The 144,179-nt window shown below is 39.4% G+C and overlaps 1 protein-coding gene across 1 annotated transcript; it reads right to left on the bottom strand.

The window, feature by feature from the left end:
* Positions 1-10,831: 10,831 nt before the first annotated feature.
* Positions 10,832-65,547, bottom strand: klf5l (Kruppel-like factor 5 like). Its single transcript, XM_052022266.1, has 5 exons — positions 65,249-65,547; positions 48,839-48,937; positions 44,403-45,276; positions 40,027-40,086; positions 10,832-14,755 (listed from the first exon to the last, which is right to left on the bottom strand). The coding sequence occupies exons 1-5, from the start codon at positions 65,414-65,416 to the stop codon at positions 14,577-14,579; spliced, it is 1,380 nt and encodes a 459-aa protein (XP_051878226.1). The 5' UTR covers positions 65,417-65,547; the 3' UTR covers positions 10,832-14,576.
* Between the last annotated feature and the right edge of the window lie 78,632 nt (positions 65,548-144,179).

Genomic DNA, 144,179 nt, shown 5'->3' on the forward strand with positions numbered 1-144,179 from the left:
GGATGAACTGAGGGCTTGGATAAGTATGGGGGACTATGATATCGTGGCTATTACTGAGACGTGGCTGACGTCAGGAGAGGAGTGGATATTGAATATTCCTGGTTTTCGGTGTTTTAAGAGGGATAGGGAGGGGGGGAGAAGAGGAGGAGGGGTGGCGATACTGGTCAGGGACACTGTTACGGCTGTGGAAAAGATGGATGTTGTAGAAGGATCATCCCTAGAGTCCATATGGGTGGAATTAAGGAACAAGAAAGGAGCAGTTACTCTACTAGGAGTATTCTATAGGCCCCCCGGTAGCAGTAGAGATATAGAGGAACAGATTGGCAGGCAGTGTTTGGAGAGAAGCAAAAATAACAGGGTTGTTATAATGGGAGACTTCAACTTCCCAAATACAGACTGGAACCTGCTTAGTGCCAAAGGTTTAGATGGGACGGAATTTGTTATATGTGTCCAGGGGGGATTCCTGACGCAGTATGTCGACAGGCCGACTAGAGGGAATGCCATGTTAGATCTGGTTTTAAGAAATGAACTGGGACAGGTGAAGGATCTATTGGTGGGTGAGCATTTGGGCGACAGTGACTATTGCTCCATAACCTTTAAAATTGTCATGGACAGGGACAGGTGCAGAGAGGACAGGAGGATTTTTAATTGGGGAAGGGTGAACTATGAGGCTATAAGGAGAGAACTTGGGAGTGTAAATTGGGATGTCCTTTTTGAAGGAGAATGTACCATGGAGATGTGGTCGATGTTCAGGGATCTTATGCCGGATGTTAGGGATAAATATGTCCCGGTGAGGCAGAGAAGGAATGGCAGGGTGAAGGAACCGTGGGTGATGAGAGAGGTGGAATGACTTGTTAGGGAGAAGAAGGTAGCGTACATGAGGTATAAGCAGCAAGGTTCAGACAGGGCCCGTGAGGAATATAGGGTAGCAAGGAAGGAACTTAAGAAAGGGCTGAGGAGAGCTAGAAGGGGACATGAAAAGGCGTTGGCTAGTAGGGTTAAGGAAAATCCCAAGGCCTTTTTCAAGTATGTGAAGGCTAGGAGGATGGCTAGGGTGAAGGTAGGTCCGATTAAGGACAAAGGTGGGAGAATTTGCCTGGAGGCGGCGGAAGTGGGAGAAGTTCTCAATGAGTACTTCTCTTCGGTATTCACCAGGGAGAGGGGTCTTGATGACTCAGAAGGGAGTGCTGGTAGGGGTAATGTTCTCGAGGTTGTAGATATCAAGAGAGAGGATGTGTTGAAGTTGTTAAATAATATTAAGACAGATAAATCTCCGGGGCCTGACGGGATTTTCCTCAGGCTGCTTCGAGAGGCTAGGGAGGAGATTGTTGAACCGCTGGTAAGGATCTTTGAGTCCTCGTTGTCCACGGGGATGGTGCCAGAGGATTGGAGGGTTGTGAATGTTGTCCCCTTGTTCAAAAAAGGTAATAGGGATAGGCCAGGGAATTATAGACCGGTGAGTCTCACATCTGTGGTGGGTAAGCTGTTAGAAAGGATTCTAAGGGATAGGATTTATGAACACCTAGAGAATCATGGACTGATTAGGGACAGTCAGCATGGCTTTGTGAAGGGAAGATCTTGCCTTACAAGCCTGATAGAGTTCTTTGAGGAGGTGACCAGGAAGATTGATGAGGGCAGTGCAGTGGATGTGGTTTACATGGATTTTAGTAAGGCGTTTGATAAGGTTCCTCATGGTAGGCTTCTTCAGAAGGTCAGAGGCCAAGGGATCCAGGGAAGCTTGGCTGTGTGGATTAGGAATTGGCTTGCATGTAGAAAGCAGAGGGTTGTGGTGGAAGGAGTGCCCTCGGATTGGAGGGCAGTGATTAGTGGTGTCCCGCAGGGATCGGTTCTGGAACCTCTACTTTTGTGATATTTATAGATGACTTAGATGAGGGGGTGGCGGGCTGGGTTAGTAAGTTTGCGGACGACACTAAGATCGGCGGTGTTGTGGATAGTGTGGAGGGCTGTCGGAGCTTACAGAGGGATATTGATAGGATGCAGAGCTGGGCTGACAAGTGGCAGATGGAGTTCAATCCGGAGAAGTGTGAGGTGGTACACTTTGGAAGGACAAACTCCAGGGTAGAGTACTGGGTAAATGGCAAGGTACTTGGCAGTGTGGAGGAGCAGAGTGATCTGGGGGTTCATATTCACAGTTCATTGAAAGTTCCCTCACAGGTGGAAATAGCAGTTAAGAAGGCCAATGGGATGTTGGCTTTCATAAATCGCGGGATTGAGTTTAAGAGCCGCAAGGTGATGATGCAGCTTTACAAAACTCTAGTTAGGCCACACTTAGAGTACTGTGTTCAGTTCTGGTCGCCTCATTATAGGAAGGATGTGGAGGAGTTGGAGAGGGTGCAGAGGAGATTTACCAGGATGCTGCCTGGATTAGAGAGTATTGAATATGAGGAGAGGCTTAAGGTGCTAGGGCTTTATTCACTGGAAAGGAGGAGGATGAGAGGAGACATGATAGAGGTATATAAAATATTGAGAGGAATAGATAGAGTAGACAGTCAGCGCCTCCTTCTCAGGGCACCAATGCTCAAGACGAGAGGGCATGGCTTTAAGGTTATGGGTGGGAGGTTCAGGGGAGATGTCAGGGGGAGGTTTTTCACCCAGAGAGTGGTTGGTGCATGGAATGCACTGCCTGGGGTGGTGGTGGAGGCAGATACATTGGACAGGTTCAAGAGCTTGTTGGATAGTCATATGGAGGAGTGTGGGATGGGGGGATATGCGGGAGGAAGGGGTTAGGTAGTGTGAGGGTGGTTTGATGGACGGCACAACATGGTGGGCCGAAGGGCCTGTTTTGTGCTGTATGGTTCTATGGTTCTATGGTTCATCCTCGACAAACACTGTTCTATTGAACTCCTAATCATTCACAAAGTAATACCACTCATCAACATGCTCCGTTTAGGTTCTGATGAGTTCTGACCTCATCAAGGATTTAATGCCATTATGGAAGAAAGTGATGAATATCTAAACAGAGGTGATAGTAGCTTTGTTCAACATCATGGCAGGTGCTGCATATGATACACAAAGTCACTGGGACTGCAGTTGGGTGTGATTATTGGAGATTAGTTATTGCATATGGAAAAGAAAAATTAGCAAGAACATGAAGAAAGGAATATGGGTGGAATTAGAAAGTTACTCTGGTAGAAGGTTGGTGCAGATGAGATGACTGTGCTTTAACTATTTAACTATTTAACTATATTTAATTATATTTATTTAATTATATTTAATTATATATTTAATTATATAATTAATATATTTAATTATATTTAACTATAAATAGAAACTTGGATTTTTAAATTTATTGGTTATCCTTGGATCCTTCTAATAATCCCTGAATTATTGCTTGTTAGGGCATTTTAAAGTCAATGACATGCAGTTGAAATCATAAACAGGTCAGACTTGGTAAGAGTGGCAGATATCCTTTCCTGAAGGAAAATCCATAGTTTCATTGTCACTGTGACTGTTGCTAGTTTATCATTTCATTTAATACTTGAATTTAAATTCCCCAGTTGCCACGTTGGGATTCAAATTGAGTCCTCTGGATGCTAATCAAGCAATTAGACCAGTGCCCTACATCAACGGTTTGGCTACCAAAGCAATACAGGGGATAGCTGTGTATGTTGATATTCTCATCCACTCAGTGCATGTCCATTATCAATAAAGTAGCAACTTCATTTTCGGCGAGTGGAAGCCAGGATTTGGAATGAGAGGTGGGTGTTTTCAAAAGAGATGAATCTCTGTGCTTGGTGTTCATTTTCAGTGGCCATACCCCTCAGCAACAGGTACACCCCTTTGGATATTGCTCGGGGGGGATGACCTATCAGGGCAGAGCAGCAGCAGCAGCCAGGTCAGTGGCACTGTGGCCAGCTCTGCAGCTCAGCAGGGAAGGGTAAAGTCAGGCAGAGCAATAGTGATAGGAGACTCTATAGTTAGGGGAACAGACAGGAGATTCTATGGCTGCGAAAGAGATTCCAGGATGGTGTGTTGCCTCCCAGGTTCTAGGGTCGAAGTTGTCTCAGAGTGGCTGCAGAATATTCTCAAGGGGGAGGATGAGCAAACAGAGGTTGTGGTGCACGTTGGCACCAATGACATGGGTAGAAAGGGGGAAGAGGTCCTGCACAGTGAGTATAGGGGGTTAGGAAAGAGGCTGAAGAGCAGGACCTCCAAGGTAGTAATCTCTGGATTACTCCCGGTGTCACGTGCTAGTCAGGGTAGGAATAGGATGATAGAACAGATGAATGCGTGGCTGAGGAACTGGCGCAGGGGGCAGGGTTTCAGGTTCTTGAATCATTGGAACCTCTTCTGGGGCAGGGGTGACCTTTACAAGAAGGATGGGTTGCACCTCAACTGGAGGGGAACCAATATCCTGGCCGGGAGGTTCGTTAGTACTACTTGGGAAGGTTTAAACTAGTTTGGCAGGGGGATGGGAATTAGAGCACTGGGTCAGAAAGTGGAGGGATTGAGAGGAAGGTAGATGTCAGGGCCAGTAAAAACAGGCAGGATCAAAGTAATAGACACGATGGGACAGACAGTTTGAAGTGTGTGTGTTTGAATGCAAGGAGTATTAAGGGTAAGGGTGATGAACTTAGAGCATGGATCAGTACATGGAACTATGATGTTGTGGCCATAATCGAGACTTGGTTGAGAGAGGGACAGGAATGGGTGCTTAATGTTCCAGGGTTTCGATGTTTTAGAAAAGATGGAGAGGGAGGTAAAAGAGTGGAAGTGGGGGGGGGGGGGGCGGCGGTGGATTTGCACTACGAATCAGGGAAAATATCACAGCTGCACTCAGAGGGGACATAATCAAGGGCTCATCCACTGAGTCTATATAGATAGAACTCAAAAACAAGAAAGGTGCAATCACCCTGATGGGATTATACCACAGAACCCCCAATAGGCATTGGGACATTGAGGAACAGATATGCAGGCCGATTAGGGAAAGGTGTAAACCTCATTGGGTTGTTGTCGTGGGGGATTTCAACTTCCCTAATATAAACTGGGACCTCAGTGTAAGAGTTTAGATGGGGCAGAATTTGTTAGGTGCATCCAGGAGGGTTTCTTAAAGCAATATGTAGATAGTTCAACAAAAGGAGGGGCCGCACTGGACCTGGTGTTCCCTAACTGTTCTCCCACTGAAAGGTCAGTCACCTGATAATGAACCTGGCCAGGTGACTGACCTTTCAGTGGGAGAACAGTTAGGGAACATTGATCACAGCTCCTTAAATTTTAAGATAGCTATAGATAAGGATAAGGATGGACCTTGGCGGATAGTATTAAATTGGAGCAGGGAAAATTACGAGAGCATTAAGCAGGAACTAGGGAGAATTAACTGCAAACAAAATTTTTGGGCAAGTCCACATCTGACATGTGGAGGGTGTTTCAAGAACAACTGCACAGAGTACAGGACAGGTATGTTCCAGTAAGAAGGAAGGATAAGGATGGCAAGGTAAGAGAACCTTGGATGTTGAGAGAGGTGGTGAATTTAGTCAAGAAGAAAAAGGAAAAGTATATAAAGCTTAGGAAGCTAGGATCAAACAGAGCACTTGAGGATTATAAAGAAGCCAGGAAGGAACTCAAGAAGGGAATTAGGAAAGCCAGGAGGGGCCATGAAAAGTCCTTGGCAAGTAGGATTAAGGAGAATCCCAAGGCATTCTATACATACATCAAGAGCAAGAGGGTAACTAGGGAGAGGGTAGGACCACTCAAGGATAAAGGAGGGAACGTGCGCTTGGAAGCGGAGGATGTGGGTGAGGTCCTTAATGAGTACTTTGGATCAGTATTTACCAAGCAGAAGGACATGGAGGATAGGGAGATCATTGTGGAGCATGCTAATATGCTAGGGCATTTTGAGATAAAGGAGGAGGTTGTATTGGGTATCTTAAAGAACATTAAGGTGGATAAATCCCCAGGTCCTGATGGGATATACCCCAAGATATTGAGAGAGGCAAGAGATGAGATTGGTGGGACCTTGACCAATACCTTCATGTCCTCTCTAGCCACAGGCAAGGTGCCAGACAACTGGCAAGTAGCTAATGTTGTCCCATTGTTCAAGATGGGAAACAAGGATAATCCTGGTAACTATAGAGCGGTGAGTCTTTTGTCAGTGGTAGGGAAGTTACTGGACATGATACTTAGGGATAGGATTTATGAGCATTTGGTAAACCATAGCCTAATTAGGGACAGTCAGCATGGCTTTGTGCAGGGCAAGTCGTGTCTTACTAACTTGATTGAGTTTTTTGATGAGGTGACAAGGGTGATTGATGAAGGTAGAACTGTGGATGTTGTCTACATGGATTTTAGTAAGGCGTTTGATGAAGTGCCTCATGGGAGGCTTACCCAGAAGATTAAGATGCATGGAATACACGGTGAATTGGCCATTTGGATTCAGAACTGGCTTGCCTGTAGAAGACAGAGGGTAGTGGTCGATGGGACTTATTCTAGCTGGAGGTCTGTGACTAGTGGTGTTCCTCAGGGATCCGTACTGGGACCTCTGCTGTTTGTGATGTATATAAATGACCTGGATGAAAATGTACATGGGTGGGTTAGTAAGTTTGCAGGTGATACAAAGATTGGTGGTGTTGCGGATAGCATAGAAGACTGGCAAAGGATACAGCGGGGTATAGATCAGTTGCAGATATGGGTGGAGAAATGGCAGATGGAGTTCAACCCGGCCAAGTGTGAAGTGTTGCACCTTGGGAGATCAAATGTAAAGAGACGGTACACTGTTAATGGCAAGACCCTTAAGAGTGTTGATGAGCAAAGGGATGTAGGGGTTCAAGTTCATGGCTCCCTGAAAGTAGCTACGCTGGTTGATAGGGTGGTAAAGAAGGCATATAAGATGTTTGCCTTCATTAGTTGAGGCATTGAGTTCGAGATTCAGGAAGTTATGCTGCAGCTTTATAAAACTTTAGTTAGGCCGCATCTGGAGTATTGCATTCAGTTCTGGTCACCCCATTATAGGAAGGATGTCTTGGCTCTGGAGAGGGTGCAGAAGAGGTTCACCAGGATGCTGCCTGGATTAGAGGGCATGTACTATGAGGATAGGTTGGACAAACTTGGGTTGTTCTCTCTTTAGCGGCGAAGGCTGAGTGAAGATCTGATAGAAGTTTATAAGATTATGAGGGGCATAGATAGAGTAGACAGCCAGTAGCTTTTCACCAGGGTTGAAATGTCTAATACTAGAGGGCATTTAAGGTGATAGGAGGTAAGTTCAAAGGAGATGTGCGGGACAAGTTTTTTATACAGAGAGTGGAGGGTGCCTGGAATGTGCTGCCTGAGGTGGTGGTGGAGGCAAATACGATAGGGGTGTTTAAGAAACTCTTAGATAGGCACATGAATGTGAGGGAAATGGTAGGATATGGACATTGTGTAGGCTGAAAGGATTAGTTTAGTTGGGCATTTTACAGCTGAAGGGCCTGTTCCTGTGCTGTACTGTTCTATGCTCTATGTTCTATGTTCTATGAACTTAAGGCCACCACAACAGAACAGACCTGCAATTGCTATCAAAATCTGCTTCCTCATCACTTACATAGGTCCTACCAGCAAGTGCAGGAGGATGTTGTGGTGTGCTATCATCCAGCAAATGGTCACCTAATCTCAAGCACCAATCATTCAACCAGATTTCTGGGGTAGCTGTGGCTAAGAAAGCCTTCAAAGTACGAGACCCTTCAAAGACTTTGCAGTTGATGGGAAGAAGGTGGGAGCACAAAGAGTAAACCAGCTGATTCATCTAAATCTTCGTCCCTCACATCCCTTCATCACCTGGTTTCTGCTGGGACCACCTTACAGGAGTAAAGTAGAGAAATATGGAGGGAGATACTCAGTAAAGGTCCAGCAGCATTCCTAGCAAAGAATCGATGACCTGCATGGCTAGCATTGCTTTTTTCTCCACAGGTGGCATTTGACCTGTGAGCTTCTTGGCTTATTTTAGGATTAGTTTATAGAGCTGAGCATCATGATTAGTCACTTGCTCAATAATGTATGGAGAATCAAGTAAATAGAACCTTTATTAGCAATAGTTCATCCAAAAGAAACTGCAAGCATGGCACAACACGCTATACTCTGTAACCATGTGACACAGTCTCTTAAAGTAGTAGTAATCTCATCAAACTTAAGGCAGCAGTATTCTTAGCAGTGAACAGACATACTCCATCTGACTCGCTGAGCATTTTATATGGACATATATTTGAACAGATATAAATCATGCAGCTCCTCAAACTTGCTCCACCACTTAATAAGATCATGGCCAATCTGACTGTAGCATCAACTATGCATTCCTGACTACATGTGGTAACCTTTCAAGCCCTTGTTTATCAAGTATCCATGTACCTCTGCCTTAAAAATATTCAAGGCTCTTCCACTGCCCTTTGAGGAAGGGAGTTCCAAAGACTCAGAAAGCAAAATTTTACCTCATTTCTGTGTTAAATAGGCAGCCCCTTATTTTTTAAACAGTGACCCCTAGTTCTAGATTCTCCCACAGGAGGAAACATCCTTTCCACATTCACTTGGCATAGTGGCAAAGTGGTTTGCACTGTTACCTCATAGATCCAATGATCTGGGTTCTATCCTGACTTTGGGTGCTATCTGTGTGAAGTCTGCACATTCTCCATATGACTGCGTGTGTTTACCCACAGTGTTTTCCTCCCACATGCCAAAGGACATGCTGATTGGTATGTTTGTTTGCTATGGTAAATTGCCCTCGTGCAGGTGGCCAGAACATTGGGTGGGAGGTCATGATGTGGATGTGAGAGTAAAAATGGGATTAGCATAGATGGGAGCTTGATGGTAGACGTGAACACAGTGCATCAAAGGGCCTGTTTTTATACTATGTGACCTAGTTAACAACTCCTCAGGACCTTATAGCTTTCAATCAAATTTCCTCTCATCTTTCTAAACTCCAGCAGACACAAACCTAGCCCATCCAGTCTTTCCTTAGATGACAACCTGTCCATTTCAGGTATTAGCTCAGTAAACATCCTCTGAACCTCTTCCAATGCATTAATATCCTACTGTCCACAGTATTCCAGATGTGGTCTCACCAATTCCCTCCCTATTTTTGTATTAAAATTCCTTAATAATAAACAATAGCATTGTATTATTTTTGTAATTCATCACTGTACTTGCAATTGTCCTAGTGGTTGGTTCACAAAAGGCTCATACATAAGACCTCTCAGATTTCCTTGCATCTCAGAGCTCTGCAGCCTCTCACCATTTAGATAATATATGTACCTCTCTTATTTTTTTTGTAATAACCTTTAATAAAGCACATCAAATGCTTTCTGAAAATCTTTGTACATCCACAACAAATGTTACTTCTTCAAAGAACTCCAATAAATTGGTTAAACATTTTATTTTCGCTTTCACAAAACCGTGTTGATTTTGCTTGATTACCTTGAATTTCTCCAGTTGCTGTGCTACAACAAACTTAATAATAGCTTCTATCATTTCCCAATGAAAGATGTTAAGCTAACTGGCCTGTAGTTTCCTGTTTTCTCTTTCTCTTCCTTTCCAGCATGTTCTGTTTACATCTACAGCACAAAGCTAACATCTATATATGCATTCTTGTGAATTTCTGCACAGTTAATCATCCTGTTTCTTTTACTTCCTTTCAAATCTAAATTTTCTGTATTTACTTTTAAGAAAAATAGGAAAAAATCACAGTATAAGTTTCTATTTAGTATTGCCATAATTTACCAAGAGTTATATTTGTAACACTTTTATCTATAATGATGAATCAGTGAGGAACATTATTAAAGACCCTATTAACATCTATGGAGTAACTTTTCTCTTAATTGCTTTGCAACCCTCAGATTTGGGTTTGAAGTAAAAATAATAATAGTTTCTTTATCATTGGTAAAGAAAACATACCTCAAAGCATTTATTGTTCTGACCCAAATCATGCAAAGGTTGATACTGATTGTAATCATTAGAAACTGTAACTTAAGATATCTTTATTAGTCACATGTACATTGACACACACAGTGAAATGCATCCTTTATGCAGAGAGTTCCGGCAGCAGCCTGCAAGTGTCACCATGCCTTTGGCGCCATCATAGCATGCCCACTACTTCCTAACCCGTATGCCTTTGGAATGTGGGAGGAAACTGGAGCACCCAGAAAAACCCATGCAGACGCAGGGAGAACGTACAAACTCCTTACAGACAGAGGCTGGAATTGAACCTGGGTCGCTGGTGCTGTAATAGCGTTACACTAACCTCTACACTATCGGGCCTGCCCCTTAAATTCCTTAAAACTTAATTTCCTAATTAGAATTGACGTCCATTATTATATTGTAACCTTCAACCCCTGATAATCGCAGGTGATGATGATTATTTCACAAACTTGTCTGTACTTTTTTATTGTGTGCAGAAAATGGGGTTACAAAAATTATGGATGCATGGAAACCAGGGAAAAGAAACCTTGTAGCTGAGAAAAAGGCACTTCTAATTGTACCAGGAAATGTTATTTCTATAATCTTTTCTGTGCCATCTTTAAGAATGTTAAATGTTTCAAAACATCCTTCAATAAACGATGTTGATTTATTTGTGGCTTTCGAGGTACCTAGTCTGAGGCAGAAGATATAGTGGAATGCAATTAAAGTGCTTTTTGTTCCCCCATCAAGATGAACAGCTTATGGATCTCTCTCTGCTGTTGGTGGATAAACAGGTTACTGAAGCAAAATGCCACTCTCTTGTGTTCTGAGCTGGAAAACTATAAAGGGTTATTAACATTTTAGGTGCTGTGCTATATGTCATTTGCCTTTAAAGTTATTAATCCACATACAACCATCAACACAGAGTGATGACTCAAAGACAATCAGCAGATTAAGGTTTAAACTATAAACAGTTTTTATTTTGTTCCTTTTCTCATATTATACAATATAGTTTTTAAAAAAAATCCAAAATCACTGTATATCAGAAGATTTATTTCAAAACATTAATTATTTTGATTTTGTCTTCAAAGTTGTGAAATGCTACATTATAAAAATAAGTGATAACAAAGTCAAACTACCACCATTTTCTTCCCCTTTGTTCTGAATATAAACATTACTTTAGCAACTTATAAAAAATTATATACAATGCAAGATATCCCAATATTTACATGCCATTGTTTCTTTGGGTACTTGATAAAAAACATATTATAAACGCTGTTCCACAAGTGTGTGTAAACTTTTCATCCAACGGTACACAACTCGAAGCAGTAATAATTATGCTGCATTCTCCCTGTGTAACATCAGAATGAATGTGTATCCAATTAAGTGTCCCCAAATGTCATTTTTTGCAATCTTTCAGGTGGGTTAGGAAATTTTTTGCTCTTTTCTCCCTCACAGTGTTAGTCCAGCTTCTCCATGCTAATCACCTTAATTGACAGCAGTCCAACATGTCAACAATTCAATAAAAGTTGCTGTTGTTACTGACGTTGTGATCTATTTCTCAACTGAATCACCTTCTCTGCAAGTTGATTCATCCAAATTAGTAAAATTCTCTTCATAGAATTTGTAAACGTTATTGTTGGCTGAAATTGATACTTGTTTCATCTCTAGTTCTCTCATTTCCTGTCTTGAAAGTCTTATCTTGCACTGGGATAGAGTCCCTTACTTGGCAGTAGCCCTTAGATACCTTGTCCAAGTGGTAATTTTTCATGTCCAAGCCAAAAGCAGCTAATTTGCTGCTTCTGAACCAATTTCCTATATTATGGGTCCATTTGGGATTGGGGGAGGGAAAAGACTAGTGAAGACAGGTCTTTTTGCTCTCACTCCCCAAGAAGTGCAAAATCCCTTTATTTTGATTCTGATGTAGAATCTCATCTCAACTCTTTTCATTTTCAGAAACTTTGATAACTGCAATATGTTACACATTTACATTTACAAATATGATCTACAGTGTGTGTGCTTTTTTTAAAAAGTACACTGTGATAGAAGCACATCATTAATTTATTTTCAATTTACTTATTTGTTGCAATTCATTAAATTTCCATATAGCATATAATTTCTAATATTTTCCATTAATCTTATAATTATTTTCCTTAAATGAAGTGCTGAAACATATTAGGATATATGGCCATGAGGACATAAATGATGTATGTATGACCATCCATTAAACCTGATTAAAGTAATGCAGAGATTACCTGAGGGGCATACACATAAATTTTGTTAGTGATTAAATTTATTAATCAAGATGATCATCAGTTCAGTCTCATGTTGAAACTTTAAAAGAGCAAATTGGAAGCTGACTAATTGATATTTAAAACAGCAGAGAAATTTAAAGGGGTCAAATCATCCTTAAAATAAGGATATAAAAATGATTTAAAGTCTTTAATAATATTAAGAATAGCCAGCTTTGGCAATAGTCGGATGCAAAACCCACATGGTGTTTCAGTTCATGGGGTTACAATAGCTTTATTAGCCAATGGCCGTCAGTAGTTATAACAAAAGAAATTTCTATCGTGCATTATATCCAATGCTTTCTAAAAATTATCTACCCCACAGTGTTCAGTACATGACACGTATATTTAAGGCAAATTGTCTATATTCAAATGCCCCTTGTCAATGCAGTCAATATTCAGCAGTTCATATACACCAACATAATAATAGAATAACACCATACTTTAAGCAGGAGTCTTGGCACAAAATATAGAGCTAATATTTAGTGTGAATTAATCCAGGAGTTAAGTTGCAAACTGTGCATTCGACATCTTTCTCAACTTTTAGCATAATTGCTCACAATAACCATTGCTAAAGAAACTCATTAAGTTTTCTTTCTAAAATATAAGCATGGAATTAAGAGTTAGATGTGCTGTAAAGCCTGGAATGTGCACTGCTGTTCAAATCTCTTCATAGAATTCAGAGTTGAAAAGAGAACCTTTTCTGAATCAGCCTGTTGTACATTAGTTTCAGGCTTACCATGTCTGTGTTAGCAATGCTGTAATCTAAAATGAAGTGCCTTACTTTTGAGTTTATTAATGGCATCTGATTCTATCTATCTTCCCAGATGTCTTTAAAATATTGTTCTGCCAAAATAAGCTAAGAAATGACTGTGAATGATGCCACTGCATGAAAGTTTAATGTGTACACACTAAATTTATGAACTGTTAAGGGGAAATTCAGTAATCCTGTGCTCCCTGCAGTACTCCCTTTAGGAAAGGCCATTCCCACAGGGAGAGGCAAATGACTGTCCAAACTTCTTAACATGTTCGTATTAGAAACAAAGAAAGGAGAATGAGTAGGACATTCCACTCTTCAAGCCTGCTCTACCATTCAATATGATCATAGCTAATCAACCAAAATCAGTACCCTGTTCCAGCTATCTTTCCATATTTCTTGCCCAAAGAACAATATCTCACTCCTTATTGAATAAATACAATATTTTGACTTCAATTGCTTTCTGTGGCAGAGAATTTCACATGGTCAGAACTCTCTGGGAGAAGAAATTTCTTATCTCAGTCCTAAATGGCTTTCCTCTTATCCTTAGATTGTAACCCTTGGTCTTGGACACCCCACTATTGGGAGCATCTGTCCTGCATTTAGAATTTTGCAGGTTTCTATGAGTTACCCTCTCATTCTTCTAAACTCTGGTGAATATAAGTCTAATTCACCTAATCATCTTCATATGTCAGTCCTGCCATCCGAGGAATCAGCCTGGTAAACCTTCACTTAACTCCCTGCATAGCAAGAGCATCCTTCCTCAGATAAGGAAATTAAAACTGCACATACTGCTCAGAGTGTGGCCTTAGCAATGCCCTGTACAATTACAGCAGGATGTCACTGCTTCTATGCTTGAATCCTCTTGTTGTGAAGGCCAGTATACAATTTGTCTTCTTAATTGTCTGCTGCACCTGCATGCTTACTTCAACATCTGGAGCACAAGGACAGTCAGATCTCATTACAGTTCCTCCTTTCCCAACCTATTGTTATTCGCATAATCTGCTTTTGCATTATTGCCACCAAATTGGATAACCTCACAGTTATCCACATTATACTACATTTGCCATATGTCTGCCCACTCCCTCAACCTGTTCAAATCAACCTGAAGCTTTTCTGTACCCTCCTCATTAAATTCCTCCCTTCAATGAATGCCAGTTTATTAAAAAAAATACAAGTTATCTCTTCTGTTAATACAATGTGGAGGGAATGCTCAGATCAGATTGTGTTAGTTGTATGATAACACCGCTTTCAGTCATTTCCAGGCTGTACTTGCATTGGGTGCCATCCCATCCCTTAATTATCTGGCTAGTTAATCATGACTATCAGCTAATTAAATTCCAAGTTCACATTCCAAATTAATTTTATTCATATGTTGAATAGAAATTTATTGCCGTTCCCCAACACGTTCATGTTTTCTAAAACATTTAGGCTTGTTTTCAAGAAATACAAAATAAATAATACAATTTTTTTGTATGAATTGAATGCTTTGCATTATTGTTTTCCAGTTAAACATCTTTTTACTACCGACAATATATCCTTTCAAATATATGCAGCTATTTATCTCCTGTATATGCATGTGTGAAATGGCAGTACTTTGTTCATCTGTACATTTTAGAAATCAGTCAGTCACACTTGTCTCACTTCGTCTAGTTCTGGTGTCTCTTCATGTGAAGAGCCAAATGATCTGAACGTGAAAAGCAACGACCGCAGGCAATGCACTTGAAAGGTTTAGCTCCCGTGTGCTTTCTGTAGTGTCTTGTAAGTTCATCAGAACGGGCAAAACGCCAATCACAACCATCCCATGTACACTTGTACGGTTTCTCACCTGCAATTGAAACAGACAGATGTGAATACGTCACCTCCTTTACAGGCCAGCAGCACTTTTAAAAACCCACATTCTCAATGAAATTAGCATCTATCAAAATGTTACTGATGATTACTATATTACCATGTCACAGACATACAAACCAATGGCTAGGAACTACTTGTAATTAACTAACTGTGGACAAAAGCTGTAAATTCTGTCTGAAAAATCCACCGATCAGCCCAAATATTTGGGGACAAGACTGTACTTCAATATTACTGGCTCTTCAAAAATCTATTCAGGTATAACTTAATTTATAATTCTTTTAGCAACCTTTTATGAACTATTTGATATGTTGACCAGTCCTTAATACCAATGGACAGAACATTCATGACTCACTGGTGCCTCCAAGTCTTGTGTCCCAGGATATTGATTGTTGATTAGAATTCAGGGTTCTGTATGAAACAACTGTTTGCCTGAGCCGCCAATGCAGTCAGCCATGGAAGAGTGGCAAAGGACAGGAATGAGGAACAATTATATTCTCTGTAATTTTTGAAGTGCTTCTATCACATTTCACTTGGTGAAGGGAGTTATAATTGTTCTTGTAGTTACATGATTCTGTTTCTATTTTCAAATAATGTACAAAATTTTATAATTCTGGACACTTTGGAACCTATTCACTCCTTAAAGATCAATATTGCATCATGCCAAAGGAGCTGTGATCAATAATCATTACTAGGAATGGCTGTGCATTCTTTCTACTCCAAAGGAATTGCAGGTGTAAAGTGGATGTCTTACTGCTGGCTTTAACGCTGTGAAGACATGGTAATTAAAACTACTTTTCAATGGTAGTGCAAAAGGGACAAAATGCTGAAAATTATACAGAAGTTCATGATTTTTGCCAAGGTATAAAATGCACTGCTTATTCATTATCACCCGCTTAATGGTACTAACACAGAAACATTTCACTCCATAGTCTTCCCACAGTCCTTTTGAAAAAGGTGTGCCAGGAATACTGATATGGTTGTTAGCAACAGTTAATCACTTTGGCATGTTTCCTCTGATGCAACACCACTAAAAGCACAAGATATTGAGTTTGAAAACGTCCAACATTGTGACTAATCAGGTAGTAACTAGTTTAGTGATCCATTGTTCCTTTTACCTTAGCTTCCTTTAGCAAGAGGAACTTTTGCATGTATTAGTCATCTGCTAACTTCTGGCTGTGGATGTCGGTGTGAAAACCCCACAGTTATTTATAACACCTGTCATAAACCTTGTTCTGCCTCACATTTCACCACTGATCTTCCTACTCTTCTTCCCTATAAATACAGAATGGAGCAAAGCAAGAAGAGTGCTTTGCCACACACCCAATTTAGAACATGATAATTAGTCACTAATAGCTCTGAAATTTAAGTATCAACCAATTATGGTAGAAAGATATTTTGAAATAAACTTCTTTAGAATAGGAATTTATCTCAGTTTCACCACCATTTTGTTCAACAGGAGAAACAAATCATTAACCCTTAAAGCCTGACAAAGATTATGTATCCATTTGCCTTTTGCCAGCAGCTGTTGGCAAATATTCAGACTATTTGGATGTTTCTGATCCTATCACTCACCAAGATCTATGAGAATGCAGTTTCCGTTGGAGTTATCAGTGATCAGACATGAGACTTGCCAGCCAATGTTTTTTTTCTTTGTTAAAAGACAAATCAAACAAATGTAGAGGTTCTAACAGTGCTAGGCTGAGATGAATTAAATCTGCACCAACCACCGTGTGAACCTAAGGTACAGTGTTCATATCAGATCAGAGACATTTCTTCAAAACCATTGGAAATACATTAAAGAACTGACTTTAGATATAACACTGAGGCCAGATTTGAATACTGGTTGATTTGCACTATATCCAAATTAAAGTTTGTCTAATCCGTAGACTTGCAGAGGTGCATCTGGCATTTAAACCAATATTTAAACCAGTTTAAACCAAGCAAAGCCAACCAGTGTGTTCTGGCTTAGTGCTACTTCACTGACATCATGAGAATGTATTAAATTGTATATGTTCAGAGTTACAATCAGATAATACAACAATGCTTGCTCTGTATTGTTAAGTACACTTCCTGACAGGAAAATTATAACTGAATTGTAATTCATTTTATGGATGAAAATAACATGCAGTGATAAGACAGGAATGCATACACAGTTGACCTCTGTGTTGGAGCAGGAACTGGAGATGAATTAACGAGTGAACCGATCGCTGAATAATTTATTTCACTCACTGTGTTGAAGGATGAACTTCTACTGAAAATTATCAGATGAGAATACTAGAGGCTGGACACATCAGTGAAGTAAAGGGAAATGTTGCCATTCAGATTAGAAGGCCTTTGGTTTAATTCTTAGTCTGTGTAGATGCTGATTAAACCAGTGTGACTATGTGGTACAATGTGGTACTAATATGGTGTCAGATATGGCTCAGTGGTAGCACTTAGAAGATTGTAAATTCCAATCTCACTCCAATACAAAAACCAGGCTGGCCAGTGCAGTATTGAGGGATTGGTATATTGTTAGAGGTGACACCTACTGGATGAAATATTAAACTGAAGCCACATCTGCATTCTGAGGTACATGTGAAGAATCCTGTGGAGAGGAACTGTGGATATCCTCTCACTTCCTTGACTAATATTTATCTCTCTATCAGTATTGCTAAACCAAATTCCACTTATATTCTCATTGTTTTTCATGAGGCTTTGTTGAGCACATGTTGGATATCACGTCCCAAACATTCAGTTGCATACTGTTCTTTCCAGGTTATGCAATTGGAAACTTACGTTTTCTGGAGGTGATAATGACTATTTCTGTGTCATTCAGGAAATTTGACCGAGGACTTCTTGGAGGAAGTCACTTAAGCCCCTGATTTCCACATCAGTGGCACATGGGAATGATACATTCTCCATTCAATGCTCTTTTTGAGGGCAGTGTGGGGAAACATATAACTAAGTTGTCATTTCCATGACCAACACTGAACACTTCCAGGACAACTTGGTCTTTGCAATGCAACAATGGACCAGAACCTCTGTTAGGTAAATCCCTTAATAACTTGCATCCTTTTGGAATCCCTCCATTCTGATCCTATTGCCATCACACCCAACCCCACATCATCACTGTACCTCCCAGAGCCAATGCTAGGGCCTGCTATCACCCAACTCTCCAATCCTCCCAAAAATCCCCACTCCTGCCCAAAGGCCTAGGCCTTGACCACTAGTCCATCAATCCTTCTGACCCTTCAATACTCCCATGCCACCGAGGATCAGGTTCTGGCACCTGACCCACTGATTCCAGATTCTTCTGACCCCACAGCTCGGTCACAATCCCTTGATGCTCTGTTCCTTCAATCCTTCCAAAGCCCAATGCCAGAATTTAGCACATGATTTCTGTCTGATCCATGGATTTAGTCCTTATTCACCCCCCACCTCCAACTCCATTGACCCTGAATTGGCCCAAGGCACAACACACCAAATAGGCCTTTCCTTCCAACTCCCAGATTAAAAATTCACTTGTTTACAGTGTGGGGCCCATAAACTGAATGGTTTCCTCACCTACTGAAATGCCAGTAGAGAACATCCACTGACGCATTAGAATTGCTGTTTCTTTACATTACAACAGAGACTCTACATGATCAACGGTGCTTCATTGGCTCTCCAAACCCTGATGTCATCCTATAATTAGGAAGGATGCTGTAAAAGTGGAAGCCTTTCTTTTATTAAAAACTTAGTTTTATAGAATAAAGGGAAATTGTGATTGGAATATTTTAAAAACAAGTACCTATTTAGATAACTTTCTAAACAGGACAATCAATAAAAATCTATGAGCTGAGAACATGGTAGGTCACTGGGTCTGAGATGAGCCATGCTTTCTATCTCCGATGCTAGTTAGCATTAGTGTTGTGAGGATTTTTTTAATAGATCAGAACTGAATTGCCTTTTAATTTTGGATTGTTCTAAACAGACAGTGGTGATGCCATTTCTTTAATAACATTCAGAATAAATATTTATTGGTAATACTATGAAAATGAAGAGTACATTAACAAAGTATTGGGAATGTTACCCTGCACTCGAGGGGAGCAAATGAAACCCCATTGTTTTATGAAAGAGGGAGAGACAAATCAGGGAACCATTGACCTGTTACTCTAATGCTGGAATCTATAACGAAGGCTGTAACATCAGAACACCTTAAAGAAGAATGGGGATGAACAGAATCAGCATGCATTTAAGAAAGAAAAATCATGCTTGATTAATATTCTAAGGATGTGTCCTTAGAGGAACTACTGAATGTGTTGCATCTGGATTTTCGGATGGCCTTCAGTAAAGTCCCACACAGGAGATTAGTCGACAAGGCTAGGGCACACAGTTTTGGGGGCAATATACCGAGATCTTTAGCAGCTGTGACTAGTGAGATGCCGGAGAGCTAGGTGCTTGGGCCACAACTATTCACAACCTACATCAACAACTTGGCTGAGGGAACCAGATGTCATATTTCCAAGTTTGCTGATGAAAACAACATGCTGTGGAAGTAATTGGAGAGGTCCTTATTAGAAATATAAATGTTGTAAAAATGAATTACTAATTTTTTCTGGGTTATGTGGATCTGTTTTATACCAATCACAACCTTATTAAGCACATACAGATATACACTTTCTTTTCATGCAAAACATATGTTTTTGTATGAATGGTAGCAAAAGGGAATTCTATTATTATTACTTGTATAATTATATAACACTTGAAAGAAAGGGAAAGAAAGCTTCCTCAGGTTGATCACTGTGTACACCCTTGCTGCTAGATAATGCATCACCCTGATTTACTAAAAACAGTAATTTCTGTTGTAGGGCTAAAGTCTTCAAACCAAGGATATCTATTTATCTCAGGCAGTGTTACAAAATGAGCTGTTTATTATATACAGTGCAGATATTTATTTTGCATTCATTAGAATTATTTGTCAGATGCTACATGTAACGGGTGGTTGATTTGATGCTACCCATTTCACATCACTGCCCTGTATAAATTACTAACATGAAGATGCACAAGAATATCACTTACATTATCTGTTTAAACTAAATATTTGTGTGTGTCTTTAAAAAAGGGGATTCTAATATGAAATCAGCATTCTGTATTTTAAAATGTTAATCCTTCATGCACTGCCATTTTTCTCTCTCTCACTTTCTCAGATATCACATAGAGAAACCCTTGTATTTGCAGCTTGGATAGGCTATTAATCTCCTTCGACATAATTAGATTTTTCCCTATTCATCACATTTGTTTGTGCCACCTACTAAGCACTGAGAGGTAGAAATTCCTGACAACAGAACAATAGCAAGTAAACCTATCTGGCTTCTCTGCCTCCTACTTAGAGGGGCCACTACACAAGAGTCAGATAATCAGTCTCTTTGGAATAGGTTCTGCACAAGTTAACAAATACTTTATCAATGGGAGAATTTGCCAGGCTGAATGGCTTCTTGCACCAGGGTGTGGTCCAAATATTAGCACACTTTTTCTGATAGTAGGAATAATAAAGCTGAATGAATGAAATTCAGAGACACTTTGACCTCAAATATTTGTTTTTTTTTGTTGACTAATTTAAAATGTCCCTTGAATTATTACCTTTATTAAATGAATACCTTTTTTCAATATGCACCATGGAATTTCAAACAAAAATAACCACTTAGTGATATGAGTAGCTGTAGGGCAGAGTCTAAGTTCTCAGGTGAAACACAAAAGTATGGCAACAATCAGCAGTGCAGTGACTTGGAATCACAGGACATGTTCAGCTCCCTCAATGGTTCACTGAATAAACACACCTGCGGCACAAACATTAGGTAGGCCTCAGATTCCTTGACATTGCTTCCCAGGATAAGAAGGGAGGAGATGATGGAGTGAGGGGGAAAGAATGACGAGTGGAGGAAAGTCATCCAGACTCTCTTCTTGGTGCTGAGCAGTTCCCCACAAGCAAATAGTAATACCAAAGAGCCCATTGTACAATAGCCTACTGACAATCACTGTCCAGGTTTTGAGGGCAAGTTTTATTTGTAGAACTATATCCACCATGTAAGAAAGGAAGAAGGTTGAAAGATGGATAAATAGCATTTATGAACCTGGCACAGAACTTTCCCTACTGTGAGAAACTCTCAAGATTTAGAGCTCAGAATTAATTAATTTTTAGTTCATTACTTTTAATCTCAGGCATATGATTTTACAGAAGTTGCTCAATCAAACTAAATGGAAGTACATCCATCATGGGATAAAAAAAGTCAAAGCCTAACCAGAGCTGAACAGCTAAAATAAAATCTGAAGGTGTTAATTGTGTTACAACTCGGTGTAAAACAGAATCTCATTCAACAGTAAGATGCTCATAATGCCATTTAAGATAAAGCTCTGTCAATAACTCTGAATTTCCTTTCTCAATGTTGAGATGACCCATACTTTTGTTCTCTTTTACCCACTATTGACTCATATCCCCTGATACTTCCTATTCAAGAATCAATACCTACTCAGTTTTTTTAAACAAAATAACTTGATCTAGAACCTATGAGGCTATACTGTAAGTGTTGAATTTCAAAAGCTCCTGAAGCCAAGTATATGAAAAATTATTTAATCATCATTCTCATGAAAGGTTACCAATAACAATAAAATTACTTCTTAATCCTGTTCCTTATTAGAGGATTCTTTTTCTTTCCACTCTCTAAATCCTTTTATAACTTTAACTATCTCAATTAGATCACCTCTGGCCCTCCAAACACAAGGAATATGTGCTTTATTCAACATCAGAATTTATCCCCTTGAGCTGCTGACCAAAGTGCCATGCAAATTAAATTCATCTTGTCTGAGTCCTTTTCCCCAGCAGAACACTCAGTTTACTTAGATGTGACTTCCATATCTGAATTACCTGCAATTGCAGGCACCAGATACTTGACAGCCTGAATCATAAACTCTGAAAAGAAATTGTTTCAAGGTGTCCAGAGATCTCCAGAAGTGGTAGATGAAACACTTAGGCATTGCTGCTATCAATGTAATCGAAAGGTAGAATTCTGTACTTTACTCTTTGCCAATTTATGAGTAACAGTGAAATAATGAAACTTCTGAAATGATAAATGCAATCAATTATAGGAGATCCAAACAAGAATGACTTGCACTTTATGTGGTACTGTTGACATCCCTTTCAGAATGTGCCAAATCATTTCATGTCCCATGAATTACTTTTGAAATATCATCACTGATGTAATGTAGGAGACAGGGTTGCAAATCTGTGCACAAATCTTCTCACGTATAGCAATGTGATAATGAGCAGATAAGTTGTTTTAACAGTATTGAGTGACGAATAAATAGTTTAAAATCTCACTCAAAAGAACATATCCAAAAGTGCTTTGTTCCCTCAGTACTGCACTCTACTGACTTAGCAGTGACAGCATTCCATTTAAGGCCTATCAAATACCTATACTATTTATAAACTGTGGAAAGCTCCATATGATCAGTCATCACTCGTTTAATTGTCTTATGACCAAATATCACACTATCAAGCATACCATGCCCAACCAGAGTTGACAAGTTTATCAATCATCAGGCTACCATAAGTGATAATGGAGCTGGTATTCTCAAACAGTGGCTTTGAAGCAGTCTCCCATTCAATTGTCTACTCCTCTATCCTGTGATGGATATGTGAATCTATGATCTAAGGCAGATATTCTAAAATTGTAGTTCGATCAAAACACTAGGTTAAAAAAAAACAGAGAACAGTGTTTTCTGTGCTCTGGGCTTTTGCCAGAAGAAGTTAATTAGTTAATGACCTTCTCCCAGAAGAATCCTGGACCTTGAATCCTTTTATTCGTTTCTCTGACGTAGGTCTTAAACATAACAATGTTCTGGCTCTGTGGTGTGTTCTTCTTCATTGTTACTCAGTACATCAAAAAAGACCCTAAGCTGAATTATCCCAAAAAGTCAAGAACGAGATAAAAAATTAAACCAAATATTGAGTTAGGTTAAATTCAAAATGAGAAGGAAGCAAAACAGAGCTTGTTAAAACATACATGATCAATATGAACTCCAACTGGCTGATATATAACATGGCATATATTTAAATATAAGTTTGATTTGCAAGTGTTTGAATAGCTCAAGGTCATTCACAAAACTAACCTAAAGGAATACCTTTATACTCTAACATCATTTATCGTTTTGCCTTAAAAGCCAGTTTTATTCAGCATTCATTTACTTGGTGATGTGATAAATAACTAATTTCTTTAGAATTTTAAAAATATAGATAAGCATTCATTTGCTTTTGTATTGGATTCCACATATTTATAACGTTGTGTATTTATGCAACTTTTAATCAGATTGATAAGTTTATAGGCCTTTCACATTAAATGAATTACTTGTGCAATGATTATTGAGACACTTAGCCATTTTGTTCAAAATAGTATCCTATAAACGTCTTGTTCTTTATGAATGAATCTTTACTATCACCTGGACAACAAAGACTCAGAATTATAATGGCTCATCAGAAAATGAAAATTCACCATAATTTTAACACTAATAATGATGGATGAGTGCCCTTGCATGATTGACTCTTAATTAATTTGTGAAGTGAGTATAAATTAAACTGGAGGCCCAAGGTTAACTCCATTTTTCTTTCTTTCCAGTGCTTAGCTTTCCACCTCTATGATGAGGTACACAACTTTGTCAAAATTTAACATTCACATGCTATCTGCAAACTCACTGGTGTCACATTTTTCCTGGCTCCTCTGCGATAAATCCACCATCATCTGTTAACCATACAGAAGGGCCATGTTCCATCCCTGGTACAATACAAATTGTTTCACTTACACGAACTGGCAGTGGGACCAGTATTCCCAGACAAGGATTACTTGCACAGAAATTTATCCTATGTCTTGAGTACTGAAGACAATCTAGAGTCATATCACTGGGTTTAAACTGGTTCTATCATAGAGTTATAGAATAATACAGCAAGGAAACAGTCACTTTAGCCTACCAAATACATGCTGACCATTAACATTAATCCAATACTCATCCCATTTTATTCTCCTCTCATTCCCCAGATTCTACCACTCACCTACACATTGATAGTGGCCAATTAACCTACCAATCCATCTGTCTGTCCATGTGGGAGGAGCTGAAGTACCTGGAAGAAACCCATGTGGTTCCAGGGAGAATCTCCAGGTGATCAGCATCAGAGGTCAGGATCAAATCCAGGTAACTGATGCTGTGAGGCAGCACCTCTACTAGCTAATGGAATGAATTTTGGAGGCAGATTTGAATGGACTAACGCAACTATGTGGCATGCTTAACCCTATCAACTGGGGATGAGTTTTCAGCCACTTGTCTTTGATTTTAATCAAGTGATGTTCTGCTGGAAAATGACGGCTATAGACAAGAGGACCTTGTGAGACAGTCATATGCTTAATATCAACTTTCACTGCTCATGCTGACACATGACTGTTCATGAAACTTTGAAGGGTTACTGATATTTAAGAAAATGTTGTTCACCATGATCATGAGAGGACAGTAATTAGAGACAAACTGATTCATGTGCTTAGCAGTGGATCTGGCATGAAGTGTAGCCTTTGGAGCTAGCTCGAACTGTCCTCCAAATTATTCTTGAATTTTTTCTAGAGTCAGAACGTGTTGATGAGGTATAAATAATTCTTTAATACTTCAGCAACATGTTATCAAAGCGTGACTAAATCAGCTATTAAACCATCAGAGAGATAAGCCCTTCACAAGACCCAAGTGCTACACACTGGTCTGTATGGATCAGTGTTGCCCAACACTTAAAGCTTATCAGCAAATAGGGCAAACAGAACTAGATAAGTAAGTATCGAATGAGGGAAAAATAAACTTGTTTTTTCTTTCTGTTTGTTGGGCTTGCAACCAATTTGGATAGCTTGGCAAACTAGCATGAGTGCTTGATATGGGCACTTCAGAGCAATAATTAGTTTCCATGAGATTTGATTTCAGCAATGCATATGCTGATTTATCTATCAATACATTAACAGTCCAGAATATTTACAGAAAAATCTCAGAAAGAGATACTCCAAGAAAAATTAAATTAAAAAAAACTCTCCTAATTATTAGAAACTTAAGAATAGATGATCTCTGAATTCTGAGTGCTCTTACATCTGGTGCTGTGAAATCCCGATTGTTAAAGTGAACTCTGCAATTAGTTGAAAGTCATAGTCATAGACTTTCACTCTCTGACTTCCCCAGTGGTTGTGAATGTAACATTTCTAGTTTGTATAGGACCCTACAATTCTCCCACAGTGTGTTACCAAAGGCAGATTTAATATCTGCCAGATGAGGTGCCAGGCCTGCCAGAGATGCAAAAAACAACTCACTGGTTGAAGTGAACCACCTTCAAAAGCACCGAAACAAATCCTGTTGCTGTGGCCAGTGTTCAGCTGCTCCCCAATAAATAAATGCTGGACTTACATGGCCCAATGTATGTCTGAAATGTGCTGAATGGCAGATGCTGTCACATTTGTCACTGACCTCCATTGCTGGGCTCTATATGGAATCCAAAGGGGAAGTCTGATCATGCTGGGATTCCTCGCATTATGCTGGGGAACCTGCCTCTCCAATCCTATACAATCCAGAACTAGCAGAGAATCAAAATCTCCATTCATTTGAATGGGTACTCCCAAATGAAGATTAGGAAGAAAAAAACAAGTTATTTATTTATTTGTATTCTTATTGTGTTTTAATGTTTAAATAATTTCTTGGTGTTTGAACACATTTTTTACTAATTTTATTTTTTTATTTTCTGAATAATTAATTTTAAAATAGTTTACTGCAATGTTATTGTTTTAAAATATCTTTCAATATAAAAAACATAAAAACTTTGAACCAAACAGCTCTCCAGTTTTGAGAGGAGGTTAAACTCTGGTCTTTCCTTGCCCCCTGTTAAAGGCTGTTAGGGCATTCCAGTTGCATTATGGCTAAGGCCTATTCACTGCCTGGTCCCTGCAGTATCAACTGTGACAATGGGGATCTAGCTTGATTCAGCTGCTTCATATTCCTTCATTTACTTCATGGCACTGTCACCGATGACAAATCTATTGGCTGTTATTTCCTTATCAATTCATCAATCAATTATTTCACAATTTTCTTTAAAACTTCCTGCTTTATCCAACTTTCCGACTTGAGTTATATGATTACCAGTGTAAAATGTGTTGCTATTTTAGAACTGTAGCAGAGCAGTCATACAACTTAAATATAAATGTAAAATGTGGTCAAAATATATATCCCTACTAATGAAAGTTCTACTCAAATCATGATTAATCGTACCCTCCCAGTTATAGTAATTATGCAAACAATTAAGATTTATAGGACTGTAATTTCAAGATCTTTATGATTGCTGAAATATTTAAGTGGGATTCAATGGTTTCAAGTGGCTCCAAATATTTTTCTTCATGGATGAGACAGATCTGTGCCACAGAATCTCAAGAGCTCATTGTTTCCATTAAATTGTACTTAATTTGTAAGCATAAACAGATCTGAGTTGCTGGTATTTAGGGCTGATTGCCAAGGCTTGGGGCCACAGGTTGGTTATTCCCCTTATAAAGTCATAGACATCCCATCCTTTCATTTCTAACCAGTGACTTTGCTGCATTAGCAGGAGGGGCAGCTCCTATTAAATTCAATGAGATTTTACTGGCTATAAAATTCTTGCTGTGGAGATGTGACTGTTTAATTATAGGGAGTAGAAAGCTTGACTTCATGGTATTAAACTGAACAAGAATGCTCTTGTTTCTTCAGCATTGCTATTGAATTAACTCATTTACTTCCAGGAGGTAACTTACAGGGCATAAAAGTGAATATAACACAAAATATGACTGCCAGTCTCTTGCTCTCAATTCTGCCAAGTACTGTCTCTCTCTGTCCTCCCAACATCAGGGGCTGGTCTCTTACCCCAACCCCTTACACAGCTCAGGCCTGTCTTCCTGAATCAGGCCTCAGCAAAAGCGTATCTGCGGCATATTTTTCATTATGTTTTGGGCAATGGATGTTTTCCGTGAAGGATCAAATGGTCATTGGCACCCTGCTGTTTTTGCATTGTTCTAGGTAAATCAGTGGGGTTCATTGGAAGGTACACCAGAAATTCAAATCTGCCTTGGAAATTTCAAACTCATAATGCAGTTTGAAAATTTCGCAATGTCTTAAGAGAAGATGAAGACACGCATTTGGAATGCTACCTGCTCTTCAGTATATGGGCCACACTTTGAATTATAATCAAACAGACAAGTCTTATATAAAACCATTTGGGAAGATCAATTATGTCCAGTTGAATTTTTGTAAGGTTTACACATACACTTAGAACTTGATTGGTCCCTCTTAAATTTGTGTTATTCAGACAGTTTGCAGGAATCAACCTGTTTTATTTGTAGGCCCATTGGCAGAAAATTTAGAAATGTAAAGACCCAGTGCATTTTGTGCCATTGAACTGGCCGCACAGACCTCCAGCCTTTCCTCCATGCACTCTGCCTGGCACTATCCAGGGCCAGGCTGGGTCTGGAGGATTGCAAGAGAGAGAGAGAAAGAGAGATACCCAGGTTGGGGATGGAAATGACTGATAGACAAAAGATTCAGGACATAGATTGGGTGGCCTAGGATGGTAGGAGTCAGATCAGTAGTTGGGAGGGGGTACCCTTGGTGGTTGGGTATGGATGTACAATCACTTGCTGCGGAGTAAGATCACTAGATATGTCATTGGTGGTCATTCGGATGGGATTGAGGGTTGGCGGTGTGACAAGGGATCTAGGCAAAACACCTCTAATTAAATGTGTGCAGTTTAAGCAGCTTAAGGTGTAACTGGAATCAGGTTCCTACAGCCAACTTGGGACTGGTTTAGGAAGACCCCTTTAAATCACAATGAAGCAAATTTCATGGGCATAGTTAAAGAATGCTTCTGTGTAATGACCCAGAGTTGTTGAGCACTACTGGTTCTGGTGTCTCCCATGCATTAGTAACAAATGCAGAGAAGACCTGGAATGAAAAAAAACTCGGAATTTGTGCAAACTTGCATGAGGTCCCCGAGTTTCATTAACATTTCAATTTTCATTGAAATTGGATCACACAGCACACAAAAACATCATTCTACATGATCCAATTTCTAGGCCATAATCTCTATTGCATTGTTTAAAGTTATTAAGTCACAGCCGTCCATTTCAATCAGACTTTTGTATAGTGCACCATTAAAGTAGCTCCATGAGAGCATACCCTTGGAGCAGCCTGGGTAGTTTTTTGTTGAAAAGTATATTCTGAACCATGAATACAAAACTAACCTAGACTTGTTTTGGATTAAATAGTTTTAACATAAAGATAGAACAAAACCACACTGTTGTGACCATCATAATTACCATCTTTATCACAGGTACAAAGAACCCCTTAGTTTATAAGTCATGTTCCAATTTTAAAAGAATCCTGTAAGAATTGTGCAAATTGATCATTTTAATGTTTAAATCATGCTATATGCAAAGCAATATTCACTTCTCCTCCTCAACTGAATACTCTGTTCAAAAAATAATTATGGATCATCTTTATTCTCACTGTGCAAACGCACAGGGCTAGAACCTCTGGTTATCCAGCTGGTAACCCTCTATAATTGCAAATTATTTCTTCTGACATCTCATGGCTTTTTTTTCTGCCAAGCTTCCAAGCTCCATTGGGGTTTTGGCAGGTTTAGTGAAGGATTGCCAAGTGGCGCATTTAGTGAGGGATTGCCATTGGCACACTGCTGCAACTGAAAGCAAGGGATGGGCAAACATCGGATCGGATGATCAAATAAATAATGAGTGTCCACAGATCTGGAATGAAATTTTAACCTGACTCTTCCTTGGAGTACTACCTCTGATTATTACCTGTAAAGAAAAAGGCGAGTTTAATTTGTAATATCTACAGTCTCGTTTAGAAACATTTCAAAAGCCAAACATGGCTTTTTAAAGTCTATTGCTTAAAAAATGTGCTTCATCCATTTTTGGTGTGTTAAAGCAATTATTTCCCCCACAAAAAATGGCCATTAAGAGATCTCACACAACTTTGGTGTGATTTATATCATAAAGATGTGCTAAAGTGAGATTGTACATTTCCCAACTGCAGAGATCCATTGCCATTGCCAAGTTTTTGTGCACAAGGAAGAAAGGTCAGAAGGCTTTAAAGGACTCATCCACATAACAGGTTGCATAAAAAGTTGTCAAAGAGTTGAGGGAACACGTAGGGGAGGGGCAAGCTGACCATCAGTGAATGTGGCCACCACTGACCACCCACATGATCCACCAATGGAGACCCATGCTACGAGTGGTTTCTTGCCACAGTGACGGCCAATGTCAGTGTTCCTTTCTTTCCTCCGATTCCTCTTTTCCCTTCCCTTCTAGCATTCAATGCTTTACTCTGTAAGAAGTTGCCTAATCACAGTATTTTTATTTTTAATCTCTAGCTGAAGTTAGGAATCTAACTTTGCATTAGCAAGTCAGTCAGGGTTCCACTGCCATTAAAAGAATGACATTAAAACAGTTGCATGACAGAACAAGTTGTGTCTAACAAATTGTGTACTAATGAAGCAAACATTAACAAAATGATAACATTTGAAGTAACACTATAAAAGCTTTGTAATACTAGGATTATAGAGCAAAATAATTTTGTAATTGCAGCTGAAACTCTTTGAACTCAACATTATTGCCTGTGTTGATTCTATTGGATTGAACTACAATGGGATAAGTACACAGTCCAATCTAAGGGGAAAAGTATTGCAAAAAAAGAGATTCCTTTATTGTCTCTTGGGGTCACGCTCCATCAATGTGATTAAGAGTTGTTCGCTCACTTCAGGAGACTTCATTAAAGCTTCATTAGGTGCTTACAAAACCATTACCAACCTCCATTCATTTGAGAATTCCTTGGACTAATTAGAACTTCTTGTTTCTTGTTTCATCATCATAGTTAACTCTAGCAGTACACCCTCCATACAAAGACATAAACAAAAACCTTTGGAATTTTGATTGTTACCTGCACAATTAATGGTTCTTCAGCTAATGAATTAATTCACTATTCAAAACCACAATAATTCCTGAGCCAAGAATTCTGTTAATCCCTCATTTCTACATTTCAAAGATTACATGTGTATTGACAATCGTTAGAAAAAGGAAATGTGGCAATATCCTTTCACCCGGAATTCAAATTCTGAGCATAGGTAGCAATTGGGAAATTTTCCAAGTTTGTTCATGCATTTCTTGTTAAGGTTATAGCATGAATATACTTGGGAAATTTCCTCAATTCTCCCACGTAGTTTAAAATTCCAGGACATGGATCAATTATAATGACAGTCAAAATTCTACCCAAGGTCGTAGTCAAGCTCCAGAGGACCAACGTAATATTTTGTCCTCTAATATATGTCTTCTAGTTCACTAAGTATTAAAAAAATTATGTACTAAATATATTTTGACTTAAAGAGATATTTTCAATTTTAGCATTTGCACATGCATTGAACCAGTGTCTCATCTGGCACATATGTCTATGTGATAATACAGTGACTAATCATGTAACTTGAGAACATCTAAGTCAATATTCATTGCTGGACATATAATAAGCTTGTTTATGTACACATCTAATGGGGAAAAATTCAACTTCCACCTGAAACTATTCAGCATGAATCCCAAGCCATTTTGGAAACCTGGTATTATTGGCAAGCTGATGGAAAGCTCTCTCACTAGTTTTCTTGAAAATTCTCCAAAGACTTCACCTAAAAAGAGCAAGGGCTATGCTTCTCCACCCATAATGAAGACTTTCTATGAGAAAGGGAGTGCTTAGTCATAGGGACCTTGCAAGGGGATGTAAAAGGAGTGGGAGATGAAGCTAGGGAGGCCAGCATCTCTTATTATAAGAAAATGGGACAGGACAAGGCAAGAACCTTTCATCCACATACACTACCCTGTAATAAAAGGCGTTCTTTCTCCTCTGGACCTTCTCCACCAGGATTCTCGGTGCTTTATCTTAGAACCTGTGTCTCCTCTCCCTCAGTCCCTGAAAAATCTTGCAACATTATGTTGTGTGTCAGCTAATGTACTGTACACCTTCAGCAGAAATGGTATGCAGAGGAAATATATACCCCACTCTGCACATCACTTCAAAATCAAACCTACAGATGATTGTTTCAGCATCCCCAAGCACATTTTATTCTTGGTAACCTCAATTAGTCTCAAATTTTGCAGGTTAAAAACAGTTTTAAACTAACATGGATGCTCTCATGATTTCATCAAAATAACTTCCAACTGATTTAAAACTGAAATCACCAATTCTGCCAGCAGCAGAAAAGAGAAAGGATAGGTCAACACATTAATTTTCCTTTATATGTCTAATTAAAATCTTAACTTCTGTTCAATGCTAATGTAAGCATTTTTTTGCAGTCCTAGTCAACAACTAATTGTGAATTGGATGCTGATGGAGTTTATTGCATTTTTTTTTCTTTTCAATGGAAAGCAAACTGGGCAGTGTACATAAAGTGCCCATTGTACACCCCCACAAAAGTTGAGGGTTTCACCAACTAAACCTTTGTCTTCTTTTTTAAGTTCTTACTGCTTCTGCTTATTGGACAATCTAGACGAGAAATTACACACTTCTCTTCAGACTCTTCAATATACATGTTGTCCCTCGGTTTTCTCTACCTTTTATTTTTCATTTCTGTAGGAAAGAAATAAAAGTGCACCTGCTTTCACCACAGATGCTGACTGACCTTTTGCATGCTTTCAACATACGCTGTTTCTGTTTTATCTTCATTTATCTGTGAGCTGTTATATGAGAGGTAACTTCCTAATTCCAAAGGTATAAACACATGTCTGTAAGTCTTGTTCTCAAAGTTTGTATTCAGGGTTAACTGTGCAGAAATTCTTCCCATTAAGATCTCTCATTTCACTATGTTTTACAACAAACAGAAGCACTGTATGACCAATGGAAATCGTGCACATCTAAAGTTTCCAAAGAGGGATTTGCTTTCCCTTCAACTACTCACTCCCCACTACAAATACAAAGTTAAGCTGTTTCTCCAGGTTTGCAGCAATGCTATTTTCTTAGTTTGCCACTTATTTATGAGAGATTATCAGAGTGGAATATGAGACACTGTGAAAGTAATTTCTACCCAATGTACCATTCATTAGATTGCCTATTGCTTGAGATCAATTTTTCAACCAACATTTCTGTTTTGACTATGTTCAAGAAGAACATAGCACACTGAGGCAGGTAAAAACAGAATAAAATGTGAGGTAATCAGTGCCTCTATTCCCAGGTGAGTTGGGGTTTCCACAAAGCACAACCGCTTCTGTAACCTTAGTGTCAACAGTTCACTGACACTGCAGCATTGGCTGAAATAACAAGAATGAAGCAAATTGAAATCTGGTTTAGCAGGTTTCTGAAACAAATTTCAACAGCACTCTGAAGAAGTGAGTTCTGGTCTGATTGTCAGGCGGTATTTACTACTTTAATTAAAATAAACCTGCTGGTCCTTTTGCTGTGAGGCCTGCCAGCTTGTCTTACATGGTATGAGATACTGGCATCAGACTAAAGGGGACTTGATTATTACTCCAGGACTGAAATTGGAACCTGAAACTGGTCATTCATTTAAATCAGATGCAGGTAATACAGCATTGCTTTACCTGTATGCCACAATGCATCCCAACTTTTATCAGTACTGCAAAGCCAAGGCAGTTTTGCGATGCCATAAATAGAGTCAAGGCAGTTACTTCTTTTGTCCTGCATAACAGTTATTTGAACTGAAGGGTGATGGTAAAAGAATTAATATGTCAGCCTGACTAAAATGCCGCACTTGTCTAAATTCCACTGCTAATGTTTAAAGTGCAATGGTCATTGATGGTTAAAAATCCTGGAACTCTCTGGTTAACAAAACTGTGGGATTAGCTTCCCCAGATGGACTGATGTGCTTCAAAAAGGCTCATCGCCACCACCATTTCAACTTAGGGCTACTAGCGATGAGAAATAAATATTGCTTTGCAGACAATGTTTATACCCTGAGACCAAACAAATAATATCTGAAATGGTTGTAGTGCATTCATGGTCAAGGTACAAGGAAAGCAAATTGACCAGGTGGGCGAGTTTATTCATTATTACTGTCTTTTTAATACCACTTGATTGGCTGCATAGATTGATGCGACAGCTGGCAGGAAAATATCATGGTTAGTTTCTGGTTTTGCTTTTCCAATTTGATTGGTGGCTACTAGTCTGCAATTAGTGTGACACACAATAAGCAATCTGAAGAGAGATGGTTCATTATAAGGAGCTGCAAGACTGCTGTTTCTTTAGACACAACAGGTGACAGTTTGCTTGGAATTTCACTTGCAATTCACAAGTACACACCTTTAACATGATGTGTTATTGGGCAAACTGAATAGGGTGCTATAAAATCCATTATACGTGCAACCCTAACGTCAATGAAGAAGCTTGATATCATCCAGCAAAAAAGTAATCTCCTTAATTGCCATCCTCATGAAGCACCCTGAACATTCATTCTACCTGGCACTGGTAATACACAGCAAGGCTTCTATGGCAACTGAAAACCCGTGGCCTGTACCAATAGGAAAATGACAAGAATTACATGGGCACATCAACATCTGCACCAATTTTGTCTCTGGAACACATCTTCCTGACTTAGAAAAGTATCTATGTTTTTATTCCATGTTATCTGGTCAGAATCCATAAAATCTTGTACCTTTTACCACAAGCACAAGAGAGCAGCTCATCACACCCTTCTCAATGACAACTCGGGACAATCATAATACACCGACTCACAAAATATATCAAAAAATATCAATAATGAGCCTAATGACTTTTGTTCCTGAACAGTATTCCCATAATGGTTGCAGCCAAATTCATGAAATGCTCCTCATTTGCACTAAAAGAAACCACAGATGTCAGTCCTAAGCAGCTCTTGGCCTTGGTGATCAGGTTCAGACTTGCACCATCATGTTGTGAGTGATAATGTTGTGGATCAATCAAACAATTGTAAGGATATTAGCAAGGCAGCAGTGTGAGATTATTAATGCCAATGCTCCATGAATACTCCTCTGGTTAATGAATCCCAATCCTGCTAATCTGTTGGAGATTACAATGTAGAAACATTCTCAAATCCCATTTGAACATCGAAATTGGATGGTAGAAAGCTAAGTTTCCATGCTAAAAATCAGAGTGCCTCACTAGAACATGTACGCTCCCACATGACTTCTGTACTTTAATGGAAGCTGAGACCTCTACCACCAGATGCTGCTTGTGGGGTGGATCTAGCCACCACATTCATGCCAGAGAGGATGGGATCTGGGCTTCATATAGAACTCTGTGCAAAGTGGGGAAGGTGTTTGCCTACCTTTTACAAGGGGTTTCAGGCAGGCATACCAATGCCCTAAGGATTAGTTAAAGAATTAGTATTGAATAAATTAATGGGATTAAAAGGTGTTGAGTCCCCAAGAACCTGCTGATCTTAATCCTAGGGTTTTGAAAAAGTGTGCCTCTAGCGACAGTGAATGCTTTATTTTAGAATGATCCCACAGATTGGAAGGTAAGAGTTTAACCCCACCATTTATGAAATAAAGGAAGAAAGAAATCAGGGAACTATAGACCAGTTATACTCACATCATAAGTATGGAAAATGCTGGACACTATTGTTAAAGAATTGGTAAAATGACACTTAGAAAATAATAATGGGACTTAATAGCATCAACATAGATTTATGAATGAGAAATCATGTTTGACAAACCTGTTTATTGAGGTCATAACTAGCAGAATAGAAAATAGCCTAACCAGTTGATGTGGTGTATTTGTACTGTAAGAAGGACTTCAATAAGGTGCCAAACAAAAGACTATTGAGCAAACTTAGTGAACAATATTGGGGAGATTGGTGAGAATTTAGGATTGGTTAACATACAGAAAAGTAAGAGTTGGAATAAGGAGGACATTTAAGTACAGAGGCTGTGACCAGTGGGTATCACAGGGATTAGTCAACAGCTTCAGCTGTTCACAATCTACATCAAAGATTTTGATAAGGGCATCATGTGCCATAAATCCAAATTTGCTGCTGATTCAAAGTTTGCTGCAAGCGAAAATTTCTTCAACCCTGAGAGCAGTGAATCTTTGGACTTCTCTGGCTAAGGAGCTGTGGAGGCTCAGTTTCTGAGTATATTCAAAAAAGAGATCCATTGATATTTAGACATTAAGGAAACCAAGGGATATGGAAAAAGATCAGCCATGATCTTACAAAATGGATAAATATTAATGAGAGGCAGAATGGCCTACCTCTGCTTATATTTCCCATGTTTTTATCATGAGCATGATCGTCAGCTTTTACTTTTAGGATGGACTATTGAAGCTTCTTCTGAGTCCTTTGGGCAGAAACAACACTTTAAAAGGTGCAGTCATTCTGTAATCACCAAACAGTTAGCTTCAGCTGGTGCCAGCGACTCCCAGAATGGCATCATATGGATACTGGGCAATGTGATAAACAGAGCAGTATTGCTGACTGGATGTTCCACTTATGATCTTAGAGGCAAGATTACAAAATATGCTTAACCTCTACCAGGTCAATCTGGCATGAGTTTGTACACATCGCAAGTCCAATACAGCCCAATCATATTCTTTACCATGGACTCCATATTTTTATTAACAACATGAAGTTACATAAATGAATGAATGTTTTGAAGTTCTTGAATTTAGGAAAATTTGCTCAGCTGACAATTATTGGAGATCAATAACAGTTTGATTTCAACTGTAATCCCTGCAACTGGATATAATATGCAAGACTGCAATTGCAGCAAAGTGAATTGGCTAGGAATATCACAAGAAAGGATTGGCAAAGTCCATGATTCTAGAAATTCTCTTGCTCCAGGAAAGGTACATTAACCGTGCGGTCCCTGGTAGTCAATGTATGTTATGTGTGAGGATCTGTTGCTGTGATATATCCTACTGCTCATAAGGCCCAAGGCGTAAAAGCAATAGAACAGACCGTCCATGCTTACTACGTACAAAGGCCTTTCCTAGAGTGTACCACTAACTGTGGTGTCCACAAAGGAAAACAGCTAGGGTGCAAGTCATGGGATGGGAGTTTGGTCATGGCATAGGGATTCTGATGGGAAAGGTATATGGTTTCAGTGGGAGGTGGTTGAGGGTTGGAACTCAGGAGAGTAAGGGTTGGTTTGGGGCATGGGAGATCAAGGGACACTGTGAGAAGTACTTTTTGAACAGTTGTCTAATAAATACAATTTGCCTAGATCACACTTTTTTCGATACTTACAGATTAGAAATTTTTAAAAGTTACATGCCTTCTTTTCCGACTCCATATAAAATTGAAATTACGGAAAAAATTTAGGTTTTAATCCCTATCAGAAGGGCTTGATGGCAATAATTTATGATCTAATTATGAAAATACATCCAGAGACGCTTGATAAAATCAAGAATGAATGGGCAAGAGAAACTCCAGATACTTTTATCCACAGAGACATGGAAGAAAATTCTTCAATTAGTTAATACATCTTCAATGTGTGCCAGACACTCTTTGATACAATTTAAGGTGGCTCACAGGACCCCATATGTCTAAGGATAAGCTAGCCCGTTTTCATCACCATATAAATCCTATATGTGACAGATGTAAGTCGAAGGTGGCTTCCCTGACAATATGTTTTGGTCCTGCCCTCTTTTGGAAAAAATTGAAAGACATTTTTAACATTATTTCAACTGTATTGAATATTGATTTACAAACCTCACCCAATCACTGCAATTTTTTGGGCTGCCAATGATGGAATCTGGCCACTTATCTGATGCTGCTTGTCGTATGATTGCCTTGTTACATTAATGGTGAAGCGATCCATTTTGTTTAAATGGAAAGGATCCAATACCTCCCACTACTCTTCAATGGTTTTCTCAAACTATATCATGTTTAAACTTAGAAAAAATTAGGAGTGGCACTTTTGATCTTCGCTTAAATTTGAGGAAGTTTGGAGTCCATTCATCAATATTTTCAGATGATATAGATCCCTTTTCAATAATCTTTGAACTTAGAGGAGTGGAGTTGACGACATAATAATGCTCTTTGTTCATCAAGAAATATCAGTCCAGTTTTTCTCTTTTGAAATTTTTTTTTAGTTTGTTTCGTTTTATTACTTACAATTTTTTTTCAATTTGGGGGTCTTTTTTTATACAATAAATCTTTTTCTTTCCCTTTTTGATTTGTTTTTGTAATTTATTTACTTACTAAGAGACCATGGGGCCTAGAATATATATTTTTTTCTTTATGATTATATATGTCATGATTATCCTCTCGATCTCTTACATGTATAATCACTGATGTTATATGTATTAATCTGTATTAATTTGAAAATTAATAAAAAGATTGAAAAAGAAAGACACTGAGGCATGCATTGCACATTGTTGAAAGCTGCTGCAAATATCCCGCTCTTCCAAGCATTGGTACATTACACATGCAGAAGCACAATAGTAAATTTCAGACTGAAGACAGCAAGTACAATAAGCTTCACATGAGCTTACATCCCATGTCCCTAACATTGTTGTGGCAAGTATGAAGACATACATTGTACTGCATGAGAGAAGTATCAGGCCCATGCGCACTTAACATGTTCTTTTCACATTTCTGTTTGCATATCCATACAGAGCTGTTTCTAAATTTTTACCACATTACTCTTCTCCGTGTACCTAGCAAATGAAATTTCTAGTTTTCCATAATACAGTGGTCTCCATTATGCACTCATTTCTTAAGAAATTTTATTTAGTATTTTGATGTGTTTTATTAAGCCAATTGTTTTCAACCAAATATCTATATTTATGTTAAATTTATTTTGAAGCCCCATTGTAATTGTATGTTTTGATTTTATTTTTTGACAATGAAATTGAGTTTAACAAGCTTTTTCTGAGATCTTCTTCTGTCTGTCATGCTTGTTAGAATTTGAATGCTGTGTATGTGGGTGGCCTTGTTTATCTAGCATAGGACAGGCAAGCTAGGACATGTGAAGACTTTGAGGGCAGATGCAATCAAAGGATTATGTGTCATGCTTTAATGCTAATGAAAACACTTCTGTACAACAATGTGAAGTTACAAATATGCTTTATGAATAATCTTTTGGCACAGCCGGAACTAGCTTTTGGCTTGTATAACAATGAGGAGAATGTCTTTTGCCTTGACCGTTGAAAGGCTATTGACCCAATTTTAAATAAGCACAGTAAAACAATTTCTATTTTGCAGTACTGGATATCCTTATGTTTACTGTACTATTGATAGGGGTATGGGTAGTAAGTTTATCTTCTGACACCCATTTCCTTGGCATTTCATTACACACTCCCTCAGCTATTTTTACAGTTAGAGAATTCAGGTAAAGTGACAAGTCAAATAATCCTGGACATCAGCAAAACTGAACAGAATAGAAAAAAAAAAGATTTTAGATAAATCAGATGGGGTATTAGGAAATGTTAGGCTTGGATCTTTAAAAACATTCAAGAGGAAGGAAAGTCTGAGGGAGACTAAGAGTTAAATCCAGGAAAAAAGTCAAAGATACAAAGAAAAGGAAAAATGCAAAAGGACAAATAATTTAGAGATTAGAAGGAACAAGAGAACTTGTCCAGAATTTAGAATTACATAGCTAAGTAGTTCATTCAATCTGTTTTAAGCAATATGATATCTGGATCCACCAGCCAAATGCCATTTGTTTAGAAAATCTGCTGAGCCACAGACAGTTCTCCTTGGTTTCTAAAAACATGTAACACTAAAGGATTGTTACAATATAGTTCGAAAAGGTCTGCAGTGGGAAACAAAGGCAAGATTAAAATAAATGGGTTAATGCCTCTGTTAAAATAGCAGAGTGAAAAATTTCAGACAAATAAGTTAAGTGCTTGTAACTTAGTAGGTAATTTCCTATTGGTGAATGTTGATAATCTACTAGGCAAAGAATTATATACAGTATCAGGTACTAATGATAATAAGCAATGAAAACCAGAGCTATATTTGAATAAAACATATGTAATGTAATATTAAATGTTAATGTATGTTGCTTCATCAGCTATGTTTAAATTACAACTCTGAGGTTTAATAAAGTAGTATTAGTTGATCTGATCTTCTAAACTGGTACCACACACTTTAATTCATTTGGGGCAATTCTTTGAGAATTCTCTGCATTCTTCAAAAAAAATGCTAATTTTCTAAATGAACAATGCAGCACATGAAACAAACCAAAAAAAAATGGCCATTTTATTTCTTGCTTACTAATCAAGGTGGAATTCTAAACAGAAGTACAAAGAACATGTTTCAAGTATACTACAAATAGTGAATGGAGGTCTTTTAGTAAGAGGGTGAATTGTACTTCCAAAGTCTAATTGTGTTAAGTGATGAATCTTAGTTCCTGGCTGATAACACAAATGGATTTGGATTTTGTTCAACATATAATATTTAATTCCGTGTTTACAACAACCATGTGACAGGATCAGAGGTCAGTTTCAGTTCCATTTCCAAGGTCCGTTTTAGAATCTGTTTTCATAGAATATTTATTTTGTTTTCTGATATGATGGCTGCTTTTTTGTGTTGAATCAATGCTCAAACAGGAGGCACACTTCTCTACTGTGGCCAGCAAGTAACAGCTTAATCAGAACATTTTCTTAAAAGTCTAAGAGAATGACCAAGAGCCATTGTGCAGAATTATACCATGACTGAAAAAGACAGAATATAAGATAGATCTAAATTCAGCTAAATTAGATATCCAGTGTTTTGTTCACGCTGTGTATCTGAGATAATCTCAGTTTCAGAGAAACAGACAAATTAGAATTGAGTGCTTGTTACCTTATTTTTGATCATGCAGCAAACTGGCAGCCAAAAAGAGTTAAAAAGATGCATTCTGGATTAAAGAACTAAAGTTTACTGCAGACGAACAGGCCATCAAATTTATGCCAAACTCTGCTACAGCATGCTATAACATGTTAAATATTTACAGTAAATATTTCATACTCTTATTTATTACTGCTGTTCACATGTAAGTATTAAATAAAAAATACTGGAGTACTAAAGTGCCTAACGATTAAAGTGTTGATTTTCACTTCTGTAGAAATAGCAAGGAGAAATCTTTCAGCAATCACATTCTTAAACATTGAGTGGCTCAATGTGATTTATTGCATCAACTGCACATTCATTTCGCTGGAATAAATGCGTTAATTGTGGACACTGCTATATGATAGCCAAGCAAAACAGAATACCTGTGTGGGTCCTTTGATGGGCTTTCAAATGAGAACTCTTGGTGTAAACTTTAGCGCAGCCTGCAAAACAAAATATAAATATGACACTTTATTTTGAATGCGATTTTAATCATTTTAGATTCCCTTCTGGATGCTGAAAAAATCTGCTAAATTTACTAATTTCTGAGTTGGACGAGTAACCTCAAAAGCACAGAGGTGCTGAGAATTAAGACTTTGAGTTGCTTGAAACAGTCACTTCACGGGCCTGAGGTAGTGCCATTAAGATCATTAAAAGTTTGTGGGGTCAATACTGAAGATCTGGGTGGGCCAGTACTTCTTGCTTCAATCAGAAAGTGCCTTGATATATACATACTATTGTGGTTATATTTGCTTGCCAATTTAAAACAATTTTTTAAAAATGTTGTGAGTCATGGAGCACCATAAAACTGATAAGTAATTCCAAGTACTCTCTGATAAATGTTTACAAATTATTACAGATACCTAGATTTACCATGTGGAACAATGGACTTAAGAGGGCAGATTAGGTTGGCAGTTAAATATCACAAGCATATTCCAAACAAAAATACCCCTGTGACAATATGCTGCGAGAAAGATTATACCTGCTTTAACAAACTGTTCGAGAACTAAAAGCTTCCTAACTTATCCAACTTCCTCGCCAAACACAACATATGTTTATTGCAAAAAAAATACAGAAGGTGAATCTCTGCCAAGACTTTGCTGGTGACTTCAGTATACGAACTGTGAAAGCCTCAGAACTAATGTTGATGCCATTTTTCTGGAGTTTCTATAGCTCTTCTACCAAAGTCACAACTGGCAAGTACATAAACCCCATTTAAAGATTCACCTCAGACTGTTATATACTTTTTCCACTATAACAATGTTTCCTCTGTGAGGAACCTGATCCTCCAAACACTGCGAGGCAATTAGCGACTGACATAATTGGCTTTTTATGACAAATAACATGTTTGCAATGTGTCAACATTTTTTACTGTTGCAGAATGACATAGCGATGTAACTGTCCACAAAAATAGGTGGAAGGACAAGTTATGATGAGGGCATTGTGACTCTGCAATTAGATATAGATAGATTGAGTGGGTGGGTGAAAATTTGGCAAATGGAGTTTATTGTGGGAAAGTAAGAAGCCATGCACTTCAGTAAGAGGAATCAAAAGGCTGATAATTATGTTAAAAGGAAAAGACTGCAAATGATGTGAGGTATAAAGGGGATCTGGGTGTTTCTGCTCATGAATCACAAAAAGTTAGCAGGCAGTTGCAGCAAGTAGTTAAGAGAGCAAATGGCATATTGGGCTTTATTGTAAAAGGGTTGGAATTTAGAAATAGATAAATTTTGTTACGACGACGGTGAAGCCACACCAGGAGTACCATGCACAGTTTTGATCCCCTTACCAAAGAAAGGTTATAGTAGTACTAGAGATAGACAAGAGATTCATCAGGCTAATTCTGGACATCAAAGATTACAGGGAGAAGGCAGGAGAATGGTTTGAGAGGGAAAAATAAATCAGCCATGATCGAATGGCAGAGCAGACACAATGGGCCAAATGGCCTAATTCTGCTCCTATGTCTTATAGGTGTCAAAGGTTATGGGGAGAATGTAGGAGAGTGGGGCTGAGAGGAAAAATAAATCAGCCATGATTGAATGGCAAAGCAGACTCAATGGGCCGAGTGGCCTAATTCTGCTCTTATGTCTATGGGAAGAGAGAATTTCCCTGTCAAGAGAGGCTAAACAGGTTGGGTCTGTATTCTTAGAAGAATGAAGGGTGATCTTATTGAAACATATAAGATCCTAAAGGGGCATGACAAAATAGATGTTGAAATATTTTCACTGGTGGGAGAACCTCGAGTGAGGGGACATTGTTTCAAGATAAAAGGCTGGTCATTTAAAACAAAGGTATATAGAAATTTCTTCTCACAGATGATGGTGTATCTCTGGAATTCTCTGCCCCACAGAGTTGTGGAGGATAGGTCATTAGAAATATTTAAAGTGGAGCTAAGTACATTTTTGAAACATTAGGGTATTGAGGGCTACGGGGATCTGGGAGATGGGAAGAGTTGAAGGTTGGGCAGATCAGCCATGATCATATTGAATGGTGAGGCAAGCTTGAACTGCTAAGTGGCCTACTTCTGCTCCTATCTTCTTGTGTTCTTGTGTGCCCAAGACTTGCGAAACAAAATAACAAAATAACAATATAACTAAGTACTTCAGAATGGTTCATTAAATTGTTTCAAAACAGAATTCCTGACTATGTGCCTTGATAAGCAGATAAACTCTGGTCACTTGCAAAGTCACAACTATCACCATAAAACCTGCCACAAGCTGGCTCATGATTAAAGCCCTTGACAATGTAAACTCAATGCACCTCAAGAAAATTCAGTTACATGACTTCAGTGTAAAGGCTACTGAAATTGACCTCCATGTACATAGGTTGCTGGAAAAGCAATTAAAAAATCGTATCAAACTCCTAACCTACAATTCTCTCCTGACAAGTATAATTGACAATTAGTTTAGTGTGCATCATATGCTTTTCTACAATAGAGTATTGACAAATGACAATGGGAAAGAATGAACCTGATGGGAAACAGTGTGAGTAGACCGTGAATAGATGTGAGAGAATTGAAAAAGGAGAATGAATCAATGAGAGCAGAGAGGAGTGAGCAGTAACCAATTAGAGGGGATATCTCAAAATGTGGCACTGTGGTCAACACAGTGCAATGGTGATAGTGACTTTATAAGTATTTAGTTTATTGATTGGTATCTTGGGTGGTTGGAAAATAGTTGTTTGTTGTTAGTGTTTTAAGGTTTAATTTTGTTTAATGCTATGGATTGCATTTTGTGGTTACTTCCATGGTTAAATAGCCCTAAAACTAAAATGAATCTGTGATTACATTTGATATTTGTAATATGGATAAGGATATGACAGAGCAGGCCATGTATCTGGATTCCAGTATAAAGAAACCTTTGGACAACAACACTGCTTAAAGAAGAAATACGTATGTATGTATTAAAAAAAAGTTTATATCTCGAAGGTGCAAGAGCTCTACTTGCTAAAAATAGCCATTGTAGCTAAAGAGTTAAGGGGCAATGTAAACTAAGTACAGAAATGCAAAAATTAGCACACGTCCTGGCAACTCAGGCTGAAACAAATAACAACAAGGTGACAAAACAGATAATGAGAGATACAAAATAAGCTTGAAAAATAACTCACAAAGGATATCAAAACAAACACAATTACTTTATAATTATATTAGGAAAAAGAGGGCAATAGGAAGGTCATCTCCTCGAAAACTGGTAACAATAATTTTCTAATGCAAATCAGGAAATTGCCAGAATCTTTAAAAGATGACAAAAACATGCTGTGGGATTTATTTATATGAAAGCAACTTTTAAAGGTTTTCAGTGTTAACTAAAGTTGAAGCTCATGGAATTAAAAGTAAGTTATTAATATAATGAGGAAACTGACAGACAAGGGAAAAGAGAATGAGAGCAGATTGTCTAACTGGCAGATTGTGATTGGTGGTATCCAACAAGGACTTGTATTGGGGCCTCAGGTACTTACTACATTTATTAATGACTTATGGGATGTTATACTGAATGACCAGTTTTGGTGATGAACACAGTTAAAATGGGAGCATAAAATTACAAAAAAAAACAATTAATAGAAGGGGCAAAGTAATAGCTACTGGAATGTAATATTGGCAAATGTGATGTTATGCTAAAGTTATGTAAAGCCCTAGTCAGGTCATATCTGGAGTCCTATATACAGTTTCCGACCATCACAATTTAGGAAGGATATATCAAACCTGGAATGAATGTAAAATAGATATACTAGAATGGCATCTGGATTCCAAAGCTTAAATTATGAGGAGATTAGGGTTGTATTTCTTGGAATTTAGAAGACTAAAAGATGATATGAGTGATGTTTTCAAACCACGAATGCAAATGATAAGATACTTGTAGAAAGGCCACTTCTGCTGGTTTTGGAGGCTATGACCGAGGGGAAAAGTCTAAAAATTATGGCCAAGGCTTTCAAGAGTGAAGTTAGAAAACAGTTTACATGAAAAAAAGATGTTGGGGATATGTGGCAAAAGCGTTAAGTGGAGTTAGGTGACAGATCAGCCAGAATCTTGTTAAATGGCAGAACAGATTAAAAGGGTGCAATGGTCTATTCCAAACCTTATTGATAGGTTTATATATGAAGAATGGACACTTGGGCAAGATACAGAATACAGCTTAGCTTGAATTAATGCCTTCAATCAAGGAGGAAACAGAGAAAACAAGTGAAATGGCAATAAATTTAAAATCATAATACCCATCCTCCTATACATTATACCAAAAGAAGCTCTAATATTGACAAGCACCTGGAAAATCACAGTGATGAATGCGTCGTTTCTCCAACTCAGGGTTGTTACGTCGACTATATTTTGTAGGCTGGAAGTTAGGTTGACAGGTCTGCAAAGTGTTTGGAAGATTATGAATCTGTGAATGATGAACTATCTTTGATGCCACTGATGCAGCATATGATGGAGGTGGTGAGAGTGTATTGATAAGATCAGGCTGGTTTTCTGGGCTGCCAGGTTGGGAATTTGGTGGCGAGGGTGGCAAGTATGAAGTCTGCTGCTGATAAAATTGGGCTGGCACAACATAGCCATTTGGTGTGGATACAACAGGTTGAAAATGTTTAATTGAAGACTGGGAACACATATTGTTTGGTCTCCCCATGCCTGTTGACATGGTAACACTGTTACGACTATGAATAACTGTAGTGTTGCCAAGTGACTGGGTAGAGCTCAAAGGCATATTGACAACATCTGTGTTCATTGGCATTTGGTACATCTGGGGTTGATGTGAACTGACAGGGAGCTGTAGTTCTGGGGAAGGGGCTTCTTGCTTGATGAAGATATTATTCACAGGAACTGACTGTGGCACACTGAACACACTGGTGAATTCAGGTAGGGCATTCGTCGTGGTGGACGTGCATGACTGGGTAAAGTTAGTGACTTGCTCTGTCTTTACTTGTGGGAGGGCTGGTTTTGTAGATCTGTAAAGGCCTGTTCTCAGGTGTGTGATATCAGGCAGAATCAGGTTGATATTCAGGCTGTATGGTGATGTAATCTGTTCCTCAAAAAACTCATCTACTACTGAGGCACTCTCTCTTCGGTACTTCTTCTGGTCCAAAATTGTTGGAGCTGGTGGAATTAGCGGGGCCAGATACTTGTCCATTTCTGACTTTACCTTTAAAAAAATGAATATAGTTATTTATTTTGAGTACATTGACAAACAAATGAGGATACCAATTGTGCTAAACTTTCTAATTCTGTGGTGTCATAGCTCAAATTTATTTTTTATCTGTGATTTTCACTTTAATATTAAACAGGTCTCAATGCTGAAAATCTTCAGAGTTTAAAATTTGTTCCAAAGAAGAAATCATTAATTATTCCCTTTTAATGGCACTTTAAACAATATATACCACTGAGGTTTTCCAGTGAGAGAGCTGGTCATTCCTTGTGAGCTTACAGAATACATTATTCAATATATCAACTACAGCGAAGAGGCAGAGAAGGTAAGATAGGAACTTTCCTAATAATTAAAATATTAATCATTAAAGTGATCTCTCAGTGCTGTTCTGTACTTTTGTTGAAAATTCCCCTCTAGATGCTTGAGAAGATTTTTTCCCTTGAACAGTGTAAAGTACTCTGTGGCAGTATTATCCCAAACTGAAGAAAAATAGCTTGCCACCAAGCCTCCAGCAGCACTGCAACAGGTAGTTTGATGAAATTGGCATTTTATTCTGTTAACAGTCTCTCCTTAGTGCTGCAATATCACAAGTTCAATCAGAGGAGCACTGAGGGCATAAACAGCAAGATACAAGCTGAAAATTTCCCATGCAGTAAATTTTCAGCACAGTTATCACCATTGAACAATACATTTATTTCTCAATACAAACAACTTTAGACAATTCTACATTAATCTTTATGTTCCGGTTTCTCGGTTGAGACTGATGGTACAAAGAAAGTAGTGCAAGAGGCAGTGTTCCATATGCTGCTGCATGATATCATGAAAAACAATTGTGTAATGGCTACATGTATTTTCATAATTAAGTGGCAGTATAGTTATCTAATTCTACATATTAAATTTGGATTGCATTTAACTTCAGCAACCAGTTCTTACTTTGTGTATTGCTTGACTAATTCAAGATTGTGGTTTCAGTAAGGGAAATATTAGATATTCTTCTAATCAGTGCTACTTCATATTTCAAAAGCATAGTCAGTCTTGGTTTGACAGCTATGCTTTATTTTAATAGCTTCTGTACGTTGGGAGTAATTCAAGGATTTCACTGTTATATTTCTTGGATCTCATTCAGTTTTACCAGGCTTAACTAACAATTCAATGGAAGGGAGTTTAAGGTCATCTGGTGGTCGTACCAGGAGCCCACAGTTACTGTGCCATACCACAAATACCTCTATAAATAATGAGCTTGTTCTATTGAATAAAAGCAATTGAGCAAGTTGTATGTTTTCTAACAAGTTATGACAATGTCTCTTAACACTTATTAACACCCCACAGACATTTTTTTTAAACCAAGAAAGGGAATAGTTACTCCTTTTTAAGTAATATGTCCTCTGTGGTTCATGCTTATAGTCCAGAATTTGCTGCACAATAACATTGCTAAAGAAATCAAGTGACAAGTGACCAGCTATTATTATTACCATCATTAATATTACTATCACATGGTTCAGCATTGTTCATTTGAGCTCTGTAGTTTAGTATTGGGTGGTGCGCAGTTTTCAATTATTTTTCAATTTCTAATGCGTGATACTCATTAATAACTTTTTGAAACAAACTTGTTGGCAGTTTTACTCAGCCCTTCCCTCAGAACCTAATCTGAGTGACAGCTGTGGCTGCTGCAATAAATCTACGATGACAAACAATTCTGTACTAAGAGAGAACTGTACTGCAGAGGCAACACAAAGATTGGGACACTGATATTTCTATCTTAAACTTATATCGTGAATGTCAATATAAAAATTAAAAACAATTTTTTATTGCATTAAAAATCTAACAATGTTTACATCGATCCACATTTATAACATTGGTTTTTCAGGACGAGCGAGGTTATTCAGCGATAGGTATGACTTAAAATATTAAAAGCTTGGTTAAACCTCATTCACTATCTTAATATTTTTAATGGGTTTTGCAATAAAAAAGTGCAATAAAAGTGTAAGTTCACATAGAATTGCTAATTCTATGTTAATTGTACCTAGGGAGACTGCAACAGGGGACCCTGCAGAGGAATACAATATTACCCACAGCATTTTCTAGATTTCTTGATGAAACTGTACCAACTCATGTAGGTGCCAGCAGTGATGGTTAGTAATGTAGAGTAATGATGGTCAGAATGTTTAAATTTGGCAGGTCATGATACTGGCATTCTGGGCACAACAATCAAGTCAACTTAGAATTTAAATTTTGAGCTACTATTTTGATTCACCAGAACTAAATGAAGCAGGACTCCATCCTACATCTTCTGGCTTGAGAGCTGAGAACCACAGATCCTCTTGGTTCATTCAGCATGCTTTATTTGTCTCATACTCATCATCAAGAATGGTTAAAGTCTGCTTTGTATTATGTGTTGGCATATTACAGGCCAAGTCCTTGCCCTGTGCATGAGAGACTGGAGCCTTATCCTTTATATATTATTAACTAGTTTACAGCCTTCTATATATTTTAGGCCAGATTATAACTCTCTTTATTATGGATTATTTAGCAAAATTACGTTGTACTTCATCCATTCGCTGGACACAGATTCTACACATAGAAAAATAGAGATGAACTGCATGAATATTGTACTGCATTAAGTAAAAAAAACAGCTGCAATGGCAGTACTGAATGAGAATTGATTTTCCACTCAACTGTTGCAGCAGTCCATTATACTGACATAGCATCACAAAATGTATTTTATATTTGTTGGACTCAATAATTCCCACAAGGTTCAAACAATCAGATATGTGTCCATTTGAAAAGTACATTTGATATTGGTGGATTTTCTGAGAAACTAAAGATGGGAAGAAATCTGATCAAATAACTTAATCAACTTTAATCTACTAACTAAGGAAGTAATAAATGGAGGACTTATAAACTATCTGTGAATAAGAGTCTGATATTGCCATCCCAGATCAAGAACAATCAACGGGCAGTCGTGTTTTCCTGCAGTCAACAACCACTGACGGTACTTAACACATCACAAAAACCATTAAGTACATAGTGACACAGCTTAACAGCCAGACATCCGTTCATGAACATGGCTCCCATTGGTATGTAATGGAAAATAGCACAGAAACTGCAGAGATATGCACACAGTCAACAAATCTTTATCACAATGGACAAATACATTTCTCATCTCAAAGTATTTAAAAGGCCATTTCCTTTCAACCAAAGTGAGCAACAACAATCCAATAATAACTCACATTATTTAATTCTGCAGTTGGAGTTAAATTAATCATAATTTTTGAAAGGATATTTTATTAAAGTATTCTAAAGTTCAAATGATGACACAAATTAACACTGCGATATTGGTTTTATCTCCTTATCATTTGTAATCACTTTTGATTCACTTCCTTTTTTTCTCATAGGTATGTTATTTTGACTTTGAGCTAAACACTGAATAAATTGTTGGAGGACCATTAGGAATTCTATGTCATATCGATTTGACAAAATTGAGTCGGATCTTTGCAACGTGAGCATTTTCTAAATGTATCTAATTATAACTTACATAAAACAAATGGCTTGAACTTACTTGACTTGGAGATGATGTACTTGTTTGCAGCAGTTGCAATAAATGTGATTTCAGTAAACCTGATGATTTAACAGTATCTTCTCCTAGAAATATATTGGCCTAGAGAGAAAAGAAAGGAAGGAAAATTTAAAAATAGGTTTTATCTTCCGAGATCAAGATATTTTTGAAGATTTTATTCTCTAAGGAAAGATACAAATGCTCAAGATCATTCTCTTGAACTTCTCCTTCACCTTTCAATACTCCATGCTAGATATATGTAGCTCCAAGTTCACAGACAGTTCTCTCTAGATAAGAGGCATGGCACATTTCACACTTCATTTTAACATGACTGCATCCTATCTCTGGCCACTTTCCTTGCTATACCGTATGCGTCAGTTCAGGAGTTAAAGAGAAAACCTAATATGCTGATGCCCTCATTATGCATGTCAATGATCTTTCTCAAGGGCAACACAATGTTTCCAAAATCCCGTTTTGAAACTTAGATAGCTCCCATGATAGAACCATATACAACACAGAGGGAGACAATTTAGCTAACTGTGCCATTGTTTGCTTTTGATTAAATAATGCAAAATTAAGCCCACACTCCATAACTCTGTATTTCATCCTATTTTGAAATGTGAAATAGTTTATGCATTAGCTCTGCGCAACCTCGTTCAATTTTCTTTTCCAATTCATTCAATCAAAATCCTTCATGATTTAACAACATTATAAGATCACCTATTATATCTGTCCCAATGGCAGTGGTCCCCATTGGATTTCAGAATTTATGGCTGTTTTCTCCATGATGTATGCTTTTTGGAGCATGATTGGAGCATAATATCGTAGGGGTTACTTTATGTCTCAAGAGTTTAAAATCCAGTTTGCAGCTAGCTCGAAGAAAAAAAGGACACGTGTAATAAGATAAGACAACAACTGAAACTGTTATCTGGAACAATGGATGATTGTTACTGCAATCTTATTAATTCAAATTGTTTCAAAAATGATTGTTGCTAATCATTAAGAAGGTTGCAGTTGTTGACGTGGGGAAAAGGGGAAGCATGATTCATTGGCAACTCAGCTGGCTGATATTCCTCTGTAAAGGAAGTGGTCATTAACTTGGATGGTTAATGGGCATGACTACTGCCAGGCCTACAATGTCTCTTGAATGATCAGTCAAAACTTCACTCATTTGACATCAGGTTGGCATGCAGAATTTATAATTTCCAAAGAAATTATTTGCTTACGGGAGTGACTAATACCACGATTTCATGGCAATATCTACAACTGCTTATAGGAGAAAAGTATCCCAATTTTCTCGACTTGAGCCCAAAATTCTATACACCACCATTAACAGACCTAAAGATGGCACTGTACACATTTATCATTAATACTTGGTCTTATCTATAAATTCCAGAATTATGACTATTAATATCCTCAAAACAGCATTCCCTAATTCTTTTGTCCTTGCAAACTATTGCCACATCTCCAAAGCCCTTGAGCATACAATAATCTCCCAAATCTATCTAGGAAAATCATATCTGAATCCTTCAAATCATTCTCCACTACCACATTACTAAAACAGCACTTATCACTTAGCAGTTTCACAAGTTGTGGCAAGGGTAAATTATCTTTTCTCAAACTGCCTGCAGCTTTTGGCACAGTTGACAAAACCATCCTCCTCCAAAATACCCCACTGTTATCCTGGTGATTAGAACCTCACTCACCTAGTTCCATTCTCATCTATTCAATCATGTATTTGCAAGGGTTCTCTTCCCTCTTTTGCAACAATACTTCCTAAAATGGATGTACCTTTATTTTCTTCCTTTTCCAAGGATGACAGACATTAGTTATGTGGATAGACAGGTATGTTCTCAGTGGAACAGAAGAGGTTGTGAAGAAATCTGACAGAGGTAGACAGAATAAAGAGAAACTGTCTCTATTGGCAGAAAGGTCAAGAACTAGGGAGCTTTAAATTTGTAAAAGAATCCAAAGTTGCATTCTTCCTATGCAGTGATTGTCAGTGTCTGAAAGAGACTTCCAGAGAAAATAGTGGAGATAGGGTCAGTTGTGGTGTTCAAAAGAGAGTTGGATGAGTCTCTGAAAGGGTAAAAAGAAGAGGCTTTGGGGAGAGGACGGAGGAGTGGGACTAGCTGGACTGCTCTTACATAGAGCTGATAGGGGCTTGACAGGTCAAATAGCCTCCTTCCATGCTGTAGACATTCTACGATTCTGTGAGTATATGTATACTGTTAATACCCAACTCTATCTCACCACCAATAGGCTCAATTTTTCCACTGCTTCAAACTTGTCCTCATTATTTGTGTTATCTAGTCAAAACAAACATGAACGACCAGAAATTTCCTCTAATAATTTTGGAATGACCAAAGCTATTATATTTGGTCCCTGTGTCAAACTCTGGTCCCTGCCCATTAACTCTGGCTCAGAAAAGACCGTATATAGTGGTTGATGCTGCTTCCTGCCTTTCTCCCTGAGCAGTCATGTAACGAAGATCATGGTCATGCTCATGACTGCAACCACTTTGAGGCCTCCTGACATGTCTGCATCTTCTCAGAGAAGAGGCTATGGACTTTTGTCTGAAATTCCTCTCCATTAAATGTTAAAGCTTCATCGGGAATACTGTCTGTTCCCAAGGGCTTGATGTTTCACAGCCGACACAAGGCATTTTCAACTTCATGTCAGCGCGGGCAAGAGTAGATAGTTTGTCTTGGGATAGAGTCAAGAACACTCTTGCCAAGGAAGTGTCAGGGAGTTGCAGAGTTCTTTGAATTGTTCCTTCCAAAAGATGTGGACTGTGAAGGATCCTCCTCAAATTTCAATGCCCTCAGAAATTTGTCTTCATCCTATGGATGCTATATGATGGCATGTAATCTGTGATCTTAATCAATGGGTTCAGAAAAGACCCAATCTCTGCATCATTATCCCAATATTTTTCTTAATTTTAATCACTGTTATACTGAAGCTTACTTCCAATAAATTTCCTACTGGGGTGGTGCAAATGGAGAACTGATCAACCTATGATACCTCCACTCCAAAACTAAGATGAGTCCAACTTTAATTATTGAACTGCAGTACGGACAAAGCTCACATATGCACATGTTCATAGGCCCAGTTCCAAGTTATTGCTGTTTGTTCACTAAAACATACAAGAGCATAGACCTTATATTAAGCATTCACAAAACAAATACCTTCTATTAAACTTCTGATGAACAACACCAACCTCCAACAAGATGACACCCTGGAAAATGTGACCACTTCCCATATCACAAAAGCCACCCATCAGTGAGACAGACAACAATAATGAATATCATCATCATTTTCAGTGTTCCAGGATAGCCTCTGGCTCTCTGAGGAAAAGTATTTGAAGATCAAGACCTTAAACCCAACACAAAATTCATGGTCTACCAGGCAGCAGTGATCCCAGTCTTCCTGCTTCTTTCTGAAACATGGATTATCGACAACAGGAACCTCAAAGGATTAGAAATGTACCAGCAACACTGTCTCGGCAAACAAACATCAACGTCACCAACATACCCAATGTTAAACTCTTACATACATTCACTCAGCAATAATGGGCAGGCCTCATCATTTGCATGTCTGACAACAGACTCCCAAAATGGGTATTCTACTCCTAATTAGGTCATGTCAAGAAATTGCCAGGTGGATGGAAGAAATGATTCATGGATGTTCTCAAAGCCTGTTTAAAAAATTGTAACATCAACTTGAGGGAATCCCAGGCCCCTGAGTTCTCAAAGTGGAATAAAAGCATTCAGGATCGCATTGAGAGCCTCAAGTCCTGTTGTCAGAAGCACATAAAAGCCTGGTGTAAATGTCAGATGAAGTGCACCGCCTCCCTAACTACCCAGCTGCCTGCTCTCTACTTAAAATGTGAAAGAAAAGTAAAGGAATAGAGATACTCCTTTAAATGCAACTCATTAATTAAGCTTCAGAATATCTGAGCCAATATCACACAAACTATCATAACATTCACCACCAAAAGCCCATGCCTTCTTCCTCCTACAGAAGCATTCCATGGTCTTTCTTTGGAAGGTTGGGGAGCTGAGCTGGACAAGTCCTAAACCCTTCCTTCTTTCTTCCCTCCAGGGATCTGCATATTCATGTGCGAACCCTGCCCTTTTGCGGGTTTAAGGTAATTTATTAAGCTCAGTGCCTTCCCACAATGATCAACATTTTTAATTTTTCATGTTGAAAATGATTTTTAGAAAGATGGACATACGAATTTCTCTCACCCACCCTCGCTCTTCTATTTATCAGAGGTATGACTCCAGTCATTTCAATTGCATCAGAATGGAATAGGTGGGTTGCTGTGCTCCCTTTAGACTCAAAATGGACCTTTGAGCGAAGAAGCCTCATTAATCTCATCCCTCCAGAAGTTTATGTCTATCTATCACTAATCACAAATGTAGCAATCACTTAAACAGGTGGACAGAATTTTAGTTGCCTAGAAATGCATCCCTCATTGTTAAGGCAAAGCACACTATAAAGTAAGATTGGCACATTGTACAAGTTTAGTGCTGGCAATGGGGGAAATGGTACTTCTGTGACTTTCTGCCAGAATTGACATAGAGCATTGTATATGCTTGTTCTGTTGAAGGAGACTGTTTTCAAATTATATGCTAATGATGAGAAAATGTCACTTAATCTCTCGTATCTATCATACTGGAATATTTCTTGCTGAGATAAGAATAGTGCAACTGAACATGATTCTTCTGCCTAAAATTGTACTTTATAAAACAAAACAATTATTTTATCTGCCCTGAAAACATTCAAAATAATACAGAGCCTGAAGCCTGCACCATTGTTGCACTCTTTTTCGAAGTGGATTTATTCAAATAGAATCGCACAAGGAGAAAGCCACAATTATTTAAATGATGATGACTGCTCTGACTCCTTGTCATGATGTTGTTGAAGCATAATATAGGGGTGGGTGGCACAGTGGGGTAGCTGATAGAGACGCTGCCTCACAGTGCCAGAGACCTGGGTTCAATCCTGACCTTTGGTCCCATAAGTGTGGAGTTTGCACATTCACCCTGTGATTGTGTGGGTTGTCTCTGGGTGCTTGAAATTAGAATTGGTTTATTATTGTCACATGTACTGAGATACAGTGAAAAGGCTTTGTTTGCGTGCCATCTAGACAGATCATCCTAAACATAGGTACATTGAGGTAGTGAAAAGGAAAACAGAATGCAGAATTTCCTCCCAAAAAGGTTTCCTTCCACATTCCAAAGACATTCAGATTGGTAGGTTAATTGGCTGCTGGAAATTTCCCCTCCATGTTGGGGAGTGTTAGAATTTGGGGGGACTTGAGAGAATGTAGGAAGAATAAAATTGGGACTAATGTTGGATTAGTATAAATGGGTGGTTGATGGTGGGCACAGACTTGGTGGGCAAAAGAGCCTTTTTCTGTGCTGTATATCTCTACGACTCTAATATCTCAATTGACCCTAATCTGTACATATATCATAAAGGCACATCTTAGTTCAGAATCTAGTAGAAGAAACAACTTGCTTTATGTACTATTGAACTGAAATCTTCAGAGTATACTTCGCTCAAAATGTATAACAAAGTAATTCCAGAGATCTAGAAATAATGTCTCAAACCAGGTTTAGTAGTATACTGAGGTACAAATTTAAAAGATGGAAAATTATCTCTACCTTGAAATTTATCTCCACCATAACTTTATCAATTTTGCATCAAGTGATAGAAGATCCTTAGGCAGTCTCTCAGCATCCAGATGACTTGCCTCTACTCTGGTTTTCTGGGTTCTGAGGTGGCTAATGAAGCCAATTTGGAAACCATGGACTCTTCCACAGATGGGGCAGGGGTAACCTCCTACCCGTCGCTTATGCAGGGCATCTATGTGCTCCTAATGCATGGATTCAAGGTACTCAAAAACATCCTGCATGCTCCTTCTCCACTTTGAGCAGTCATGGGCCAGAGACTGCCAACAGTCAGTAGGGATGTTTTATTTTTTTCCAAGGAGATTTTGTGCACATCCTTGAATCCTTCAACCTCTGCCCGTCTGGTAATCTCTTCACTCTGCATGGAATAGAGTGTATGATTCAGGAGTCCAGTGTTGCATGTGTGTATGGCATGGCCTGCCCAATGGAGCCAACTTAGTGTAACCAGGACCTTAATGTTAGGGATGTCAGCCTGGGTGCGGACGCTGACTTTGATTTGCTTATTCCTTTCAGTGAATTTGGAGGATTTTGCATTAACTGTGCTGGTGGTGTTTTTCTGGTGGATTTAGCTGCCATCACATCTCAGAAGCCTATGAGGTTTGTATCATGCCTGATCGTCAGACAGTCTTTTCTCAAGTTGATCAAAGGCTGTGCTGCACATTGAAGGCGATAGCAGAAGTATGGTAGATGGAAGCAATGCGTCTCCATCGACCATACTTCGCCTGCAAGGGAGGATTACAGGATTATACTTTCTGATGGATTTCTACTTGTAAGTCACCTGGGAAAAGGATAACTTGCAGGTCGTGGACAGGACATACCTAGGCATTTTGCATTTTATCAGTAGCATTGTAAGTATACTTCAGCAATTTGGATAGAGGTGCAGCTACTTCTGCAACTCAAGTATTCAGCATTACGTCTACAGGATGTCTTTCCTATAGCCTCCAGTCTATCCAGTGTTCTTATCCATTTCCTGATAGCACATGGAGTGAATTGATTTGGCTGAAGACTGGCTTCCATAATGACTGGGATGCATCATTCACTTAGCGCACTTTTGGCTGAAGATGGTTGCAAATGATTCAGCCTTTTCATTGGCTCTGACTTGCCAGGATGTGAATGGTCATCGAGCCTCAACCTGTTAGATGCTCAATTTTCAACTACCATTTACAACTGATGAGGCAGGACGATCAGAGCTTTGTTCTGATCCTTTGGTTGTGAGGCTGCCCTACTCTGCCAACTGCACACTGTATTTTATCTATTCCTGGTGTTGCCTCCAGCATTTTCATCAATACCCCATTAAACCAAGTTTGGTCCTTTGACTTGATCATAACAGTAAAGTGAAATATTTCCTGGTCATGCACTATAATAGTTCTGCTGCTGTAGATAGCTCAGTGCACCTCATGTATGCCCTGTTTTTAAATGCAATGGAGCATTCAATAATGCCCACTGGTTGAGGAATCTGGTGTTTGGGTCCATCCAGTTTTATTCTTATTGTGTTTCTTACAAAAATAATTTGCCAAGCGGAGGGTGACTATGCTTCAACAACATTGCCAGGTCAGATAAAGGAAAGCAAGTCTTCTCTACTGATGGGCATTAATGAACTAACCCAATAGGTCTCTGGCCACCATATCCAAGATAAGCTTCTCTGTTAATATTCTAGATTACTTAGTTAATCAAATACAAATTCCCCATCTGCTTTGGTGGGATTTCTCTGTGCATTCTTAATCTAGGCCTCTAGATTACTAGTAGAGTAGCTGAACCACTATTCCACCATTTATTATGTGTTGCATATTATGTGACTAACTCTGTAATATGCCCTTTGGATGTTGCCAAGAGAATAGCAAAGTGATTTGAATTAGTTGTTTCATTTGTAATCACCTGGCACCAAAAAGCATCTAGAAAATGACAGGTACAAATAAATGAGAAAATGGGAAAATGTGCCAATAAGGAATTATCACATGAATATTTTATGACATCTCATGAGGTTGCTAGGCAAAACATATGTCAATAATAATATTTGCCACTGCTCAAAGCATTTAGAATACAATCATTAGAACTTCTGGATTACTACAGTTGCCTTCAGTTCATTTCAGTTGCTATCTTACTTGTTCATTGATTAGACACAGCTAATTACAACACTTGAACTGTCAACTCTACTTTCATTGTCTAAATTACTTCCTTTTGCTAACCTGGGGAATACTTCATTAAATGGGGAAAGACTCCACTAAATGCCAAAAGAATGAATGCTAACTAAATGGTGGGAATTTAAAATCAAGGCTTTAAGCTTTGAATAGCTTCGTAATGCTGTCATAATTATTTTGTTCAATACCAAATATAAATGATCTAAGTATATGTGCCCAAAATGTACGATTTTGAAGAAAAGAGTTGACCTGAAAAGTTTGCTCAGGCCAACAGTGAAAACTGACGTTCTTGATCATTGTCATTGAACCAATGAGAAATTGCCGTGGGAAAAAAAAGTATTCGACTAGTTAATAATCAGACAGGCATCTATTTCCAAAATCTGCACATGGTTGACCATAAAAAGTTTGAATATTAGGTCCAAAGTTGGATAAGAATCAACTAAGGATGCATTTGGAAGGAGGAGAGAACAACTGGTCATCTCATGGTCTTTAATTTGGTTATTACATTTCTAATTTGATTATATTTCTTTACAGAGAATAAAATAACTATTCTTTCAACCAGCACCTTAATCTTAACTTTTACATTCTGTGTAAATTCAGTGGACTCACTAGAAATGTATTACTAAATACTTTTTGGCACAATTATAGCAGTCCACTGATTTTTGACCTAAGTTCATGTATAAAGAACCTGTACCATTGTAATTTAAAATAGTAATAATTGAACTATCTGTTGAATTGTTTTGCTTTTTATCATTTTATTGGGTATCTGGAACAACTTGAAGTTAACCGAGCCAGTCTATTATATTCTCCAAGTGCAACTGTGACTTTCCAAAGGCTTTCCATTTTCATACAATTCTGCAGGAATATTGCCAGAAATTAATCATCATTCACTATTTTTCTGCAGTATTAACTAATAATAATTTGAAGTCAGGCTGTGGTGTTCCACCTTTTCTTGCTCTTTAAAATTGATCAGTTGAGGGAAAGAATATTCAAGTTGATTTAAAAATATACATACCATGTGACATTGAACAGTGTGAGCAGGAAGATCTCAGGGATAAACAAAGTTTATCAAAGAATTAGTTGACTGCAGTGAGGAAGTGCAAATGACCCCAGTAATCCTCAGCTATAGTGGAGCATATTTAACCCATTTATGCTACAATGTATATCATCAGGCATCCACAAAACACGTTGCCAATAAAAGGAAGGATCACCACTTGGGTGAGTTACCAAGACAAACTGGTACTTATGGCACAGTAGCTAAATATGAGTCAGTGACAGGAAATGTGAATATTTGCCCTCATGTCTCCAAGTTTTGAAACTTCCATATAAATTAATGTCCCAATCTTTTCAGCTGACTTCTGTTGGCAATCTGCAAGCTATGCTCCAAATGGAAGTCCTCTGGTGGAACAGGAGCTTGCTAGAATTCCCCAGCATTTGTGTTTGGAACTCTACTCCTAGAGTCTTTGTGCAGTATCCCTGAACCCATTCACTGAATGTCAACCATATGGCTGTGACAAAAGAAAGAAAGGGTAAGCCCAGTTTTTAAAAAAAATATTTATTTGGCCACTACATGACCGAATTATATTGTTCGAGGGCCAGGATGGTCAAGCCTGCAAGTTAGACCATATAAATTCAGACTAGGTAATGAGGGATTCAAGTGACAAGTGTGGGAGGCTGACCCCATCAGCAAAACCCACGCCAACAGCTTTACAAGAAGTTTGTGATCAGACTACAATATATCCAGCATGTCCAGCCTGAAAATTTTGCAATATTTTCTTTCCAAGCCCAGCCTCTTCCCACCTACACCTTTATCATTTCCTCTCTTCTGTGAATGCATGGGGTATTTTCAACATTAATTCATTTTAGTTATGACTGTTAGAATTCAAAAAATTGCAATGCAACAAGGAACTTAATCAAAGATAAATTTGTTGGCAGTGTGTTAGAGATTAATGTCAAATGTATATTCCAGCTTTTATCTGTTAAAAGATAATTGAGTATGGATAATAGACCTCACAGAATTAACATGAAAATTAAGAAACCTTGACTATCATTTGGTCTTCATGTAATTCAAACTAAATGTAATTATGATTTGATAAAAAAGGCCTTTAAGTACAGAGACTCTTTCAGCTAGAGGAAGTATCGAGATGCACTCCCCTTCCATCAGTTACACCTGTAACCGTTGGAACATAGATATCAAGTTGACAATATCTTCCCGCAACCGTCAACAATAAATTGACAAGATTTATATCTTAATAAGTTACTCACTAAGTTGCTTCACAAGGAGTAAAGAAACTACAGACAGGGTGGTATAATGGGTTCCAGTGCCACAAGTTTGTTGGGGCTACTTTGTTCCAGTGCAGGTTGTTTACAGTTCATGTATGTTGGGTCAGACTTGAGCACTTACTACCAATGTTTGTACTGGTGTATGCAAAAGATATTGGCCATTTTATTTCTAATGCTTTTTTTAAAAATCTACTGAAAATTTAGCATAAGATTGTAAATTCTACAAAAAACATGGAGTCAGTTTCAAAAAATTTTCTAAAGCTCTCATGAATTTTAGCTTTTCAATGTTCACTTGGGAAAATGTATTTGAGGATTTGAAAGGGACACTTCTCAAGTTCAAAATGCACTTACAATCGTAGGATGACAGGTGTAAACAGAAGTAGAAGAGACTTCTGTCATCTATCTGATTCGACCCAAAGCCAAATCAAAATCAATTAAACCACCAATTCATTCCAGAAATATTGACTTATTTAACTTGCAAATTAAGTCCTAACAATATAACTGGATTATTTCTGAAATGACAAGTGAAAAGTAATGCTCCAGAATTTAGGGCCAAGATAAAGTGACAGCATTTCCGGTCGATCTTGAAAAATATTCCCTACAAAGGCCTAGTGATCTCTGGCACAAACTTCCCTCTACTGCTCTCAAGCTTCAGTTCAAGGACATCCCTTCTCCCAACAACATTGATGCCATCAAGGTAGCGGAGCAGATAATCATGTTAAAGATTTTACTTTGATAGGAAACTATAAAGATATTTTTAAAAAACATGTTTCATATATCAAACAGAATGCTGAAGAAAGACTGAAATATGCCGGAAGCAGAAAAAGAAAGATCTTAAGTAATGCTTTTACTTTTTATTTTACAAATTCTTATCATCTTGAAACATTCACGCAGGGAAGTTACAGTGAACATACAAAGAGAGATAGTTTGCTAAGCAGCAATGATAGCTTAATATTCCATTAAAAGCTCATTTAAATCTCATGCAACTAAGTGTAAGATTTTCAGTGGATCTTACAGTGTGTCTAGTACAGAAAAAGCTTGAAATCATGTTAGTTCATGATTTTCAGCTTGATTGTGATGAAAAGGGCTGCAAATAGCACAGCCTGTGAGAACACGTTAGATCATTGACAGCAACTCCTGGACTTCTGCATTAAACTACATTTGCATGTAAATCCCAAAGTTGAAGTCATTTTCACTGAGTAAAGATTGTGACCTCTTTTATTTCGCGATCGTTTCTGTCCCAAATCTAGACTTGTGGTTAGCTGCTGTATTAGCATAAATTCTCTATCCCACCAACAAATATCCAAGATGATAATACTTAACAAAGAATTTAAATTATTTTGTGCTGCATGTGAATATTTTATTAATAGTAATACCTGGAAATAATATTGAAACCAAAGATATACAGTGGTATTTTCAATATTTTAACATAACTCTCCTCATAGCCAAATTTGTAAATGAAGTTGATGCATTCAAATTGTGCTGAATTATCCAATCATAGCTGGAAAAAGATCTGTAATTGACCTCAATAGCTAAATATTCGTGTTGATCAGACTTGCTCCTCCTGACCACAACCTATTGCCAGTGGGAGAGTTGGTGCATAGATATCGGATGAAGCTGAGGATTAGCTTAGCTCAGCTATGGTAACTCCACTGTTGTGTAAAGTATTGATATTCAATGTGTATAATTATTCAAAAATACAGCAAAATACATGAGTCATCTTACACAATCTAGTATTAACAAGAGAGAAAACAAACCAAATGGTCAAAATAGTTAAATTGTAGGGAAGTAATTGACACTAACAAAATGACTTTTACAGGAAAAATTGCGATTTTACTAAGGAAAAATAGTAAAATAATGAGGTAAGAATGAAATTTTCTATTTTGAACATATGGAATAAGCCGCAAGGACTCTTAATAAACCCCAACGGAGAAATGCCATTATTCACGAGTCCTATCAGTTCTTGAGTTCACTGCCATTTAGTGCCTTTAAAAATGCTGCACTGGGTCAATTACAGACAAATTCTGTTACAAACGGCCAAAATTTAGCAAATTCAAAATAAGTTAAATTGTGCATCATCCCAGCAAATTGATGATCTATCATAAAAATGAGTCCAGTGGCAAAGCAGTTATATGTGAACCAGGGTATTGTAAATTAACTTTTCTTTTGAACAAAAACACCACTAGTTACCAACAAAGTCAGTTTATATCCTATGCCAAAAATGGAATTTTATTTAAAAGTAACTGCATTTATATTAACTCAGAAAAGAAATAGCATAAGTTTTGTTTAACATTTGTTTTAGCATAAGTTTTAACATTTGTTTTCTCAAACCTTGCTAACGAAACATTATTTTTCTCTTTGAAGGAAGGTGCATCATGCTAATTAGTCACCTTCACAGAGGCAGGTCTCTTTCTAGTTATCAGTCCATTTTCAATAATTTTCAAGCATCTGAGTGCTTAATCTTTTGACAAAGATTAGATGCAGTGAAAATAATTATCAATAACAACAACTGATAGCACAGCAAACAAGAAAGTTTAAATTAAGGAATATCAGGTGGTTACAAAAAGACCAACCATTGAATCATTTAAAAGCAAACATGTGAAAACATTGACCTTTTTGAAAATGCTATTTCATACATTGTGAGCATTTGTTGTATATTAACATGAGGTCAAAGAAATTGAATCCAAATATGTCTTATCTTCAGTTTACATCTGATTACCACTTATTAGTAATTAGCTTAAAATATACATCAAATACGTTATCTTTTGAAATTGCAACTATATTAATATTTGTTGGATATTGAAGGGAACAGAAAAGAATGCTCAATCGTGGTTTAGCAGTGAAAGACTCAACTAAAATATTGTCACCTATATATGGAGCCAGGGATTACGATAGTGGGGGTAGGGTAAGCATAGTTATTCACATTCAAAGACTATGAATAATTATTTATTTCACAAAATAAAAGGAATTGTCTGATGACTTAAAGTGATGACAGTCTACTTTTGCTTCATCATTTAAAAGGCATTCAGGACATGAAAGGACAAAATAATGCAGAGCGTGTGGAAATTGTTTATTTTCAGTTGCTTTAAGAATTTAAGTTTCAATTAGAATAAAAGTTCTAACAATAAAAAAGTGTAAAATTAATAGTCAAAATATTCATTCTTAAGCCAATTAAAAAGTAAATTTTGATTTACATTATTCATATTTTGAAAACTTATGAAACAACAAGGCAAAAGAGAATGGAAATAGTCCTGTGTTTTGACATTTTAATGCAGAAATTATTTGGCAGCATACTAAAAATACAGGCATTGTTTTTATTCCAAGTTTTTGGTGTCTACAAACTTGTAAACATTCAATCAAAAGGATTAATGAAAGGGGTTTCAAGGAAAACATTACATTTGGCATGGAAAGATTGTGTTTAGATTGATGAACAAATATATTCCAATAGGATGTTACTAGACAAAATTAAACAAAATGTCCTAGCCTCAATGCCTGAGGGCATTCTAATCAGTCTGCATATAAAGTAACTGCTCCATCATGTGTTGATAATACAAAACAACTTGAATCCCAAATTGCCCCCATTAAAATCAATAAAAGCACGTATTTATGGTCTGTTCTTAGGATTAATTTTATAGCTCTATTTCCAGCGAATATTCAGTTTAAATATTTATCATTCACAATGCTTTTCTATGTGATGTAAAAGAAAAAGTGCTCTTGATTTTCAGCAAAGAATTAAATTGTTGATATTGATTACTAAATTGTACTTTTATATCTCAGATTTTCAATACAAATAAGCAAAAGCTTTCATTGGTGACAAATGCATATCTGGGTGCATTTTTAATGGAATTTAATACATTTTGTATTTCAACAGTTTAAAACCTCATTTAGAAGAAAATCATTAAATTAACCGATGCCTATTCCCAAATTGTTACTTTCTGTATTTTTATAACTACAACCTGATTAACATTAGGCACCTGACCAGAAAGGTACTAAATAACACATCTTTAAAAGTTCCACTTCCATCTGTTGTTCAACTTTTTACCCCAAATAATGCTTAATTCAAACAAATGTTTGAATATCTTCAAGGTGACTTCTTTATTATCATTAATTGACAGAGGTGTTTATGTACAAAATGAATGTGTATATATGACACATTTAACAGGTGCATGTGCACACAGATATAAATATATAAAAATGAAAAGTGGTATACACAAATATATACCGTAAATTTATTATATGTTCCTGATATTGTGTTCAAAGAAACTTTTCCTTTTCAAAATAAGATTGTGTTAGGCAAAGGTACACAATGTTTGTATTCACATTCTATAGGTTTTACCTTTAACAAAACATTACTAACAATGCATTCTGCACAAATCTTCCTGAATATTTTTTATCCCCTTGATAGAATAAAGAATAAAGAATAAAGAAAAACAAGCATTTATTGTAATTCTTAGGAAATTGTAGGAGGCAATCTAAAATTGATTCTTACTAAACAAAGATCATAAAAGATGGATTTTTTGTGTCAGTCTTCTTGTTTAAAACAGAGTTAAATCTGTGTTCTTTCATGAAATATTTAATAAAAGGCACCAGAGCAAATGTCTGATTGAAAAATTTGTTCCTGATTTGGCTTGTAGATTTGGTCACTGCCAATGCATATTCCTCAAATAATGAACCATAACAACAGGCTCTATGCCTGTAGAGGAATTTGAGTAATGGTGTACTCTGCTACTTTTTTTTAAAGCCTAGTTGGATAAAATATCCATTCCTGTGCAGGGGAAATTTACAAATTTAATACTTGGAAAAGCAATTTAACATTGCGGCAAGGACATACTGGTCAGAACATGTAAAACCAAGAGCCAACACTGATAACTGGATACGTAAGAAGGCTATAAATTTTGATTGCTTGCTGATTTCTCTTCATCACAGTAACAACGTTCACGAGTTATGTTCAGAAAATGTAAAATGGACAGCAAGTAGATTATAGAACAAACCGCTGGATCTACCCAATTCAATTTACCACATTAGTCAAGAACAGTTTTGTAGTGTTTTTTTTAAAAGCGACATTCAGCTCAATATTTGAGACTTCCTTCCCAAGCTGTCCTAAAATCTGAAAACGTTGCCCAACAATCTTCTCAGATATATTATTATGCTGAGCACCATGAGAGTGGAGGATAAGGATCACTTTTTAATTTAAAATTAAAAAGGCTTTCATAGTCTGAAACCTCCCCAATCCTATGTTAATTATATGAAATGCTCAATGGACTTCAAGAGTTGACACAAACTTTTGAAGTCATTAATGCTTCCCACCTGAATGCCTGCAGCATAGAGATAAGAAGTCTAGACACAGAGACAGAGACTTCAACTTTCCATAAGTGTACATTCCTCAAAATGTCTTTCTTCGGTATGTTTTTCTTTATTGAACAAAGTTCAATTCATATTCGACCATTTCCCAGTATTTTACTAAGACTCCATACGAAGTTTCCAACGGATTCATATTAGCAGTTCGCGACTGATAGCTTTAAACAATGTTAATACAGAATGAAAATGATCTATGTATGCAATAGCATGTAGCAGAACAAGCAAACCTCTTCAACAATCTGTTTATGAATATCTGGCTGACCTACTTTCAATTACTTCCTCTCTTTGACAGAACATAATCTAAGTATCAAATCTCATTCCATGTAAAAGAGCGAGAAAACTCAAAATAATTCCTATTGAATCAGCTCGAATACAAGTTGCCACGAGGTTTGCAACAACACGGAGCAGAGACAATTGAAGAACTTTATGAAGGAAACGAGAAACAAAACCCGAAGATTGTAAACCATTTTGCACAACCCTTTTGATGTTTTATTTGTAATCAATCTACATTGGTTTTGCTTGGCAGCACACTTGGAGCCAGAATGCTGTCACTGTCTCAAATGTTCTGGCACCAGCCCACACGGCAGAAAGGCCGCCTTCTGCCTTGGCCTGATTTTAAGGAGCGTGTCCCGGAGTTTGAAAGCCTCCCGAACCTGGCTCGGTGAAACTGCACTGGGAATCAATCAACTCCTCGTGTTGCAATCCCCCACCACTCCACACCCCCCACCCCCCCCGACCTGCCCGCACAAAGCTAAACATGCTGGCCCGACAATTGATAAAAAGTAAACTGACCTTTAATTTAAACAAAAACAAGAACCCCATATATATATTTGTTTTGGTGTGCGGCATGGTGAGTCGTGCACCTCCCCTCAAGTTGGACACTTTTTTTCTGCAGCAGTTAACAAGAGGTGAGCGGATTGCTCTGACTTTACCTGAGACAATTCGTGCTGGGTCTCCAGCATCCTGGCTGGCGGTTTGATGTCTTCAAACACCGGCTGCTCCTCTGAGGCGCCGTCGGCCATGGCCACAGGTTTGAGCTGAGCAAAAACAGCGTTTTCTTCAGTGTTTGGGACGCTGATAGCCAGCCCGCTGCTCGACATCACTTTCTTTTAATGGTCTTCTGCACCTTTACTTTCTTTCTATATGTATGTATATAATGTATATTACAAGAATGAATAAAAGGCAAATAAAGTCAAATGGAATCCAAAATTTCCCCGCAGCAATCCCACACCGCGCGCTACTCGCCTGGTTCCGATCTGATCTCATCTGTCACTCACCTGAACTATACCTGCGCACCAATCTGGTGATTGACAGTACACTGACCAATAACGGCTCGGGCCGAACTGTCAATCGCATGGACTGTGGAGTGGGCGGGGTCGGCTCAGGTGGGCGGAGTAACGCTGATTTGCTTCGACTGCGCATTGAGCAATTCCGGTGCTTGCGAAATATGAGGATTTTAGTTCTTGCTACGATACCCATTTTTTCTGCATAATTATAAGTCAAGCGTTATTTTTCTTCTGGAAATAGACAAACAATGAAAATAGATCAGACTAAACATAAATCTAACTGGCGCATCATAAATACTGTACTTTGAAACCTCAGCAACAATTTATCATTATAACCACAAAGGTTTGTTTGAAATGCAATAACTGTGCAGAAATTGTCTGACTGAAAGAAATAGTGTGGGATGGGCACTTCAACCTAACCAGACTGAACACATGAAAAGGTGATTAAATCGAATTCTCCTGGATATTAACAGCTTTAGTCGTCTGTTTATTAACCTGTCAAAGGGGAAGTGGTACTTAAGATTATAAATGTACTGGAAGTATCTGAAGATTGTATTCCATGCACTTCAAACAATAGTGATATCCTTCATGAGATATACTTAATTAAATATTCTATTTAGTAACCATAAGAATATAAAGCTATCCAACAAAAAACGTTTGCACATTCTCCCGGTCTCCATATGGGTTTCTTCCAGGTACTCTGGTTTCCACCCACATCCCAAAGACATGTGGGTTGGTAGGTTGATTGGCTACTGTAAATTGCCTCTATTGTCTCGGTGAATGGTTGAATCTCAGGCGAATTGATGAGAATGTGAGGAAAATGGAAAAAACAGATTAATGTCAGATCATTGTGAGTGGGTGGTTGATGATCCAGTAAACTCTGTGGGCCGAAGGGCCTGTTTCTGTGCTGTATTTCTCTGTGGCCAATAACTCTAAAAATCAGGGAAACTGAGCTGAAGATTAAAACTGTGTGGTGTCTGGTTTAGGCTTATTTGGTGAATTTGTGATAAAACTGCAACAGACATTAGTGGCAAGAAGGTTTGAAATAAAAAGCATTGTGTTGTTAAGGAAATGGGAATTTACAAAGGTTTTTTTTTAGAATTGACCAGATAGTCTTGAAAAAAATTAGGACCATTTTCCCACTATAGCTTATTGAGGCATAGACTTGTACAGCACAGAAAGGGGTCTTTCAGCCCACAATATCCATGCCAACCTTTTTTCCCATCTATACTAATCCCATTTGCCTACATTAAGGCTGTATTCTTCCATGCCTTGCCATTTCCAGTGCCTGTCTAAATATCTCTTAAGCATAGTGATCGTATCAGATTTCACCACCTCCTCTGGGAGCATGTTCCAGATATCAACCACTGTCTGTGTTAAAACACAACCCCTCAAATCCCCTTTAAAACTCCTTCCTCTCACCTTAACCCTATGCATTCTTGTTTTGGATTTCATGGAAAATAGCTTCTGACTATTTTTCTCACAATTTGATATACCTCTATCAGGTCACCCTTCAGCATCTTCCACTCCAGGGAAAACAAGCCCATCCAATCCAATCTCTCTCCATAACCAAAGTCCTCCAATCCAGGTAGCATTCTTGTGAACCTCCTCTGCTCTCTCTCCAGTGCAATCACAGCCTTCCTGTGGTGTGGTGACCATAATTGCACACAAAACTGCAATTGTGTCCAACCAGGTGATGATGCAAGGTACATCAGCAGAATGCAATCAGATAAAAATTGATTCCCACCCAAAGGAAGAAACCTGAAGACAAGTGACTAGGAGGCAAGTTTAAAAGTGTGTTTTTAGAAGACATAAAAGGTGGAGAGGAAGAAAAAAGTTGGGGGATGCAATTCTACATATTAGGGGCAAGATTGTTGAAGTTGGTAATCATGGCCAAAGAAAGTGGGGGCAGACAAGGAGCTGAAGAGGAAGCAATGCAGTGTTTTTGGTAGGTAAAGATGAAGCATAGAGTATTTGGGAATCTAAGTTCCAAATGTTAAAATTAGGGAGTTAATGGTTTGGGAACCCCTGTAGCTCGGTAAGCACAAGGTTGGTTGGCATGAGATAGAATATGAACACCAGAGTTTTTGATAAGTTCTGGTTTGTGGAAAATAGATGATGGGAGGCCATGCAAGAAACAGAGCAGTATGCATTATTTTGCTGCAAAAACAGAAGTAGAAATTGACTTCTTTAATTCATATTATCCACTTGCTACAGCTAGTGATTCTGAAGTCAATAAGATAAGATAAGATATCTTTATTAGTCACATGTACATCGAAACACACAGGGAAATGCATCCTTTTGCGTAGTGTGTTCTGGGGGCAGCCCGCAAGTGTCACCATGTTTCTGGTGCCAACATAGCATGCGCCAACATAGCAACTTCCAAACCTGTATGTCTTTTTTTGGAAAGTGGGAGGAAACCGGAGCACCCGAGGAAACCCACGCAGACACGGCGAGAACATACAAACTCCTTACAGACAGTGGACGGAATTGAACCTGGGTCGCTGGCACTGTAAAGCGTTATGCTAACCGCTACATTACCATGCCAATTTCTGTTGTTGAAGGACACTAGTAGATTGAATCTGTATTAGTTACTATTATAGGCAGAAATTGAATTGGTGCTCTTTGGGGTGGGAACATCCATGTTTTGAGGCTATATACCAGGCAAACTCTCAGAGGGCAGAGTAGTCAATGGTGTAATGATCTGCAGGCATTCAGACTGCTCAATACATTGTTTCAAATTCCAAACCTAGAGTTGAGCCAGCTGTCAGATCCTAAATCACAAGTGTCTGGTCCAGGCTGTTTTCACTCTTCTCCTCAGAGTCAGCTCTCTGTGCAATCTGGGCAGAACTCTCATCATAAAGAACAAGGTAAGTTTAGGAAGGGCTTTTCACTGCCTATGTTCTTGGAATCTTTATTTCTGCTCCTGCAGGACAGCATTCTGCTGACATGCAGCATCTCTCTCGTTGAGAAAACACTAGCTGCTCTTGTGTAGCATCTCACCTGTAGAACAACAAGCTGCTCATGGGAGGCATATCCATTGACAGTGGCAACCTGCTCATGAAAAGCATCAAGCTGTTCAATGAGAACATTGCGCTTTTCCCTGGTTTTATCTCACTGTTCCTTCAGAGCTTTCAGCTGCTCCTGAGAGGCAGAGACCAGACACCTAGCTGGATCAGGTTTGGAATAGCAGAGAAGCAAAAATACCATATGGCCTCAGTCTGTGCTTCTGCAGCAGCTGGTACCTGAACCAGAAGGATTTGTGTGAGGAGGTTGTTGCTAAGGCCTTGCAAAGAAGGGCACATGACCTTCAGAGTGGAGATCATAGTATCCTGAGCTTCAAGGTGGACTCCTCCATGTGCTTTGTCATCTTTTGTATTCAGCTAGGCACATGACAGTGAATTAGTATTGTCTGTTTGCCATAGGAATGTGCCTCAAAGGACTGATGACTTTTGTAATTACAGTGCAGGTTCATGTTGGACAACGTCCCATCCAGAACTGCACAGATCCTGTTGTGTTACTTCATTCTGCATGTAAATCACTCTAATGCTGTTTCAACTGCCTTTTTGATTAATTTCTTGATTTTTTAAAAAAAGTGGAAATTCTGAAAAATTAACTGTTCCTCTCTCCACAGATGTTGCCTGACCCACTGAGTATCTTCAGCATTTTCTGTTTTTCAATCTTACAGCATCTGCAGTATTTTGCTTTTGGATGTTAGGGAAACTTTTTGCTTTCCTACAATTAATGCAATGGAACCTTCTGCTTTCAGCTGAACTGAGAGAATGAACTTCAGCTTAAAATATGAGTAATGACATCTTTAGCAGTGCGGTGAATTGCCAGTGACAATCATCTGTTCAAGTCCTGGAGTGCGGCTTGAACCCATTATCTTCTTACTCGGAGATAAGAAGATTCATTTCATGGATTTGTACCAACAAAGCAAATTGTAGAATTTAAGTTGAACCGACCCCTCTCCTGCCTCTCATTGAATCTTCCCAATGGCCACTTTGGCAAACCTCCATCTAAAATAATGAGCAGGAGAACTTTATCCATTCAGGCTGGCTATGGTCATATTACTTTCAAGTTCACCAGCATTTCTGCAGAGACAACAGGAAAACTGAATGGTTGTTTAAAAGGTGATACATCAAGCTCAAAACAAATAAATCAACAGCTTTGAAGTGCAAACCAGCAGTCAGTAATGTCAATGCCAGATTTGTGCTTTTAATAAACTTGTCAGTGTGTTACAGAAAGAGCAAAATCATCAGGACTCTGGAATAAGGCAGTGTGAATGGGTGGTTCTGAACCGGACAAAAAATGTACTAATATCTTTGTTGATTTTTTTTTAGAAGTGATATCACTTACAGAACAGGTTTGACTGGTGTGTTCAACTATCAGCAGCTACATCTGGACTGAAGAAGAATCTCTGCTTGGCAGCCGACTCAACATAACAACATACACACAGTTGACTCTTGTTAGGCAAGTTCAATTTGCCCTGTGAAAATATTGCTTATTTCAGGAATTCCACTTATTAATTTTATGGAGGAAATTTAACATGGAATCGTAGAATGAATTGCTCATCAACAATTTGATTTCTCTGCTTTTTAACACCTTGCAGTATCATTTTTATTTTTTAGTCAATTTAAAGAAAATAGTTGGAGCGAGATTTGGAGCGGGAGCTTTGAGAAGAGGTGAGTCTGTGTGTGTGTGTGCTTATGAGTTTAACCTTGCAAGAGTCTACAAAAGGCACATTTGCAAATTGTTAATAGTTGATTGGCTAATTAACAGCAGCAGAGAAAAGAAAGGTAGGTATAAGTGGAGTGGCCATTGTGGGAGTGGGCCACTGTTATGGTGGAGCACTTGAGTCTTTGGCAAGAGGAGGCAGAGGTTAAGGTAAGTCTCTGGTAAGTTTCTTTCTTATTTCTTTGATCTTTCCTTTAGTGCCAGGCCAGAGTAGTTAGAATGCCTCCAGGGTCAGTGGTGTGTTCATCTTGTGAGATGTGGGAGTTCTGGGAGACATCCAGTCTCCCCAATAGCTACATCTGCATGAAGTGCAGCCAGCTGCAGCTCCTTACAGATCGCGTTAGGGAACTGGAGCTGCAGCTGGATGACCTTCGGCTCCTATGGGAGAACAAGGAGTTCATACGTAAGAGCTGCAGGGAGACAGTCACTCCAGAGCTGCAGGAAGCAGTTAGCTGGGTGACTGTCAGGAGAAGGAAAGAGAATAGGCAGGTAGTGCAGAGTACCCCTGTGGCCATTCCCCTGAATAACAGGTAGACCACTTTGGATACTGTTGGGGGGGACGACCAACCAGGGGAAAGCCGCAGTGGCCAGGTCTCTGGCTCTGAGGCTGGTTGTGTGGCACAGAAGGGAAGGGGGGAGAAGAATAGAGCAGTAGTGATAGGGGATTCAATAGTAAGGGGGGCAGACAGGAGATTCTGTGGACATGAAAGAGACTCCCAGATGGTATGTTGCCTCCCGGGTGCCAGGGTCACGGACGTCTCTGGTCGAGTCCACAGCATTCTGAAGGGGGAAGGCGAACAGCCAGAAGTCATGGTACATATTGGTACCAATGACATAGGTAGAAAAAGAGATGAGGTCCCGAAGAGGGTATATAGGGAGCTAGGTAAGAAGCTGAAAAGCAAAACTTCAAGGGTAGTAATCTCTGGATTGCTGCCTGTGCCATGCGCCAGTGAGGTTAAGAATAGGTTGATTTGGCAGATGAATGCATGGCTGAGGAGTTGGTGCAGGGGGCAGGGTTTCAGATTTGTGGATCATTGGGATCTCTTCTGGGGAAGGTATGACCTGTACAAAAGGGACGGGTTACACCTGAAATGGAGGGGGATGAATATTCTTGCAGGCAGGTTTGCTAGAACTGCTGGGGTGGATTTAACCTAGTTTGGCAGGGGGATGGGAACCCGAGTGACAGGTCAGAGGTTGGTGCATTTAGTGTACAAGTAGATGCAGCATGTAGAAAGACTGTGAAGAAGGATAGGCAGTTGAAAGGGGAAAATTTCAGTCAGTTGGGTGGGCTGAAGTGTTTCTACTTTAATGCAAGAAGTATCGGGAACAAGGCTGATGAACTTAGAGCATGGGTAACTACATGGAACTACAATGTTGTGGCCATTACAGTGACTTGTCTGTCACAAGGGCAGGAATGGCTGCTGGATATTCCGGGGTTTAGAGACAGGGACGGAGGTAAAAGAGGTTGGGGTGTGGCTTTGCTGATCAGGGACAGTATCACAGCTGTAGAAAGGAAACATGTCCTGGAGGGATTGTCTACTGAGTCAGTGTGGGTGGAAGTCAGAAACAGGAAGGGAGCAATCACTCTATTGGGAGTATTCTATAGACCCCCTAATAGAAGCAGAAATACTAAGTAGGAGATCAGGAGGCAGATTTTGGAAAGATGCAAAAATAACAGGGTTGTTGTCATGGGCGATTTCAACTTCCCTTATATTGACTGGCACCTCCTTAGTGTAAAGGGGATAGATGGGGCAGAGTTTGTTAGGTGTGTCCAGCAAAGATTCCTGAGGCTATACTGGATCTGGTACTAGGCAATGAGCTTGATCAGGTTTCAGATCTCTTGGTGGGAGAGCATTTTGGAGACAAGTGACCGTAACTATTTGACCTTTACAATAGCCTTGGAGAAGGATAGGAGAATACGATATGGGAAAGTATTTAAGTGGGGGAGGGGTAATTATGATGCTATTAGGCAGGAACTTGGGAGCGTAAATTGGGAACAGATGTTCTTGGGAAAGTGCACATTGAAAATGTGCAGGTTGTTTAGGGAGTACTTGCATGGGGCTCTGGATAAGTTTGTCCCATTGAGGCAGGGTAAGAATGGTAGAGTGAAGGAACCATGGTTGACAAGAGATGTAGAATATCTTATCAAGAGGAAGAACCTGGTCATTGACTTCAGGAAAGGGGGCAGTGTACATGAACCTGTCTACATCAATGGTACTGAGGTTGAGAGGGTTGAGAGCTTCAGGTTCCTGGGAGTGAACATCACCAACAGCCTGTCCTGGTCAAATCACGTAGATGCCATGGCCAAGAAAGCTCACCAGTGCCTCTACTTCCTCAGGAGGCTAAAGAAATTTGGTTTGTCCTCTTTGACTTTTACCAACTTTTACCGATGCACCATAGAAAGCATCCTATCTGGATGTATCATGGCTTGGTACGGCAACTGCTCTGCCCAGGACTGCAAGAAACTGCAGAGTTGTGGACACAGCCCAGCACATCACAGACACCAGCCTCCCCTTCTTGGACTCTGTCTTTATCTCTCATTGTCTTGGTGAAGCAGCCAGCATAATAAAAGACCCCACCCACCTGGGACATTCTCCCTTCTCTCTTCTTCTATCGGGTAGAAGATACAGAAGCCTAGGGGCACATACCACCAGATTTAAGGACAGCTTCTACCTCACTGTGATAAGACTATTGAACGGTTCCATTATACAATGAGATGGACTATGACCTCATGATCTACCTTGTTGTGACCTTGCACCTTATTGCACTGCACTTTCTCTGCAGCTGTGACACTTTAAATTTTTAAATTTTATTTACAGCGTGGTAACAGGCCCTTCCAGCCAACGAGTCCGCGCCACCCATTTTTTAAACCCAAATTAACCTACCCATACGTCTTTTGGAATGTGGGAGGAAACCGGAGCACCCGGAAGAAACCCACGCAGACACAAGAGAATGTACAAACTCCTTACAGACAGCGACAGGAATCAAACCCCGATCGCTGGTGCTGTAATAGTGTCACGCTAAACGCTACGCTACCGTGCTGCCTACTGTACTGTTATTGTTTTTACCTGTACTACATCAATGCACTCTGTACTAACTCAATGTAACTGCACTGTGCAATGAATTGACCTGTACGATCGGTATGCAAGACAAGTTTTTCACTCTACCTTGGTACAAGTGACAATAATAAACCAATACCAATACCAGAGAAGCTTACCTAAGGTTTAGAGAGCAAGGATCAGACAGGGCTCTGGAGAGTTACAAGGTAGCTAGGAAGGAGCTTAAGAATGGACTTAGGAAAGCTAGAAGGGGACATGAGAAGGTCTTGGTGAGTAGGATTAAGGAAAACCCCAAGGTATTCTACACGTATGTGAAGAACAGGAGGATGACTAGAGTGAGGGTAGGACCAATCAGGGATAAAAGAGGAAACATGTGCCTGGAGTCGGAAGAATTAGGGGTGGTCCTTAATGAATACTTTGCTTCTGTATTCACCAGTGAGAGAGACCTTGAAGTTTGTGAGGATGGCATACAACAGACTTATATGCCAGGGCATGTCGACGTGAGGAAAGAGGATGTGCTGGAACTTTTGAAAAACATTAAGGTAGATGAGTCACCGGGGCCAGATGGGATATATCCAAGGTTATTACAGGAAGTGAGGGAAGAGATTGCTGCACGTTTGGTGATGCTTTTTTCATCCTCACTGGCCACAGGAGTAGTGCCAGATGATTGGAGGGTGGCAAATGTTGTTCCTTTGTTCAAGAAAGGGAGTAGGTATAACCCTGGGAATTACAGGCCAGTGAGTCTTACTTCAGTGGTGGGCAAGTTACTGGAGAAGGTTCTTAGAGACAGGATTTATGGGCATTTGGGGAAGCATAGGCTGATTAGGGGCAGTCAGCATGGCTTTGTGAGGGGCATGTCGTGCCTCACGAGCCTGACTGTATTCTTTGAGGATGTGACAAAGCACATCGATGAAAGTAGAGCAGTGGATGTGGTATACGTGAATTTTAGTAAGGCATTTGATAAGGTTCCTCATGGAAGGTTCATTCAGAAAGTCAGGAGGCATGGGATCCAGGGAAACTTGAATGTGTGGATTCAGAATTGGCTCACTCATAGAAGACAGAGGGTGGTGGTAGATGAAGCATATTCTGCCTGGAGTTTGGTGACCAGTGGTGTTCCACAGGGATCTGTTCTGGGACCCCTGCTCTTTGTGAGTTTTATAAATGACTTGGATGAGGATGTGGAAGGGTGGGTTAGTAAGTTTGCAGATGACATGAAGGTTGGTGGCATTGTGGATAATGTAGAAGGTTGTTGTAGGTCATAACAGGACATTGAAAGGGTGCAGAGCTGGGCTAAGAAGTGGCAAATGGAGTTCAATCCAGAAAAGTGTGAAGTGGTACACTTTAGAAGATCGAATTTGAAGGCAGAATACAAGGTTAATGGCAGAACTTTTAGTAGTGTGGAGGAACAGAGGGATCCACGTCCATCATTCCTCAAGGCTGCTGCAAAGGTTGATAGGTTTGTTAAGAAGGCTATGATGTGTTGGCCTTCATTAGTCGGGGTATTGAGTTCAAGAGCCGCGAGGTAATGTTGCAGCTCTAGTTGGCTCATAGGAAGGATGTGGAAGCTTTAGAGAGGGTGCAGAGGAGATTTACTAGGATGCTGCCTGGGTTGGAGAGGATGTCTTTTGAAGATAGGTTGAGCGAGCTTTCTCTTTGGAGTGAAGAAGGATGAGAGGTGACTTGATAGTAGTGTATAAGATGATAAGAGGCATAGACCAAGTGGACAGTCAGAGACTTTTTCCCAGGGCAACAATGGCTAACAGGTGGGGGCATAATTTTAAGATGATTGGAGGAAGGTCTAGGGGGGATGACAGAGGTAAGTTTTTTACACAGATCATGGTGGGTGTCTGGAATGCACTGCCGGCAGAGGTGGTGGAGGCAGCTACATTAGGGACATTTAAGAGACTCTTAGGCAGGCACATGAATGATAGAAAAATGGAGGGCTATATGGGAGGGAAGGGTTAGATAGATCTTAGAGCAGGATAAATGTCGGCACAACATTGTGGGCCGATGGGCCTGTACTGTAATGTTCTATGTAAAATGAAAGATTCCTCATCAAAAATGTAAATTCCTATTGGAGAGAACTGTGTTGGTGGATACCAGAAAGTAGCATATTTCTAAACTCACTGATCATTATTAACTGAAGCACTTTCTGAAAATAAACATAATGATACAGCCCTTAAATGTACTGATTGCTTGTTCTCATCCCATTTGTGCGAAGAAAGCCATTCATTCTTTTCTTTAGCCATTTTATTATAAGATAAGATCAGTATCAATGCATCTTGACAGGATTTTATACCAGGTAGTATGGGTAATGTTAGGGATAAATTTCAGGTAACTACCATTGTTCCATAAAATACATAATAATACCCAACCTGCTTACTTACCAGTGGTGGAAAGAACTGCTTCGTAGTGTCTTGTTCAGAAAGAAAGCAGTTGCAATCTACTGAACTGAGTTCTGCAGCTAGTCTGTTCTATGGAGAACACACACTGCTGGTCATAATCAAAGTTATCTCTTCCCTCAAACTTTATATCTCTGCATCCTTCTGGGTTAGCATAAATTTGTTGCATCTGCCTGGAAATCTGCTGATCAAGTCACTGAGACGTTATTGCATTAGGTTAGTTGTTCTTTCTCACATTCCTTTTGACCAAAATGCAATAGGGAATATTAACCAACTTTGCAGTTTGATCAAGTAGCTGGCTATTGCAAGGTACAGGAAGTCATTGATGGCATCAACGTGACAATCTCAGTAGTAGATTTTTGCTTCTCCTCTGGAACCATTTCTTGTTTCTTCATGTACTTGCACTGTGACTTGGTTGTTGGAGTCTCCTGAACCTCATTACCTCCAGCTTCCAGTTCTCTGTAGGTGTTCTGGTACTTCCAGATGTTGCTGAAAGTGGGTCGGGGTTTTGTGAATTGCTGGCATACCCATGTTCCCAGCAATCTTTCCCTTTTCAGGCCTACGGTAAAAATGGTACCTCTCAAGGTGCTCTCAAACAGAGCTACCTTCATTAATATATATTACATGTGATAGAATCACAAAATTACTGTACAGAAAGAGGTCACTGCATATATCTGGTAAAGCTGTAAGTATTTTATATCTTTCCATGAGATCATATCTCATTTTTAAAAAATTCTGAAGCATATAAGCCTAATCTGTTTAACTTCTTGACTGCTGTTTAATTTAGTTACTTAATGCTGCATATATTGTACTGGAAATATCATCATCCTTACTCTTGGGAACATTTTGAATTATCAGTTAAATTCAAATATATTCAATATTATTCATGGCTAAAGTGTAATTTGCTGGTAACAATTTGAAACAAAAACATGGATTTAACTTTATAGACCAGGCATATTACACATTTTGTATACATGCAAAGTGGTCTCAGTTTCATGTCAAAATAAATTTTGTAGTGAATTTAGACAGTTGTCATTTTTATACAATAGCAATGCTGCATATGCCATTGAGCATACACGTACATTTTCCTTATCTTGATCATATCACAGACCCACTAAAGCGTAGGCACATGAGGGTGCTGTTCATAAAGTATAAGTGATAATGGAACTGGATTTAACAATGCAGTTAGTTAATAGACCAACAAGGGCAAAGGCGTCTCTCAATCTGGTTCCGAGCAATGAAACAGATTGGTAGATAAGCTAAATGCAATGAGCCCCTTGGGAGCAGGGACTACAATATGGACTTTATAGTTCAACAAGAAGGTAAAAAGTTAATAGACAAACTGAAGGACTAGACTGGATTAAAGCAGCAATTAGATAGATGAAGAGTGAGATAACTAAAATCGACACACTAGACTGCAAATAATTATTTTTAAAAATTGTTAATATTCAGAAAAAGCATGCAAAGAGGAGAGAAAGAAAATAAGAAAGGACATTAAAAGTGAGATATGGAGATCAAAGGTGAATATCAGGAATTAAAACAAAAATAAATCAATGAAAACAGTAATATATTTTACAAAATATAATTGAAAAGAGAATTGTTAAAGATAAGGGGAACTCCTAGGTGAAGGTTTTTTATTGTATTTAGTCAAAAATGGAAGGAGCATTCTGTAAGCTCTTTGCATTGGTCTATGCAATGTTCTCACTCATCCAGCCCTACTTTTTAGCTTTTCTAAATATTTCAACTTTTTTCTAGAGAAAATTGTATTGCTTTACTTCCAGCTTATCCTTCTCATTACTAAAGAAGCTAAAAGAAGGCATGGCACAATAGTATACATCCTAGACTCTTGAAGGAGATGAAGGAAGAAATTTCATAAGTGGAAGAAATGATATTTCAGTGCTCTATTGCATGGGGGTGTATGCTGGGTGTGATGAGAATGGACAATGAATCAATCATTTTAAAAAGGTTTGAACATTTGGGTGATGGCATGCCATTTGGTAAAATGTATGTAGCAAGAAATTATTAAATTATTTGATTAGGGTACAGTTCCCAGTGTGTCTAGATCAAAAGTAACTAGCAGTTGCTGGCACAAATTTTGCAGAATGATGATCTTGCTTGACAAAGTTCATAGAATTCCTTCACATGGTACTGGGCATGATGCATGGGGAAAATTCAGTAAAAGTATTTACATGGATTTTAGGAAAATATTTGAGAAAATATGATTGAAGATTACTTGGAAAGATTGAGTCTGAAAAGAGGCACGATAGTAAACATTACAAATTGGTTAAGAGAAAGAAAATAAGCAGCATTCTAGGTTCTATCTCAAAAGGTGTGAAATATAAATGGCACTTGTTGTCTCTGTGCCATTTTTTAATCTATTACAATAAACATGTATGTTACTGTTAAAGAATAGGCAGCACATTCTTTATTCAAGGTATCAATGAACAATTATCAATGTTTATGCACAACAGTGTATCAGTGCTATACAGCATGATGCACTCAGTTCTTTAACCTATCCTTCACTTACTTCTATTCTACTATTCTCTTAAAAATGCACCAAGTATAGGATTCTGTTTCGGTGTGCAATACTCAAATACAGTAGAACAGGTGTGACATTAGTGCAACATGGAGTTGCATTTGGGCACTTGACATTACTAGAACAGTTGATTGGTTTAAAACTTACCAACAGCAGATTACCACTGGTAACTGAAGGGAGTTTTGGCCAACGAGGAATGACTGAACATTGATCAACTATTTTTACACTGGAAGTGAGAGTTCAGGAAGCATCTGCAATTAGTGGCTCATGCCTTGATACCATTACATGTGTAATAACTGCACCCAGCCCATAGCTGGAGGCGTTTGCAAATTACAAAGGACAAGGAAAGAATCACAGCTGAGTTTAGCTTGCATGACCACTATCATTCTTCACCCCAGTGCTGGGAATCCTATTTATGTAATCATTTGTAAAGTGGATTTAACTTGGTGGCCATACATGAAGGAAACTTCAAGTACCGAAGAATCCTTGGGAAGGAGCGAAACTTAGTGCTCTTGTTCTGTGCTCTGGAATCCAATACAGCCACCATCTTTTCTTATATCTGCCTTTCAACATTCTTATCAAATTTGAAGTCCAGACAGACAAATTCAGGATGCATTACGACATATTTGTTCCATTTCAGGTGAATATTGTTTTTTCTAACCTGCTGAGAACTTCATCCACTTTCAAATTTTCTTGTTCACTTTCTGTATTGTTGTAAATAGTCACCTCCAGATCTCTTGTACTTTCTCATTTAGCATCTGGAATATCTTTAGGGCTGATGCTTTATGGTAACGTTGTATAAAAATTTGTATGTTAATCATGAAATAGCTCTGACTTCTGGGTGTACATTCAGTGCATACAAGCATGAGATTTGTCAAACTTGCCAAAGTATCAAGAGTCTGACAGTTCTGCATGTACAACTTGTGAGAGGGGCAGTGGATATTGCTCATTGTATACATTCTAAAGTCAGTGTGTTCCATGAACAATTGCACTGTTTAATTTGCTTCAGCTCCCACAGCTCATGGAGTTGTGTTGAATCAGTACCAACACTCTATTCTGTCCCAACTTCTGTAGTTCTTCCTCCAACTATTAGTTAAACACATAATGGACTGTTCTGTGTTACACTTGGTTCTCTGAGGAATATGAATGTGAGTTCTATACCCAACAACACCACTGCCTGGATCAGTGAAGAGATGAGTGTACTGTACAAGGATTACCTGTAGGCTTTTGGGCACCATGCCAACATTGTGGATCACCACCCAATCAAAATGCAATGCCCATAGTCAGTCCATTCCCTTCAGCATTGCCCATCTTGTGCACTTGACCCCACAATGACTGGCAACTCTTTCAATGCCCCTTTACTGGAATGTGCACACTATCTTATACCAGCACACAAGACCTCCACGTCATACAGCTGTGAAATGGTACTGTAGTTGACCAATGGAGTTTCAATAATAATTTGCTCATAATTGTTGTAACCCAGTAATGATCAAACAGCACCCAGGTCAATAGCCATTTGTACCTGAAGACCCATTTATCTTGACTATAACCTTAGAATTGCCATAGTGTTGCAGGCTGAAGTCTTCTATGGTAAATATTCCATTAATCCTCTGGACTGCACAGTACACTCAAAACCTTCCTGGTCCCTTTCCATGATGGCATTGATGGGTTTATACATGTATTGGGTACTTGTTACCCAAGAGCTTTCCACCAAAGCCACTTTCTACAGCCATGTGATCCAATGCTGTGGGTAAAGAAGGAGATGCCAACATTGCTGTCCCCTCAGCTTGCTTGGCACTTTCATCTCCAAACCATACCTTGAGAAAACTGGCTCACATGCTTAAGTGCCACTTCCATATGAGTAGCAATCCTCAAACATGAGCTCTGCAATGTTAAACAACTTCAGCTAAAACCTCTCTTCAACCAGTCTACACACTCATTTATCTTGTAATGGCCAATGTAGAGAAGTTTGAAAGCTGCCCTTCTTTGCTAGGTTTCTTAATCTGAGTACATTCTCACCAACTGTCTCTTAGACTCCAACCACATGTGCCAACCCCGTAACTTTCAAGGATTTCCAATAGTGTCAGAATAAATTGTCCTTTTAAAGTCTGAATGATATCTTCGTAGATGTTCATGCAATATGCAGTGATGCCAGTAAACTCGTGTTGGCAGTAGTAATAATCACTTTCCCCTTTTCTCATGTTCCCATGTTCATCTGATCCGTATCCCTCCCACAACTTTGACATGATCACACCGAACATACCAACATATTAACATGCCAACATACTGAATATGCCTGTTGTCTGCTATTCTTCACTGGTCTCCTGTTCACAGATCCTTTATCTCAGAAAATTTTGCTCTTGTCCTTTTATGCGGGACTCCTACCCCACTGCTCTTCCATGTAATGCAATCCCACCTTTGATGCAAATTGTTGTCTCTGTGGCTTTCCTTAAACTATTGCAATGAAGATGCATTCAAACCAAGGCAATGCTTATCCAGTGCTTTATCCTAGGCATCAACTAATCACTAACTCACAGTGCCTAGGCACAATAATGTGTCAGAGTTATACCATACCTCTAGTTCTTAGAAATATCTTGCACAATGTATACTGTAGCAAGAGGTGTCAATGAGCCTATATAAAACCAAAAGAAGACTTCAGTTTCTGTGGGCTAGCAGTATTTTCCTCCACATTATAGGAATGACATTGAAGGTTTGAGGATTGTACAATGCTGATTTACTGGGATGCTGTATGAAGTGAGGAAATGCATGTTAATTTTTGTTCATTCATTGAATGTGGATATAACTGGAAAGGGCACTATTTATTGTCCATTCCTAATTTTTCTTCCAAGGGTGATGATAAGCTTCCTTCATGAACATCTGCACTTTGGTGAAGGGTCTTCAACATGCCCTGAGTGGAGAGTTCCAGTATTTAGACCCAGTACTGATGATGTATTTTGGGGTCTGGGTAGGGTGTGATTGGTAGGGGAACTGAAGCTAGGATTATTTGCAAGCACCTTCCTTCCTTGTCCATCTACAATGAATAGTGTTGATGGTGCACACCATTGTGGACTCTTAGTAAAGGGAAAGATTCATGAAGCTTTCAGCAATATATTAATTTTTTTCTGTATTTTAGCAATATTCAACGGAGAACACTGTAAGTAGGCATCATATTGCAAATGCTATGTAGTTGGAAAGCTTCTGAAGGGCATCTTGAGAAAGTCCCTGTTACCGCTACTGTACACCACCATTGGATGGAGTTAATGTTTGGAGTGGAGATTGTGTCCAATCTAGCAGATTGCTGCATTCAAGGTAGTATTGAATTCTTGAATGTTGTTGGGCTCTATTAGCCAATACAAATGATGAGTGTTCTGTCATATTCCTGACATGCCTGGTAGATGGTGGAACAGCTTTGTAGAAATTTACAGCAACCGATTTACCGCAGGACACCCTACCTCTAACCAGCTCCTATAACCACAGTTTTTCTTCAGTCATCCAGTCAACTGTCTGGTCCATTGCAAGCCTCACGCAGGTAGTTGGTAGGGATCTCAGTGATAATAATGCCATTGAATCTTATGTTGAAGATGGCCATTGCCTCGTACTTGTATGATGTGGGTGTTCCTTATCACTTATCAGCCTATAACTAAATGTTGTCAACATCTTGGTGTCTGCAGGTAAGGACAACTTACTGAGGAGAAACATCAGTGAACATCTCCACTTCTAACTCTGCCATAGTATCTGTGTTTTTGTGTAACCTTTTGGGGGGAGCAAATGAAAAATCACAAACTCAAGGGCTCAGCATAGCTTTGATACTTGTTCCAAGGACTTCTCCAGACTGGTTTGGCTAGGGTCTACACACATTTGCTACAACCCAGAAAGTAGTGGAAGACATGATCCTGTATTTAACATGCTAGCAGCCTAAAGCACCAGTTTCCATTCTACAACAAATGCTAAATATGCCACCATGCTCCTCCTTTTTAAAAGAAAAAAGAATAAGGAATCTTTATATCGAATACATATGTATGTATACACATTACAATGACAGATTTAACCAAACCATGAAGCTTTTCATTCACTCAGACCTCTATACTAGACCATGTGACCCAAATCTAATTTGTGTTTCCTTTGGATGTCAACTGCTAATTCCCTTCAGGATTCACTAGAGTTTTTCCTGGCCTGTACATTTTCACCTATTCAGAACAGCCTTTCTCTCCTGTCTTGTCAAGACCTGTCCCTTCTGGTTCTACTTCTCCTCTACCTTTTCCTCCAGGTTAGATTTCACTAAATCATGCCCCATCCTGAGAACCCAGCTCATTAGCATTTCAGCTGGGGAATAATTGGTGCCAGAGTACAGTGCTGTCCTCTTTGTCAAGAGCGAGAGTCGAATCCAATGTTTCAAGGACTTGTATGACCTGCTGTCCAGGAGCGGCTCCTTAAGCACTTCAATAACAGTGCAAACAGAACATTTTGCTTCTTTATTTGAGGTGGGATGGTATGGGGAAGTAAATCAATATTTTACGCTGTTACTAATGCACTTGATGATTGTCTGGTGGGCTGAAGTACCTGCTTCCTTGCTGGATGATTCTATGACTCTGTGACTCTATAACTCAGATTGTGAGAGCAAATGGCCCATCTCTGTAGCCTCAATTTTTCCTCAATGATCAACAAAGGTTTGTGATCTGGAGCTAGTGTGAAAGGTCACTTGTTAAGAAATCCTAAAATAATGGCCAATACTTCCTTTTTGATTTGCACATAACTTTATAAGCTTACTATTAGTGTATGAGAAGCATATGCTATTGGTGTCTTGTGACTTGTATCCATGTCATGAGATATGACTGCTGCAATCCCTTAGATCCACCAGATTTTTCGTATCATAACGTAGCAGAAGTGATCAATTGCTATGGTGGGCTTTGGCATCTGTTGTACACATATTGATGAGCTTTACCCAACTGCCATCAATAGTCAGTGTCAAGACCCAGTAGGAAACTAATGTGATGCGTAATGACCAGAGAGAATCAACATTCTAAAATATTATTTAGCCTTGGCATTCAATATTGCTGCCAGTTCCTCACTGACAGGAGAATCCATGTTCATATACCTTGAGGCCAAGATACAGAAGTTCTTTTTGCAAAAGGCACACTTACTCATCTTTAATTTGACACTGTGCTTTTGGAGGTTTCATAACATGAAAGTGTTCATCTCCAGTTGCTGTAGCAATCACTGTACAGTTAGTCATTATCCATGAGGGATATGGGCATGGACTTCCTGAAGATAACAGAAAACACTCAGGGCCTCTCCTTTATACACAGGACATGTTCCCCCCCACCACACCTCAAAAATTGTGAATTAGTTTTTTCAGTGATGTTCTTTACAATTCTGAAGACTAGCATGCCCATAGTGTCCAAGCTTCTTGAGTAAATGTAAGAATGGTATACAATCCTCTGCCACTAAATGGATTTCAAAAAAGGTAAACAGTAAATCTGATTATTTTGAAGTTTGCAACTTAGCCTACTGTATAACTAAGCTGCAGACTTCTTCAAATGCTACCCAGGATTACAGAACCATGTGAATAATTTACACTAATAATATTAATTGTACATTTTTATTATTGTCAGTCTGAATGGCCTTCACAGTTTTTGTTTTCTCCAATTCTTTGTTCCTTACTTTTTATTGCCTTTATTCTCCAACAATAATTAATTTTCCTACATGATCTCTTTGGTAATGTATTGTTTATTTATACTAAAAGCATTGGAATTTACTGCCATTTTTTTCAATAGACACCACACATCATTCTGGCTTTTCAAGTAGTCATTAATTTCTTCTAGTTTTTGAACATATAAGATTTTTCTGTTTCCTCACATCACAAAGACTTGCACCTATTTATGCTTCTATGGACAGCATCAAAAAGTCTCTTGTTTGTCTTCTGCTTTTCCAGCTTCACCTTTGGGTGTTGGACTGGCCTACGTATAAGAACGTCCCATGGAAATAAAGTTTCAACAGTCCCAAGGCATTTCAATGTATGATTTACTTTGCACTCCCATTTTATTTAAGAGATTTCTCAGTTGCAGAGTGATGCAAGGCAATGGTGTGAAGTCAGCAAAATTATTGAAAAGTATCAAAGACAATGGGACTTGCTTCAGAGTTCTGCTGTTGACTGGGCTGCTGAGTGTAAGTCCATGGCAAAGAACTATGCAGGCAGGACCAGCACACTTATGGAAGATTGGTTTAGAAGAGTACTTCCAAAGTTCCAGAGGGCATGCTGCTTTTTGGCTTCTCATTTGAGTGTGTTGTGTGCAAACCACAATCCCCAAAGAAGGACGAATGGTAAATAAAAATAGGGAGGTAAGAAACGTTTTTATCTGTACTAAATATTTATCCTACACACTTGTTTTTGCATTTACTTTTTTCTAATTATTTTATGAGATAACTTAGGCAAATAAGTGTAAGGCTTGTAAGTTCTTGATAATGCTTAAAGATCTAGAAAATTATATATTTAGCATATATGTCTAAAATAACTCATAATAATGGAAAACACTTAAATGTAAAACACAAGACCATATGGTGCATTGATCAATGTTATCAACTTGGGAAAGTGATTGATGATTAAAAGAACATTTGAACATATTAAGTAAAACAGCAAGTGCTAGAAAATCTCAGCAGGCTGGACAGCATCTCTGGAAAGTGAAGCAGGTAATGTTTCAGGTCTGGGACCCTTCATCAGAATGAAAAGAGGTAAACAAGTTAGTCTTGGCAGCAGAGAAGGCAGGAGACGGCGATGGGTGGAAAATAGGGAATTTCTCTGATAGGGTGAAAAAATTGATAGTTAAGGAGCAGTTAAGCTCCTTTGTTTTTGTAATAGAACATAGAACATTACAGCACAGTACGGGTCCTTCGGTCCACAATGCTGTGCCGACATTTTATCCTGCTCTGAGATCTATCTAACCCTTCCCTCCCACATAGCTCCCCATTTCTCTATCATTCATGTGTCTATCTAAGAGCCTCTTAAATGTCCCTGCCCCCACAACTTCTGCAGGCGGTGCATTCCACGCACCAATCACTCTCTGTGTAAAAAAAAAAACTTACCCCTGACATCCCCCTTATACCTTCCTTCCAATCACCTTAAAATTATGTCCCCTCATGTTAGCCTGGGGAAAAAGTCTCCGACTGCCCACTCGATCTATGCCTCTTATCTTGTTGTGTTGCTAATGTAGTAAAATCTGTAAAGGTGTAAAGTCTGTCCTACTCGGACATGTCCTGGATTTTTGCTTTATGCAAATTTAATTATAGTTTTTAAAGAATAAAGAAATTTTTGAATCTCACTTCAAAATGATTATCGCTCACCCCAGTTTGATAAAGACTGATACCCAGCTGATTAGCAATTTTAGTATCATCACCCACATGGAATTAATCCCTTCACAGTCCGTCCCTCAAGTTATTTTTTTGAAGGAAGTGAATAATCAGAAACAAAACTGAAAAGATTAATTTTTGTCCCTTTAAAAGGAATCTGCACTGGCATTATGTGAAAAAAGAGCAAATATGTTTGTAAATATATTTATCTCAAAGAAGTGGAAGGTGTCAAAGTTAGTCCACGTAAGGCAGTTTGAAATGGCCCTTTGGATGTCAACTTTCAATGTGAATTACAAGCACAAACCATGGAAATTGGATTGCGAGAGTGCACGGACTTCTTGCCTCTGCCAGAAAAGTAAACAGGTGATATTAATCCTTGTTCAATGCATATTGATGCCATGTCCATCAAATTGCTCAGCAATGATCCAGCTAATAGAATATGCTCAGCATGCTTATGAAACTTGGCATTTAGCTGCCAGAAAATCCTCTCTTCACACCACCTGCTTTTTGGCCTCTCATTTGGGTGTGTTGTGTGCAAACCAGAATCCCCCAAAAAAAGAATGGTAAATAAAAGTAGGGAGGTTAGAAAAGGTTTTATCTGCTTTAAATATTTATATAAAGAGATCCTCAATGATTTAAGCAGGATCTCGGTTAGTTTAACAGAACACTGTTGAAGAAACCATTGAAGGAAATAACATGTTTTTTTCTGCTGCCTGCTCAAGGTGAACCACAATCAATGCAAAAAAAATAGAAGTTTGGTAGTTGTTTCATCGATCAAGAAGAGGTAGGGGGAGGAGGGGTCTCTGACCACAATGCTAAATGAGCGCAGGTATATTTAACAGCGGAACATAGTGTGCCAATTAGATGGGCTGCTTTTCCTATATGGATTTGAGGTTTGTGAGAGTTTTTAGAGCTATACTTAAAACCACATTCAGCTTATGCAATTTAATTTAAAATATTAATATTAATTAAAACAAAGTTAATAAAAGCACTTCATTTACATTTTTAAGGAGTCAGTAACCCATTTCCAGTGAATGGGGACACACTGATGTGCCAAATATGACCACTGAGTGCCCACATATGAAGTATATCTGGCTCCACAGCTTAGGATGTTATGGAAGCACTGCTGGACTAAGTGTGCAGCTATAGAAGTCTGGAATGCACTGACAAATGTACTGCAGCTAGCAGCCGTTCTCTATCATTTTACTAGGGCTCTTTGTGCTTCATGCTTAGATGCTTTCCGGATGTCAAGAGTATGATTTGCATCTTGTTTCATAATCTAACATATCAGTTGTAATGGTATGCTAGCTTAGGCACCTACACCACAAATAGAAAGTCAAGGGGATCTTGAGGATTTGTAACAGAGTAGAAGGCATTTCCTAGTTAGCATGATGAAACGTTCCACATTCAAACAAAATCCTTGTTGTCTTTCTGCAGCTATTTCAGTACCTACTCTGTATTATTCAGAGGTGCACTTGACTTCCTCTTACTGACATGCATAGATCATGTTACAATAAAAATATATTTTGCATTTGCTGGCAATGTGTCAGAACTGTCAACAATTCAATCATCCCCAAGAATATGATGGGTACTTTTACATCCATTGCAACCTAAGTTTATTTTAGAGATAGCCAATACTTGAGAAGTTTCTTCATTATCAGCATGACATTTTTGTGGAGTCTTTCCCTTGGGTCCTCAGAAAAGCTCTCTTCAGGTGCTGACATATTCCAGCTGATAGCATTTGGTGAGAGGATTCGCGGGAACACGAAGTGCTACCATGATATAAGATGAGTAGAAAGAGACTCATTTTGGTTACCAAACCACTATAGTTAGATAACAGATACATCATAAATTTATCAAAAGGAAAGCATGAATATTAACTGAAATGGGGTTCAACGATTACATGACATGATTAACTCAAATCCATTCATTGTAAGGTAAACTGTATGTTAAATTCATGCTGCTGTTATTTTAAATACTTGCTGCATGCAATCAGTGCTATCTGCACCAACAACAGGATATCACAGGTGATTGGTATTACTCAAAGACACTCTTCACAGGTGAGTTAGATTGCAGGTCTAGGAAATGGCAGCAGTCATTTTTAACTGAAATTGTGGAGCAGAAATTAATATAATAGAGCTTTCACAAAGGGTTTCAGATCCTGAACTGTAAAACTTGGTGCAAAAGATGGAATGAAGAAAAGATAAAGATGGTATGGAAGCACCACAGTTAGTGCTGCTGCCTCAGAAGGCAAGGAATGCAATCTCATTCTTGACATTGGGTGCTGTCTGTGCAAAGCTTACATGTTCTCTCTGCGACCACATGGGTTTCTTTCACATGCTCTAGTTTCCCCCCCAGATGGCAAAGATGTGCTGGTAAGTTAATTGGTCACTGTAAATTGCTACCTATAATAGTCAAAGGGGAGTTGATGGACACGTACGAGGGAGAATAAGGAATACAAGGGAGAATAAAGAAATATGGAGAAGGACATTGGGATGAATAGGATTGCTCTCTGGGAGCTGGCATGGATCCAATGGACTTTGTGTGTCAATATAAGATATTCTTTGTGTATCAGTAGGTATGAGTTCAATAGTAATAAGAAATAGCAGTGGATGGCAATGGCAGGAGTTTGATTCATGGAACGTAGTTGCAGTAGGGAGAAGAATATGATCTCAGATCATTTGTCACATTCACTGACTTTTGATGCAAATGGCACATCCTACCAAGTGCACCTTTAGACTCAGTCACTGGTTAATTTCTATACTCCTATCGCTCACCCATCAACCATCTCTACTAATCAGGATTCATGCCTGACATTGATTTACTCCACTTAGCACTGTTGCTAGACTCATACCCACAAATCAGAGCTTGCACACATGAGCAGCAATTTAATCTGAACAATCATATCCCCCAAACACATGGCAGGACACTCGCTGATGTCCTCTCTCTGGCAGGACAAGGTGATTCATAACAGGTGCAGCACCAACAAACCAGAAGAGCACAATCTCACCTACATGTTCTAAAGTCAATGGGAAACTGAAGGGCTGGAGAGAAGTACCACTGATGCTGTAGCTTCTTGGACTTTGAAGTGATTGATGAAGAGGGTATCCATACACCTAATACACACCTTTTCCAATTTCTCCCTATTCCTTCAATCCTTCCTAAGTATGAGATTGCAGATGATGTAAATTGCCCCTTCCTACAACACAATTCTTGTCCTTTTTCCATTTCACATCTCCAAGAACTAGAACCTGCCTAGACAATAGAGTTAAGGTAAGATAAGACATCTTTATGAGTCACAAGTACATCGAAACGCAGAGTGAAATGCATCTTTTGCGTAGAGTGTTCTGGGGGCAGCCCTCAAATGTTGCCATGCTTCTGGCGCCAATATAGCATGCCCTCAACTTCCTAATCTGTACGTCTTTGGAATGTGGGAGGAAACTGGAGGAAACCCACACAGACATGGGGAGAATGTACAAACTCCTTACAGATAGTGGCCGGAATTGAACCCAGGTCACTGGTGCTGTAATAGCATTATGCTAACCGCTACACTACCGTGCCTGCCGATACTTCTTGCATTCAGCATTGTGATATTTATTAACGATTTGGATGTGAATGTAGGAGGCATGATTAGTAAGGAATCATAGTAGGGATTGTTAAGGATAGGAAGGAAGGTTATCTAAGGCTAAAGCAGGATATGGATCAGGTGCAAAGTTGGGCAGCATGTCAGCAGATGGAATTTAATCCTGACCAGTGTGAGGTGATGCATTTTGGGAAGTCAAATAGGGGTAGGACATCTACAGTAAATGGTAGAGCATTAAGGAGTGTCGATGAGCAGAGAGGCTGAAGAGTTCAAGCCCATAGTTCCCTTGAAGAGGCAACACAGGTTGATAGGGTGGTGAAGAAGGCATATGGCATGCTTGCCTTCATTGGTCAGTGCACAGAATATAAGAGTTGGAATATCATGCTGCAACTTACAAAACACTGGTTAGGCCACTCTTCGAGTGTTGTGTACAGTTCTGATGGCTGCACTACAGGAAGCCTATGGTTGTGCTGGAGACAGTGCAAAGGAGGTTCCTCAGGATCTTGCCTCAGCTGGAGGACTTTAGTTATGGGGAGCGACTGGATAAGCAGGAGGCAAAGGAGGCTGAGAGGTGGCCTGATAGATGTATGTAAAATTATGAGAGGCATAGAAGGGTAGATAGTCAAATTCCTTTTCTCCATGGTAGGGGGAATCATAAAACAAGAGGATATAGGTTTAAGGTGAGATGAAGGAATTTTAGCAGGGATCTGAGAGCTAAGTTATTTTCACAGAGAGTGGTTGATATCTGGAACTTGCTGCCAGAGGAGGTGGTGGAATCAGATACAATTACTATGTTTAAGAGGTATTTAGACAGACGCTTAAATAGGCAAGGCATAGAAGAATATGGTCCTAATGTGGGCATATGAGAAAAAGGTCGGAATGGACATAGAAGGATGAAGGGCCCGTTTCTGCCCTGTTCAACTCTATGACTCTAATGGAGGTGTATGGGGAGTCAAGATTTGAGTTACTAGATTTGCACATTAACTTTTTCATCAGAAGGGGGCTGACAATGCTGTATCCTACCTTCCACTCTCCGTTCTTGCTGCTTCCTCCTCCTCCTCATGTTCCTGTGCCTCAGCGTCTGGCTTGGGTGGATGGAAATGTGGCCTGATTGTATAATGTGAAATGTTCTGCCATAAATCTGGGTTAGCTGAATGCCTGATGTGTCCTCCAGAGCGATCCAGGCAGTGGATGTGTTGTTTGAGGGCACCTACCATGTGCTCTGTAATGTTCCCTGTGTGCATGTGTGTCACTTTCATACTGGAGTTAAATTCTGGGTCATAATTGGGTAACTCTTGTTGCCAGTAGTTAGCCCAACTTGCACTGATGAACTCACATCTCACAAAGGGGAACTAAGGAGCCACCCTGCATAGAATCAAGCAATGGATTTTTAAACTGCATCCAGTAGGTGAGAACCTGAAAAGGCACTCACTCTGGTTGGCCCCATTTACTTTGGTTGTGGCCCAGATGGTCTCACTGATCATATGGGGAGGTTACTACTCACAGACAGATCCCAGAGCAACACAGAATTTTTTGGGTCAATTATTTCTCATCTGTTTTAGTTGCCAAGTATAAATAATAGGGAAAATATAGGCTTTGAAATCTGTTCCAAGTTCAAATATTCAGACATAAATGTATTTCTTCAACATGTAGCAAGATGATTTCATGTTTTATGTGCATGCTGTACTTTACACTCCGATTATTGCTGCTTTCTGTCACAGATGATGTCAGTAATTTGGTATCATTAAGTAAAGGCTATAATTTAGACCATCATCCTAGGCCCACTCCAGTTCACCAGGTTAGAACTTATCAAAAGACTTATTAAAAACTTATCAAAAGAGATCCTGATTGATATCAATTTAATTCAATTCATTTTTTTCTTTCAGTTTCTTTGCGTTTGAGTCCATGTTCAGTGTGAAGCAAGTTTTGTCAGCCACCTGAAGTTACTTATATAACGGCCATAAATCAGCAAAACCACCCATTTCCACTTAAAAAAGAACTCTGAAATAATAATTAGCCAATAGCTTACTTCTAATCTACATTTGTGTAAAAGCTCTTTCTCAGTTCATGATATAGACCCATAATGAACTTGACATTCTGTTTGTTATGCTTTATGGTGTCATAGTTATTTATGTATAAATATTTGGACAGATGGCAGATGGTTGGAAAGCATTTACTCAATTATATTGAAGTTTAGATGTACAAGGATCTGAGGCAGTGTCTGTGACATTCTATCTGTTATCTCAGTTTTACAATCCATCTCATACCTTAAACTGAAGCAGTTTGAGCAGTTTGAGGCAGTTCAAAACGGAGCATTTCCTAATGCATTTCAAGCCAGTCTATAACCTTTTATTGCATATAGATTGTTAATTTCTGGCATCATTTTCCTATCATATTGGAACAACTCAGGGAATAATGGATTGACATTCAAAATTATTTTGCATCATGCAACATATTGTGTGCTGGATGAACGAATTTAGTCTTAAACGTGACTGGGTAATCTGTAAATTTGTTTTGAGTCCTCTGCATTTGATGGGGAAATTTCTGATCCCTCAACCTTGACCCTCAATGGCTTGATCCTGGATCTCCTGACTCCGAACTTCCTGACCTTCACTATCCTGACTCCTGATCTTTTGACTTTGCCTCCCATCACCAGCGGTAGTACTACCACACCTATGTTCCCAACCCCAATCTGCACATAAGTTACCGACCTGATTTCTTCCTCTGCCATTCTGTTTAAGGCCTTCCTAACATGGATTGTGCCTTGATCCTCTCCAAAATATTTTCAGAACTATCTTTGCAATCAAACTTACCATCATCCTCCCAGATCTCGCTTTCAAGGCTCAGCTTCCTTTTCCTTGCTTCTATTGCTGTTTTTCTATTTCTTTATCCTTCATAAAGCATCTTAGGATTGATAACAATATATTGATAGTATGATGCAAATTATTCCATGGGAATATTGAATCAGAATCACATTTATTACCACTGACTTATGTGAAGTGAAATTCATTGTTTTGTTGCATAAAAAATTACTATACGTTACAAAAATAAATAAATAGTGCAAAAAAAGGAGTAACGAGGTAGTGTTCATGGGTTCATGGACCATTCAGAAATCTGATGGCGGAGGGGAAGAAGCTGTTTCTGAATCATTGAGTGTGAGTCCTCAGGCTCCTCTACCTCCTCCCTGATGGTATTAAAAAGAAGAGGGCATGTCCCAGATGGTGAGGGTCCTTAGTGATGGATGCTGCCTTCTTGAGGCACTGCCTCTTGAAGATGTCCTCGATGGTGGGGAGGGTTGAGCCCATGATGAAGCTGGCTGAGTCTACAATCCTCTGCGATCCTGTGCATTGGAACCTCCATACCAGGCTGCAAAGCAACCAGTCAGAATGCTCTCCACCGTACAGCTATCAAAATTTGTAAGAGTCTTTGGTGACATACTGAATCTCCTCAAACTCCTAATGAAGTAACGCCACTGGCGTGCCTTCATTGTGATTGCATCAATGTGAGGACATGGATAGTACTATGAATCACAATGCATTAGTGTTGAATCAGCGAGGTTATGTGTTTTTTGAAAGGATAGTTTTAAAAGAACTGAAATGACTGGCTGATGTGAAAGAAACCTCAATTCTGAAGTCATGCAAAATTTAACACTGAGCTGATGCTTAATGCAATGCTCAAATATCGATGCTTTGGTGGAGATTGAAGTCCCAGTAAAATTCAGCACTTTCAAAAGAACAAAGATAAAAAGAATGTAATCGTGGATAAATGAGATTACAAAGCAAATGGTGTGGATCTCAAGTAATATAATGGTCTTTAAACAGAGAAGCTGGGTGAAAATTCCCAAAGCATTAAATAATTGTTAGCAATAGAAATAATTATTAACAGTTTTCGGATGGTTAAATTGCAATTTACCACCAATGACCAGTTAAGTCATCCAGTAGCAAGTTACAAGTTGTTGTGAAACATTATTAATTGGAAAAAATACCATTGATAGTTGCAAATTGTTTGGTTTATGAGGCACAGGTGTTAAACAAAAAAAAATGTCTCAACCACCAAATGAAGAAGTTCTCTTTGTTCACCTGATCTCTTTGTTAAAGGGATATCTGAAAATGATGATTCCTAGTTCTGCACTCTCCATGTCATGGAGACCATATCTCAACATACATTGCATCAAGCCCTTTAAGAATCTATCACATTTCAAAGACCTCACTGCTCATTCTTCTAAAATGCTGTGAGTGTGGGCCCACCCTGGACAATTGAGGCAGTGATTGTAACAATGGACTGGGCTAATACTTTTAAAGGCGATCTAATGAGACCACGAAACAAAGGATTATAAAAAAACTCCGCAGTTCTGGCACTAACACTAGAATGGCCACCTTATTATTGCAAACTCTAGGTCACTTTATACATAAGCACCTGATGGCAAGTGAGTCCTTGTCAGAGAAAATTTGGCTAATTTGAGGAAGATAACAGTAATGAGAATGTAGTGAACAGAAGCAAGGAGGGCCAAACAATCGCTGCCAACCATTGCTGGCAGACCTAAATTGTGAATGGATGTCAGCGGGTTTGAAAGATCCATAGAAGAATTAGGATTTGTCTCAAGACCTAGAAAATACCTAGTCAGAGGTTGTCTTCTTATAGAACATAGAACATTTCAGCACAGTACGGGCCATTTGGCCCACAATGTTGTGCTGACATTTTATCCTGCTCTAACATCTATCTAACCCTTCCATTCCACATAGCTCCCCATTTCTCTATCATTCATATGTTTATCTAAGAGTCTCTTAAATGTCCCTAACGTATCAGCCTCCACAACCTTTGCTGGCAGTGTATTGCATGCACCCACCACTCTCTGTGTAAAGAACTTACTCCTGACACCCCCCCCCCCTTATATCTTCCTCCAGTCACCTTAAAATTATGTCCCCTCATGTTAGCCATTGTCACTTCATTCTTTTGTCTTCATTCCAGACATGAAGACAGAATGTTGCAAGAGCATTGATGTAGATTTGGATACTGTACTACCTGGTTTTCATCAGATGTAGCAAGGCAGGATTGTTTTACATCACATACCATGAATAGTTTTTGTGCAGTTATCCTATAAACTGGATTGTCAGCCTTCCTTTGACAATACAAGGGTAATTTTCTGCAGTTCCTCCTTCTCATGCATTAGAACTTAGCCAAAAATGCTGCAGAAATCTAAGAATACAGTCTTTCTATTGTCTACACAATTTTTCTGGGGTTCCCACAGGTACTCAGTCAGAATTACAGGATACAAGTGAGAACACTTCAACTGATCCTTAATACTAGCCATTAGATTAATGACAAAAGACTGAAGGAGCCCAAACATCTCTCCCTGGATATGAGCAATTTGAGTGGTTATTGAAATTGCAAAGATAAATTTGGAAAATTACAGCAAAATAAAAATCTAGCAGTAGAACATGGGATCATAGGTTCAAACCAGTGAAGGGTAACTTTATTACAAACATCAGAACATATTTCACACAGTAACCAATACATGAAATAGATTTCTACTTGGAAGAGTGGTGGGAAAAACTTAGGAATCATTTTAACAAAAGAGTTAGATGCTGCAATAGGGGACTTCAGTTCTTTTTTAATTAAAGAATTAAAATGGGTTAAATGGCTTCATTATTCATAATTAACTAGTGGTCTGTGCTACAGATCTCCAGGAGGACTGGTTATCTTCATATGCTGTGGACATTTATGCTATAAACAGTATCTTTGGCTTAACATATAGCTGAAGTGACATTTTGCTTAAAAGTTTAATTTTATCCAGTGGAAGTTGTGCACCTATGTATGTGCACAGACATGTGGTATAACGTTCTATAATACAGGGCTGGGCAGCTTCACACAACATGATGTCATGTATTGCAGTATGCTGATAGAATACAGAAGTGATCCTATTGTGCAGCATTTGTTGAAGTGAGAAAGGAGCAAGAACACACTTTTCAGTGGGTCTGGGAGTGTGTGATATATATATTTTCCTTTCTCTGCCATTTTTCTTCCCTCTTTTTCTCTTCTAAACTCACTGATACCGGGATTTCTTCAGTGATCTTTGTTCAGAAGCAAACTTTGCCTGCAAACTGTGGCCATCAGGACTGAATATTCCTATACCAATGTTGCTTTCCTATTCAGCTTTTTTCACAATATTTTGCAGTCCTAACTTTTAGACTCTGATGCCTGTGTACACACGTTACAACATGACACAAGATACATCAAACCCATGCTAGTTTTCTTTGTACCTCAGGACATTGAGGCTAATGGCAGTGTGTAAACTACTAATCAGCTGACATTAGCTAACAACTCAGATGAAACAATGTATGCAGGGGCTTCCTGGTTTGTATGGCTCAGTTGCTCACAGGAAAATTCATTGAGTAGCTGGTGCTCTGCCCCAGGTGACTTATATCTTACCAGTGATGGGTGGAGGTAAGTTATAAATTGCTGGCTCTAGTTCATCTGGAATATTTTTCTGGACTCAGAGCAGATTTACCAGTTGAAGCTCTGAAGAATTTTGCCTCTTTGCATCTTTCAGGAGACTTGATATATGAACAGGAAATGAGGGCAGATTTAATAACTTAAATGGTAGAAGATGGTCAAAAGCATCAGAAATCCAGAATGTAAATTAGAACGTGATCAATTCAAAGTCTCTCTAAAGACTTTACAAAAAATGTCAAAGAATTTAGCCCACAAATGATTACTTTGAAATAGGGCGACTTTTCTAATAGAGGATAATGAATAATGCCTTTCAAAATGTGATTGATGTTGATACTGAAATGTCAAAGCACACAACCAATGAAATAATTGCTACTAGCTGATAGTGAAGGCAGAATGTTTGCTGAGTGATTATGCTGCATTGTATATCATTGATGGTTGCTGTTTGCATAAGTTATAGTAGGCTATTTTGCAATGCTAAACAAAAAGGTCATATGATTTCATCTGTGTTTCTAAATAATGCCATGGTACCGTAGTCTTTTAAATATTTTACCTTTAATAATAATATGAGAATAAAATGAAATATAGAAGAAAAATATCAGATTATAAATTTTATTTTGGCTATAACATGGTTCAATGTTGGTTGAATTTAAAAGTTGTGTTCATCTTCATGTCAATACATTGTATAGATGATATTTCATATAAACACAATGAAAGGATCAAAGTATTCATGTGTGGCATCTTGTTAATGCAATAACATGGAAGAACTATGTAGAATTTATGCTTCTGACGATGTCACTAATGAAACCTCATCTGAGATACTATGTGCCATATTTTAAATGTAACCCCATTTATGATATATTGAAGATTATTGGAAAGTGCTCTGAAAATAGAGAACATAAAGGTTGTTTAGATTTTGGATGATAGCAACTTTAAAGGAAAAAAATATTGTGGAAGTATTTAACAGGTGGTTGGGCAGATATCACAGTTTCATGATATCATCGTCAAATTTAACACCAAAGGTTCTTAGTTCTAACGTCATAAATTACGAGATTTATAAAGATTATTTTTTAAAAACTGGATTAAAGATGGTGGAGAATGATCCAGTGTTTACAATGCCAAGAGAGGTACATCTGATGAGAGCATTTGACCAAGAATGCAGAACTTTACGAAAATAGCCCACATGGAAACCCCATTAATCATTGGATCAGAGAGAGTAGAGAGAGAGGAATTTCAACTATCTGAGACTAGATGCACCAGTTTAAATAATTTGCAATATTTAGATTGCTGAATCTAAATGTGATTAAAATCTATACTGAATATCTTGTTTCTTTCATTCAAATGCTAGAACTGTTATCAGACATAATCATCAACAGTCAGCTAAGAATAGCTTGAGATCAAATAAAAATAAGTGATTAAATGGTTGGAGGGTTAAAATAATATAGTATTTCTGGACAATAAAGAGACAAGGGTGTAATCTTTTTTCATTCCCTGAAGATATAGGTGGTGGTGTGTGAGAGAAGACATTCAATACTACTCGTATAACCTTTGTTTCTCATGACCAGAATATATGGGTAAATAATTTATCAAAGGTTTGGGGACCTAAGTCATAAACTGTAATTTGTAAAGCATTATGTAAATTCAGCTTAAATTACTTCTTCTGAAATTCTAAAAGTAACATGCGGTTTAGGCATGTTTTCACAGTTACAATTTCTGTTGCTAGGCCATTTATGTCAACAATGGGCTGTATGAGTTACGAATATGAAAAAGACGTATCTACATCTACCATACCTGTTGTGAAAAGGAATCATGCCTCCTGGGAAATTCATTGCAAAAACCATTTCCTTGTACAAACATACTCTTTGAAATAAGAATCTGCTTTTCTTAAGTTCTGACTGCAGCATTCTAAACCAAATTTTCCAGTAGGCAGTTACAACTCATTCTTTTGCCATTGATAATTGGATGATGAAATTTCAAAGTAACTCTGTTGCTGATTTACTTTGACCTACTTATCCATCTTGGCCTTTTTATATGCCTTTACAGAAGGCGAAGCCAATATTGATTGCTCATTCTTAATTGTTCTTGAGAAGATGGGTAGGAAGCCATCATCATGAACCAGTGACGTTCTTGTGATGAAGGTATTTCTTCCATTCTGTCAGGTAGGGAGTTCTTCTTCCTTGAGCTTGCTTCAAATCCAGACATCCTTATTGGTTTCAATTTTACAAGACTCCGTGATGCAGCACTTGATTAACTGCTGTCTTCATGTCAGGCATAGAGACTTTCACCTCAGCTCTAGAGTTCTTTGTGCACATGGACTGAGACTACAATAAGGTCGGAACTGTGGTCATTGACCACTAATCACTCTAGCTCAACGAGTAGTGATCCCTATTGATTGCTGATCATTCTTCCATATTGACAGATGATCCCTCACTACCTGGGACCAATGAGTTATCTCCTCCTCCATCCAATGGCCACTGAAAGTTTTTTCTCATTGACCAAAGGTCCCTCTCCATCACTGACCTCCACTCTATCTTTATCCTTTGGATATTGGCACCACTCCTTACACTCAACGTTATTTTCAGAAAGTGCTACATGGATGGAATTAAGTTGCTGCCAATAATAAATGGCTATTTTAAATGTATTGATTTTGGTAAATTCTTATTGACAACATCTTGAAAGTACAGAGGACAGGAAATCCGAACATGAATGCAATGTACCACAAAAGCAGTAAAGTCTTCTGCAAGGTAAACTATCAAAATACAAACAGAACTCAGACATTGCTGTTCACAAGACACTTTGAAAGAGTCAGGTGTTTGTCCTTCTATAAGCTCTTTATCTAGTGTCTCAGTATGAATACTGTTTTAAGTCTAGGTTATCTCAGAAAAAAACCCTGCTTATCTCTCCCCATAAAACTTTGCTTCTATGCTCCTTAACCTTAGGTTAAATGTTGCAATATGACACATTCTGTGACTTGAAGAAAGTTAATGTTTACCACAAGATTGGAAGACCTAAGATTTTTGATCCAAAAGAAGATTAAGTTCACAATGCTGCTTTAGCTTAAAAATCATAAATGAACAATAAAACCTGTGAGTATATTTTGGTTTCCCGGATAAGAGAATTCTTGGCAGATATTTGAAGCATAAAAACTGGACACGTCACAGCATGCTGAAGGCAAGCAAGATGCCTCTAAAGCACCCTTTGTTTCCTTCTATATATTAATTTTATAATGTTTACTGAGGGAGTTTTCCAATATGAGCCCATCTCTCTCTTTCAAGCCATCAAATTTGAAAGCTGTGTCAGGGACTTGGGGTAGGCTTTTATCTGGTTTTCATATATGATACACATGGGCATTCAACAATTTATACTTGCACCTTTTCTTAAAGCAACAGTTATTTTGAACTGGAACAAAAGAATGTCTGAGGTCCAAACTGCGTTAATAATTTCCTGTAAAAATTACATAGGCCAGCACCATCCGTATGACAGCTGTGGTGATAATACATGTTCACATGGAGATAATTTATGATGTTGCTACAAAGTATTAGTGACAAATTGGCATAGAATTTTATTGTGTTTTATATTTGTTGTTGCTGTTTTACATTTACAAACTTCACTAAAGCAGTTACATATATGAGAGCCACATGAATAAATTTTATAAAGCTACTGAATGATTTGAGAAGTACTGTACATCTTTTATGAAATCATCATATCGTTAAATATACAATTGCACGTAATCTATGAGTGGGCATTGTGACACATTGTTTCTGAACTTGTTGCAAGTACGAACTGTGCAATTCCCGTGGGTGGAATTATTGGCACTTCCGGTTGCTTTCACTGGAGAGTTAAGGCAGCTTGTTTGAGCCTGGGATCTGTGCTTTGTTCAAAGGGGACTTGTTGGCTGGGTTTGGTACCATTAATGACCAATGGCAAAGGTATTGCATGAAGCAGTAGCTTGCGCACGGAATAAGCACTTTTCCAAAAACAGGCCTGAGAACAATACATATTGTTGGCAGATATACCAAATAACATCACTTATAGTCTACACTCCATAATGGGAGAGTGGATGTGCCTGGGTGAACAGGGGCATGTCTTCTAGCAACTGTAAAATTTATTTTTCCTCTTTGTCAGTAAACATATTTTTCAGAATATGAAGAGATAGGTCCTCTGGAATTATCGAGTGGGCCATATTCCTATTTATATCTAGAATCATAGAATCATAAAATCATAGAACAGTACAGCACAATACAGGCCCTTCAGCCCACAATGTTGTGCCGATCTTTAAACCTCGGCTAAGACTATCTAACCTCTACCTCCCCCATATCCCTCTATTTTAAATTCCTCCATATGCTTATCTAACAATCTCTTGAATTTGACCTCCACCACCACCCCAGGCAGCGCATTCCATGCTCCAACCACTCTCTGGGTAAAAAACCTTCCTCTGATATCTCCCTTGAACTTCCCACCCATTACTTTAAAGCCATGCCCTCTTGTATTGAGCATTGGTGCCCTGGGAAAGAGGTGCTGGCTGTCTACTCTATCTATTCCTCTTAATATTTTGCACACCTCTATCATGTCTCCCCTCATCCTCCTTCTCTCCAAAGAGTAAAGCCCTAGCTCCCCTAGTCTCTCCTCATAATGCATACTCTCCAAACCAGGCATCATCCTGCTAAATCTCCTCTGCACCCTTTCCAACACTTCCACATCCTTCTTATAATGAGGCGACCAGAACTGGACACAGTACTCTAAGTGTAGTCTAACCAGAGTTTTGTAGAGCTGCATCATTACCTCGCGGCTCCTAAACTCGATCCCATGACTTGTGAATGCTAACATCCCATAAGCTTTCTTAACTACCCTATCCACATGTTAGGCAACTTTCAGTGATCTGTGGATATGAACCCCCAGATCCCTCTGCTCCTCCACACTACCCAGAATCCTGCCATTAACTTTATACTCTGCCTTGGAATTTGTCCTTCCAAAGTGTACCACCTTATGCTTCTCCAGATTGAACTCCATCTGCCACTTCTCATCCCAGCTCTGCGTCCTATCAATGTCCCTCTGCAATCTTCGACAATCCTCCACACTATCCACAACACCACCAACCTTTGTGTTGTCTGCAAATTTGCCAACTCACCCTTCTACCCCCTCATCCAAGTCATTAATAAAAATCCCGAAAAGTAGAGGTCCCAGAACCGATCCTTGTGGGACACCACTGGTCACAGCCTTCCAATCTGAATGCACTCCCTCCACCACAACCCTCTGCTTTCTACAGGCAAGCCAATTCTGAATCTACACGGCCAAGCTTCCCTGGATCCCATGCCCTCTGACCTTTTGAAGAAGTCTACCATGTGGAACCTTATCATGTAGACCACTTCTACTACACTACCCTTATCAACCTTCCTGGTCACCTCCTCAAAGAACCCTATCAGGCTTGTGAGACATGATATGTCTTTCACAAAGCCATGCTGGCTGTCCCTGATCAGACCATGATTCTCTAAATTCCCATAGGTCCTCTCTCTAAGAATCCTTTCCAACAGCTTGCCCACCTCAGAAGTAAGACTCACTGGTCTATAATTCCCTGGACTATCCCTACTAACTTTTTTGAATAAGGGGACAACATTTGCCACCCTCCAATCCTCCCGTACCATTCCTGTGGACAACGAGGACTCAAAGATCTTAGCTAACGGTTCAGCAATCTCGTCCCTCGCCTCGCGGGGTAGCCTGGGGAATATTCCGTCAGGCCCCGGGGACTTAACTGTCCTTAGATTTTCTAGCAGCTCCAACACATCCTCTCTCTTGATATCTATATGCTCTAGAACATTAACCTTACCAACACTGTCCTCAGCGTCATCAAGGCCCCTCTCCTTGGTGAATACTGAAGAGAAGTATTCATTGAGGACCTGATCCACTTCCACAGCTTCCAGGCACATCTTCCCACCTTTGTCTCTATTCGGTCCTACCTTTACTCTCATCATCTTTCTGCTAATCGGTCCTACGTTTACTCTCGTCATCCTTCTGCTAATCGATCCTACCTTTACTCTCGTCATTCTTTTGCTAATCGGTCCTAACTTTACTCTCATCATCCTTCTGCTACTCCCGTCATCCTATCTCAAGCCATTGTCCAGAATTGCTGAATGTTATCATAATTTATGGTGGTTTTCCTTGTGACTGCAATCTCAGCAGTCATCTGAATTTTAGAGCATGAAATCTCAGCTTGCTGCTTGATTTCTCAAGACATACCAAGCGGGATAATTTCTCTAACTCAGCTTTAACTTTCTCCTTGAGAGCTATTGGAACATGCCTGGGTGGGTTTACTACCAGCTGCCTCCTCTCTCCTAGGATTAGATGACACTTGCCTTCTGGTTTCTCTGTTATGTGGAAAAACATCTGTACACACATCCATGAGTTTCTCAGATGTAGTGATTGCTTGTATTGAAACAACTTTTATGATCCTGTCATTGACTACCTTTATCTGTCCTATTTACTATAATGCACTGCTTCCATGTTTTCAACATGATGTCTTTCAGGTGTACCATGATGAAATAGCTCTTTTGATTCTTTGAACATCTCCCAACCCTTCATTTGTAGTCTTGTTGTCTGTTGCTTGTACATAACCCATTGGATTAACTGTATCACCTCAAGACTGATGACTTGCTTCAGGAAATCATGAGAGATTGCTCCTGAGTCAAGGTGAAATGTGATTGGTAGATACATCTGGTGGGTGTTCCTTCCACTGAATTGACCTCCTTTGACATCAGGTACACTGTGTTCAACAGAATCTGTCTCTGTCTCTGTCCCTACATGACCCATGAATACAGCTTCATGGAGGTTTGATGTCCTTTGTTGAGAAATAATTTTCCGATGGATATTGTGCACATTCTTTCCCATGCAAAGAGCATTCCTTTCTCAACCACTTGTGTTGAAATCCACAATTCTTGTAACATCTCAGAAGTTGCAACCGTAATTTTTTTGTTCAACGTATCACGACATGTATTTCTTACTGATGGGCATTCAATATTTCTAGCCTGACTTTGGACAGTTCCACAGCTTTGATTTATTGCAAAGTTGTGTTCTTTTCTAGAACTAACTCTGTTTCATAAGTTAGCCATTCCCTCAGTCTGGACTCCCTGATTCTACAAACGATTGATTGCTGATAATTGAGTCATGCAAATATGCAAAATTGTAATCATCTGCTAATAGTGGAGCTGCATTAAGAAAGCATCCATTGACTCTCCCTGCTACAGACAGTCTACTGGAGGAACTCAGCGGGTCGAGCAGCATCTGTGGGAGGAAAGGAATTGTCGACATTTCGGGTTGAAACCCTCCAATTCTCCCCACTACTGTTTGCACGTAAACAATTGGTAGCAGTTAACAGTTTCATTTCTCGGCAGGTTGCAAAGTGCTTGTAATGCTCTAATGCATTCACCATGGTCTATTCAAGGGCTTTAGAGTACAGTACATTTCTCTCCCTTTGTGACCAATGACACACAAGAACATCTTAACTTTTATTTGTTCTGTGTTATGTTCCATAGCCAACTTGAGTGTAAATTCTTTCTTCCTTTGCCTCCATTCTTTAGGCAAGTTACTTGGATATTCAGTGGCCCAGGTGGCTATATTTGTTCCATCGCACACTGACTGAATTACATCACACAGCTTGCTGACTCTTGGCACACACCCAAATGTTATCTACATTGAAAGGGTTCACATCCGGCATTCAGTGTTATGGTTCAGGCACGGTGTCTAACTTTCATTTTTTCATTAACCAATACTTCCGTCACCAATACCTCTATAAGATTCTGGAAAATAGTTGCCGGTTCAATGTAACGTCACTGTACTTTATTAAACAAGTTGGAACCTGCAAAGAATTTCCTCCTACAGGCAAGGTTCATGGATTAGGAGAGGGTTGAGGAAGTTGGGATATCAGGGAAAGGGATGGGATTTGCTGATCGGGGTTCATGGGAGGAAGGTTGTGTAGAAGGAGTTCAGGGGAATAATGGGTGATGGAAGTGGGAAAAAAGGCTGGGGGATTACTTTAAGGACCTGGCCATGGCTACTGTGGCTCCCCACAATGCGATGCACCAGAGAAAATGATTTGCAGATGAAGAGCATGGCAGGGGTGCCCTCTAAGACGTCTGTTCACATGTCCTCAGACTGGAGAGGGAGTGGCAAAGGAGAGACTTGGCTGTGACTGGCAACCTAATCGATACAGTGATGTCATATCCAAATCTTATTGCCCCCTCTGTATTGAGTGACTCAAATAAATATTGACATTTGTTGTTTATTTCTCATTTTGTGTTTATTTTTCCTGCATTGATTCTGTAAGAGGGAATTTTATTTTGCATCTCAGATATTTGGGTAGTGATTTGTGAATTCTGTAAGGGCGGATTTCAGTTACCCAAATGGCCGTAATGCGGGGGTTGCCTGTATACACAAAAATCGGTTTCACAAAAAAGAAAATAGGTTCATCTATCGTACCTAAATATATGAACATTCTGTGCTCTGTATTTTAATGTGTGTAGACATATTGGACAAGAGAATTACGTAGCATGGTTGTTTTGTAACAATGACATCGACTGGGACACTCAGTCTATATCAGGATCTTGAAGATTCAGCTTGTATAAAGGTTATGTGTTCTGCTTTTCATATAAACAACTACCTCTTTTAATGTGGGCATGATGTGTTTTAATGCTTTTGTTAAGATATTATAGTGGGCACAGCCTTTCAAAGAACAGTATTAATGCCGAGGGCCCAGGCCAAAGAAAGGAAACAACTTCTGGATATTTTTACTCTTCAAAGCCTGCCCATCATGAGGGAGGACAAATATCACCAGCTAAGGTCTGCAAAGGCAGCTCTGCTTGGGGGTCCAGGTTACTGGCCTGACCTGGAGCGACCAATAGTGTTCACCTTGGGTGGATTCACCCACCATCCACCTTTGCTGGAGTTTGGTGCATTCCTCTCCACTATCTGAAGATCCAGTTAGGCCTAAGAATTGTGAGACACCAGCAAGAGAGTCATATCCCCTGGCTCTGCTCTCTTAACATCACTTCCTACATAAAGGGCAAACAGAGGCTATGTTTACAATGAGGTGCAACTTGGTTTTCTGAGCAGCATGGCAGAGGTCTGGGTTATCTTCTAGTCCTCTGCTGGTGTTCCTCTGAATGGCACTGTTGCAATACATGCAATAAAAGTGGCTAACTACCTACACTGATGGAGCCAGATGGCTAGAAAGATGGCTGAATTAATAAAGCCTGTCTGTAGCCCACATACCCAGAAACTGACCAGATTTTAATATCTTAGAATGCTTTGAGATAGCAGTAACCTAATGATTGATGTTTTGTTAACTTAGATGGACAGGGAGAGACACTAGTCCTACAGTAAGCAGACCCTAAGGAACTTGGGTCCCCTGGTATGAAGAGGAAAGAGATTGTAGATGCTGGAATCTGGAACAAAAATCAACACACTGGAAGGACTTAATGGGCCAAGCAGCTTCTATGGAGGCAAACAGTGTGTCAATTTTTTGAGTCAAGATCCTGCATCAGGACTGAGAAGAAAGAGGAAAGGTTTCCAATAGATAGCAGAATAAGTAAGTGTGTGTGTGTGTGTGTGTGTGTGTGTGTGTGTGTGGGGTGGGGGGATGCGGGTGGTAGGTGTTGTTGGGATAGGCGCTGGTAGGTTATCGGTGCAACCAGATGGGGAGGGGACGATGGGCAGGTGGAACCAAGTGGATCGAAGGGGATGGGAGGGATGGACAAAGGGAGAAGAAAACCAGATGAACATATGAGTGTTTGTGGGAGGAGAGTACTGAGGTGTGGGTTAGCTGAAAGTGGAAAATTCAATGTTGAGTTGTAAGCTATCCAAGAAGAGGATGAGATGTTGTTTATGCAATTTGCGTTTGGTCTCTCCATAGCCATGGAGAAGGCAAAGGACAGTGAGGGAGTGGGGAAGCAGTGTTAAAATGACATGCAACTGGATGACTGTATTTCCTCTATTTCCTGCATGTCTGCTCTGTCCCTCCTCCCACCCCCCTTTCAGGCAGAACAGCAATAGAATTCCCTTGGTCTTCACCTTTCATTCCTCCAGCCTCCAGATCCTACACATCATCCTCTGCCAGCTCCAACACAATCTCCCCACCAGTCACATCTTCCCCTCTCTTCCCCCTTTCTGCTTTCCTCAGGGACCACTCTCTTTGGGACTCCCTGGTCTGCTCATGCCTCCCTGCCCATCCCCTGGCAATTTCCGCTGCAACCAGAGGAGGTGCAACACCTTTCCCTTCATCTTCCCCCTCACCATCAGCCAGGGACTTAAACTGCCCTTCCAGATGAGGCAGTGGTTCATCTGCACCTCTCCAACCTGGTCCACTGCATTCAGTGCTTGTGATGTGGCCTCCACTACATGGCTGAAGCAAAGCATAGACTATGCTATCATTTTGTGGAGCATCTGCACTCTGTCCTCAATGGCCATCTGGAGGTTGTGGTTGCATGTAACTTTAACTCTCCTTCCCATTCCCACACTGACCTATTTGTCCTCAACGTTCTCCATTGCTTTGGAGAGGCCACGTGCAAATTGGAAGGACTACATCTCATCTTCCTCTTGAAGAGCTTACAACCCAATGGTCTGAACATTGAATTTTCCAACTTCAGGTAACCCGCAACCCGACTGCTCTCCTCCGTCACACACCCACCTATCCACCTGTTTTCTTTCTTTCATCATCCTTCTTATCCCTTCATCCCACCTGGCTCCATCTGCCCATCATCCTCTCTTCATCTGACTCCACCTATCACCTACCAGCCTCTGTCCTGTCCCCTTTGTACTGCTGTATACTGGCAATCTTTGCTGTTCCCTCTCAGTCCTGTTTTGAGTCTTGCCCTGAAACATCGACTTATGCCTTTTGCCTCCATAAGTGCTGCTTGACCCACTGAGTTCTTCCAGTGTTTTTTTTTTGGCTTCTCTGGTGATAATCACAAGGCCTACCTGGTCAGGAATTCAATATACATGAAAGAGATTTGATATCAATTGGGTCTAGCCCAACTATTGGATCATTTCCAGGGAAGACAGTTGTGTTGTGTTGCAGCATAATAAAATGAAAAGCATATTTAAAGTGTGTTTTGAACTCACTGACACCAAGATCTTCACTTTCACTCAACAAGTTCTGTCAGTTCCAGGGATCCTCCAGGGAGATGAAAAGGAGATGGTCACAGAAAATTGCTTTAAATGTGATACAGTTACTCACTTCCTTCTCCCGTGCATCATATGATGGCAATTGTTTGGGATATTTTTGCTGGTTTGCAATATTGTTTTTACTGTCATGGGAGGCTGTGAATATGATGTAAACCACTGAAGACTAAGTCCCAATTGCACACTTATCTCAGTGGAATCACAGGGTCTCTCAACACCAACATCAGGTTATATAAAGAATTTTGTTTTTGCATTTTAAAGATACCACAGCATTTACACAAGCTACAAAACATGTCATTCTGGCTGGATATGTTAGACCTGCCATTGCTAGACAGGTTATGATCTCTATTTTCCACACTTGAACTAGTTTGGTAATTGTTGATGTTTTCCACTATTTAACACATGCTGAACTCTTTTCTAACTTTGGTATTGGTATTGGTTTATTATTGTCACTTGTACCGAGGTACACTGAAAAACTTGTCTTGCATACCATTCGTACAGATCAATTCATTACATGGTGCATTGAGGTAGTACAGGGTAAAAACAATAACAGAATACAGAGTAAAGTGTCACAGCTACAGAGGAAATGCAGCGCAGGTAGACAATAAGGTGCAAGGTCATAACAAGATAGATTGTGAGGTCGAGAGTCCATTTGTGAGGTCAAGAGTCCAACTTCACCTGTTGCTTTCCATATTCTTGCAAAAAAATTACAACAGGGATTTACTGGAGAAGTGGGTTAAGACATGCATTCATTTAAGTGTAATTTCTAATTTATACAGTGTGTTCTGACAGCCTTGGCTCACACACAATCTGTGAGCCAGCAATGAATGGATCAAGGTAATGCTGCCAAAGCAATAAAATAGCAGGCTATCTGCAAGGATAGGAGACATTTTCTGATCAGTGACCATGCTGCCAGTTGTACAGGCAGTGAAGGAGAAATTTAGCAGAATGTAATCAGATGACAGCAAGCATTACCAACTAACACTAGTGATGGGGTTAATATGAAAGTGTATTACCTACAATCTCTTGGTCCACATGAGGATGTGTGAAAGGACCTCGGAAATGCCAGAATTGTGGCTACCTTCCCAAGAGGAGACAAATTCAGCTGTGGTAACTACTGAGAGGTCTTCTTGTTGTGTGTGCAGGGAAAGTCATTATTGGGGTCCTTTTCAAATGCCTCCTCCCAGAGGGTGAATGGTTGCTCCATGAACTGTAGTGTGGATTCTGCCCATCGAAAAGCACAATAGGTCTGATCTACTCTGGGCAACAACTCCAAGAGAAATGCAGGGAGCAATACCAGCCTCCATACTTTGACCTCTGTAAAGCCTCCTCAAATTTGATACTGAGACTTACAAACGCCTGACATGTACAACCTGCACATACAGTTGAGCATTTGGGAGACCGGCAGGAGGGATTTGCTGGCTGCTAAGGGACTGCAGGCATCTTCTGCCGCCTGGGAACTCAGTCCGTGGCCGCATTTCCAACTTGCCAACTGTTTGGGTTACAGTCAGTTCACAGGAATAGAACCCTACTGTAACCTGGAGATGGCCTGTATAGCAGAAATAACAGATCCTTGCTGACCATCCATAACTCATTTACGCCAGACTCATTTTACTCTCCCCATATTCCTATCTACTCCTTTCCAGATTCTCCCATTCACCTACGCTCTAGGGATAAAATAATTTTACAGTAGCCAGTTAACCTACCAATCCATATGTCTTTGGGATGTGGGAGGAAACCGGATCCCTTAGAGGAAACCCACACAATCACAGAGAATATGCAAACTCCACCCAGCACTTGAGGTCAGTATTGAACCTGGGTTCTTGGAACTGTCAGGCAGCATCTCTACTAGTTGCATCACTCTGCAGTTCCATTTGTCTCTATTTTACATTTTCTCTACAGAGGCATAGAAGACATGATCCTGAATAACTGGACTATAACAGAACCAATCTCAGTGAAGGCTGGAGTCAAAGAAGACCATGTCATTGCCTACTAAATTAACTAAGTTAAATTTCATATAGCAAAGACTGAAGAGATTCATTTTGGTGGAAGGGTTAAGCTAGATATTCCTTGCAAAGTAAGGGACCAAATAGATCAAAGAGAAAAGAAATCTGAAACTGGAAGTAGAGTGTTTGTACATGTTTCTAAGGAAAGAAACACAAGAAAATGAAATGCAAACAGGGCAAATGAAATCACTGTGATAATGTTAAATATGGAATATAGAAATGCAAACTGGGTTATATTAAAGAAAGACTCTATTCAGATATTTTTGATGTAAACTTGTTTACATTTCCTCATGTGCCATTTTGCCATCAAGGGCTGCAGTACAATTAAGCTGAGTAGTTAGAGGGAAAAAGTAGTTTGGGTTATCACTTATGATCTGGTGATATTGTGGGCGAGTGTATGCAAAGAAGCTTTTGATTGATGTTTGTTCAACTAAGATAATAGGAATCCAGCTTTGTGTACTGTATCTCTTTTGTTCTTCCTTCATCAAAATGTTTACAAACATCCATTGTTTTTCTCAATACATCTGCAATAGGGACACAAAAATACAAGAGCTGCAGTTTTAAGACACGGAAATGCTTACTTACAACTTCCCTGTACATTACCTCCCTGGGATGATACAACATAGTCACCAGTTACAATTCTGACCCAACTAATTGATGGATTTTGGTGCCTAATGTACATATTATGATTAAAGCCCTGGCATTGTGTGTGCCTGGGTACTTCCTGAACATGAATGGAGAAGTCAGAGGAATCCTGGTTATTGGCTTTGAGCCCCAATTGAGTTGGAAAACTGGTGAAAGAGGAGCACAAATAGGTGACGAAGGGATGACATGGGTTTCTAGAGCACCTTTCACAGATTCTGGCCATTCTAAACCCTTTCTAATTATTTTGAAGCATAGTCCCTATTGTAATTTAGGAAATGCAGCAACAAGCTCTCACAAACAGCAAAGTGACAGTAAACAGGAAGCACTCAGCCGAACAGGCAGTATCAATGGAAAGAGAAACAGAGTTAATGTTTCAGGTCTGAGACCCATAGTCAGTGTATTCATAACATTAATAGAGAGGGAAATATTGTCTCAACCATTCATCTGCTTCCCTTCTCCGATAAAGTGCCATAGGATCTTTAACATCCACTTAAGGGAGTAGTCACTTAAACAAATCATTTCAATGGAAACACTTATGATAGTGAAGTACTCCATAAGTACTCCATGCGAGAGCCAGCGTAGACCTTGTTGCTTGAACAATCACAGAGCTTTCTGATTTAGAGAGAAAAATACTATCCCACTCCCTTTGTACTGCTATATACTGGCTACCTTTCCTTTTCTCTCTCAGTCCTGATGCAGGGCATGGACCCAAAGTGTTGACTTACACAGTTTACATCCACAAATGCTGATTGACCAGTTGAGTTCTTCCAGCGTTCTGTTTTTTTGTTCCAGAAATAACAAGACTTGCATAGTATTCAGGTATGGACCTTAAATGGCAATTACATTGGTGCTAACAAGTGGAAAGAAATGACCATCTCCAACAAGATGGCTAGCCGATGGCATTTCCCATGACACTTGACATAACCATCACTGAATTCCCTCACCGTCAACATTCTAGTGATAATGATTGACCAAAAAGTTACCTGTAGCAGCTACAAAAAGAATGGCTTATGGTCTGGCTATTCTGTATCTAGCAACCTAACTGAAAATCCTTCCACCATTGACGAGGCGCAAGACAGAAGTGTGATGTTTTTTTTAATTTGCCTGGATGAATGCAGCTTCAACTCTCCAGAAGTGTGGCACCATCCAGGGTAAGAAATCCTATTTGATAAATACACCATCCACCATGCCCACCCTGAATGCTCAATCCCCACACCACCAATACATGATAGCTACAATGTGCAGCATCCAATATGCCTGCAGCAACTTGCCAAGGCTTCTTTGACAGCAACATACAATAGAATCAGTTTGCATATTTTTTTAAAAACAAAATACACCATTTCATTACATTTGATTATACTCCTCTTCTGCATTGGTTGTGAACAGAATTACTTGTCTAGTGCATAAATATATTAATAACTAATGTTAATTGCCTTTGGTTGTATGCACTGTATATAGTAGTAATTGTGTGAGGAATTTTGGAAATGAAATGAAAGATTTATTTGCTGCTATATTGCAGCATTAACACAACCAACTGAAGATTCAATTTTACTCCAAGACATAGTTAATCTGCCAGTGACCACTTCAATGAATTAACTGATGGTATGCCTGAGATTAGTTTTGTTTGCTTTTCTGGGTTGTTCGTAAATTTTAGGAATGTGCTAATGAACCATAGTCAACAAAATCTTCTGAATATAGATTTAAAAAGTTAAGGATGTGATGAAATTAGGGATGCACATTGTCTGTTTTAATTTTCATATGAAACACTTCAGGAAGGAAATGTTTGAGGGAAAGGTATGACAATTATGATCAAAAGTACTATTCTGGTGACTCAGCACCTGTGACATAAAGTTTGAATGACTGTCAGCAATTAGGTGTACAGTTTGCAGGAATGGTATGATTTCATTAGTTTACCTGAAATATAATAGCTTATGGCATTCAAATATTACTAGACCACAGCCCAATGAATCATCTTCTTTTGTAATGCTTCCTTTCGTATGTCTTTAATTTTTGAATGATGGAAATTTCCATTGAGTGGAGATTTGCACATCCAGCCTGCTATTACTGAGGCAAAACTGGGATAGATTTAATGAATGACAACTTTAGAGATGCATTGTTTGATTTGTTGTATTGATGATCAAACAGTTTGCTTAGTAAAACAAGAAATTTTAACCAACACAAATTTTATGTAGCCCGTTTTATTAACTATTTACTAAACCCCTGCCGGCCCCACTTAGCTGCTTTCAAGGTGAGAGGCTGCTCCAGGATCCACTTTGTCTTGCTGTGTACTCACACTGTTTCTTGGACTGTTGACCAACAACCGTCACCACCACCATGTGCTTTGAACAACTTCAATTTTTAATCTTCTCTACATTGCCATCAGGGTCTTGTTCCCCACCAGGATTCCACTCACCTGTCATCCTTGCAGTTGTGAACCTCTAATAGCATCCAGACCATCAACACCAGAAATATAAAAAAATGTTTAAATCCCTTACAGTCTTGTCTCATTACCTCCACTGTCACTTGGTCTACAGCTCCTCTGGCCCCCATCGCCAACCAGTGTTCATCTGGTATGTATCTTCCCTCAGTTCACCCACCCTCAGGACTGTGACTCTAACAATTTCATGTTTCATCCATAAACTCTTCAAACTCTTTAAGTCACTTTTTGAAGCCCATCACTGACTACCTTCATCTCAGAAATCTTATGCCACAAGCATGCATGAAAGCCATTTGGGCTAGGCTGCCGTATTGCGTTAGAATTGCCCCAGCCTGAATCCTGTGTGTTGCAGCTGGCTTGCCTCCAGCTTTTCTTCTGTTTCAAAGATCCTCACAGATCAGAGTGTCCTGTCCCTCTGTTCCCTTGGCCTTGATGGAACTGATGGAAGAAGGATGCATTTAGGTTTTACAATACATTAGACACAAACTGAGACACATTGGTGGCAGCTAGTAGTAACGTAGTTAGTTCACACATGGGGTAATAAATGTGATTGCATTCAAAGTGTATTGTGTCTGAAGAATTATTGTGTTGGATGGGGTATCTGCCAAAGACAGGAGTGGTATCTGGCTATTTACTGGGAGCTTTAGAGGATGAAAGCATCTTGAGGCCATTTTAAGGATTTAGGGGCAGCTATTAATGCAGCAGATTTAGGATTTATCTGGTGAAGTTGTTCAAAGCTACAGTTTTACTCTTCTCTTTCTGCTTTCCCTCATAATGTCTATTGTTTTTCTTCTACAGGTGTGTTATGAAGATTCTTCAGTGTGTGTAGAATGCAGATCACAGTAACTAAACGGGAGACTTTAAATAGGCCTTGTGGTGGCCAGTGCTGATCTCCATAGTTACATCAATCTCAATTTATATTGGCAAATGGAAGCTCTCATTTATCCTGCCCTTCGTTCTATCTCAGCTTGGCAGCTGTACGAGGGAGTAGCTGCCATAGAAGTTTCAGGAGAAAATTAATGCATGAGTCACATGATGAATAAATATGTGTATTGTGGATTAATTGGTATCTTCTGTGGCAAAGAGGAATGTGCCTGAGAATCTAATGTTCAGGACTGAACTGACCTGGCCACCTCTGCAGCTTAGTTGTGGACTTACTTACTTAAAGTACATAGCGCAGTCACAGACTCCTGGTCAATTTTAGGTTATGCATGTACCGTTGCTAAGGAAGTCAAGATAAGTTTTTCTTTGGGTTAGGGTATAACTGGAAAATGTGCTAGTAATCTTCCTCTGATATAACCTGACCTTCCTGGGGTCCTCCATAAGAATGTCATTGTCCTGATTAGTAGTAAAATATTAATGGCCCAAAATCTGTGTTACAAACATTTTTCAGCCACACAAACGAGCCCAATGAAAAGAAAAAAAAAGAAAGAATAGTTGAAGGTGAGAGCTGAAAAGCTGACAGCAAGGTCGTAGACAGTCCCTTAAAAATGATACTCTGAGGCACAGGCTAGAAACCTAGAATCTCCTTCTGTCATCTATTGATTGATGTATGGAATATTATGGCAGGGACTTCCTGAATGATGTCAGGAACTATGTCAGGAACTATATCAGGAGGTTGGCACAGTGGTGCCACTAGTAGGGTTGCTACCTCATAGCCACAATACGCAGCTTCAATTCTGATCACCAGTGCTGTCCGTGCATGTTCTCTCTGTGTCCGCATGGATTTCCTCCAAGTGCTGGGGTTTCCTTTGCATCAATGACTCCAGGTTCTTATACCAAAGGCACCCTCCATTGCGTTGTCTGCCACTGCAATGAGATGAATCAGATCTGGCAGCTCAAAAATGGGCATTTTTACCATGCTGTCATCCCCAAGGTACAGGCTTCAGATAGATGGGTGACCACCAGGAGGAGTAAGGGGAGCAGGCAGTCAGTGCAGAGGCCCTGTGGCCATTCCCCTCACTATCAGGTATACCTCTTTGGATACTGTTGTGAGGGATATTCTTCCAGGGGCTAGCAGCAGTGGTCAGGTCTCTGGAACTGTGACTGGCTCTGAGGCTCAGAGGGAAAGGGTGCAGTCAGACAGGGCGATAGTGATAGGAGACTCGATAGTGAGGGGGACAGGCAGGAGATTCTGTGGCCGCAGAAGAGATGCCAGGATGGTGGGTTGCCTCCCGGGTGCCAGGGGCAAGGATGTCTCTGAGCGACTGCAGAAAATTCTCAAGGGGGAGGGTGAACAGCCAGAGGTTGTTGTACACATTGGTACAAACAACATAGGTAGAACATGGGATGAGGTTCAGCAGAATGAGCACAGAAAGTTAGGTAAGAAATTAAATGCAGGACCTCGAGAGTAGTGATCTCTGGATTACTCCCGGTGCCATGTGTTAATGAGTCCAGGAATAGAAAGATAGGCTTGATGAATGTGTGGTTGAAGAGCTGGAACAGGGGGCAGGGATTCAGGTTTTTGGATCATTGAGATTCCTTCTAGGGTAGAGGCAACCTGCACGAGAGGGACAGGTTGCACTTGAACCAGAGAGGGACCAATACCCTCGCGAGGAAATTTGCTTTTGCCACCAAGGAGGTTTTAAACTAGATTGGCAAGGGGGGGGGGGGTGGGGTGGTGGGACTCAAGAGAGCAAAGTCAGTGAGAAGACAGGGGTACATGCAGCAACCAAAGAGTTTAAGCCCAGCAATCAGGATAGCCATGTTCATCGTAAAAGTGCAGATGGGGCCACTGCTTTAAATTGCATCTATTTCAATGCATGTAGCTTATTGGGTAAGGTGGATGGACTGAGGGCATGGATTGCCTCTAGGGACTGCGATATTGTGACCATAACAGAAACATGGCTCAGAGAAGGGCAGGACTGGCACCTCAATGCTCCGGGACACCGATGCTTTAGGCATGACAGAGGGGAACAGGTAAGAGTGGAGGTGGTGTTGCCTTTTTGATAAGGTAGGATATAACAGCAGTGCTTAGAGAGAATATTCTTGAGGGATCATCTGACGAGGCCATTTGTATAGAACCTAGAAATAAGAAGGGGATGGTCAACTTGGTAGGGCTATATTATAGATCCCCCAATCGTCAGTGGGAACTTGAGGAACAGATATGGCAAGAAATTGCCCGTAGTTGTGCGAATAGTAGGGTAGTCCTAGTGAGAGATTTCAATTTTCCTGTTATTGACTGGGCCACCTGGAGTGCGAAGGGCCTGGATGCGGCGGAATTTGTGTGGTGTGTCCAAGATACTTTGCTCATGCAGTACATAGAGGAACCTACTTGGGAAGGAGCAATACCGGATCTCCTCTTAAGTAACAAGGCAGGCCAGGTAACTGAAGTGGCAGTAGGGGAGCACTTTGGGTCCAGTGACCACAATTCTATTAGTTTTAAAATCATTATGGATAAAGATAGAACAGGTCCACAGGTTAAAGTCCTGAACTGGAGCAGGGCCAACTTTGAGGACATCAGGCAGGATCTAGCTAGGGTCGACTGGGAGACCCTATTTAAAGTCAAAGGAACAGTTGGCAAGTGGAAGGTTTTTAAAAGGGTTGTATCAAGAGTCCAGGAGCAGCATGTTCCTGCTAGGGTGAAGAGTAGACATAAGTTCAGGAAACCCTGGCTGACAAGAGATATTGAGGCTCTGGTCAGGAAAAAGAATGAAGTGTACATCACGCTTAGGCAGATGGGTACAAATGAATCCTTTGATGAATATAAAAAGTTTAAGACCAGGCTTAAGAGGGTAATCAGGAGGGCAAAAAGAGGGTATGAGATGGATTTGGCAGGAAGGGTTAAAGATAATCCCAAGAGGTACTTCAGTTATATTAACAGTAAAAGGGTGACTAGGGAGAGACTAAGTCCTCTTAAAGACCATCAGGACTGCCCATGTGTGGAGCTGCAGGAGGTGGCTGAGATTTTTAATGTCTATTTCTCTGTATTTACTAAGGAGAATATCATGGTTGCCAGAGAAATGAGGGTAATAAGTAGTGAGGTCTTGGATCATGTGCTTATTATGAGGAATGAAGTATTTGCAGCCTTGAAGCGCATTAAGATGGGCAAATTCCCCGGGCCTGACCAAGTGCACCCTCGGACCTTATAGGAGGCCAGGCAAAAAATTGAGGAGGCCCTTGTAGAGATATTTGCTTCATCGTTAGCCACTGGTGAAATTCCAGAAGACTGGAAGGTGACTAATGTTGTCCCATTGTTTAAGAAAGGTAGCAAGGACGGGCCAGGGAACTATGGGCTGGTGAGTGTGACTTCAGTTGTAGGGAAGTTACTGGAGGGAATTCTGAGGGACAAGATCTACCATCACTTGGATAGTAAAGGCGTGATCAGGAATAGTCAGCATGCTTTTGTGTGTGGGAGGTCATGTCTGACAAATCTTTTGGAGTTTTTCGAAGAGGTAACTAAGGGGATAGATGAAGGTAGGGCAGTGGTTGTTGTCTATATGGACTTTAGTAAGACCTTTGACAAAGTCCTGCATGGCAGGCTGATCTGGAAAGTTAGGTCACATGGGATTCAGGGGGAGCTGGTGAGGTGGATTCAGAATTGGCTTGATGATAGGAAGCAGAGGGTGATGGTTGAAGGTTGATTCTCAGACTGGAGGCCTGTGATTAGTGGGGTGCCCCAGGGGTCAGTGTTGCAAGCTCTGTATGTAAGTGATTTGGATATGAATGTACATGGCATGATTAGCAAGTTTGCTGATGCTACTAAATTAGGGGGTCTTGTTGATAATGAAGCATGTTACAATGAATTGCAAAGAGATCTTGATCAGTCAGAGAGATGGGCTGAGGAATGGAAAATGGATTTCAACTTGTCTAAGTGTGAGGTGATGCATGTTGGACAGTCAAACCAGGGTAAGACTTGTACAGTGAATGGCAGGGCACTGACGAGTGTTGTGGAATAGAGGGACCCGGGAGTACAAGTGTACAGTTCGCTGAAAGCAGCCACATAAGTAGACAGGGTGGTGAAGAAGGCATTTAGCATGCTGGGCTTCATTAGTCAGGGCATCAATTTTGGGAGTAGGGACATTATGTTGCAGTTATACAAGTCTTGGTGAGGCTGCACTTGGAGTATTGTGTACAGTTTTGGTCCTCCTGTTATAGGAAAGACATTGTCAAGCTGGAGAGGGTGCAGAAGAGACTTATGAGGATGCTGCTTGGACTAGAGGGCCTGAGTTATAGGGAGAGGTTGGCCATGCTGGATCTTTATTCCTTGGAGCATGGGAGAATGAGGGGTGACCTCATAGAAGTTTCTAAAATCATGAGGGGTATGGATAAGGTGGATGGTCATATTCTTTACCCCAGATTTGGGGAGTCCATAACTAGAGGGCATAGATACAAGATGAGAGAGGAGAGATTTAAAAGAGACCTGAGAGGTAATTTCTTTACACAGAGGGTAGTGAGTACCTGGAATGAGCTGCCAGAGGATGTGGTCGAGTTGGGTAAAATTGCAACACTTAAGAGGCATTTGGATAGGCACTTGGAGGGGAGGGGCTTGGAGGGTTATGGGCTGAACGCAGGCAACCGGGACTAGCAGAGAGGTTGCTGTGGTCGGCATGGAACAGTTGGGCTGAAGGGCCTGTCTCTATGATGTATTACTCTATGACTCTATTTAGACTTTATGATAAAATGACAGCTCTGCAGTCCTGCCATATCTAGTCATGAATAGTGGTGAAAAATTAAACAGCTAGTGTGAGGAGGGGTTTGAGAACATCCCCATTCTTGGCAATGGTGGGGCCTGGTGTGCGAGTTGCAAAGATAAGGTGAAGTATTCGCAACTTTGTGCAGCCAGAAGTCTTTTCCTCAGAAAATGAAGTCCCATCACAGAATTCAATCCTTGGGGGGACAAAAGGTTATGGGACAAGACAATATAATGAAGACTTAGACTCTAGAACTAGATGTGCCTTTATCCAAGCTGCTCCAGTACAGTTACAACACAGAAATCTACCCAACATAGTGGAAAATTGCCCAGCTATGTCCTGTTCACAAAGAGCACAACAAATTCAGTCTGGCTAATTACTGCCCTAACAGTCTAATATTAATCATCAGCTTAATATAGTCCAAAATGGAAGCTTAATAACTAATTAAAGCACGTTATCTGTGCTAAAGAACACCAGTTCATTTATGTATCCTCTTAAGTGAATGTCTCTGAATTGACATCCCATCTATCTGTTCAGTGTGTAAAGAACATCACATAATGCTGTTTAAAATAGTGAAATAAGTTCCTAAGGCTCTGGTCAATATCGCTCCCTCTATAACAGAGGGTCCTTTTTCCCAATAAAGTAAAATCTAATCCCTGCAGCCTGGAACTGACTATCACTGTAATATTTTGTGGTTATTAAACTGATTGGCATCATGTTAAAAATATTTAGGAAAAAATGTGCTGAAGATCTGAGATTCCTGCACATGGTGAATAACTTGTTTTCCAGTTATATCAAAACAATGTTATATGAGATGGCAACATTTCTTGGATATTGATAACATTCACAGGGAGGTGTTGGGAAATAGGTGCTATGAGACACAAGCTGTACCACTCTGAATATTTCATTTCTAGTAACTATGCCAAGTGCAGACGGGTGGGAATCTTAGATATATTTGAAATGTTTTGTGATATATTCTTTTTTAGTATGATTTGAATGGTGTTTTTATTTTCCTTGTTTCTTCCTTGCCAAGCACAATTCCAAGAAACACACAGCGCCTGGCCCAGGCTAACGTTTTGCATGCTGAGAAGGGTCAGCAGTAGAGGAAAGTCAGTCATCACAGTCAAGAGGTGGACAGAATAATTAAACATTAGAGAAATAAATCACCAGTACATTATTTTACCCTAGCAGCTTGGTTATTTTGTTTTTCCTTTCTGACCCAGTTTGTTATTGTCATGGTAGGGCTTTATTCATCTTCATTCTCCGTGGTTTCTGTGCAGCCTTTGACAAAGTCAGTCATACCTTTCTCCTTCAACATCTCTGTTGTACATTCCAGCCAGCTGGGGTTGTCCCCTTTCAGTTCCAGTCTTATCCATCTGACTGCAGCCTCTCTAGAAACAATTTCTCCAGAAGGATCTATCTCTGACTGTCACCCCTTTTTCATCTTTATGTTGCTTCCTGGTGACAGCATGTTATGAACTTCTAATTATGAACCTGTTACTCCAAGCACTGCCTTGGTGCTGTCAGAGTGTTGTTTTTACATACAGACATAGAATAGTTATAATTTCATTGACCTAAAGCCATTGTACTTTTACGATTGACTCCACCACCCTCCCAAGGCAGTGGTTTGTCATGTTGGACTTACCCATTCCAATAGCCACTCAGCCATCCATTAACCTTACACCCCCTGTAAGTTATAGCTCATTTTTTGTGGTTAGACTCCCAGAACTTACAACCTAAAACTCCTGTCCTAAATGGATCCACATCATCTCCTTTAAGACACTTTGGGAAACCCACCTCTCCTAACTCCAGCTAATGCTTTCTAACATCTGATTTTTTTTTTGTGATGTCAGTTTTTAGATTAGCTCCTTGAAGCGCACTGGGAATTTTGCTGCATTAAAGGCACTAAGTAAATCCAATTGTGCACTGTCAACTGCTTCAAGCAGGGAAAATTATAGATTCACAACCTGAGAGGAAAAACAAACTTCTTGCTATTTCTCAGATTCTATGGTATAGAAAATCCTTCTCTAGTAAAATGTTAATATAAACCACCAACTTTGCTGTTTAGTTTGAACTTTATTAAAAGTAGTGTAATAGGATGTATCCATGTTACACTTAAAATGGTTGTTTCAAGCCAGCAGATGAAGATTACTAAGGTAAAGCCTTCTGATCCAAAGTGAAGAGAATAACTCAATCAAAATTCAGTGGAAGCTTCAAAAGTCTTTCTTTTATTATGAGGAAGGGGTGTGGGTGGTGGGAGTGACCAATGTTTATCAAAACGGTATTGGAAATTCGTCTACCTTGTAAGATAGTGACTGTGTCTCGTCAGATTTATTCGGGCATCGAAACAAGCTTAAGCTCTTATGATTAGTAATGCATTGCATGATGAGGTTAGAGTTCACATACTCAAAGATCCATTATCCACGCTAGATAAAAATGTGGATAATTTGTAGTATTCTATTTTAGGTAGTAACACAAATTAAATGTGCACAACGCTTCAGTGAATCAAGGCTCCCAGACTTTTTCAGTATTTCATCACTTTACTGGAGGAGGTACCACTCAGTTGTTACTGACATTCTCTGCTATCACTTAAGGTGGGAGTCTACATTTCTATTGTACTGATCATGATTAGTCATGCTTTCCTTCTAGTGCATTTCGATTGGAATTCACAAAACATTCTGAAAGCTAACCAAGTGCCTTTTACTTTCCTTCAGCCATTGTTCAAACCTGATCATTATCCAGATTGATTAACCATTATCATTCAGACATACCTGTCAAAAGCTCTTGTTGAACATTCCCCAAGATCTCAGAATTAAGGTTGGGTGCCAAGGTTTTGTGATTGTAGAATTTTCAACATCACAGATCACAAAATTTGACAAACCACACCATTGCCTATATGTAGCATCTTTAGTGTAGGAAAATGTCCCAAGGCATTTTACAGGATATAGAAATTGAAATTTATACATTTTTTAAACAAAATACACCTCCTCACACATATTGATTAAATCTGATTTTCCACCTTTTGATCATTTCCACCACCTCTTTGCTGTTTCCTTTGTTAATCAGACACTTTTGCTTATTAGTGTGTAATCTGATCATGTCTATTCAGAGAAGAGTAGCAGTTTCACTATAATACCCCATGAGTTGTTATCTTGAACAATATCTCCTGTTTTCCATACTGCTCCGCCTCTCTCCAGAGTTTGTTCAATATGTTCGTCTTGCCTAATTTCAAAATTGGTAATCTCTTCCAATAGTGTACTAAGTATTGTGATGTCAGAGACTCCAAGAAAGTCCATGCACACTAAATCCGATGCATTTCTTACATCATCTATCTCCAGTTTCCTTAAAAGGCTTTTCAATTTTGCTCGGCACCATCTTCCTTTCTCAAGTGCAGTTGCATCCCCATATGCTTGAGTTGTCAGAGTTGTGCACATAGCAACATGACCTGGTACATTGTATCTTGATACAAATTACACTGGAAAATTACCCTTAGGTGATCAGTGCTTTGGGCATTGTAAATATGGGTTTGACACGACTTCTTGGAAAAATTCAAATGTGTTCTTTGGCATAAGTAAGCAGAAAAATCTTCTCTGTATGGTATGTGGAAGATACACACTTAGGTTATTTTCCTACGCACCCTCTGAAACCTTTGTTGAGCCTAGGGAAGCACCATATCATAAAATATAATAAAATAGTAGCTTAGTAATTTACCAAATGTTACAAAGCTGCCCAAGAAAGTGCTAAAATTCTGTTTACAAAGGGATTACTCTGATGGTAACTGAGTATGAGTTCTGGATGGTACAGCTGGATCCAGTTCCGGAATTGACTCAAGAAACATACATTGCTGACGATTTAATGTGGAAGCTGCCAACATTTCATGCGCCTCACTATTGAGGTACATGAACTGCTAACAGGGATTGAGGTTAATAAATCATTAACTTATTTTGGAAGCACAGCAAAACAGAGTTGTTAATTCAGAGCTTTGCTGGTAGCATTTATAAGTGACAGCTTCATATTATATTCAGGTTAAAAGAGACAGAGGTTGATTCTGACAAGGGTGGGGGAATGTTTTAAACTGGAAAAAATTGGATTAGTGCCAAAATTCAGTGAACTGTGTATGGGCAGATTGTGTCTATACTTGGAATTCTGATTATTCATAATGCTTATTCCCAGTTCAAAGTCTCTGCAGACCTTTGAATTATTACCATTTGATATCACAGATGTCATCAGCTGTGTCAAAAATAAATCATTGTTCATGGAGAAATGAGAGCTATTGGATAATGATGGTGAATGTGATAACTAGTTATTATTAAAGTCACATTATCCCTTGTGCATTTGCATCTTAAATAAGTTAATATTTTTTTAAAAAGAAAGATTATGTTCTTATAGCACCTTTCACAGCCTCAGAACTTCACAGAATGCTCTTTGACTCACCAAATACTTTTAAAGTTTAGAAACTGCTGTGATACAGGAAACCCAACAGGCAAACAACACATAGCAAGTTCCCACAAACAGCAATTTGATGATAACCAGATAAGCAGTTTTAGTGATGTTAATTATGAGATAAATATTGGCCAGAACAACAGGGATAACTCCCATTTATCTTCAAAATAGCTTCATGGGATTTTTGCATCACTTGAAAGAGCAGATGGTGCCTCAGTTTCATATCTCATCTACAAAGCCTTCAGTAACGTAACTAAATTTTTGTGCTCAGGGTTTTGGACTGGGACATGAACCCATGGATTTCTGATCCCAGGGTGAGAGTAGTATTAGCTAAGTCATAGCTGATGCATTATTAGATTGGTAACCATTTCAAACAGTAAAAAGTTAAAACATTCTTATTGATTGATAATTGTCATCAAGGGTAACACATGTATACACCATGGGAATGTTCATCACTCTCCACTGCCCTATGTCAACAGTAATGACTAACATCTATTCCACCCTTCAATAAACTATCACTGCTTGAAGCCTAACATTAACACCGATAACACTATATATTTGAAAGGCCACAAGTTGCTAATGAAACACTCTTCAAAGAGAGGGTTTAATATTTTAATGGAACATACTGATACCTACAAGCCAGTTATCACTGTGAGGCCATGTTGTTTACCTTTGCTGATCTCTTACTGTTCTGAAGTATTTCTCAATGTGGTCATATGAGGATTTAGAAACTGCTTGTGGTCACTTGCAGGAACCCAGGTTTGAGATGGTCCAGTGCAATCTGTGGTTCCCTGGGCTATCTGTGGCCAGGGGAAATATTGTTTGATGAGCTGGCACAATGTTTCTAAAAGAGGACTCATTCCACTTTCATTCATAATTACTCTTGCACTCAGCACCTTCATTGAACTGTAGAAGAATAGACTGTAAGAATCTGTTATATAATTGGAAAGAGCTATCCATGATTCTTCCCAAAGCCAGTATGGCTTCAGCCAGGTCAGCCTGAGAGATGACACCACTTGTGCCAGAAGCCTGAAAGGAGAACCCAGCTGCACTGGGAGACAGGGTGGCTAGATGCTCCATGGTAGATTGCAGAGTATTGATGCAAAGCACCAGAACCCGACATGGGTTGGTAGTGGACTCTTACATCATTGCCAGTCTGTTGTGGTAACCTTCTGAAATATTCTCTAAAATATTCAGCAATTGCTGGTGTGCAGAATGCTTTTTATTCTTTTTCATACTTGGCTGGTAAAATAGGCATTTCTGCCTTATTCAACAGAAGCAGCACCTGAGGTGCTTTGGTATTTTCTGGGTTGCTCATTCCACCTGCACCTACTTCTGCTAAGTTTTGCTCTATGAATCACCCTGCGCAGCCCCTACCAGCCCACAGCCAGTATCTTCTGGAGTTGTACTTTCAGAGCTGGCTGCATGAACGATGTGTAAGCAACAACAAATCTTCAGGTAGCTTGTCATTCTCCACCTGCTCCAAGGTCCCAGTCACCTGAAGTGCCAGAAGAAGAGGAAACATCATGATGAAGGTGTGTTATGAGGAAAGAATGGTCGATCAGCATTGAATCCGCTTGTATTATACATGTCATAAGCTACAGTTAAATGGAAAGAGCAGATTAAATATATCGTGCAATGAAAATTCTTGAATAAAATATTCAGTTGCACTGTTTAAATTTTACATCCAATAATTTTTCTTCTTTCCTTAATCTGCAAATTGTATTGAAACTAAGTAAGGTTGCAATTTCTTTAATTGGTTAATGTAATAAGGGCTTATTCTGCTTAAATACTCAGAAACAGCATGTACTTTAGTTGTAAATATTGTTATTAGAAATGAAAATGGCAGCTATCAAGCATTCAACATAATGTTAAGTACATTGCATAGGATAAGCCCAACTATTCATCTCCTCTACATCCTTCTCCTGTATTTCCTTATCTAAATCTATCAGTCTAACTCTGTATTTCCATCTCTCTCATATGCTTATCCAGCATCCCCTCAAATGTATCTGTACTACTTGCTTCAACTAGTCCTTGCAGTCGTGAGTTTGCCATTCTGGCCACTCTTTGGGTAAAGAAGCTTCTTCTGAATTCCCTATTGATTTGCTTAATAACTTTCTTGTTGATGGTTTTTTGTTTTTCTCTTCTTTACAAGTGGAAACATTCTCTATGTATTCACTCTATCAAAACTCTTCATCATATTAAAGACATTTATTCGGTTACCTCTCAGCCTTTTCTTAAAAGAAAATAGTCTCAACCTATCCACCCTTTCCAATGTGCACATCTTTACATTTTTGGGATCATCATTGTAAATCTTTCCTCTACCCCCATGTACCTCTATATCCTTTCTATAATATGGCGACCCACACATAAGCAAGGTTTGATATAGATTTAGCACAATTACCCTACTTTTCAATGCTTTCCCTCCACAAATAGTCCCCAGTGCTTGGTTTGCTTTTTTTTTAGCCTTGTTAACCCATGGTACAAGTTTCAATCACTGGAGTATTTGCAACCCAGGATTCCTTTGTTCCTCCATCTGACTTAGATTTGCACCTTGCCCACAATAAGGGACATCTCTATTCTTCCCATTAAAATAAACTACCATCCATTTATCTGTGTTGAACTTCATTGGCTAATTATGTTCTCATTCTGCAAAGTTACTGATATCTCCTACACTTGACGCAGTCCTCCTTTACAACTGGCTAATCCTTCCCCCAGCCCCCCCCCCCCACCTGCCCAACCCCCCCCCAATGCTTCACCACCCACATTCTCACATTTCCAATTTGCTATCTTCTATTCTTGATTCCATTGTCTAAGTTATTAATTTCAATTTTAAACTCCTGTGGTCTCAGTACTGATCCTTGTGGATCTCCACAACCCATCTTCTTCCACTGACAAAAGCTGCCCTTTACTCCCACTCTTTGCTTCCTATTCTGAAGCTAGCAAGTAATCCATTCTGTCACATGTTCTCTGACTCCACAATCAGTGACATTTTTCATTAATTTACTATTGTGCACTATATCAAATGCCTTTTGAAACTTTAGATAAATTACATTTACTATTTAATCATTATTTCCTAGAAAAATTCAGTGAAGACTCTTAAGAAAGATTTTCCCTTTAGAAATCTATACTGACTATTTATCATGATACTTTTTGTTTCTGGGTGTTTTCTATTCTATCATTTTGAAAGGATTCCATTTTTTTATCCCAGTGCTAAGTCAATGGTTCTATAATTCCCAGGATGTTCCATTGTTCTTCTTAAATATAGATATTAGGTTAGCCATCTACACTACACTGCACCATTTTCTAAAAAGTCATTAAATATGTGTAGTAATGCTTCTGCTATCTCTTCCTTAGATTTCTGGATCTTCACTGGGGATTTTATTTCCTTTAAATTTATTTAGTTTATTTAAAATAAAAAAAAACATAGGAAATAGGACTGCGGAAGGCTACTCATCCCCTTAAGCCCACTCCATCATTCTACAAGTTTGTGGCAGATCATCTACTGCAGCATCATTTTCCTGCTCTATCCCCATATCCTTTCATTCCTCTAAAATGTAGAAATCTATCAAGGTCAGTTTGGAATTAAATCAGCACTGAGTCTTCATTGCCTTTTGGGATAGAGAAAACTAATAGTTTACCACCTTTGGAGAGAAGAAATTCTCTGCATTTCTATCCGAAGTGATCTATGCTTTATTTTGAGACTGAGATTCCTAGTTGTAGATTCCTCAAACAAGGGAAACATATCCTTGTGCCTACTCTGTCGAGCTATCTAAGAATCTTGTATGTTTCAATGAGGTCACCTGTCATTCTTTAAAACTCTAAATAATGGGAGCCTAGCCTGCTCAATCTCTAATCATATTATATAGACCTGGCACCCAGGAACCAGTGTGGTGAATATATACCTCTTTTCCTTATCAATTGTATTTCATTGCTCATTTCATCATCCAATGTTGTACCTACCTGGTAAATACTGTAAAAAATAATAGAAATGTACAACTAAGAATTACTTTCCTCTCCAGATACATGAGCTGCTCTGATTAAAGTAATTAATATTATATTAATAGATAGCTTAAACTTAAGTCTGGGGTTAAAAAGTTATAAAATTAATACAAAATATGGGGAATTAAATCCTTGTGGGGCATTAATACTCAGTTTACACATCAGTGTACAATTGTAACTAACCTGTTTCGCAGAAGTGCAATAACACTCTTTTGTACTTTATAGTTGTGTACTTAACAATTAAAAACATTTCCAACACTTCCTTTAAAGAAAATCATTTCAACATTTCAAATGCCCAAGAAAGAATAATCTTACTGTCATCAATGGAAATTTATGAATTCTTATCTCAACACTTTTTCATGTACATTATTAAGAAAGAACTTAATTAAAGACAAATGTATATATACAAATGGAGAAACACTGGACTGTAGAAGAACTAAACTAATGTTGCTATTGGAGGGCTGTACCCTCTTGACACTGTTTAAGGTGGTAAGTACAAGTTTATCTTCAGATGTTTCCTGTTGTGTTTATAGAACAAATGGATCAAAATGTTTTATTGCATAATGCAACATTTATCTGTTCTTTGAATTAATTTTTGGATAGGCATTGCTTGGAAGGTCAGCATTTGAAACATCCTTATTGGCCTTACAAAGGAGATGGTGAACTGCCATAGTAAGCTATCACAACCCTTTTGGTGAAGGTACTCCCACAGTGCTGTGTGTAGTGTTCCAGGTTTTAGACCCAGAAATAATGAAGTGACAGCAATATATTTCCAAGCCAGGATGGTATGTGACTTAGGGAGGAAATTGCAGTTAGTGGTGTTCCATTGTATCTGACGTCCTTTTCCTTGGTGGTAGGGATTGTGGAATTTTTTGTTGCCAAAGTAGCCTGGGGGAGTAATTGTTTGTAGGTGGGACACACTGCAACCACAGTGTTTTAGTGGTGGAAGGAAGGAATGTTTATAATGGTGGATGGCATGTCAGGTGGCTTTGAATTGGCACTTGGTGAACTTCTTGAGTTTCTTTGATGCTGCATTCTTCTAGGCAAGTGGAAAGTATTCTATCACACTCAGGACTTGTGCTTTGTGTTTGGTGGAAGAGCTTTGGGAAGCCAGAAGATCTGTCAATTTTCACAGGAATGCCAGAGTCTGACCTGATCTTGTAACCACAATATTGATGTAGTTGTCTCATTAAAGTTTTGGTCAAGAGTGACCGTCCAGGATGTTGTGAGAAAACATTACAGTGGTAATGTCATTGAATGTCAAGGGTAATTCTGCGCAACTTGTATGATTCTGATGGTCCTCTCAATGTTCACACTGATTGAAAATATACACTTTGCATTTTGAGCAAAACTAAAGGAGCAGGTGAGAAATCTTTACATTATCATATATTGATCTAACCTTTCTACACAAATTGCCAAGAGAGCTGATTTTAAGGGATAATCCAGACAACAGCTCCAGTAGTCCTTGTTTACAATGTGTTTAGTAAGTGCAGAGGGACTTATCAGGTGGATAACAGGCTAGGCCATGGCATTTAGAAAATAAATGTTGGGACATGAATGTTTGTAAATTGGATCCAAAATTGGCTTGGCAATAGGAGAAGGAGGATAATTATCGAGGGTTGTTTTTGTGATTGTTGCCTGTGACTCGTGGTTTTCTAGGGGAATCAGTACTAGGACCCTTGCTGTTTGTAATATATGTGAATGACTTGGATGTGGATGTAGGAGGCATGGTTAGTAAGTGTGCAGGTGACACAAAGTCAGAGGAGTTGTTGGTGGTGTGGAGGGTAGTCTTAAGCTAAAGGGTGAAAATGATGTGTTAGCAAAATGGGTTGAGAAATGGCAGATGGCAATTATTCCAAGTAAATGTAAAGTGACGTGTTTTGGGAGTACTGAAGAGGCTAGGACATACACAATGAATGGTAGGTTCCTGGGGAATATTGAGAAACCGAGGTTCCTTGGTGTATAAGTTCAAAGATCCTTCAAGGTGACAGTGAAGCTGGGTAATATGGTTAAGAAGGCATATGGGGATGCTGGCCTTCAGTAGTCAGGGCATTGAAACAAGACCAGGGAGGTTATGCTCCAACTTTATAAAACATTTGTCAGGACTCAGCTGGAGTACTGTGTGCTGTTCTGGTCACCATACTAAGGTAAAGTTTCTTTATTAGTCACATGTACATCGAAATACACAGTGAAATCATCTCTTGTGTGGAGTGTTCTGGGGTTAGCCCGCAAGTGTTGCTATGCTTCCAGTGCCAACATAGCACGCCCACAACTTCCTAACCCATACGTCTTTGGAATTTGGGAGGAAACCAGTGCACCCGGAAGAAACCCGCGCAGACATGGGGAGAATGTACAAACTCCTTACAGACAGTGGCCGGAATTGAACCCGAGTCGCTGGCGCTGTAATAGTGTTATGCTAACCGCTACACTACTGTGCCTGCCCTTATAGAAAAGTTGTGATAGCACTGGAGAGGGTGCAGAGGAAATTTAACAACATGTTGCCTGGGATGGAGCGTTTCAGTTATGAGGAGAGACAGGAGAGGCTGGGTCTGTTCTTCCTGGTGTGGAGGAGGTTAAGGGAGGACAAGATTGAGGTATGCAAATTTATGAGGGGTATAGATAGGGTGGACAGCAAGAAGTCCTTTCCATATAAGAGTAGACAAAATTAGATTTAGGTTAAGGGGTAAGAGATTTAGGGATGAGGCAGACCTTTTATGGCCATGGAATGGTGAATACCTGGAATGCACTGCCTGAGAGAGTGGTGGAAGCAGTCACTGACAGCATTTAAGAAGTCTCTAGACAAGCACTTAAATTGCCTAGGCATAGAAGGCTAGGGGCCAAGTGCTGGAACATGGGATTAATATGGATGGGTGCCCACTGGTCGACATGGTTGAGGTGGACTGAATGCTCTGTTTCCATGCTGTATGATGCTACGCTTCTGAGAAACAGACGGGAAAGGGTTATTTCCTGCATTTTTGCGCACAAAGCTATTTACTGCTGCAGACGTACAGACAACTGTATGAAACATAGAGAGCAATATTAATGACAAAGGGAAAACAGAAAGCTGATGACATCAGGGCAAACATGCAATCCTGTCAGATTCTTGGAAAATCTACAACATGTTTGAGGACCATTGCTTGAAAACAAATGTTTTAAGGCAGGAGTTCTCAATGCAAGTTCTGTAGCTCCCAGAGAACTATCAGAATGTTCCAAGCTGTCCACTGAAACTGGATTACTGTTCGCTTCAACAAATCTTGGCCGGGAATTTGGGGATGACTGTGTATCCCCACATTTGATTGATCCAGATATCAAAGCTCAAATGCATACCATCTCTTCCTACTTGCCTGGAGCTTAGGTGATGTTGATGACATGCTCCACTTGGAAGAATCTAGTTCATTCAGCAACTGACCCTCAGTAAGTTTGCTCTGTCCCTGCAATATGATGCAGATGCAGGTTTCTGAGCATTCATTATCTGTCAAAGACTCATATTCACAAAGCAACCCTCTCTGGATCATTCAGGGCTAGTGTGCAGTCTGTGTGTGTGTGTGTGTGTGTGTGTGTGTGTGTGTGTGTGTGTGTGTGTGTTTGATCAGGCTGGGGGCTCAGCAATGGTTTTGTGGCTCAGAGATAAATTGATACAGGTGAGTGAGTAGAACAGTTTCTTTTTTCTCCCTCTTCCTTTCCTTTAGGAACCATGTAGCCACAGGAAACCAGGGGAACAGTCCAGATAGTGAAAAATTGCTTGTCAAACATATAGAATGACATACCAGCCTGGAAAATGTTTCAACTTGTATAAATCTGTGGACGTGCTGTGAAAGGATTTCAGAGCTCTTTCTTACAACAATGTTTAAACTGCACATAGTTGGTAATGGCCTTCAAAGTAATTAAAAATCAGTTTGATGAACAGTGCAAATCAGGCATTGAAAAATTAGTTTGGAAATGCATTAAAATTACTTTTGTGCAAATATAATAGAGGCCACTCAGCAATACATTCAGATTATTTTCATGTATCAAATTTAAAGGGGTTAATTGTTAACTTAGTTGATTCGGCATGTATTTTTACAAAAACAATTCATGATTAGCATTATTTTTCTACTTATTTTCTTACTTTCATTTCCAAAATGCAACCATTTGTACGTCTGTGGACCACAGCTTGTGATATTACTCAAGCAGTCACCCGTTGAGAAGGAAAATGGACAGTACCTGCAGGCTAATCAGCTCCAACAGGCATCATAAGAAAACCTGATCCTGAGCTTGCCTACTGCCCTCTTGTGCACTTTGCTAAAGAAGTGATCAGGAGTGGGAAATGAGTCTTTTCACGGCTGGGGATGTCTTCAAAATCAGCACTGACTGGAAATCAAACTTGGGATCTTTCCAAAGTAATGAAGGGGGAAAAACACTGGAAATACAATAATGAAAATTTAATGATGAAGAACTTCCTTATGAGATATCATTAAGCTGAAACATTCTGGCACGATCTACTCGGATCCACTGGGCTATGTCCGAACAGAGGCTGTAGTGCAGAATGCTGATTGAGGTACCAGCTGCACAGTATTCAGGGAGGTGCAACTTCCACACCTTTCCCAGCTCTTAGGCTGGGACATTTATCTGCTGAACCTATACAAGGTTAACCTGATGCAAGTACGGTGAGCTACTGAATGGAAGAAATCAATTGCCAGGAAAAAGGTATGTAGAACTTTTAATTTGATGTAATTAAGTTAGTTTGAATGCTTTTAAACGTATGTACGTCTTGAGTCTCATAACTTTTAATATTTTTAATGGTTTAATATTTTAATATTCTTTTTACTTGTTAACAGGCCCTGAGCGATTTTGATTGTTTACAAATGTCAAAGTTGGTCAACTACATGGAGAGAGGTCCTGTGCTGCACCATACTGCCCAAGAGCAAACTGTTCAGCTGGGACTCATCCTTCCAGTGGAAATCTGAGTCCAAGACTATTATTTCAAATTCCCAGCATCCACAGTATTATTGAGATCTTGCTGGTCTGTAATAGTGAAGGAGATAATGTTTTTACTTACTCGTCAAGCTACCACTCTGTAATAATAAATTGCTAGGTACAAACACATTGCAAATTTCACCTGGATACTGAAGACTAAATGACTGGGATTCAATTCTTGGATTAAAAGAATTGGAAAATGTATTCACCGACACATGGCACCCAGTTGGTCTATATTTGAACTTATTGCGTATCGTTTTCATTTGCTACAAGCAGAGGAATCTCAGCATTACAACTCAGAGGAGATCTCCAGAGTCAGATTTGTAAAAATAGTGACAAAGAGAAAGTGCTGCCTCCACAACACTTGTTATTGCTACAGTGCTTCAGGCCAGGCTCCTTAAAGCTGACTTAATAAGAATTAATTAGAGACAGTGCTTCTGTCTCTGGCTTTGATGTATTTCACAATTCTACTTTAGGCTGTTCAGTACAGGACATCAGACTCTGGAATGCAAGATTCTGCCAAAAATCCCTTTGTGAGGGAAGTTTGTGTGCTCCCACTTCCAAACCTTTTCCAATTATATATTTATATCATTGAGCATTTATAACCTTTTCTTGGTTCCATTTAGGAATTTGGACTTCACTTTTCCCCTTAAGGAGAGGGCAGCATAGGTTGAGAGCTTCAAGTTCCTGGGAGTGAACATCACCAATAGCCTGTCCTTGTCAAATCACGTAGACGCATGGCCAAGAAAGCTCACCAGCACCTCTACTTCCTCAGGAGGCTAAAGAAATTCGGTATGTCCCCTTTGACACTCACCAACTTTTATCGATGCACCATAGAAAGCATCCTATCTGGATGCATCACAGCTTGGTATGGCAACTGCTCTGCCCAGGACCCCAAGAAACTGCAAAGAGTTGTGGACACAGCCCAGCGCATCACTGAAAGTGGCCTCCTCTCCTTGGACTCTGTCTTTACCTCTCGCTGCCTTGGTAAAGCAGCCAGCATAATCAAAGACCCTACCAACCCGGGTCATTCTCTCTTTTCTCCTCTCCTATCAGGCAGAAGATACAGGAGCCTGAGGGCATGTACCACCAGGCTCAAGGACAGCTTCTATTCCAGTGTGATAAGACTATTGAACGGTTCCTTTATACGATAAGATGGACTCTTGACCTCACAATCTACCTTGTTGTGACCTTGCACCTTATTGTCTACCTGCAATGCACTTCCCTGTAGCTGTGAAACTTTACTCTGTACTCTGTTATTGTTTTTACCTGGACTACATCAATGCACTCTGTACTAACTCAATGTAACTGCACTGTGTAATGAACCTGTACGAACGGTATGCAAGACAAGTTTTTCACTGTACCTCAGTAGAAGTGACAATAATAAACCAATCCTAATACCATTTGCAAAGTTTATTCTATTAACAAGTACAGTGTTTGATAGTAATCTAATATCTCATGGGTTAAAATTGCAACTGCAGTGTTTTCAGCTCCTACCTAATAGACCTGTTCATTTTTTTTAATGGCTTGCACCACCAGAGGTCAAACAATATGACATTGCAGGTTAGCTATGCGATCTAAATTTCCTCAGAGTCCACTTTAAAAGTAGGAAAGGGGATCTGATTCTGGTGCTTTTAATAAGATTTGTTGCTTTGTTTTGGGTAATTATGAACTTCTCTTCATGAGAGTGCATGATGTATTTTTTTGTGTCTGTTCCATTCTGAGACAAATCTATACTCTCATGGCGTCAGCTTCTGGGAAGAGGGGGTATATTTGGAGATGAGGGAGTGATGGGCAGTGAGTGGTCTTGGAACAGCTGATGACCCCCCCCCCCCCAGTACATAACAAATAAAAAGCAGTAGTGAACCATAGTTACCCCTAAGCCTGCACTGCATTCAATGTCATTGTTGATCCTGTGACTCAAATCCACTTTCACACAGAGTCCTCATACATTCTGATTCTCTACATCTCTGGAATGCTCACCCTTGAGTTTGCTCAAAGACACAGCATCTACAGCCCCTGAGCTAAATGGTTACAAGAATTTACCCCCATCACTCTGTAAAGAGTCATAGAGAGTCATGGAGTAATACAGCACGGAAACAGGCCATTTGGCCCACCATGTCCACTCCGTCATGTGGGCACCCATCTGTATCAATCCCATCTCACTCGGACCATAGCCTTCTATGCCTGGACAATTCAAGTGCTCGTCTAGACACTTCTTAAATGCTGTCAGTGACTCTGCTTTCACTACTCTCTCTGGCAGTGTATTTCAGCTACTCACCACTCTCTGGGTGAAAAAGGTCTGCCTCAATTCCCCTCTAAATGTCTTACCCCTTAGCTTAAACCCATGTCCTCAAGTTTTATTCATTTCTGGCAAGCGGAAAAGGTTCCTGCAGTCTACCCTATCTATACCCTTCATAATTTTATATAGCTCAATCAAGTCCCCTCTAATCCTCCTCCCCTCCAGGGAAAACAGACTCAGCCTCCTCAGTCTCTCCTCATAACTGAAGCACCCCATCCCAGGCAACATCCTAGTGAATCTCCTTTGCACTGTCTCCAGTGCTATCATATCCTCCATGTGGTGTGGTGACCAGAATTGTAGACAGTACACCAGCTGAGGTCTAACAAATGTTTTATAAAGTTGGAGGTTAACCTCCCTGCTCTTGTATTCAATGCCCTGACTAATGATGCCCAGCATCCCATATACCTTCTTAACCATGTTATCTACCTGCACTGCCATCTTCAAGGATCTTTGGATTTGCACACCAAGCTCCTTCTGTTCCTCAGTACTTCCTAGGACCTACTGTGTGTCCTAGCCTCATTAGTACTCCCAAAATGCATCATCCTACACTTATCTAGATTAAATTTCATCTGCCTTTTCTCAGCCCATTTCACCAACACACCAATATCACTGTGTAGCCTAAGATTACCCTCCACTCTGTCAACAATTCCACCAATCTTAGTGTCATCTGCAAACTGGTTATGACATCAACATCCACATTCAAATCGTTCACATATATTACAAACAGATAGATTTCTAGCACCATTCCTGATGGAATACCAGTTGTTACAGGTATCCAATCACAAAAGCAACCCTCTATAATCACTCTCTGCCTCCTATTGTTTAACCACTTTTGGGTTAAATATGCCAACATGCCCAGAATCCCATGGGCCCTAACCTTTTGGACCTGTCTCCCATTTGGGACCTTGTTGAAATCCTTATTGAAATCCGTGTAAGCCACATCTACTGCATTGCCCTCATAGATACACTTTGCTACCTCCTCAAAAAAATTCAATCAATAAGGAAATTTCTCCTCATCTCACTCCTAAATGGCTGACTCCTTACCCTGAGACTCTTCTTCCTGGCTCCAGACACTCCAACTTGAAGAACCAGCTTTCAATATCTACCCTTTTTGTGTCCTAATGAAATCACCCCTCATTCTTCTAAACTCCAGTAAGTACATTCAAACCTTACTCCAGGAATGAATCAAGTGAATTTGCACTGCACTAATGCAAGTATATTCATTTTTGTGTGTGGAGACCAAAACTGTACATAGTACTCCACATGATGTCTCAGCAAAATGCAGCGCAATGTCAGCAATACTTCTTTACTTATGTACATCATTCTGTTTTCAATAAAGACCAGCATACCACTAATCATCCTAGTTGCTTACTGTACTTACACATATACCTTCTGCTTTTCATGAATCAGAAAACAGAGATGTCTTGTGATCAGTGAAACTTTTAGGGAGGATGGGTAAAACATTTCTTCTGATAGTTAACCTTAATCGTGGTAATAATTTTCAACTTGGTTTCCTTGCCCATTGCCAAAGTCATTTACATCTTTAAGAATAAAAATAATCAATCATGCATCATTTTAAAAACCTTTACTGTGTCTCTGTTCAATCATTATTTCTCGAGTAGGAAAACAAAAACATTTTGTTGATTCACCATTAACTAAGCTATTACCCACTATACCAAAGAGCTTAGTTACTTTTTCAGTTACTTGTCCAGCTCCTGTTACTGGATCATAAGGTTTGTGCATGTATCCTATAATGTTGAGTTTGGAGTCTGTTCGATGAGGCAGTTCTTTCATTGCTGCATGTTCAATGTAAAATGTTTGACTATATTCTAAGCTGAATTCAAAGTAGGGGAATTTGTTGCAATTGTTTTAAGATAGTTCCTCTCTGCTCTACAATTTCTGTTCCCTCTTGATGGAACCCAGTTCCAAAACATATCTGTGCTTCTGGTATAGAGCAGCCCAACGATGTGACTAATTCATCACAGTTGCTTTATCTGAGTATAAAGTCCCAAGGGCTTTAGTAGAGAAATCTGGACTGCACTATTGTAGAGAACTGTGTGAGAAAATTTGAGATGATGTGATACCACTAGCTCAGGTGGATATTAAAGGTTCCATATTATAATTTTAAAAAGAGCGAAGACCTTTCTACAACCCCCTCTCCCACACCATCATCCAGCTCCTAATCAATCTCTAGTGCTTCCTCAATCATTCTCACTACCTGCAACAGTAGGTGCTCATGTGAATACTCTACCATGCATGATGCCTTTGCTTCATGTAAAATAGAATATCATTGCCTGGGTCCTTGCAAAAATCCAGGACAGGACTTCCCATGCATCTCCATTTTAACTTGCATTTTATAGGACCATAATTAAACATGCAATTACATTTATTTCATTTTATCTCACACATCATTTAAATAAAATGTCAGGAATGTTTCACCTTTATTGAGGTCCAGGAGAAATTCTGGAGAAGAACCTTTACAGAGGCAGACTATAATTAGGGTCACTGCAATGTGGAGTACAGATAATGAATAATCCATGCCCACATCATGTGTGGTACAGACATCTTAACCTTATCTCATGAGCAATAAGCTTCACTGGAAATATATTACTCAAGCGTGAGTTCAGAATTTGTTACTTGCTAATTTTCAGATTTCTATGCTGAAATGTAGCTCTGGAGAAAGACAAGAAATGTTTATTCCAGCAAGTATATACTTTAATTATCTGTTACAAGCCATAGCTTGGACAAATAGTAACTCCTTTGGACTAAACAGACTTTATAAAGGGCAGAACAAGAGTTGTATTTGTATTTTGCTTTGAACATTAGTTTTGCTTGGCATTTTTATGTTAAACCATCTATACTTGGCTACATCTTTGTGGCTGGTGTTGACTTTGACATCAGACAAAGTGGTGAGGAAGTGTTTTCAAATGCATTGCTTAACTGAGAAGATAAGTTTGTGATTAGGTAATACATTCATGTTTAATGATTCAGAGATATTTTAACTACATATATCAGTACTCTGCAATTCAATCTATCAAACTTCCAATATGTCCTTCTGCATCACAAGGCATGCCTTAAGACATTAAAAAGATGCTAACTCTGCTTCTCTAGTCTTTGTGGTCTTAAAGGCTTTGGTCATTGGCTACAGTTCATTCCCCTTCCTGACTTTATTTCATGCTCCAATTCACTCCTACTCTTCAACCTGGGAGCCCAGTTAAAAGGTGAGTTGTGCAAATTAATGAGTATATTTCCTAATATAGGATTTTTATTTCATAAATATCACAATGAAACAAAGAGATCAGTGTAAGTTGGGTGCTGAGAACATATAGAAGAGGAAAGGTCAAATGATACCTCAAATAAAGAACATAAATCTTCCCAAGGATATTAGTTCTAAAAACTACAGTGACAATCAATTCTAAGATTGCAATCTGTGGTATTCACTTATATTTAATTGTTTTCACTCCTCAGAATGTTCCTTGGTCATCAATCAATGTCCAGGGTGGATAACACCGAGGGGAGCAGAACTACTGTGAAGATCATGAGTGAAAAAGCCAGTGGTGCTGTTGGGTTTATAAACTCAAAGATATTGCATTGCATTGTTAATGCCGGCTCTTCTTCTTTTAAAATCAAAATGGGAAGCAGTGTGGGGTGCTGTGGGTATGCTAATGAGTTGTTGAAGTCAGTGATGTCACAGCCATGCAGGAATATCATGTGTGTACCTACTGCAGGTAGACTTTTTCCCTGAGCTACAGGGAACAACTGAATAAAGCCAAGTTCTGCATAAGTTTCCTGAGGCTGTCAGAACTCTGTTGAACTACTCACTGCAGCTGCAGACACCACACTATGATAGTTATTATGTGAAGTATTTCTCTTACCTTGTAAATGTTTTGGTATGTGACAAGAAGCAATGCACTGAATTCATGCCAAATAAAATGGTTAATAAACAGTTTAGCAAATAGGGAGCAGCATTAAACAAGAAGAACTCTTACAGGAGTCAGCACTTAAGGCCCTAATTTATTTATGATGCACATAAGCTGTTATTTACTTCTGATGTTCTCATCGTCTGTGATTGTTAGACTAGAATTGATGGTAATGACTATGTTATTATGCACATGTTTGGACTGAATGCTCATCAGTGGGTAGTCAGTTCTTCAAGCCCACATTTGGGCTCAGACTGTGCAGTGAACTGACAATGTAGTCCTGATTGAGCCAATGCCAAATCAAATTTTGGCCACAATCCTTATTAACATGTTTTCATCCACTTGACAGGCTGCTTTCTTTAATGGTAGTACTGAAAGGGGTGTTAAATCATGCAACTCATGGTTGATGTGGGGATGTGTATGGGAATACAGTTTGAATCAACACAGTGTCAGGAAAGCACTCCTGCTCCTTCTGACTCCAAAGGAAAGGTTGTCAAACAAAATTTTCAAAAATTAGCTTCAATTGAGCTTGACATTTCTGACTATGGTTGTTTGTTAAGAATCCTGCACATGATGATCCTGACACTTGCCCAATTCATAGGAACAGAATTTTTGTGAGGTGAATAGACATAGGCTTTGATCTTTTGTTTACATTTAAGTACAAAGAAAATAAAAAAAGTGCAGATGCTAGAAATTTGAAATAAAATCGGGAAGTACTGGAAATACTCAGCAGGTCTGGCAGCGTCTGTGGAGTTCTGACAAAAGGTCTTTACCTGAAACTTTAACTTCGTTTCATTTTCCACAGATGCTGCTTGACATTGAGTGTTCCCAGTATTTTCTTATTTTCTTTAAGGTATAATGTATAACACATGTATTTTAGGTGGCTACTGTTGGCACATGAAAAATTGTGGCGAAAACCTTGGGTGTGATGTCTTTCAGGTGACCTTGGGCCTGTTTTAGGGGTCCAACAGTCCAATATCTGCTCCAATTCATGCATCCACTTTACCTGGGAGGAAGTGACTCATGGTGGTCTGGAAGGTTCGGTGCTGGGACTAAACAACTCATCATACCTAGTGATAAATGAGGTGATGTAATAGAGAGCCATATATCTGAGTTTGCCAACAATCCAGAGATAAATAGCACAGCAATTAGGGCGTAAAACTGCGAATTAAATGAGTTGGCAAAACAGGCAAATAGATTTTAATAAGGATCAACGTGACATCTATTTTGGATCAGTAAAGAGATAAATCTAAGATTTTTTGAAACAATGAATTTGGAGTCCATCTACAATGATCACCTTTGCATTATGTTCAAGTTCAAAACATAAATAAAAAGGATAATGGAGTATTGAGCTTTCATTCTGAAGTGTTATAATATAAAGGGAAATAAAAATCAAATCCTCCTCAGTTCTGACCAAGGGTATTTGACCTGAAATGTGAGCTCTGTTTCTCTTTCCATGGAAGTGGCTCGACTGACTGAGAATTTCCAACATTTTCTGCTATTATAATGTTAAAGGGGAGTTTGTTTCCCTTGGATTACAAAATGTCCTTGTTATGCCACACTTGTGTGTATGGGTTCTAGACACCAGAACTTTGTAAAGATAAATTGGCTTTGAAAGGAGTAAGTAGATCTTCTTAGAGTTTACTGAGTCGTATGTGTACAGAGCTAAGAGGGATAAAATGTGAAAAATTGCAGAAAACATGTTCTGCATACTTTTTAGGATTTTTAGAGAGATTGATAAAATAATTTAAAGCATTTTCTGATAGTTGCGGAATCCAGTATGAACACAATCTTGAAATCAGAGCCAAGCCATTCTTGAAAAAAAGATGGTAATAAATTCCTCTTTCAATGGAAGGGAGCAGTTTGCAACTCTCTGGAAGATGTAGATGTGAGCTTAATCAATATTAAGAATATCTGAGAATTGATAAAATATAGGTAAATCCTTTAAGGGATAAAGATTAGGAAATGACATTTATGTGCAATTAATTATTCACGTGCATCTTCATGAATTGCACCAGGCTCTAAACATACTTGGGTGTCATCAATACCTGCAGCACAACACTCACTTGTAGATTTAAGCCTTTTCTTTAACTTAACTAAGGACAATTTCCATTCTCTTCATGCAAAATCAGCTTGGCAAATTAATAATTGAACTGAATTTACCTTTTATTGTTCCTTTGGTTTGATAATTATGTTGCTCATAAGATAAAGGATTTACACAGGATAACAATACTCATCATTTAGCAGTTTGGGGATTCAGTAGCTGAGACTTGATTAGGAGACATAGACCTTTAGACAGAATTTATATGATAAGTGTCAAGATCTCACTGTTTTCCACTAGCCCCACCTCTTTATTGGTCTTCCATTGCAGCAGTATATGAAATAATCATTGTCAAGTAAACATTTTGAGGTGAAAATCACTAACTAGTGGGAAAAGATATCTTTACATGGGAGCAGGTTTCCATGGTCTCTGCGCTTAAGGTAATCTTCCATGCTTAGATTTCCAATGTCATTATGTTTACCATCTCCAGCAAAATTAAAACTGCCTGCTAAAAGAACTCCTTTTACGAAGTTGTTTGAAATTGTGATCAGAGGGAGCTTCCCCTTCCTGTAATGTGACTCCTCCTCATGTTTTTCAGAGGTATTGATGATATTTATGTTCTGTTCTGGTCAATTCTTTTTAAAACATTGATGTACAGTATCTCCAATCACTGGACGGCTGTAAGGATCGTGTTGCTTTATTCTACTGATTTACCCATAAGAAAGTTGTCACTGCCTTGTATTCGTTATATGTGAGGCAGATGCTTCCTTTCTCTACACCCCACCAACATAATGTCCAATCTTTGGCGCAATGTCTTCTATTTACTGGTGAGCTGGAAATTTCTTGACTGCTGTTTAAAGTTGTAACTAGCTCCAGTGAAAACAAATAACAATATTTTACTGATATTAGCTGTCACTTTGTGGCTAATTTGGGCAGCATAAATCAAAATACACCCAGAAAACAAATAGACCTTCATGCCATCAATTGTGTTTTTCAAAGATTTTTACTTGCATAAAGGAGCAGTGTAAAACAAGGGATGGTTGATGTTTCAGTTGAGAGCCTGCATTGGAACTGAGACTGTAGAGGGGGGATAGCCAGTATTAAGGGGTGAGATGGAAGGGTGTGGCAGGGGCTGGCAGATAATAGGTGGAACCATGTGAGGAGGAAGATGATGGGCGGATGGAGCCAGGTGGGGGAGGAGGAGGGGCAACTGCTGTCTCCATTAGAATTGGGGATGCAGAATCTTTTTATTCCTTTACGTTTTTTGGATAGAGGTGTCACTGGCAGGACCCACCTTTATGGTCCATTCCTCATTGCCCTTGAGAGCTGATGGTGAGACTCTTTCTTCAACTGCTTCAGCCCTGGTGAAACATGCTTTTAGGCAGGGAGTTCCAGGATTTGTACCCACTAGGAATGGAGGGCCAGTTACATATTTCCAAGTAAGAATGGTGCACGATATTTGGAAGGGAAATTGCAGGTGGAGGTGTTCCCACTCACCTGCTGTCACTCACTTTCTTGGAGATAAAGATGGCAGACTCAGATGGTGCTGCTGGAGTGACCTAGGTGAATAATTATAGGTCATTTTGTAGATGGCACATATTGTAGCCACAGTGCAATAGCAGTAGAGAAAATCAATGTTTAGGGTTGCATGATCCAAAATGGTGCTTTGCAATGAATGGTGTTGAGTTGCTTGTGTATTGTTGTTACTGTACTCCTCCAGGCAAGTGGATAATAGTCAGTTGCACTCCTGACTTGTTCCTTGTTGATAGTGAGAATGATTTGGGGGATCAGAAGGTAAGTATCTTTCTGCAAGATACTCAGCCACTGATTGTCCTTGTAGCCACAGAGTTTAGGTGGCTGGTCCAGTGACTGAATTTGGAAGTCCCTCAACTGGACTAGCCCAGGATGTTGAAGGACTCTGCAATTGAAATTCTACTGAGTGTTGAGGGCAGATGGTTAGACTCTTTCTGGTTGGAAATGGTCATTGTCTGGCACTTGTGTGGTGCCTTTCTAGAATGTTTTTTTAACTTTATTTGTATGCAGGCACAAACTGCTTCATTTTCTGAGAAACTAGCTTGGGTCATCCACTCAGCATCTTGTTGAATATGGTTATGAATCCTTCCATCTTGTCAAAAGCACTTACATGCTTTGCCGTCATTGAGGAGGGGGATGTTCTTGGGAGCCTTCTCCTCCTGTTAGATGTGTTATTGTCTACCACCATTCAGTGGTAGGTATGGCAGGACAGCAGATCTGATCTGATTTGTTGTTTTTTGGGGTCACTTAACTCTGCCCATGGTCATATACATCAGCTTTGTCAGGTTGGCATCTCATTTTGAGGTGTGCTTGATGCTGCTCTGATCACGTTCTGCTGCACTCCCATTTTGACTCAAGGTCAATCACTGGCCTATTGTCATGTTGGAGTGAGGGATATGACAGTCCATGCCTATGTATGATTGTGATGTCTTATGGATTAGGTTGCTATTTGGTGACTGTCCCTTTAAAATATAGTACAGTAGAGTATTGTGTGTGTGTGTGTGTGTGTGTGTGTGTGTGTGTGGTGTCATCATGACAGCAAGAAGATAACAATGTGCTGACATTTGTTCAGTGAGAAGAAAGAGAGAGAGGGAGAGAGAGACACTGACTGCTGGTCTCTGTATCGATGGATGAAGAACAATAACTGTGTCTGTCACTACAATCCACGTAGGGATTTTTGGAGCAATCCAGTGGACTCCACTTTGTCGTTAACCTGTAGAGGTATTTCTGTGGACAGCCACGTCTCGAATGCTCTTTGGGGTGGCAGATACTTCGGAACAAAGCAATGGAGATCATCAGTGATTGAGGTGTCATATGGGTTTAATTGTGGAACATTTGGATTTTGTAGTTTCTCTCTATATTCTCTCTCTACATTTTCTCTTCAGTCAATGGTGGTTTTGCAAAAGCCTTTGCTCACGTTTCACCTTATGACTTGCTGAACTGAACTTTGAGACTTATTCTTGGACTTGGAGTTTGGGAATTTGCCACACACACACTTTGAGTTTAGCTTTGGGAATTATATTTGATATCTAACATTTTTAACTTTTCTTATTATTACAAGTAGTTATTAATAAAATAGTTTCTAACACTTATACATGACTTGGTGTGTTTCTTTTGTTGCAGGTACATAACAGATGTTGTATACATCCGCATGTAGAGATTCTCACTGCAGCTATTCTCAATGAAGAACCAACATTAGGGAACAGGCCAATTGTTTCAATGCCTTGTGTAAGAGGAATCTTAGGCTGCTAAACATCAATACTGAGAACTAGGAGGCAGTCTCTTAGGGTCACAGTCAGTGGGAACACAGACTGTGCAAAGGGCTTCAAAAAAGTGAACCAAAGGAAACACAGTGTGCAGGGGAGAAAGGAGTACACTGGAAGCACTAACGGTGCCCAGAATTCCACTTTCAAGTGCAGCAGGTGCAACAGGGACTGCCACTCCCTTGTGGGGCTCCGAACCAGAGCACTTGCTGCCCTGCAGCAGTTCCGGGGTTCAAAATAGGGTGCATGTCTGTACTCTCTCAAGCCTGAAGGAGACTACAGTAATTTACATTTCTGCTGCTGTCAGTGGTCTGGAGTGCCTCCCTTTTGATTCATCTCAGGATTTTGATGTGGTTCCTCAAAGCTTTTTATACCACCAGGAATATCCCATCATCGCTCTCCTTGCTGGTCTCTACACAAGAAAGGCAGGGCAGTCTAGAACTAGAGGGCATGGGTTCAAGGTGAGAGGGGAGAAGTTTAAAGGAGATCTGAGGAGAAAGGTTTTCACACAGAGGGTGACAAATATTTGAAATAAGCTGCCAGAGGATGTAGTGGAGGCAGATACTATTACAACATTTTAAAGGCTTTTGGACAGGTACTTGGATAGGAAAAGGTTAGCGGTAGTGAAGCCTAATGTGGGAAAATGGGATTAGTGCAGTTAGACATCATGGTCAGCATGGGCGAGGTGAGCTTTAAGGGTCCATTTCTGCGATGTACGTTTCTATGACTCTTTCTCAAGTCAAGTCAAGTTTATTGTCATGTACACAAGTATGATGAGGTACAGGTACAATGAAAAACTTGTTTGCAGCAGCATCACAGGCACACAGGTTCAGACAACACACAGAACATAAATTATACATATATTATATCAGATAGTGAAAAAAAGACTGTGCAAAATAAGACATTAGTGCAAAAAAAGCATGATCAGAGACAAGTGCATGGTAGTGCAAGAGGTGGTCTGTTGTGTTCTGTTGCTGAGTCTATGGTTCTAAAGAAATAAATATCACTCCATTTCAGTAAGGAGTCTCCATTACCTCCACTTAATGGGCTGCCTACTGTGGGAAGTTTCTGAAGGCTCTCATATCAATGCCATAAGAGCCACTGTTATTGCCACAGATGAGGGCTAGAGTCACCTTTCCAGTGAAGGTGAAAGTCCCCGTCACTCTGAATTTAGATTTCTTTGAGGACATCCCAAAAAAGGCAAGGAGAAGTTGATGTAGGGAGAGCTGTTCCTGGAAGACATGTCATAGTGCGAGCCTTCTGCTGGGATCCGATCTCCTCCTTCATCTCTGAGTAGGTCTGCAAACCCTATTCTCCTCCTCCCTGTCATACTGAAGGGTAGAACTATAACCAACAAAGCTCATGGAGCTGGCTCTGTTGATCTTGGTTCAAGTTAAACTTTACCTTAAACCACATGCTCTCTCACAATATCTCAGACTCCATTGCACAGCCAACTTTCCATCCAGTCAATCACCAAGAGATATGTAGGTCATTGAGATCTCTTTGATTCACACAAGTAGGAGAGGAGGTTCTTCCTCCTGGTCCACCTGTTCACCATATGTGCTTAACATGAAGTATCAATTGGACTTCACAGTCTACTTAGGCATTGCTGATGT

This window comes from Pristis pectinata, chromosome 8, assembly GCF_009764475.1.
Source record: "Pristis pectinata isolate sPriPec2 chromosome 8, sPriPec2.1.pri, whole genome shotgun sequence".
Taxonomy (NCBI): Eukaryota; Metazoa; Chordata; class Chondrichthyes; order Rhinopristiformes; family Pristidae; genus Pristis; species Pristis pectinata.

Bases quoted from the DNA above. Each gene is read 5' to 3' on its own strand.
- klf5l (XM_052022266.1), bottom strand. From the start codon at position 65,416: ATGTCGAGCAGCGGGCTGGCTATCAGCGTCCCAAACACTGAAGAAAAC. The intron at 48,938-65,248 runs GTAAAGTCAGAG...TTTTCTCTCTAG, and splicing joins CCCAGCACGAATTGTCTCAG to GCCAATATATTTCTAGGAGA. The intron at 14,756-40,026 runs GTATTCTGTTTT...TTTCAATTGCAG, and splicing joins CCATCAAAGGACCCACACAG to GTGAGAAACCGTACAAGTGT.